This window comes from Drosophila obscura, unplaced genomic scaffold (genome assembly GCF_018151105.1).
Source record: "Drosophila obscura isolate BZ-5 IFL unplaced genomic scaffold, ASM1815110v1 contig_208, whole genome shotgun sequence".
In the NCBI taxonomy this organism is placed as follows: domain Eukaryota; kingdom Metazoa; phylum Arthropoda; class Insecta; order Diptera; family Drosophilidae; genus Drosophila; species Drosophila obscura.
Genome location: NW_024542799.1, coordinates 2305171 through 2414940, shown reverse-complemented (window position 1 = coordinate 2414940; position 109770 = coordinate 2305171). Strand labels below are relative to the sequence as shown.

The following is a 109770-nucleotide window of genomic DNA, read 5'->3' as shown; positions in this document are numbered from 1 at the left end:
ACTGCGACTGCAATCTGTTTCTTTTGGTTAATGTCTTCGATTTCGGCTTTGGCTCGAATTTTATGTGTGAGAAATCCACATAAATGGGAGACTGTCTGTCTCGGACGCATTTCCGAGCGTGTTTTATGTGCCGTCGGATCGAATAAACCAAAGCCACAGATCCAACACGAAAACAGAAACAGAAGCCAGCGAATTGCCATTGTGGGAGTTGACTCGAGATCTCGCAGCAGCAGCTAACGAACATTCATCTTGCCATTGACGGCGGCGTCTCGAGCTGTCGCTGGTTCTAGGGATGCTAAATCTATAGCTATTGATATATGGATATCTCTACATATGTATGCATAGATAGACAGTGACGACTTTTCAGTTTTTTTCGGTTTTAAATTGGAATTTGCCAATAATCTTACAAACCAATTACACAATTTCCTATATGAATAGTTAATTTTTAAATTTAATTTGAATTTAATTTTTGCATTAATTTGAAAAACTGTTTTAAGACAGGGTACAAATTCTCACCAGCGTCATCTGCCGACGAAATCAGTCAAGAACTTTGACAAAATTCTCGCTAGCCTGCGCCACTGTTAAATACAGCCCTGAAAATGCAGCCCTGCACATTTGGCAGCGCTGCCAGATCGGCGTTGCCGTACTCGATTGCTAAAATACTGTCCTGAAATTTATTTGAAAATAAACCGCTAAAATTCAAACCACTCAAGCAGCGCCTGAAACGATCGAGTGCTTGTGCTCGCTACCAAATCCACTTAAAGCAGTGTTGGCCAAATTAAAAACATCCAAATAAACACAAGACAACTCTCACGCAATAAACTATATTCCATAAATTGACTATCTTTCAGCTTTGATAGGAATAAAGACCCCCAATAATATGTCTCCACATTAATTTCTAGATCTCGACCTTGTGCGGTGGGAGTTCGAGGAACCGGCCCAAGACTTTTTCATTCTTCAAAGTGAATAGAGTTCATAAATAAACTATTTATTAACGCGCATTAAACAAAATGTGCAAGCTCTTCAATATACGATAATCATCAGTAATCCAATCCGCTGCGAGTGTTCCCCGCGGCAACAAAAGCAAATCAACATAAGCCCAAGTCCCCGACTCGATTCGAGCCTCACTTGCGGAATCTTTCAGCGAAAATTGGAAAAGAACACTCAACAAATATCAGCGAAACGCCGTTTATTCATAAACAATTTTAGATTTATACACTAATAAACATCGAACATGGCATAAACAAATCCAGAGGCTGGTGCTGTTGGGTAAATAATTCCTATACGAGAAATGGGAGAAAATCATATTATTCAGTGATATGCGTAGTGGTGTGGGGTAATATAGTGCTTATCAGTCGGCTGTCTCCGCCTCCGCCTCCTCCTCGCGACGATCGCGTAAGTGTAACTGTAATCTGGATTCCGCTTTTGTTGCATTTTCTCCTTGGTACACCTAACCTCTTATAGGCTATGTCTGATCGGGTTTTCGAATGCACAGACAAAGCCTAGTAGAGGCTAGATTTATAAGGCACATTCTCTTTAGAATAAAACACTTTGGGCCACGCCCACTTAACATATACTACGTAACGCCGCCGTCCTACAGCTGCTGCTGTTACTGCTTTGCTTTCTTTTCTTTTACCCTCGATTTCCATATGGCCTGCCCCCACGCCCACCGATCCCGCTATGATGATAAAGAAAAGAGTAAGAGGAAAAAACGTAACTAGTCAGGCGGCAGACCAGGCAGGCCAGGCAGGCAGCTGCGCAAAAAGTTTACGGCGCCGCTTTCTTTGCATTACTCGGGTTCGGTCTCTTTTTTTCAGTTCGATTTCATTTGCGTTAAAATGTATTAACTTGTTTCGCGTTTCGTGTTTTGCGTACAGTTCAATGTTGGATTTTGTCTAAAAATGCCACGTCTTTCACTCACAGACTTTCACTTTTTTTTCTGGGGTCCAAAAATTAATTGCAAACAAGTCGCAAATTGATCAGCGAGCAAATTTTATGCGCCCCAGCGAGCGCCACCTCCCAACTGACTGACCGACTGTCTGTGACGTGACGACTCTCTGTGGCTCGACGCCGAAAAGCAAATGTGGAGATTAGCAGCGACAGCGGGAGAGCATAAAGCCCCACAGAGAGCGCGCCGGCCCCACCACAAACAAGAACAACAACAACATGAATATTTATGCAAGGCTGCCGCTGCCGATGGGGAATGTGTGGCTGTGCCTGTGTGCATTTTAGAGTTCAAGTTCAAGAATTAGAATTTGCTCTCACAAGCACACACAAACTCATACCAACACAGCATGGCCAAGTGCACGTACACCGGTGGCCAGGCTAGCTGATCTGCCGCCGTCTGTCTAGTTTTGCTTTCTATTTTGTTGCCTCTCTCAGAGAGCGCAGCGCATAGACTAAAACTAGCGTTAGTTTCTCTTTGCCATTGCCATTGCCATTGCCTTGCTGTTGTTGCTGTTGCTGGGGAGAGGCAAAAGTAATCCATGTCAGTAGAACACTTTCGATTTTTATTTGTCTTTTCTTTTTTTTTTCTTGCGCGTCGCGTGGCGCCTATTTAATTATTTTTGTGCTTTTATTTTCTGCGCCATTTACAGTGCGGGCGAAGCAGGCATAACGGTCTGCCTGCTAGACTCTTTTTGGAGATAGTCAATTTTTTGATTAGTTTAATTTTTTAATTTGATTTTCCCCGACTTTCACTTGGTTTTAAAAAGGGGCGTTGCCTGCGTTTTGTGCTTTTTCATTTCACAAGAATTTTTCACTCAGTTTTTTTTCTGGCTTATACGACTTTTGATCCGCTGCTGCTGCTGCTCCGATCCGATCCGTGTTCCGATCTTGACACTTTCACAGTTTTGGTTTTAATAAACCCGAGTACGAAGTGATTTTATGCTTTTATACTCTCGAGCAGCGAGGCGATGTTCGCTGGCAGAGCAGTCGCCGCCGTTGGCTTCAATGGCCGCCATACGTATACGCAATGGCGGCGGCACACCAGCAGCTGCATCTGTGTGTGTTCCAATGTGCGTTTGTGTGTGTGTGTGTGTGTGTGTGGTGTGAGGATCGCTGTTTCATTTTATTATTTTGTTTGACTTTTTTTTATACGAGTATTCCAGAAAAAAGTAAAGCGAACGAAACGAAACGACAACAGAATGAACATTTTGCATCTTTCGATCGTCGCTTATATACATATTGGCCATGGCAGTGGCAGCGACAGCGCTGCCCACACACACACACACACACAATCTTGGGAGTGTACGGTACGGGACTTGAATATGAGTTACTTTGAGCATCGTTCTGCGGTTCTCTTTAGCCTCTGTTTGCCTCTTTTTGGGACTGAATTCGTCTGGCTCTGTTCTTTGTTTTTGCGACACACACACAGCTCTTCCTGCAGCCTGTGCTGCCGCCGCCCACTCCCCAACACAGATCCCCCCCTCCCCCAGCCAACTCATTTGCCAGACGTGTCTTGCTTCTCTTTCTTGCTTGGTTAACTTTTTTGCTATTGGGTGTTGTCTGCCTTGTTCTGTTTTTGCTGCGCTCGCTCTCCCGCTTTCGTCCCACTCTCCGCTCGCGGAGAGCGCAAATTAAGTCCGAGTCATTAAACCGTTCAACTAAAAAATAACGTGGCATCTGAGAGGATCCTGAAAAGGAGTGCGAGGGGAGGGCCTCTGGCTGTTTTTGCGGTCAGTTAAACGTTTTGGCCAGGTCCAAAGTTATTGACCGACTTTACTGTAACCCGAGTGTACCACATGACATTCAATGCTCTGAGGAAATCGGGCACCAGGCCCAGTCCGGGCCGTGCACCATCTGAGGATGAGCGAAAGATTCTGCAGGAATAAACAGGCAAAAACATAACTGTTCGCACTTGAGGGAAGATGTAATACGTGTAAAATATGAGTAGATTATGTCACATTCAATAACGATCAGTTGGAAAGTCTCCAAGTAAACCATTTCAAGATTGTTGATCAATATTTGAACAATTGATTGATTTTCGAGGACAAGAAAAAGGATATTACAAGCTTACGAAAAATTTTCCTATAAATGCAGGTGATTTTTGATTCGCCTTTTGGTTTAGCCTAACCCTTTCATTTAATTGATCATTATTCTATCATTCTGTTCTCTTTGCCTCCCCCCTGTTTTCCCTACTGTAATGAAAGTATTTTTGTATTTCCCAAAAAAGGAAAGAATTGATAAATTAAGCTGAACTCTCCACACACGCGCAGCCGTTAATTATACATCGTTGTACTTATTTATGTTGCTTATTTTTTTTCTTATTTACTTTTTATACATATATTTATATTCTGTTGAATGCAATGAACTCCGCGCTGCCACGACGACTTTGGGCTTGTTTATTTAAAAATAAAGTAATACAATTTACAAAAATTAAAAAAACGACGAACAAAAATCGAATCAACAAACAAAAGGAATTCTTTGTTTATGGCACTGCCAACCTGTGCCAATGTGTGTGTGATAGTGTGAGTGTGAGTGTGGAGACCACAGATACGCGTATCGCGATCCTCGAGTGCTATCTCTGTTGCACACATGCTTTCTAATATGTGGTTGTTTGTTCTTGTTATTGCTCTCCAATTGGGGCGCAAATTGCAAAAACCACAAAAACCAACAAATTGCAGAGCCCCTTAAGGCCCCCCACACAAAGCCCAGTGCAGGAGAAATTTTTGTTGATTTTCGGGTGTAGAGTTGTGTAGAGTAGAGTTCATTGGCTTTATGTAGATTTTATTTTATCAGTTGAAATATTTTGCTAACAAATTGCAGTCAATGACATACACACACACACACACACACACAGATACTGCTGCAGAGCGGATGTGGATACACTGGATGTCATCCCCCTCTCCATCACCCCCCTCTCTGCTGTATGTGCGTGGGGTAGCCAAAGGAGGTGGAGACGACAGGCGATTGACTGAGACGGGGGAACAGGTCACGCAAGCGTACCACAGTTTATTCATCTCTCTCTCTCTCTCGACTCACAGCACCCAAATGCGCAGCAGCTTCGGAAATCGACAATGTTCTCAAAGCAGAATCGATAAAGTGGAGATAGAAGAGAGTCGAGTCGAGTCGAGTCCGCGCTGACCCATCTCCTGCCCCCATCGGCTCCCCTTGCACACACTTGTGCAAGCTTTACTTTTTTCGGGTTGTTTGTCAAGAAAAAAAAATGATGAAGAAGAGTGCACAGAAAATGCTGTTGCGGGAGTGAGAGACGGAGTAAGAGACGAGCACAAGTGGAGCTACAAGAAGACCACAGAAAAGCTTGCCGGTGAATGGGAGGGGGAGTAGGAGTGAGAGAAGACTACAGCAGAAGCTGTTGGTAGAAGGAGGAGTAGGAGGAAGAGGGAGGGTTGGCGCAGGCGAAACGACTGCAAAAATTGTTTAATTATAAAATGCTAAAAAAAAGACAGCAACAACAACAGCAAGACACATTCAGCGCAAAAGCAAAAGCAGTGAGGGAGAGAGTGAGAGACAGAGATACAGTTTTTTGTTGAAGGACACACACGGTCTTTAAAAGTGAGTAATGCACTGGAGGTTGTTGACTCTCGATCCGATCCGATCGTTGTTCCCCTCTAGCTGAAGCTCTTTCTCTCTGGGTCTCTGTTGGTGTGTTGCCAGCGTCGCAGTCGTATACTTATTTTGCACTGTCCGCTTTGGTTGCTTGTGTGTGCATACACGCATACATACAAATGCATATGCTGTGCGTGTATTTGTGAAGAATCTTTTGTTATGCGTTTTTATTTTTCGGCGTTGTTGTTGCTGTTTGATTTTGTTCACGAGTGTATCCGTATCTCTCTCCCCTGCGAGTATGTGTGTTGTACAAAGTCAAAGTGATTAAACTTTATGCGCAATTTATTTTGCATTCAAGAACAGCTAAACCGAAAAAACGAGCAACAGCATTATGGTTTAGCGCTAATTTAAGGCACTGCCTGTCACATATGCGGCTACAACAGGTTAAGGTGCCCTTATCGATTGGTGTTAATCTGGATATGGAAAATTCCTGCCTTCCTTCCTTCCTTCCGCCCATCTATCCGTCCAGCATTGAAATTATCGCATGTGTTCCATCGGATCGGATCAATCATCAAATACGCGACGGCCCCGCCACCCAGTGATTGACTTCTTGGCAACTGTACGAATGTCGCATGACAACAACGACTGCGATGTCCGGGATGCGGGTGCTGCAAATTGACTCAGAAGTTAATTTTTCTTCTGTTTTATTTGTATGCGTCGTTTTTTGGAGATGGTGACGGGGAGGGGAGTGGGGAATTGCAACATGCGGCTAAATGTTGACACCCAGCAGACGCCACAGTCCACCGCAAAAAAAAAAAGCGGCAGCGGGTCCTGCAAAAAAAAACACAGAAACACGTAATGAGTGAGCAATGGCATTAGGGTGGAAATTTCATAGCAGGGTCTTAAATATTAAAAAATAATTTTTTAATTAATGGAATTGTTTCGTTGATTCTAAGTTTTTCAATATATAGTTGTTTATCTTCTTGGAGAACGATATACATATGTATAAGCTGTCCACCCCAATCGCGTGCAGCCAGCCAATCTCCAGATGCGCGCAATATGTGCTCCTTCCTGGCCGATGCCATCGTCAGGGACACAGTTGCAGTCGCTGCAGTTGTTGTTGTTGTTGCTGTTGCTTTTTCATGTGGCTTTCGCTGCTGCTGCTGCTGGTGCGGTTTCTGGTGCTGCTGCTGTTGTTAATCGTCTTGACAGCGCAGTCACATTGTGCGTGCTGCTCCAAGGCCAGTGCAATATTTTACACAAGTGACATCGCTATCCTCTCCAGCACTCTCCTTGGCACCTCCATCTCGCTCTCTCTTCGCTACAGTCGCGCGCAGCATTTAGCTGGCACTGCATTTCATGGCTGTTTATTTAGCCATTGTTCCCCTCCTTCACCTCTACTGCTCGTCACACTCCCAGTCGCACACATACGCGTATGCAATCGCTTCACACCCACTGTACGAGGAGTTGGAAGCCATATCCATTATCGATCTGAATATGTGATTCATATGTCAGAGCAAGATATGGTACGGGCTGGGCTTGATCCACCAATAAATCCAGCGGAGTAATCGATCATTGTCTTATGCGCGTATTCTACGTTCTATAAAAATATTTCGAACTTTTTTAAATCCGAGTATGAAGTAACACTTTCTTAACACTTCTTTTAGTGTAACTCAGAATAAATAATTATTCTAATACACATTACCAAAAATTTGAATCACACTACAAAAAATTTGATTCTTCTATTTTTTAAGAAATTATCAGATAGACGTGTCTGAGTTAAATCCAAGACAAGTCTACGTCCCATTCGAAATATTTAGTTTTGTAACGCATCATAAATAAAATAATGGAAAGAATGGAAAACATAGCTGAATATCTTAAGGTCCTGTAAGTAGAGACCACTTCAATCCGAAGTTAATTGAGATAATCAATTCAATCCAAATGGCATAGGTTCTTCCACGCGTTCAACACAATCACAATTGATCGGTTGTGTTTAACGGTTGTGGTGGCGGTTGTGTGGATTTTGCTTCTATTCCCTAAATTACGCCGTTTTTTCCTGCGCAACCTGTTCAGGATCTTAAGGACGATTTCAGTAAGCTTAACCATCAAACGCCATGGCCATAAGTTGTCGCCGGCATCCGAAAGTAGACTGTCGATTGTAAGAAAGAAGACTTTGGTTCTGGACATGGACGAAACTTTGATGACAGCGATTGTAAAGGGAGGCCATAGACTTGACAATGAAATGAATGTCCCATTCGATTACCGCTTTACCATGTTCGACTCAGCTTACACAGTTTTCGTGTACAAGCGGCCACATTTGGACTACTTCTTGGATACGGTATCCCAATGGTACAACCTTGTGGTGTACACCACTTCAACGAAGCTCTATGCTGATCCCATATTAACCTTTTTGGACAATGGACGAGGAATTTTAAGGAAGCGCTTGTATCGCCACAACTGTAGCCATATTCATGGGGTCAGGATTAAGCCCGTAAGCCGTGCTTGTGCCGACTTATCCAGTGTTTTTATTTTGGACAATTCATTAATTGAGTGCACATACAACAAGGGCAACGCTATAAAGATCAACAGCTATGTGATTGGCAGTCTTATGGATAATAATCTTCTGTACCTGCTGCCCTTCCTCGATTGTCTGCGTTTCGTTGAAGATGTCCGTTCCATCTTGAAACCAATGAATACCAATAGTTCAGAAGATGTCAAAAACGAGTCTGTTAGTCAACTATTAATATCCTAATATACAATTCTGATTACCCATGAAAAGATTTACAAAATTTTGCAAACTAAGTTGCTCTCAAAAAGCCAGGCGAACTCTTTTAACATCTTCGACTTAGTCATGGTAAGGTATTGGCAAGGGGCGGACCGCTTAGCTTAGTCATAGTCAAAGCCAACCATGTGAATCACTGAGCAAATGACTCGGGCCAAGGTTGCGGCGATAACAGGGCACAGCTCATATTAATCAGAGGCTAGTACAATATGCTCCACTTTATCGGCAAGAGGCCACAGAAACAGCGGGCAACTGCGACAGTGAAAAATGAGCGAATGTCACAAGGATCATAGGGAAGATCTGAGTAGACTCTAGAGCCCTTTAGTTTCATCTCCATTTCGATCGCAGTAGAAACCGAACCGAAACCGGTTGGGAAAAAACACTAAGCAATCCAAAAAGCGAATAATACGACTAGAAAATACCTAGTAAATATATATTTTATACTTTATTTATTATTTTAAGTCGGAGTTAATTTAATTTTAACCTTTTTCCAACACATAAGCGAAAAATGGCATTTAATTTTCATAATTCCTTATTATCTTATCAGTATAAAATAAAGTTGATTGTCAGATAATGGCTATATGTATACTTGAATTGTGTCAAATTTTAGAACCATGAATATAGCCAAATTAATATAGTGCGGTACTGGGATACCATATACCCATCGAACACTAAGGAATTCTTTTCTGGCTAATCCCTAGGTCCAGCTCAGCCATTTGGGTGCGGCAATTAAGTCACCACCACCAACGAGGAGGAAGGAGCTCCAGCCGGGGCCGGGAGGAGAGTTGTGGGAAAGGGTTTTGGGGAAGGGGTCGCGCGTTTCCAGTGAAGATCATTATTGTCTCGTCGCGGATGCTGGCAGAGCGACGGCGGCCCCAAAAAAAAGCAAAAAAAAAACAGCAACAGCAGCAACAACGGGGCAAACAAGTTAATGAACCTGCCCCGAGACGCGTCTGGTCGCAATCCTTGAGAGCCTGTCCAACTAGTTTCGGCTTTGGTCTGGGTCTGAGTCCGAGTTCGCGGCACGCTGCTTTGCGGCAAACCAAAATCTGTGGCATGAATTCTCTGGAAATTATCAAAATTTCATTTCATTGCGAGGCAAGGCGATGCGATGCGGCAGCCAACCAAAATTAAGTTCAACAGCATTCCATGGGTCTGGGCCTGGGCCTGTCTGGGGCCGGACCCGCCGTTGTTTCCTTTGGGCCTGGCTAAGAAGAGCTGAGGGCTCTGTTGTTGATGGTGTGTCGTTGCTGTTGTGCAGCCCCTGCTGTTCTTTCCCCCCCGAGTATCCTTGAGGCCGGGAGTCATTGCCCTCCTCCTACGGGGTCGCATTACACAATTGCAGCTTACGGCCTGTCCTGCGCTCAAGTTACACAGAACTCCAGTGGCCTACTTCCACTTGAATGACCCGTCCCGTCCCATCCATTTCCCATCCCATCCCGCTCTGGTAACGGTGGAACAATGGCCTTTGTACCCCTCGGGCAAGCAACCCCATCCTCATTGCCCCGCCTGAGATCCGATACGATCCCGAGTTCTGAGTCCTGAGTCCTGAATCCCGCTGAATCCTGAGTCAGCCAAAGACAAAGCAACTCATTTTGTCGCATTCAAACAGAAATTAATATAAAACAAAAAGCTCAATCCAATTCCAATTCCATCCAATCCAAAGAGAGAGAGAGAAAGAGAGGGGGGAGATGAAGAGTGAGGGAATATAATTTTATTTTTATAACTGACCTCGAACTTTTGTGCAGTGTGATTGAACTACTGGACCCCTGCCTGATGCGATATCTGTGGGCTCTGTTCAGCACCGCCCCGCGCTCCCCTTCCCTTCTCGCTGTTGCACCATTTGCATGCAGACTGCATACGGAGCCATAGCTATAGTCAGAGCCAAGAGCCTGGGTCTGTGGATGCAATCGAATCGAATCGCGCGGCGTCGTTGACAAACAATATGGAAATTTTACAGAGTGCGCAGAAATAAAAGGGGGAAGCGAAAGCGAATCTTAAATGCTAAAGCAGTGGCCACCGATATGAGGGATGGGTAGAGAGGGAGGGGAAGCAATAGTTTTAGCGCGAAACGTTAAATGCATAATAAATGTGCGTTCTGGCGGTTGGCGGTTGGGAAATAAAATGCGTGCAGCGGCTGCAGTTGGCAGCGCTGCCTTGCACTTTCAATGACCAGCAAAACGATAAGAGAACTAACGAGAGTGAGAGAGAGTGACAGAGAGAGAGAGAGCTTAAGGACAGGAACAGAGGCAATACTGTGGGAACAGCAATGTCAAAGTGTAATTTAGTTTGCTCAAAAATTACAAAAAGATTTTAAGAGACCGAACATGAATAGCAAACTGACGCCTGAATAAATACACCCTGAGTATACATATCTATTAATTATTTAGCATACGTTTTAGTCCAGCAACAAACCACATTTGTTTGCCATACAATCGCAGAGAGAGAGAGAGAGAGCGAGAGAAAAGAAAGATAGTAAAATAGAGAGCGAGAGCGACGTGAGTGGGAGAGAGATCGTCCGCGTGCAGTGTACAGTTCTTTATCAAAAATTGCTTTGTTGCTGTTTGCCGCTGTGCAAATATTTGATATTCTTTTTTATTTAGCAAAAAGGCGCAAAACAAAAGAATCACAAAAAAAAAGACATGAGAAACGAAGAAGAGAATAAATAGAAAGCAGAGGCGTTGAAGCCCCAGCATGATTTGGCTCGAGCCCCTTGTGGTGGAGAGCAACGTGCGCCACTGAACGACGAGCTCCACACACAAAAAATGTTTAGCTGACGTCATTTGTCCTTGAAATCGTATATTTGCCGCAAACTCAAAGCGAAAAATCCGCAAAATTCAATGCACCCGCCGCTGAAGCAGCGACTGCGGCAGCGCAGCCAGCCCCCAAAAAATCGTCAAAGCAGCGACCAACAACAAAACAGTAGATAAGATGACAAAAGCAAAAGCAAAAAAATATAAGGAGTGAGAGAGATGTGAAATGGAAACAGAAGCAGCACCATACACATAATACGAAATTTGCATAGAAAGTGCAGTAATATATCAAAAATAAATGAAGTCGAAAACCCCGAAAATAGCAATAATATGACATATACAATTATTGAATATAAATTAACTTATTTAATTTATACTTTAATAAACAAATTCAAACTCTAACGGCTGGGACCGCCAAAACGAAATAACACCTAACGCCAACAACAACGCATAAATGAGAAAAACCGTTCCAAATATCGATATTTTGTTCTTGCAGCGTAACATTACCGATATATTGGAGATAATCAACTCACCTTCTTCAACTCTTTCTCTAACAATGTTGAAAGGAAATTTCCTAATTGTGTTGTCCCGATTTAACCCAATGGTTGCCATAAGATTCATTGCTCGCGGTTCAACCGCAGGATATCTAGATAATTTAAAAAAGGAAAGGGTATACAAAGTGCCATACTTCACAAAAAAGTCTTGAAATGTAGCAAATATGTAGTTACCGTATAGTTACCATGTCCTGTCCGTCAGTATATTTACGGTATATTTTGATAATGACAAAGTATATTTCTGAGGGTCAGACGGTATATTTTCTCGATAAATCCGCGGCCACACTGGCACTATTATTTATTAAAAGCGTGCGTAAAAACGCTTAAATTTTTTTAAGCCAGAGAACTGCAGCTGCAACAAGAGCACGTGCCGACAGCAGCAACCCAACCCCGAAACAGAGCCTAGCAACCACAACAACCAGGAGCCCCAATCGGAACTCTCTGCGTTTCATTTATTAATGCGAATTGGATTTGTTTAGCCAGCCAAAAGTTGTCGATGTATTGGCAAAAGTAGAAGCAGCAGCAACGCAGCCCCAGTGCCAGGTGAGTTATAATAGAGCATTGTTCTGGGCTTTTAAGTTCTCTCTCTCTCTCTCCGAGTCTCTCCCCCGTATTTTTTGCGTAAGTTCATGTCTGTTGCAAACCAAACTGTGTCAACTAATTATGGAGCGCATGATTGCGGGCCGTTTATAATAATCTTCAGCGCTGACTGCCGTGCCGTGCCCGCCTGCCTGTTCACTCCACCGCTGCCTTATCAGCGTTTATCTGGTCTTTTGCCCTTTGCCCTGCGCGTTTTGCTTCTTTTTCTATTTTTTGCAAGCCTGCACATTTGTGCGAATGAATGTCTAAAAATCGAAATCAATAGAAAACTATCGACAACAGGTTCCGTTCGATCGTACCGCCAGGGCCAGGCAGCCTGCTCTCGGTAGTGTTTTGGAGCCCATGTATTGTAACGTAGCCGTTGAAATCTACACGTTTGTTTGCGCAGAGCTTATACGGGTCGTATCATTACTGTGATATGCTAATCTCAATGCCCACGCGTATCTGACTGAAGTTGACGGCCCGGCCAGTTTCGTAATTCGTAATTAACAATCTCCCCCTCCTCTCCGTCTCTCTCGCTCCATATGTGTGCTGTGGCTCGGTGCCGCTCTTCCACACCAAACAGATACTCAGCGTCGACATAGACGTATTGTAAATCGATAAGCCAGCCGGCCCCCAAGATACACCCACGCGGGCACACAGACGGACACAGAATGGGCCAAACACTGTCCGAGCCGGTAACTGCCAAGGAGTCGTCGTACTGCCAGAACTCTGTGTTCCGTGTCGGCTCAAGCTGCATGCAAGGATGGCGCATCAACATGGAGGACTCACACACACACATTCTCTCGCTGCCGGATGATCCGGGCGCGGCCTTCTTTGCCGTCTACGATGGCCATGGCGGTGCCACGGTTGCCCAATATGCGGGCAAGCATCTGCACAAGTTCGTGTTAAAGAGACCCGAGTATAATGACAACGACATCGAGCGGGCGCTACAGCAGGTAAGTGTAGCTGGGATTACTCACTGCCACTCAGAGGTGACAATGCTAACGATAACCGTCATGATGATGCAATTCTAGGGCTTTCTGGATATTGACTATGAAATGCTGCACAATGAGTCATGGGGCGATCAGATGGCTGGCTCTACGGCTGTGGTCGTTCTTGTGAAGGATAGCAAACTGTATTGCGCCAATGCCGGCGATTCGCGGGCGATTGCCTGCGTGAATGGCCAGCTGGAGATACTCTCCATGGACCACAAGCCCAACAACGAGGGGGAGTCGAAGCGCATCATCGAGGGCGGCGGTTGGGTCGAGTTCAACCGTGTTAATGGCAATCTGGCACTTTCCCGGGCGCTGGGCGATTTTGTCTTCAAGCGTTCGAACAAAAAGCCGGAAGATCAAATCGTCACAGGTGAGAAATGCATGTTTAAATCGCTGTTCTCATTGTTCTCATAATCCATTATCACCTTGCGTTTTCGTTGTTCTTACTACGCTACAGCCTACCCGGACGTGGAGACACGGAAAATCATGGAAGATTGGGAATTTATCGTACTGGCCTGCGACGGCATTTGGGATGTGATGAGCAATGCGGAAGTGCTTGAGTTCTGCCGCACTCGCATCGGAATGGGCATGTACCCAGAGGAGATATGCGAGGAACTGATGAACCATTGCCTGGCCCCCGACTGCCAAATGGGCGGACTCGGTGGGGACAACATGACCGTCGTCCTGGTCTGCCTGCTGCACGATAAACCCTACAGCGATTTAATTGCCCGCTGTCGGAATAGCAATAAGACGGCATTCGAGCAAGACGCCGGCACGGCAACAAAGACCACACAGTCCAATGATAACATGGCCGAGACACAGACCTCGAGCCCTACTACCACAAACACAACCACAATCAGTCCCAATTCCAGCCTGATCACGCCCAGCGAGGCGACCAACAGTTCCGAAGAGCAGAAGAAACTGGAGAAGGAGGCACAAGATCCGCTGCTGGCAGCATCCGAGATGCAGTTAAACTATATCTACTAGTGCGCCTTATGATTAATTAGGGTATCCTCGAAATACCGCTTAGGTCAACTCTTTATACTTACAAGTGTTCTTGGTTAAGTTTTATAGACACAAGAGACACACACACACACACACCACAAACAAACAAACATGCCACACACGCAAACAATCCTTACCAAAATGTTTAGCTCCCACGAATAATTTTTGTTTATTTTAGTTTATCCCCGCGTCCCGTCCCACCCTTATCGATGTGTGTATGTATAATATGTATATGATATGTACGATTATATATACATTTGAATTACTATGTTTTGTGATGCCCAAGCAGAATGGAAAAAAAAATTGTATTACTCGTTTAGTATTTATGTACCTAAAACTATACTTGTCAGAGTTTCGGGATTGATCTTTATAAGGAGAATGTTTTTTACCCAAAGGAGAAGAAAAAGGAAGACAATGAGTTTTTGAAATTGAAAATAAAGCAAAATGTTTTGTAGTGCCCAAAAGTGAAGTGTTTTAAATATAGTTTTTGATTCTCGGCTGAAACTGGGACTCCAACGAAATCCTTTGTCTGGATCTTGTTGTACAGTTGTTTCTACTCAAAACAGCACTGAGTTAGATTGAAGGAATCGATTATTTGGTTTGTGGAACCAAGGAACTCGTTTAGTGTAGATATCCCTGTACCCTCCTGATTCAGGCAACATTGCCTGTTTCGAGAGTTAAAATCCCTTCCATATGCACTCGTTTGTGGCCAAAACGATCCGTGTTCCCCCGTTAAGCAATAACTTGGACTGTTTTGTACAGCTTTTCTTGCTGGTTATCGCTCGCTTTATTGTTTGACATGTTTCTTGTGTTGTTTTTTCTTTCTGCTATCTACATTTAATCTACATTACGCCCGCTTGTTGTTCTCTCCTTGTTCTTTTCTTTTATTATTTGATTTTCTTTTCGTTTATATGATACATACAATAAAATAAAATAATCGTGTGTTGTGTGTATGGTGTGCTGTGTGTGTGTGTGTTTTGTGGTCATGAAATGTTTTCCCTCTCTGTGTATTTGTGTTAGTTTTTAGCTCGTAAGTATAAATTTTATTTAAACTTTTTGCTATATTTTCATTACGAGTACAGGTTTCTTCTTCAACAACACCATTATCATCGTGTGGGTGATTTTTACGTACAAATTGTTCACTCTTAACCATATATCTATATATATATATATCTATATTATTTATATATATATATATATAGATAGGGGGAAATGAATTACGCCTTTTCGTGTTTTGGTTGTTTCTCAGTGTTTGTATTTTTATAATTTTTTTTTTGCTCCGTTTTATTATAATATTTATATTTTATTTTATTTATGTATGCCATATTACAGACACTCAATTATGCATTATCTCTGTTGGTTGGTTGTGTGGCTTTCGCTGCTGCATCGAGAGGGGGGAGGGGGGATATTGTATGATTTTATAGTTAGTTTATAGTTTTAATCATATGCAATTTTATAAACCATTTTGTTTTCTTGTCGCTTTACAGTTATCAATTTCGGTACAATTACAGTTGATTACACGTACATATTCTTCTTTTTGTAAGTATATATATATATATCTTTTTATATATGTATTACTCAATTACATATTTGCATTTTTGTTTTCTTTTTTTTAACAGACAGGTTGGTGCTGATTTTGTTGTTCTTGTTCTTGTTGTAGCTTTTTCTAGTGATAACAATGTGCGTAAGCATTCTTCTGTTTAGCTTTCATTTGCAGCTTATGGGTAGTACATAAAAGCAGAGACTTAACCCATGGTAAATAAAGGAACGCCTGATCTCTAGCCATTAAAATATAGTTCATGAAAGATGATATTATAGGTATGGGTGCCCCACGCTCTTCAGAAGCAAAGCTTCACAAATTAAAAGAGGAAACGGAAAAATAAACTTATCTGCTGGCAGTGCCATAAAGAATGGTCAATGGTAAGGCGATGAAAGCATGACATGAGGATAGAATAGAACCAGGGCATAGAATAGACCCTCTGGCATATAGTATGTACATTTGATTGGTGTGGCCGAGGGTCATTCCATTATGTGTAATTTAAAGATGCTTCCTTTCTTGTGTGTGTTTGTGTGGGTCTGAGTATGGGGGGGATGCTAGCTATGGGCGTGGCATGCCTGCTCAATTTCTAATCGTATTATTTTGTAAATATAACAAGGTGTCATATGCGCTGCTTAATCATACAAAAATAAATAACTTAAGAACTCAGGTTTACAATGTAACAATTTAATTTAATTTATTGTATTGCCTTAAAATTATTCAACATCAACAATGTTTCTTTACTTTCTCTATACCCTACTACTCTCATTCTCTTCGCTTCGCTTCTCTCTACTGTTCTCTTTCTCTGCGTGTCTCTCTCTCTGTGTTTGTGTGTGTGGTGTGTTGTGTCTAGGTGTGAACATGTCTGGACGTGTCTGCTGCTGGAGGAAAACCCAATTGGGCAGTCGTTTTTCCGTATATTTCATTTTGTTTTTTTTGTCGCACACAATTGACGATCCGTCAGTTGCATAATATCACATCTCATTGCCGGAAGAACGGGGCTGCCTCGCATCCAGCTCCCCAACCAACAACAGCCGCACAGCCGCACGCTCGCTCAACCGATCAATCTTCCGCTCTAACATTTTCACCTAAAGCAGTCCGCAGTCCAAGTTGGTGTCCGCCCTACTGAGGTTCCACTGTAGAGTGTTCTCTGTCTGTGTTTGCTATTGTGGCAGCCGACAGTGTGAGTGATGAGCACAACAAAATCATTTGAGAACGTTCGAAACTAATGTCTGGGGTGTATGGGGATTGGGTTGGGTTGGATGATAGTTAGGGAGAGGGTTGGGTTGCGTCTTTCATCAAATGGGGAAGATACAAACTATAAACTATGAATTATTTAAAGTTAAATTTTTAGTGTCCCGAGTACACGACGAACCACTGAGCAAGGTATAATATGTGTGGGGGTGGCTGTGTCTCCCTATCTATCGCATCGACCCCTAAACCAGTGACAGGAAAGCCCCCCGCGCCGTCTGGTCAAATATCAGTTGGGCGAATGAATGAATCATTGGTTTGATTCAATGAGTGTTTGTTGGTTTGTTTGTTTGTTTTCATTTCACTGTGAGGTTAAGTTAGATCCTAGAGGCAGTTGAGTGATTGAGTGTGGGAGCATGATTCTGTGCGAGCAAGGGGAGTGTGTGTGTGTGTGATTGAGGGAGGGAGGGAGGACACAGTTTTGGTTCTTGGCTCAGTGGTCTGACTGTACTTGCGTGTCACACCATAATATAATAGTTAGTATAGGCACTTAGCATATTCGATTGTTTTCATAGAAACAAAGTATATGTTTACATATTTGTATGTTTGTATATATATATATATATATTGGTTTTCAGTTTTAGTTTTCTTTCTCGTATTTTTGTTACATTTTCATTTACATTTCGGTAGAAAGTCTTCAGTTTAAGAGTTAATTTTTCTCCTTCTCCTTCTTCTCTTTCGTTATTTTGATTTTGGATGAGTTTCGTTTTACGGGAAAACATTGTTCGGTTCATTTCATTCACAGTGTGTTCATCAGCACTAACTTAAAGAGAAACAAAGGTATCGTTTGCCGTTTAGTATTCTATTCTATGACAAATAATATTGAAATCGATCGTTAGTTTTGGGCGTGTGAGTGTAAGTCTGTGTGTTTGTTTGTGAAAGGCGGGCGCAGTTTTGTTCTCAAATAAAAGTTGAAAATAAGAAAAAAAAAAAAGAGTTGAATATTACTTGCAGTTAAGTGTGAATATTCATTCGCATTTCTAAACTTAATTCTTAGGCCTAGAGTAGTTTGTATATATATATATATATATTTATATTTATATCTCTCTCTATTTATGCGCACACATTTAGATATCGCGTGCACGCTCTTAAGACTACTGATTATTCCTCCTCCTCCTCTTCTTCAGTTGCCAATGGATGATGTTATGAATTAGGGATCAAATAACATGCTTCTCAAATAAATCAGGACGACTCTTCGTAAATCATTTGTTTGTGCGTAATAAAGGAAACCAAAATCGATAATGAGCATCATTATACAGAGGGGTGGTAGCATTATAAATTGAGAGACAGTTTAACATAATAGAATCTGTTTTTAAATGCCTATTTGTGTTGTCCTAAACCTCGTAGAATTTCGTGTGTGAGTGTGTTTATTTTTTCATTATAGTGTTATGGCACCTTTTTGTATATAGAGTGTATTTTGTGTGTGTTTTGGTAAGTGTAGAATACATTCTTTGTAGGCTTATATACAGAGTTGTAAATTTAACATTGGATAGTGTCTGTCTTATGAGCTGAGCTGAGCTGTAGCCGTGTCCACCTACGCTTTATAAGGATAGAGTTTAGTTGCTTTAGCAATGCACTAACTTTGATTAAGAATAATTCTCCTTTTCTTCGTGTACTTTTCTTTTCTTTGCTTCTTGAAATAGACGTGAAACCATCAAACTGAGAAAATTGCCATTCATCGCGTGGAAACAAATGCAATTTTAAAATATATAAGTTATTCTCATAAGTATCTAAATGAAGGATATACTCAGGTGTAGGGGTGGGTGGGGTTGTGGTCTTGGCTGTGGCCAAGGGTAAGGGCAGTTGGTCTGCGTGTATGTTCCGTGTGTAAGGGATCCCTTATGTCGTGAACTAAGTACGAGAATCCACTTTAATAAAATATTTGTGTATAAAAAAAATAAACCATTCGCTCAAACAAGACCAACTGATAAAATGTTACAATGGTTCCAAACAATATATCAATATATATATATAAATGTATACTCGTATATATCTAATTAATAGAAGTAACCCTAACTTCTGGGACTAGCGGAGACATAGCTATGTATATAGATAACATATACGCCATATACTCGTATCTGTGTACTTCTGTTTTGGCTATAAACATTAAGTTAGATGTGAGTGTGTGTCGCGTGTGTTGTGTGGTGTGGTGTGGTGTTGTGTGTGTCGCGTGTGAGTGTAAGCAAAATGTAAATAATGAATTACTAAACGTAGATAATAACGTAATCAACGTATGATTCATGATGCATGAGTCTCATCAAAAATTTATCAGTAAAATCGTTTACAATGTGTATCTTTTCTTTTGCTCTGTTTTGTCGTTCGATGCAAGTTGGCTAACTAAAATCAAAACTTAGACTTATTCACTCGGTAATCATTAATGGTAATCGTAATCATAGCTTAGGCATATTCATCATCTCTTCGTCTACACTTATCCTCTCTCCATTCTCCATTCAGTCATTCATCCATTCGTTATTCTCCAAATATCATCGCTGCTCATCGCTCTAGTCCACGGTGTACCCCTCAAGCTTAGGTAAAGACGTAGATCAACAGTAACCGATAACTGATTAAGCATATACATATATATGCGTATATACATATATGCGGGTAAATAGCTGGAGAAAGGGGTATGCACCATTCATTATTCCTTTATTCCTTTGCCTACTAATATGATAACTGGTCCAAGCTTCGCCTGCTTCTCCATCCCATCTCATCATCTGCTCCTTTCTCTTGAGCAGCGGCGAAAGCTGTGAGCACAACAAAATGGGGGATTAGGAGTCCATTATAATGCGACTGAAATGAATGAACACTCACCTTTTGTATGCCTCCTTAGTTAGCTGGTAAATATCTATAGCATAGCACTTATAGATGTAACAAAAATTGTTCTGGTATTTACACATGGAATTTCATATATTTACAGGCAGATGCATTATCAGAGGCATCCTGCAAAAGGTCTCTTACAGTTGCCTCGCTTTTGGCAACGACTTTCCCTTCCCCTAAGAGTTGTTGTGGGCCCTGGACTTGCGGTTGCCGCCAGTCCCCGAGCCTACATTGGCATTGGTATTGTGCTCTGTCCCTGAGCCGTAATGTTGCTGATGATGTTGCTGTTGTTGGTGTTGGTGCTTCTCCTTGCTCTGGTGGCGCCCACCACCGGCCATGGGCGAGGCATGGGAGCGGACATCTGCATTGGAAAAACCACCTTAAATACTTATACATTCGGGATACGTGAGTGTCCCACTAATCGTACTCATACCTTTCTCCTTGGCACCGACGGCATTGCTGCCTTGAGCTGAATTCATTGTCTGTGTACCGCTGGCAGCTTTGGCAGACAGCAAAGCATTGACGGCCGGGGAGGCTCCTCCTGCTATACGCTTCTCGGTGGCGACCACACTCTTCTCCACAGCGGCAGCGATTGTGGTGGGATCACCAAAGACTAGATCCATCTTGTGGCTGCCAGTGGGCGAAAGGGTGCCGGTGGAGGCACTTCCATCCTTGCTGTCCGTGGAGGCCTTGTGGTGCTGGGCTACCTGGGCGTAGCTCAGCTTGCTCGCCGTGGCGGCGGCAATGTTCTCGTTCGATGTGGAGGTGGCAACGCTCTTCTTGCTGGCTGGATCCTTGGTCAGGCTTGCCTCCTTCTTGGCGTGCAGGGCGGCAACGGAGGGCGGTTTCTTATGCTGGCTGAGGCTGCACTCGGCCAGGCTGGCGGTTAAACCGGTCGCAACTGTCGCCACACTGCAGGCGCCAGCGCCCGCGGGCACGGCAGTGATTGCCCCCGCGCCCCTTGCATAATCGTTTAGGGCAGCCAGCGGTGGCAGCTGATGCTGCTGCTGTTGCATAGTCTGGACGTAGGCTTCGGCCAGACGTTGCGGCGGATGCTGCTGCAGCAGCGGCTGCTTTGGATGCATTTCATCCTCAGTCTTGTTTGATTTATCCAGCTGCTGGGCAGAACCAGGTCCGGCTCCGGCTCCTACCCCGACTCCGGCTGCGGCTGCCTCATCCTTGCTGCTGGCATTGATATTTGGTGTTAGACACTTTATCACATGGGTCGAACTGTTACTGGAGCTCTGCTTCGTAACGTTTTTAGTATTGTTGCCCTCGAGGGGCGCGTACTCCACGGCGGGCGTGGGACTGACCGGCACATTTCGCTGATGCTGCTGGAAGTTGGGGGGCAAATGCGGCTGTGGCTGTGGTTGTTGCTGCTGCTGCTGCAGCTGGGTCTGATTCGGATGGTGTTTGCTTTGGACAGTCTCCTTGCGAGCCTTGCCCTTGGCTCCCCCTCCGCCACCACCCCCGCCAGTACGGACCACGTCCGAGAGACGGTTCTCGGACCAGTTGTTGGCAGCTACAGAGACAGCAGCACTGTTGGCCAGATGAGCAATACCTTCGCCCTGCTGATAATTGCTTGAACGCTGCTCATCGCTGGTCTCCACGCTGCCGCTCAGCTGCTGCTGCTGATGAAGAGTTTGTTTCTGTGTTAAGGCAGGCGCAGAGGAGGACGAGTTGGAGTTGTGCACGGACGCGCTATTGGCCTGAGGAGTGTGTGGCGTGCTTACCGATGCTGACGAGGCTGGCAGTGGTGGGAAGGCGGTTGCCTCTAGATCAAACTGCGGCGGTTGCACTGGCACTGCCGGCTGCTGTTGTTGCTGCTGCTGCTGTTGTTGCTGCTGATGCTGGTGTCCCTGGTAGCCCAGGGTAACGTGATGCATGCCACGCTCATTGGAGGCATTGCCGTTTCCACCCGAAACGCTGTTGTTGCCAGATCCACCGCCTCCGGCTGCAGCTCCACTGCTGACGCCCACTCCTCCGCTGTTCCCTACATTGCTTCCGATGGAATTGTGGTGATGATGGTGGTGATAGTGGTGACTCGATCCCTGCTGCTGTCCCGCTGCCAGGTGGTGCTGCGAGGACAGGGCGTTGTGGTGATGGTGATGCGAGCTGTTCGACATGGACGAGTGCTGGGCGTGATAGTTAGGATTATAGTTGTTGCCCTTGTAGTTGCCCCGGTGCTGGGGCGGTGGTGGTGGTACATCGTGAATATTGTAATGGCTCTCCCGATCACCGCCGCGATGGGAGGGACCACCGTTGCCTGACTGCACATTGCTGGCGGAAGACGAGGACGATGAAATCATCTGCTGTTGCTGCTGCTGATGCGGCGCAGACGGAGAGGTGCCAAAGAGCTAAGATGGGTGCAAAGAAGCGTCAGGTTAAGAAATGAGAAAATCCTAACTTAATCAGATATGACTTACCCCCACTCGACCGCTTGGAGAATAATTAATAGTGCCGCCCTCCTCATCGCGACGACGACGACGTGGACGCGTCTGCCATTGCAGCGGCTCCTTGCTGATTGATGTGGCCATCGACGAGGATGAGCTGGCCGACATATTACTGCTGCGATTGACTTGTTGCATAGCATGCGAACCATGGTCCACATTCTCCACCGCCTCCTGCATCTCAACTTGCTGATGCTGCGGCTGCTGCTGCTGCGTCTGTTGCTGCTGGGAGGCATGGTGGGCCACCAGATGATGTTGGTGCTGACTGGGCTGCGGGGCCAGCGTCAAGGTAGCCGTAGCCTGAGGACTGGCATAAGATACCTGCGGTGTGCTCGCGCCGCTAGAGGAAGCCAAATGATAGTGCTGCTGCTGTGATTGTCCCTGTCCCTGTTGTTGTTGCTGTTGCTGCTGCTGCTGCTGGGCCTGAAGATGGTGGCCATGTGTGGTCAGACCCTGGGCCTGGGTGCTGTAGTGGTGGTGGGTGGCCACTGCACCTCCATAGCTCTTGTCCAGGTTCTTCTGCATGCCACCTGCCATTGGATTGTAGGGATGAGAAGAGGGTCAACGTTAAGGGGTTGCGATAAACTCTTACCCTTCCAATTATTACTCTTGATGGTATTATAGTGGCGATTGGAATTGTTCACCTGCCCCGTTGCCTGCTGCTGCTGTTGGACTTGGACATGGGCGGAGCTGGTCGGTTGCTGCACCTGCTGCTGCTGTAGTTGCTGGTGAACCGGCTGTTGCTGGGCCTGCTGCAGCGAAGCCTGATGCAGTGGATCCACAATATTTGCCGGCACCACGCTCACCATGCCACCAGGAATACCCCCCGCTAGCTGGATGGGCACAATACTCCCGCTCTGGATATGGGATGGAGTCTGTGTATTGCGCGGGGGTTTGCTCCGGGGCTCGCCGCGTGGTCCCGAGTTGCCGCCACCTCCCATATTGTTGGGATTGCCGCGGTGACTATTGTTGTAGCGGCCGCCACCACCACCCTGCGGTTTGGATGTGACAATCGTTTGTGCGGTGGGTGGAGGTGCGGCGGCAAAGCTGGCTACAGCCTGCGGAGCCAATGCATTGGCGGCATAGATATTGCCACCAATCTCATAGAAGTTCTGGCCATGCCCGGCAGTGGTCACAGTGCCGGGTGGCCATGGACCAGCCATCAAACCGGGATAGAATTGATTCTGTTGAATCGGCTGCAGAGAGAGGGAGAACATGAGTATCATACCATCTCAGATGTATGTCAAAGAGTTTTGATTACTTACAATCACTACCGGATTATTGTAGGGAACAGAGGCGGGGCCAAGGACTGCCCCATTGGTGGTATACAAGTATCGCTGTGGGGCGGACGCATAGCTGACAGCGGCAGCCCCAGCCCCGGAAGGATCATACACTGCGGCAGTCGGTGGCGATGTGAGACGGTAGCCGTTCTTAATATTTGGTACAGCTTGTATTCTATTGATAAACGATTTGGGCTTGATGCGGGCCATAATGGGCTTGCCCTGAAACTCCTTGATCTCCTCGCGCAGATACTTGAAGGCCTTTTGCGCATCCTCGTCCGACTCAAATGTGATGTACCACGAATTGTTGGCAGCAAATTCGCAGGATATTGGCCTCGGGCAGTTCTCATTGCTGAAAAGAGCCTGCAGCAGAAGGAAATCGAATTAGCATTTGAGTACAGGAAATGAGAAGGAGGAGGTGCTGAGCTAAGCTGATGGCAAACCTTGACGTCATCGAGGGGAGTGTTGTTGGATATCTCGCGTAGTATGATGATGCAACGCTTGCGATTGGGACGCACGCGCAGGCCCTCGTCATCCACCTGAACGTTGGGCGACTCACGCAGCACCTCAGTAATAAGTTTGATGTCCTTGCTTAGTTTCCTAACAAGATTAAATCTGGCCACAGTCCATATGGGCACATATTGGTCGCTATCCATCTGCGACAGCAGGTAAGTATCATTCGCCAGATTCTCTCTATGGAAGCGACAGGGAAAGAGAAATAGTCAGAGGGAGAACAATCTTTGGATTAACCATAAATAAATATACCTTGAAAAGTAGTACTCAAGCTGAGTAGCCAGCATTTGCTTAAGCTTGTCCATCGGTAGATTCGGATCGTCTCCAGCTGGGACATTGGGGTTGTTACCCTGCTGTGGCTGTAGCTGCTGCTGCAGCTCTGGGTTCTGGGTGGGCAGCGGTCCATTGGCAGGCACTGGGACCGGTAGCTGAACGGGAACAGGAACCTGAACCGGCACTACAATGTGTTGGGGTTGCGGCTCAATTGCAACTAAATTCGTATTATTAACACCAGGTACCAGGGCATCGGTTGTGTAGCAGACGACGGTGCCATCTTGGGTCTGGCCAATTGCCCCATTCATGATGGCGAATTCTGGATTATCGATGCTCTCAGCAGCGGCACCAGCAACGGCAGCGCCTCCTCCTACAACCACTCCGGAGTTAGCCACGCCTTGTGCCTGTGGCGGCGGAGGCGGATGTCCGTATTGCAAATGCTGTGCGGGATGAGCCTGAATGGTCTGAGGAGACTGTTGCTGCTGTTGTTGCTGCTGCTGCTGGTGTTGTTGGTGGGTGTGTGTATGAGCAATAATCTGCTGCTGGTGTGGATGAGGCTGCTGCACCTGAACCTGCACCTGCTGTGGATGCTGATGTGAAAGCGGAGCGGTCTGTGGCGCTGCCACGGCTGCGACTGTAGCGGGGGCAGCGGCTGCTGGGGCGGCTGTGATCAATGGTATGTGGGCTGCTGCGTTTGGGGCTGCGATCTGTGTTGTGGTGCCGAATAAGTTGGTAGCTAACATTGCCGTTTCGACAGGAACATTGGCGTAGACCGGCGGCTGGATCTTGACTGCATCTGCATTCATATAGACATATCCTCCTGCAATTAAACAAGAGCAAACGTGTGCATGCATTAGTTTCTGTGTGTGCGTTCAAGTGAAGTTTATAAACAAGGTCATTTGTTGTTGTTGCAGACGTAATGGGAAACTTTCGTAATCGGACGACGCCAGTGACGTGACGTGACGCTAGGAAAATGCTTAGAAAACTCTCCCAGCCAAACCAGATTTTATATTATAAACAAATAAATTTAATGCCAGCATAGCCACAGATGGACGAGCTGTGCTGCCCCTGCTTATCTGGTGCCAGTGCCAGTGGCTGCCACCGTCCCCAAAATCAAAACTTCTGCCTCACCTTAAGGCGTTGCGAGAGCAGCAACTTATGCGTGTTCTTCTTCAACCCACTGTACGTACTCTCTATTCGCACACAAGTGCAGCAGCAGCCGTGGACGCAGTGTGGGGGTGAGGGTTTGGGTTTGCGTTAGATGGCAGGCATATGTGTTTGTTTTTGACATCTGAAAATAATATTACTACTAACCTAGGTAATATTCCATGGTAACGTATGTTGAAATTATCCGGAAATTCCACACAAAGACACAGTCGGTTTGCTTTTAAATATATTTTTTCCTCCTCTTTCGAACAAACGGAACGCCTCAACACTTACTCGCAACACTCACACACACACACAGTCAAACGCGGCACACTCACACACACATACACACACACACACACAGCATATACACACGCACACAGTGGCAGTCGTGTTGCCACCCAGTCGAGGAGGCTTTTCGATTTGGAAAATTTGATTTTCACTTTGATATTCTTATTGCATGAAACTTGATTACAATGCGATGCGAACAATCAAAGGCAGGCAATCAAAGCTGCAACACACTTCTTTTCGCTGTTTCGCTATTTATTTATACTACTGCTGCTGCGGCTGCTCCTCCTCCCCTGTTCCTGTACATTTTCTTCAACTTCTACGCGACCGTTGTCGTCGTCGTCGTTTAATTTTCCGTGGCCTGGTGGTATGAATGACTTAATTTTGTTTCTTTTTCTGTGGCTATTTTCGCTTTCCTTTCTATTCTTTTTCTTCCCCGCTGCTGACTTTTTTCGTCTTCGTTTTTTCGTAGTTTTTTTTTTTTTTGCACACGCAGAGAATAAAATTGAAATTGGTCGAGAGGCTTTGAGGCAATTGATTTTTTACTTTATTTCACACCCAATTTGCACCGACACCGAGCCGACAGAGTAGCACAACAAATTTTGTATTGCTTGCAAATGTTCTAAATAATAAATTGTTCTTTTTAGTTTTTTTCACAACGAACTTGTCACGCGAAAAATCCAAAAATTCACTTCTCATCGTCATAGAAAACTTTCGCCGTTCCTCTGTCACCGTTTCGATAGGCTCCCGAAATCTGCACGGTTGCATGCGATAAATATATAAAATATGTGAATCGGGATCGTAATGGGAATGATGGAATAGAGACCTAGAACTTAATTTTGCAAAACGAAAACACTAACTATATAGCATTAAGATGTACATATTAATACAAGCGAAACGTCCCAACAGAATTGGCTGCGACAGCCCCCAGAGCCGAACAGCCTCTGGGAGCTGTCAGCTTTGGCTGGGAGTGAGTTTTTTGATACATAATATAAGGGGACATTTAACTGGGTATGAAATGGGTCTGTACAGATTTTTGTGTCATGCATGCGCATCAAATTTGAAATTATTTGTATCAAGCAGGGTATGTGAGCCCAGTATGGTTGGTGGCGAAAAGTAGCCCATTCCCCCTTCCCCATAAAACAAAAAGATAAATAATATTCTTGTGCACTTGTACTTACGCCGCTCAACGTTTGTTCTATCACCCTCCAGTTAACTATTTCCTGCGGCTACAATATCAAAATTGTAAAACCACTTGTTATGTGTTCTAGTGGCACGGCACAGTGGCGTTCCGCGGTACACTACACGTAGTACGTACACTACGCTACACTGAAATCCACGTTTTTCCAACTATTTATTAAACTCGGCACGAAAACTTGTGCATTTGATGGTGCAGATCAAATTGCTGCATTGAGAGATTGCAGCAAACTTTTTTTAACCAGCAAAAGCAATAAAACACGCAAAAAGCAGCCCACTCGGTCGTGTTAAGTGTATATAATATATAATATTGACATATCAATATATCGATATATATATGCAGGTGATATTTTTTGTAGACTGTCGAAAATGTATTAATATGTATAATTTTGTGGGATATATAATTAATGCAAGCTACTCTTCTTAATTTTGAGCAAATTTACTCTATTTTTTTGTTCTTTTACTTCTTTAAATAAAATATCCGCGACTTTTTATTCTACTTATCGATACACAGGGCTGATTGCAAAAAACTATCGGTACTTTTGTGCGATAGGCGGCGCTTAAATATAAAATTTAATTATACCCTTTTATTGTCTCGGTTATAATTGTGCCCAAAATAAAGCAATTACAGATTATGTCCCATTTTACTATGCAACCTCCGTTTATTTAAATTGAACATTTAATTTATTTATAACATCTTTCTCAGTTAATGGTCTATTGCTTCTGTCTTTGTGTTAATGTTCTATCAAGATTGTTTTAATATAATTTGAACGAAGAAGAACTTCTGCAAGTTGAATGTAGCTTAAGAATGAAATATTTGTTGTTCCTTGGCATCCGCTTAAAAGCCGTGCACCTTCAGCTGGTCTGGTTTGGCTAATCCAACCTTGGTCAACCATTGACAGATGTTCTCACGTTGATCGCCCTGCAGCTGCAGAACTTCACCATACTCCGGATGCTCGATCACAGTTCCATTGCAGGCAAATTCCTGTGAATGCGAAAACAGATCGATCAGTTACATGGCCTCTCAGGAAAGTTGGCCAACAGCCAGGCCAGCCAGGGCACTTACCTTTTTACAGGAGCGGACTATTTTCTTCAAGTCATACTCCGCGGACAGGCCCTGGACAGTGGTTAGCGTCTTGCGACCGTTCCTCTGCTGGATTCTTATGTGCACAAGCCCGTCTTGAATGTCATCATCATTGCCCTTGATTGCATCAGCAAAGGGGTCTGCAAAAGACAAAAACACAATATGCCCTTAGCATCTCATTGGAATCTCTGTATTTGTAATCACACCCTCTCGCAGCGTGCTGTTGTGCCCTTAAAATCGCCTGCGTGCATTTGCGTATGCATGTGTGTATGCGTGTGAGGCCGATGACTAGACCACGAGCAGCCATTTTTATGTACATGTGTAAATGTACATGAGCGCTGCGACTGCGAGTGCGTGCTGGCTGTGTTCTGGGTGTATCTTCTACTTACCACGAGTGTTTAAATTCTGGATGGACATACGACAATAAAAATAAACCACAGCCTAAACAAAAACTTTTTGATGTGATCTGTTGATGTAAAATTTAAGATTTTACTGAATGATTTTTCGGAAGCGTGTTTGTTAGAGGTGTCAAACCATGGAGAGCACTATCGATAGTATCGAGATTTTCCTGCTAGCCTCTACTATCGATGGTTTTGAGACTATCATGATAGTATCGAGCTACAGTCGATGCGCTTTTAATATGTTTGGATTGTCTGCTATAAGATACGAAGACACATTTGTAAACAAATCGACAGGTGGCATCTAATTTTTACAATGGACAAGTTCCTAAAAGGTTTCAATGGTTTTTTAATAATTATTAGAGCTATCACGAGAGTATCGATTGTTTTTTCAAAACATTCAACGTTGATATTTCTCGATTTTGATGTTCCGTTTAATATTACTAGCTAGCTGGGACTCTCAGCCCTAAACAAATAATTTTATCCAGTTCCTCAATGAATTTTGTTTAGGATTGGTTAGTTTTTAGAAGTCCTTTTTATTGGATTATTTACATATTAAGGTTAAAACAAAAACAACATAAAACTAATGTGTCATCATTTTGTGGCGCTGGCAGACTCGTGATATTTTGTGATATGAAATTCGTCAATTTTGATATTCAGTTTAATATTACTATATAGATGGCCCTGTCAGCACTAAAAAAATAGTTTTATTCAATTCCTCAATAAATATTGTTTAGGATTGGGTAGTTTTCAGAACTGAATGTGACGTCAGTGTTGCTGGTCAACCAAGTTTCTTGTATGCGTATGTACTTTTGTATACCTTATTTCTTTTAATTGATGCTAATTTTGTTGTTCCAAGCTCCATTGAAACATTATTTATGATTTTATCCTAGATTGACATGTTTTTTACCTATTAATGTGTTTTGTTTTATATATATACATTTATCCCGGTTCTGATACCTATTATTGGTACCCGTGAGCTAAAAAATTTCGTTGATGTCTTAAAAAAAAAAGACTCACTATTTTCGGCATTAATTGGAGCCTGAAATTACAAACAATATCTCAAGTTAATAATATTCATTTTCCCAAGGTATGCAGATTGTTGCTCATTCCGTGCCAAAGTTGCACAACAATGCTGCTAATTCATTTCCCCATGTTGCAACATGCTGCCACACCACGAAAATGAGGGGAAAGTCTCCACAAAAACACTCTATTCTCCACGAATTGAGAGCAAATTTTGAAAACTCTCCACGAATTGAGAGCGAGTTTTGCAAACTCTCCACGAATTGAGAGCGAAAAATGTCAGTATTTTTGGTGCGCTAACTTGAGTTTGGCGGTCAATTTGAAATGTGTCTTAATATAGTGAAAACAATTTTTATATTATTTTAAGACTGATATTTTGAGAGTATGAATAAACTTGTTTAATCTTGAACAATCTTTGTATTATTTCGCTTAAAAAATAGCGTTTAACAGCATTTCTTAGTAATAATTATTTGAGCCCGATACGATCACGATAGTATCGATTGTGTTTTCAAAACATTCACGACACTTATCGACTGCCACCGGTCGGGGCTGCCAACTTGACCAACTATCGTTGTGAAAGTCTATGCCCAAAATGCAACCCTGCTATTTAATCGCAGCCAACTTTGCTCTGTGCCGCAGCTGCCATATCTCTTTCCTGCTTGTCTTTCAACGAGAAAAGGTGGGCACTTTGCATTTTGTCTTGATTTGGTTAAGTTCTAGCTTCTACAGCATTGTGAATAGCATGTAGCTGTGAAACATTTATTTTGTGACATGGGTGTACCACGTGTTTTAGTCAAAATGGCAGCCAGCTCGAAATATTTCGGAGGTAAATTTTGGTATTACCCACACGTGTGCAGCGCGCTGATTTATTGACCCGAAATGTGTGAAAAGAGTGGCTGAGTTGCTTCATCATGGCGGCCGGGGAACGTAACCCATGCCGGGACTACTTTTATGTTTCCCACCACAATAACTTAACTAAACGTTTATTAAGTGTGCTTAGTCCGTATTCAAGTCTAACATCGAATTTCTTTCTCTTTCACGCTGCGTGGGCCCGGCCGACATAATGTTGATACACACACACACACAAGGTGAGAGCACATGTTGTAGTTGCAAGGGAGTCTAAATTACATGATGAATGATTTAACGGAAGAGTTCTTGAAGACTATATTCATCACCCAATCCTGAAGTTATTCATTAAACTTACCAAATTTTGTACATATTGCACCGAGGTTAAACTTCTTTTCTCTTTTCTTTCATGATTCCGTGCTCTGGTTTGATGACTGGTCGCATTGCTAATAAAGGTAAGCATTGTTCTTCAGTTGGGTGCCTTGAGTATCCCTTCCGTGATGAATGATCTAGCAGAAGAGTTCTTGAAGACTATATTCATCACCCAATTCTGAAATCATGTATTCATAATACCTGCGCTTTAGCCATGGCATCGATTTTATAATGTATTTCTCTTCTCTTTCATAATGTTCCCTTCCGGTTTGATGTCTGGCGGCTGCATTCTCGATAAAGGTAAGCATATAGTTATTTTCTCAAGCGCAGAAGTTTTTCTATCATGATGAATGATTTAGCAGAAGAGTTCTTGAAGACTATATTCATCACCCAATCCTGAATACTCAATCCAACCTTAAGCTATAGGAACTTTTGTAAACTCTTCTAACCGAATTCCCTTTCATTCTACTTGCAGACTTGAGATGGCAACCTCTTCGCACCTCAATTGGTTGATCATTCGCAACAACAACGCCTTCTTGCTGAAGAAGCGCGATGTGAACAAACCCTTCAGCACAGTAAGTGGTGTCCCCCCACCTAAATAGTATCCGATTTGTTCTATGATGTTTCCAACTTACAAACTTTCACAATGATATTTGAATACAACTTGATAGTAACCTTAATCTGACAAAGTTGGCTTCACCATTGAATGCGTCCGTGTGTGGCACATGTATTAATTGTTTATTGCACTTTTCCAGGAGCCAAACAACTTGGCCTCTGTCAGCTCGTACCGCTACAGCGGCATCGTGCACAAGAAGACCCTTGGCGTCGTTCCTGCTGCCGATAAGAAGGGCTTCACCGCCGTGCTGAAGAAGGGCAAATATGCCCAGCGTCCCGCCAAGAACACAGTGCGTGTCGACTTCAAGGCTGGTCCCCGACGCTCCCTGAAAAAGCTGAAGAACCTGTTGATCGGCTCCAAGTACCGCAAGGATCTGACACAGGTAATTTCTGAAATAATTTGGCAATCCCACTGAACTATCCCTGATATGATGATCCTTATTTTAATGCTACATACCAAGATCGCAGAATGATCGTGTTGAAAAAATTGTCTGAAGCTCTATTAGCTCTCTATTATTTGTAGATAATTGTATTTTTCGATATTAAATTGTGTTTTCTATAATTCTAAATTTTAGGCTGCTCTTCGCCGCGCCTCCGCTGTACTGCGTTCCCAGAAGCCTCTTCCCACCAAGGGAAAGAAGGCCGAACTTACCAAGGGAAAGAAGCCCGAATAAAATGTACCATGGGATCATGCGGAGCTGTTTTCTACTCGAGAATAAAGAAAAGATGTTAAAAACCTAATTGTTATTCGCTAATTATGTCGTGGGATATTATAATATTATGGTGGGGTGTAGGAAAATTGGAAAATTAATCTTTACAAAGGTCGTCGTACGCCTCTTAGTCTCCCCATTGACCAGAATTTTGAGCACAAGAGATAACAATGATTTTTTGTTTTGTTGTATATGCTTGAATCGCATGACCTCTTCAGTAACAGCAAGAAGACGGGTTTTACAATGAAAGAGACCATTTTATTGCGTTGAAAGTACAGAATGTTATAAATCAGAATGAGGCAGAGTCGTCAATAAATAAAGATTAAATCAAAGACAATACATACACATATTGATATACATATTTACGTTATACAATGTTTTTAAATGCTTGTTGAGCCGTTCTACTTAATTATAATCGAGTACACATACACGCACTTTAATAGAAATATTCATATTTCTGAGCATGATGCAACATGATCTCCATGGACTTTTTGCCCTGCATTACGCCATTCCGTTCCATGTAGTTCCAAATGGAAGCCATGAACACACAGAACAAGATGACTCCGAAGACTATAAACTTGAGCAGCAAGAAAATCGTTCGCATTCCTCCCGGGGCCGTGAACTCGACAAGCAGAACGAGTAGGACAAAGAGGAAGGTGGCTGCGCTGTAGTAGAGTATCCGATCGGTGTTCAATTGCAGCAGGGAAGCATCGCAAAGGGACAGGGCTTCCTGGAGAGCAGCGGTTCTGGCCGCAGGAAGGGGCTGGATGGAAGAGCAGCTTTTATCTGGACTCCTTATGGAACTGCCATTGCAATTGACAGGAGATGCATCAGCCGTCGGGGGAATGGCAGGCGCAGGTCCATCTCCTCCTCCTTGCTCACGGGATGGACATGTTTCTTCCACCACTTCGCAGTTAACTTCAATCGTCGCCACTGCTGCTGCGTCGCTTGCTGCCCCAGGATCTGTTGGAATGGTGCGGGATAGCTTCAGCTTTGCCAATACAGCTTCGTGATCCGAGAAGCTAAACTTTTGACCAGGCACACGGTCTGGAAAGGGTAGAGTGTACTCGACAATCTCAGCGTTTATATTATCGCCTCCGCGCACAAAGATGTGGTCTATGCGTATGCCCCGCGGATTCCTAGACAGTGCCCTCGTCGAGGTGTAGGAATTTGTTTCGCACTCATTTGTGCGAAAGGTGTCCGACGCGCAGCTGTCCAACATTTTGGAGGTGTACAACAGCACCTTATACGATATGTCTTGTGGTTGGGCATTCAAATCTCCGGCCAAGATCTGAAGCACCGAGTTGCCCCGGGTTGCCTCGATAAACTGAGCGGTATCAAAGGCTTGGATAACCCGGTGAGTCTTGTATTCATCATTGTCATTGTCATACTCGGCATGCAGATGTGCATTATAGAGGTGCACCATCTGGTTGCCAATTAAGATGCGGCATAGACCGACACCCTTGCCGCCGAACCAATCCGCGTGCTGAATGCGATGGAAATAGCCATTCACGGACCAGGCGTGGAACAGAGTCCCCAGAATGGGATACTTGGAAAGCACGAGGAGGCCGGCGCCCATTACGCCACTGTGGAAGTAGTGGGCATAGGGCAGAACACTGGACGTCTTCTCCTGCAACTGCTCGCTGTCATGTTGAGCCCACACCTCCTGAAGCGACACGATATCATACTTTCCGCTGCTCAGTTCTTTGCAAATGGCCTCGAGACGCGGCCCCCGATCACTTGACACATATGGAATGCCCCTACAATTGTGAATTGAAGTTGTGATTAGATTTGAGCCCAGTGCGTCACCTGTCACTCACCATATGTTCAGGGTTAAAATGTTCAGCTCCAGCAGCAGCATCTTGCTTTAGTCTTATATGGCCGCGCTGTACGTTGGCATACTTACAAATAATTCGATCGCAGAGCTAAAAGTAAAAGATAAACAATTAAATATGACCCCAGAAATATACCGAAAAATACCTTGTCATTACCAAAATATACCGTAAATATACTGACAAAATGCGTTGATATTTCTCGTTTTTGATATTCGGTTTAATATTACTAGCTAGCTGGGACTCTCAGCCCTACACAAAAAATTTTATCCGATAGATACATAAATTTTGTTCAGGATTGGCAAGTTTTCAGAAGTCTTTTTTATTGGATGAGTTACATATTAAGGTTCAAACAAAAACAACATAAAACGAATGTGACGTCGTTTTGTGGCGCTGCCAGACTCGTGTAATTCGTAGTTGCTGCGGGCTGCCATACCATGATATTTTGTGATATGAAATTCGTCAATTTTGATATTCAGTTTAATATTACTAGATAGTTGGCCCTGTCAGACCTAAACGAATAATTTTAGCCGATAGATACATCAATTTTCTACAAGACTGGCTAGTTTTTAGAACGCTTTATTATTGGATTATTTACATATTAAGGTTCAAACAAAAACAATATAATACGAATGTGACGTCGTTTTGTGGCGCTGCCAGACTCGTGTATTTCGTAGTTGCTGCGGGCTGCCATACCATGATATTTTGCGATATGAAATTCGTCAATTTTGATATTCAGTTTAATATTACTAGATAGTTGGCCCTGTCAGACCTAAACGAATAATTTTAGCCGATAGATACATCAATTTTCTAGAAGACTGGCTAGTTTTTAGAACGCTTTATTATTGGATTATTTACATATTAAGGTTCAAACAAAAACAATATAATACGAATGTGACGTCGTTTTGTGGCGCTGCCAGACTCGTGTAATTCGTAGTTGCTGCGGGCTGCCATACCATGATATTTTGTGATATGAAATTCGTCAATTTTGATATTCCGTGTAATATTGTTAGCTAGTTGGCGCATTCAGCTTTAAACAAGTAATTTTATTCTACTCCTCAATGAATTTTGTTTAGGATTGGCTAGTTTTCAGAACTATTTTTAATGGGATTGTTTAGATAATAGGATTCAAACAAAAACGGCCAAAGCATAAAACGTAAATGTTGACTAAATGTGACGTCAGTGTTGCCTGGTCAACCAAGTTTCTTCTATGCGTATGTACTTTTGTATACCTTATTTCCAAGTTCCAAGCTCCATTGAAACATTATTTATGATTTTATCCTAGGTTGACATGTTTTTTACGTTTTAATGCACATATTTGTGTTTTATATATACATTTATCCCGGTTCTGATACCTATTATTGGAACCCGTGAGCTGCCATATAACGGCAGAAAACTATAATTTCGTATCAGTCAGCCTTTGTCAGAGAGCATTTACAATTTTTTTTACTTTCATATCAGTCAGCTCTTGTCAATGAGCAATATTTTGTTCAGTGGCGCCATTTGCGCTGAACTAGTGAACTACTACTACTGCCGCCGAACCAATCCGCGTGCTGAATGCGATGGAAATAGCCATTCGAACATTTTAATGACAGCGGCAAGTATTTGGCGTCGATATGCTTCCCGTCACAATGGAATTTCTGCGGTTACTATGGATTGGAAATTATTTACAAACGAATGCTAGCTAAATGGTAGAATATTGGAAGTGGAAGTGGTTTTTGTATTTGATAATAATAGCTACATTGGCTAATGAAAATGTAGTCTTATTTCAGAACATAAAAAACTTATTTTTAATAATTCGTTTACAAAATAATAGCTTAATTGTTTCACTGAAAATGTAGTCTTATTTTCGAACATAAAAAACTTATTTTTAATAATTTTTAATAATAATAATAACAGAACAACATTTTTAATAATTTTTAATAATAATAACAACTAAACAATAGCTTCGTTGGCTTGTTTAAAATTTAGTGTTCTTAAAATATATTGTCATTGTTCTATGTCGTTGTTTTTGCAGTCGTTGCAAAATATATTCGTTTCGCTGGAAAAAAGTAAAATTAGATTGTATGTGAGTGGATGAAAGGTAAATACTTACAATATATCTTTGCTTAAAAAGCAGTAATAACAAATCAAAATGTTGCAGCTGGAGCACGCTCTGCTGCATTCAATGCATACATTTTCTTTTTTGCAGTCCTTGTATTTGCATGTGTCTCCATTGCAGCATATTGATTTTGTCGGAATTGCGTCAGTTTCGGTTTTTTTTTTTCATTGCTTTTTAAAGGCGTCTCCGTCTTTTTTTTTTTTTTTTTTTTGTCATATTTTGCTTTCTGGTATGATTCATAAAAATTTGGGGTTTGTCTGCCCTTTGATATCCATGTTCTTCTTATCTCACCCGGGAACAGTTTTATAAGTTCATCAAGCAGTTGGCTTGCTTGTGTTCCTGTCATTAATAGCTCATTATTGGAATAATACTTCATTATTTCCCTTCTTATTGTTTTGCGGTCCTGGTCAGTAAGAGGTGTATTCTGTTTACGTTTGTTCAGAATTTTTATTTGGGAGGTTTTTATGAGTATTCCCAAAGTTGTTACAACAACGGATGTAGGTGGCACTGGGGAAATACTTTTACTTTTATTAAATTTAGTGTTATTGGCATCCCAATTGTCTTCTATTTCCGATTCTGTCTCAAAATTTAGCCGTGGCGGTACCTGCGTCTGTGATGCCGGTGATGCTGGTGATGGTGGCGATGGTGGTGATGGTGGCGATGCCGGGGATGGTGGGTATGGTGGGGATGGCGGGGATGCCGGTGATGCCGGTAATGGTGGTGATGGTGGTGATGGTGGCGATGGTGGTGATGGTGGGGATGGCGGGCATTGTGGCGATGTTGTTTTTTTTCTTTTTTTGCTTTGTGGAGGGGAATCGGTAACCCACTCCCATGCTGGGATCTGACATAATATACAAGGAAATAAGCAAAGTAGTGAAGAGGATCGAATCCATGGACATGGGCAAAAATTTGTTGGCAATTATTTGCGATGGCTGCTGTGCCAACAACTTAGCCGTATGCTTTGTCGGAATGAAGTATCCTGTCTTGTTGGACATAACCCACCTGACAAAATTGTTCTCTGGAAACAAGATTTCACCATTCACCGATCGAATTCTTAAACAGCTGTACGACGCAACTTTTACCGTTGAAAACTGGAGGGAAATATTTCGTAACTTGCCAAGCTTGGACACAGTTCCCATGAAATTTCAAACGTTTTACCCGTCAGAACTGACGAATTTGGTGGAAAGATACTATTCATACCCTCGTGAAACTGGAATGGCATTGCAATTAAACAAGGCTAACTGTAACCATTTAGAGACAACTGGTTCAGTTATAAAAATACTTGCTGGCAATATTATAAATTTCGCATTTCACATGGGTGAAGAAACTGAATTTCAAGAGGATGCCCTACTTTATACCACCCGGCTTGTGGGAGCTCTGGCACATGAAATGTCTGAAAATAATATTTAAATATGAGAATCAATTCTTTTTCGTCCATTTTCCTGACGTCTTGCTTAATTCTGTTGATTTTCAAAAATTTGTGTATCTTTCCTTGTCATCAAACACCCAAATCCAAATTCAAGACGCACGTCTTCCAATGTAAACGCCTTTTCTGCTTCATTGCGTCTATGCCGATATCGATAGCAGACGCGCCCAGTGTAAAAAGGCTATTATTTTCGAACATAAAAAACTTATTTTTAATAATTTTTAATAATAATAATATCAGAACAATAGCTTCGTTGGCTTGTTTAAAATTTAGTGTTCTTAAAATATATTGTCATTGTTCTATGTCGTTGTTTTTGCAGTCGTTGCAAAATATATTCGTTTCGCTGGAAAAAAGTAAAATTAGATTGTATGTGAGTGGATGAAAGGTAAATACTTACAATATATCTTTGCTTAAAAAGCAGTAATAACAAATCAAAATGTTGCAGCTGAGGCACGCTCTGCTGCATTCAATGCATACATTTTCTTTTTTGCAGTCCTTGTATTTGCATGTGTCTCCATTGCAGCATATTGATTTTGTCGGAATTGCGTCAGTTTCGGTTTTTTTTTTCATTGCTTTTTAAAGGCGTCTCCGTCTTTTTTTTTTGTTTTCTGATTTTGTCATATTTCGCTTTCCGGTATGATTCATAAAAATTTGGGGTTTGTCTGCCCTTTGATATCCATCTTTCTCTTATTTCATTCGGGAAAAGTTTTATGATTTCGTCAAGCAGCTGGTTTGCTTGCGTTCTTGTCATTTGTAAATCATTTTTGCAAAAATATATCATTATTACCAGCCTTATTGTACGGCGGTCCTGGTCTGTTAGCGGCGTATTCTGTTTTCGTTTCTTCAGAATTTTTATTTGGGAGGTTTTTATTAGAATTCCCATAGTTGTTAGAACAACGGATGTAGGTAGCACTGGCGAAACACTTTTACTTTTATTAAATTGATTGGTCTTTGCGTCCCAATTGTCGTCCATTTCGGACTCAGAGTCAAAATACAGGCGTCTTGCTGTTTGTGGCGTACGTACTCGTACCGGCGTCTCCTGTGATGACGATGACTGTGGTGGGGATGGTGGGGATGGCGGGGATGCCGGTGATGCCGGTGATGGTGGTGATGGTGGTGATGGTGGCGATGGTGGTGATGGTGGCGATGGCGTGTATGGCGGGCAGTGTGGCGATGTTGTTTTTTTTTCTTTTTTTGCTTTGTGGAGGGGAATCGGTATCCCACTCCCATACAGTGCTGCCAACTTTTCATCAGGAAAAAAGCCATTTCTGACTTGTACAAGACACAAAAAAAGCTGAAAAACTACAGAAAAAAGCCAAAAAAAAGCGTAATTTTTGGGTTTACCAATTTTTTTATTTCTGTAGTATTTTATAGGGTTTTTACTGTAAGACCGCCATTAATTCGTCTAACTCAGCGTAATTGTCTTCAGGCTCGCAATCGTACGACTTGGTCGTACCAATCAAGCGAAGATAATTTTTGGGCACATCATAATCGAAACCGCATTTTCCCAGTCTTCGTAGTTTTGTGACGCTGATATCTGTTGATTCGTCGAGTAAGAGACTGAATTTGGAGTCCCCAATATCGCTGCACAAGTCTTCGAAAAAATGACGCGCCAGAACATTCTAATACTCTCTGCACACTGAGTCCATCCTGGGGGAACGGTGGGAATTTTTGAAAGATGTGAAACACCGATTCACATTGACACCATCCACCATCCATGAGAAACAACTGTTGCTCACAATTGCGTGCGGTGAAAATTTGTTTACTTTAATTAAAATGAATATAAATAACATTTCAATGGTCGTGAATGTGATTCAGCAGCAAAACATATTCTTGCACAAGCTAATCATGTTGTTGGACATGGACGATGATGATGAGGATAGCTTTGACGAGGAGGAGATAATAGAATGGATATCTGTATTGAAAACACTGAAGCCCGGAAGGTTGTGGTCATTTGTGACTGCTTATACTAAATCCAATCAATGTTTTAAATAAAAATATAATGGGACATTTTGGGAGAAAGATGTACCCAAAAACAACGAGGCGTTTTTAAAGCTAAGTTATGTACAGCCGTATACTTTGGGCTCTTTGTTTTGAGTAAAGAATAGTCGGAAGGCTGTCAGCCTATAGCGTGTGCAATATCCTGCTTGAGTTTTGCAGAGCATTTATAAATGAGAGGATTCCAGAGGATAGTCCACAAACAGAGTTGTGTATCTGAGACAATTTTGACATATCAGATGTTTTTTTGTTGTTTTTTTCTACCATTTTCCTGTCTGTCATTGTTTACATTTTCGTAGTGAATTCCGATTTTTTGTTGTGAATGTCAAATATTTATTGTTGCATTTGACCACTAACCATACAGTATATAGATGTGCCAGTTCATACAACGAAAGGGGCGCAGCTGAGTTTGGCGTACGTCCAGACTTCGGCTTTGGGAATGGCCGCGTTCGGCTCTGGAATGGCCCGTTCGGCTCATAACGTCAAACGAGCCGACTGCACGCATGCATGTGTTGTGTACGCGTACACTCCAAAATATATGATTTTATGCATAGAATAATTTTAAGCTGCCGAAACCGACTTTGTTCGAGATTTCAGTTTACGTAAACGTGTGTGTGACATGTATTCACACATACTGCGCTCTACAATTTTTGTCCGCTTTAATTGGTTTTTCGTTTTGTTTTGAGGGCTGATGTGATGTAGCGAACTGAGCTGACCTGCCGCAGCATAAATGAGGAATGGGCAGAGTGGGTGGGGGTGTTAAATAAATACAATATATAAAAACGAAGGATGTTATCTCTGCTCATATCTCCTAAACTAAAATTATCTTGAAAATTAGATACGCTAAAGCTCTGGAAAATGTTCTACTAGATGTGTACATTTATTTTATTCAAAGCATTCATAAAATATTTTTTCGTTTTGTTTTGAAAAGCTGTTGTTGTGTCGGTCGCGCGGGGTATTTCTTCCATTCTCTTTTAAGTTAGCCTTTGCCTCTGCTTTCGGCTTCGGACCCGCGTCGAGTCGAGCGACAGAATACGCCAACAAATATGAAGTCTGACGACGGGAATAGGTCCAGGGCCGGATTAGCAGTTGCCGAGGGCCCCCCTAGGGCTAACAGAAAAATTTGTTGAAAAAACAAAACTCCAAATAATGGATTAAAAATATAATAGCCACTGATAAACAAAAAAATTATTAAACAAAATTTAAATTTATAAGTTTTTATTTCAAATGAAAAAAGAAGGAACTGGCGTGAAAAAATAGTGGGCACCAGATTGATGGTTGCCCAGGGCCCGGTTGAGGGTTGATCCGGCCCTGAATCGGTCGATTTTGGTTTTAAACTTTAAAATTTAAAGTTATTTGTTTGTACTGTGTGTATTTACATTGGGGACTCAGGTGAAAAGAGGTGGCAAAATTAAAAAATATTTTATGAATGCTTTGAATAAAATAAATGTACACATCTAGTAGAACATTTTCCAGAGCTTTAGCGAATCTAATTTTCAAGATAATTTTAGTTTAGGAGATATGAGCAGAGATAACATCCTTCATTTTTATATATTGTATTTATTTAACACCCCCACCCACTCTGCCCATTCCACATTTATGCTGCGGCAGATCAGCTCAGCTCGCTACATCACATCAGCCCTCAAAACAAAACGAAAAACCAATTAAAGCGGCCAAAAATTGTAGAGCGCAGTATGTGTGAATACATGTCACACACACGTTTACGTAAACTGAAATCTCGAACAAAGTCGGTTTCGGCAGCTAAAAATTATTCTATGCATACAATCATATATTTTGGAGTGTACGCGTACACAACACATGCATGCTTGCTGCAGTCGGCTCGTTTCACGTTATGAGCCGAACGCGGCCATTCCCAGAGCCGAACGCGGCCATTCCCAAAGCCGAAGATCTGGGAACGTACGCTGCAAACTCAGCTGCGCCCCTTTCGTTGTATGAACTGGCACATCTATATACTGTATGGTTAGTGATTTGACAAATATCGAAAAAATACCGCACTGAAACGTGAGAATTAGGAACATCCCAGATGGATGGTGGAATAACTGGGAAGTTTTCGGAACGGCAAAACCTTACGGACCATCCCAGAAATGGATGGTGGATGGTCCCCAGTGTGAAAAGGCTATTAATGATGCTGGTGCATTTCGTTCGATGCAGCTTAACTCGTCCTGCAGCTCCAACTTCAAAATGTTTGTTGCACAATTTGTCCAAATGATCAACTTGTGCCATGGATGCATGTTGAGCAATAAAGAGACACAACGCTGCTTCCTGCTCAACAGTTTTAACAGGCAAAGTTCCAAAATCTATTTTGTTTTGTTGTGTGAAGCCGGTCGTCGAATTCGTGTGCTTCTTCGTTTTCGCATGAGCCCGCAGATCACTAAGTTTGGCTATTATTGTGATTTTGCAATAGCTGCAGTACACCCTATGCTCATCAGTATCGTCCTTTCTTGCCCAAGCTTTAAATTCATCGTTTTTGAGCCAAGCATCGCGGCACTTCTGCTTATACAATGGAATTTCTGCGGTTACTATGGATTGGAAATTATTTACAAACGAATGCTAGCTAAATGGTAGAATATTGGAAGTGGAAGTGGTTTTGTATTTATTAATAATATCTACATTGGCTAATGAAAATGTTGTTTTATTTTAGAACATAAATCTTATTTTTAATATTTCGTTAAAATAATAGCTACATTTTCTCACTGAAAATGAGGCTTATTTTTGAACTTAAATAACTTAATTTTAAAAATTAGTTAATACAATAAAAACAGAACAATGTTGTTCAATGTTCAATGTTGTGCGTTTTGCAGTCGTTGCAAAATATATTCGTTTCGCTGAAAAAAAGTAAAATTAGACTGTGTGTGTGTTGAAGTAAGGTAAATACTTACAATATATCTTTGCTTAAAAAGCAGTAATAACATATGAGAGTGTCGCAGCTGGAGCAGGCTTGGCTGCATTCAATGCATACATCCTTTTTGCAGTCTTTGCAAATGCATTTATCTCCATTGCAGCATATAGATTTAGTTACAATTGCTACAGTTTTGTTTTTGGTTTCCGTCAATTTTGTTTGTTTTTTTTTTTGTCATATACAGCTTTTCTGTACGATTCATAAAAATTTGGCGTTCGTCTGCCCTTTGTTATCCATGTTTGTCTAATTTCATTAGGGAAAAGTTTAATGATTTCATCCAGCAGCTGGTTTGCTTGCGTTCTTGACATTTGTAAATCATTTTTGCAGAAATATCTCATTATTACGAGTTTTATTGTCCGGCGGTCCTGGTCTGTCAGCGGCGTATTTTCTTTTCTTTTGTTGAGGATTTTTATTTGTGATGTTTTTATTAGAATTCCTAAAGTTGTTATAACAACTGAAGTAGGTGGTACTGGCGAAACTGTTGTATTTTTATTAAATTGGTTGCTCTTCGCGTCCCAATTGTCGTCCATTTCGGACTCTGATTCGAAATACAGGCATCTTGCTGTTTGTGGCACTCGTGTCTCCTGTGATGACGATGACATTGAATTCAATGACGATGTAGACGGCAATGGCTTGGATGGTGGGGATGGCTTGGATGGTGGGGATGGTGGGGACGGTGGCGATGGAGGGGATGGCGGTGACGCCGGTGATGCCGGTGACGTCGGTGACGCCGGTGATGTTGGTGATGTTGGTGATGCCGGTGATGTAGTGGATGGTGTCGATGACGTGTATGGCGGGCATTGTGTTGATGTTGAAGTTGATGTTTTTCTTTTTTTGCTTTTTGGTGGGGAATTGGTATCCCACTCCCATGCTGGGATCTGACATAATATACAAGGAAATAAGCAAAGTAGTGAAGAGGATCGAATCCATGGACATGGGCAAAATTTGTTGGCAATTATTTGCGATGGCTGCTGTGCCAACAACTTAGCCGTATGCTTTGTCGGAATGAAGTATCCTGTCTTGTGGGACATAACCCACCTGACAAAATTGTTCTCTGGAAACAAGATTTCACCATTCACCGATCGAATTCTTAAACAGCTGTACGACGCAACTTTTACCGTTGAAAACTGGAGGGAAATATTTCGTAACTTGCCAAGCTTGGACACAGTTCCCATGAAATTTCAAACGTTTTACCCGTCAGAACTGACGAATTTGCAAAAATTGGTGGAAAGATACTATTCATACCCTCGTGAAACTGGAATGGCATTGCAATTAAACAAGGCTAACTGTAACCATTTAGAGACAACTGGTTCAGTTTAACAATGTTGTTCAATGTTCAATGTTGTGCGTTTTGCAGTCGTTGCAAAATATATTCGTTTCGCTGAAAAAAAGTAAAATTAGACTGTGTGTGTGTTGAAGTAAGGTAAATACTTACAATATATCTTTGCTTAAAAAGCAGTAATAACATATGAGAGTGTCGCAGCTGGAGCAGGCTTGGCTGCATTCAATGCATACATCCTTTTTGCAGTCTTTGCAAATGCATTTATCTCCATTGCAGCATATAGATTTAGTTACAATTGCTACAGTTTTGTTTTTGGTTTCCGTCAATTTTGTTTGTTTTTTTTTTTTGTCATATACAGCTTTTCTGTACGATTCATAAAAATTTGGCGTTCGTCTGCCCTTTGTTATCCATGTTTGTCTAATTTCATTAGGGAAAAGTTTAATGATTTCATCCAGCAGCTGGTTTGCTTGCGTTCTTGACATTTGTAAATCATTTTTGCAGAAATATCTCATTATTACGAGTTTTATTGTCCGGCGGTCCTGGTCTGTCAGCGGCGTATTTTCTTTTCTTTTGTTGAGGATTTTTATTTGTGATGTTTTTATTAGAATTCCTAAAGTTGTTATAACAACTGAAGTAGGTGGTACTGGCGAAACTGTTGTATTTTTATTAAATTGGTTGCTCTTCGCGTCCCAATTGTCGTCCATTTCGGACTCTGATTCGAAATACAGGCATCTTGCTGTTTGTGGCACTCGTGTCTCCTGTGATGACGATGACATTGAATTCAATGACGATGTAGACGGCAATGGCTTGGATGGTGGGGATGGCTTGGATGGTGGGGATGGTGGGGACGGTGGCGATGGAGGGGATGGCGGTGACGCCGGTGATGCCGGTGACGTCGGTGACGCCGGTGATGTTGGTGATGTTGGTGATGCCGGTGATGTAGTGGATGGTGTCGATGACGTGTATGGCGGGCATTGTGTTGATGTTGAAGTTGATGTTTTTCTTTTTTTGCTTTTTGGTGGGGAATTGGTATCCCACTCCCATGCTGGGATCTGACATAATATACAAGGAAATAAGCAAAGTAGTGAAGAGGATCGAATCCATGGACATGGGCAAAAATTTGTTGGCAATTATTTGCGATGGCTGCTGTGCCAACAACTTAGCCGTATGCTTTGTCGGAATGAAGTATCCTGTCTTGTGGGACATAACCCACCTGACAAAATTGTTCTCTGGAAACAAGATTTCACCATTCACCGATCGAATTCTTAAACAGCTGTACGACGCAACTTTTACCGTTGAAAACTGGAGGGAAATATTTCGTAACTTGCCAAGCTTGGACACAGTTCCCATGAAATTTCAAACGTTTTACCCGTCAGAACTGACGAATTTGCAAAAATTGGTGGAAAGATACTATTCATACCCTCGTGAAACTGGAATGGCATTGCAATTAAACAAGGCTAACTGTAACCATTTAGAGACAACTGGTTCAGTTATAACGAGAAGGAACGTGTGAGTCGCTTCTGGGGACGCGACTCTACTTATACCCGTACTCAGTCAGTATATACATTTTTGAGCATATGACTTTTTAGAATTTTAGAAAAAAAAAAATTTTACATTTTACATTTTTTTGCTACATATGATATCTACATCTACATATACAATGTATATTCTACATCTAACATGTAGATTTTACATGTTCCAATTAGATTCTACATCTCCTCCGTTAGGGGTTGCTCGCGCACTGAACGCGGCAGAATGTGCGAGCGAGAAAAAAAATGAGATGCGTTGTCGTCGGCGGGAGGGGGAGGGGGAGGGGAAGCAACTGAAAATTTCTTGATTCTGGCTATAATTATGATCCGATCTGATTCAGATTCGGCAATCTGGTAGATATGGGCATTTTCTACGATACTGCGTTTTTAGTTTTATCGTATCTTTAAAACTGTGCCTGCCACAGATTTTCGTCCTTTGTGTGGGCGGAAGGGAGCGGGGCGAAATTTTGAAATACACTTGTAGCAGTGTGATATCACATGAGTCTGGAAACCAAATTTGGTTTCTCTAGCTCTTATAGTCTCTGAGATCCAGGCGCTCATCAAGACGGACGGACGAACAGACGGACGGACAGACGGACATGGCTATATAGACTCGGCTATTGATGCTGATCAAGAATATATATACTTTATGGGGTCGGAAACGTTTCCTTCTCTGCGTTGCACACATCCACTTTTACCACAAATCTAATATACCCCTTAACTCTTTTTTGAGTACGGGTATAAAAATACTTGCTGGGAATATTATAAATTTCGCATTTCACATGGGTGAAGAAACTGAATTTCAAGAGGATGCCCTACTTTACACCACCCGGCTTGTGGGAGCTCTGGCACTACTTGAGCACTTACAAAACATAACATAAGCAAATACTGTTTAGTACCTCTTTACTTATAAAAAAATAAAATAAAATAAAATAAAATAATAAATATAAACATTTGTGTGACAGTGACTATCTTCAAACAGGAAGAAGAAGAAAAAAAGTAGTCAAAGAGGAAGAAGAAGAAAAAAAGTAGCCAAAGAGGAAGAAGAAAAAAAGTAGCACAGAGGAAGAAGAAGAAAAAAAAGTAGCCAAAGAGGAAGAAGAAGAAAAAAAGTAGCCAAAGAGGAAGAAGAAGATAGTATAGGGGATACCATGCCAAAATATACCATATATATACCGAATATATACTGACAAGTGAAAACAGCATAAAACTAATATGTCGTCGTTTTGTGGCATTGCCAGATCGTAGTTGCTGCGGGCTGCCATGCCATGATATTTTGTGATATGAAATTCGTCAATTTTGATATTCCGTTTAATATTGTTAGCTAGTTGGCGCATTCAGCCTTAAACAAGTAATTTTATCCTATTCCTCAATGAATTTTGTTTAGGATTGGCTAGTTTTAAGAACTATTTTTAATGGGATTGCTTAGATAATAGGGTTCAAACAAAAACGGCCAAAGCATAAAACGTAAATGTTGACTAAATGTGACGTCAGTGTTGCTGGTCAACCAAGTTTCTTCCATTCGTCTGTATTTTTGTATACCTTATTTCTTTTAATTGATGTTAAATGTTTTGTTCCAAGCTCCATTGAAACATTATTTATGATTTTATCCTAAATTTAGTTTGGCAATTGGCGTTGGCGTACTTGCGGAAATACTTCCCTGAAATGTGCAGCGCTGCCGTACTTGCGGAAATACTTCCCTGAAATGTGTAGAGTTGCCGTACTTCCGGAAATACTTCCCTGAAATGTGCAGCGCTGCCGAACTTGTGGAATTACTACCATGAAATTAGTCGATTATTATATAGTCGAATGGAAATCAACCGGAAGGAAGGAAAGGAAAGGAAAAGGAAATACCTGTAAGACTTTGGAGTGGTTGTATTATGTATTTTATTATTCGTATTATTTATTTGTCATGTGTTATAAGCATTTGCAGTTACAGTTGATTAGCCGAACGAGCGGTAAACCTTCTCAAATATGGCAGATTACAATACTCTCGTGTATCCTCTCGTTTTCTTTCAATATCTCTCTTATAACATACAAACTAGCAAGCAACTTGCAGCAGGTACGTTGAGGGGCCTTGTTAATAACCGTTTAGAACTAGTACCTAGTCTTACAATTAGTTAAGATATAAGTGGTTTTTATATTTCTATTAATATATGCCTACACGAGGAAGATTTCAAGGCAGGCTCGTTTCGATTTTTCCGAATTTCTCATGGCGCAAGCACTTCCCAATTAAATAATGCAACTGCCATAAAGCACAAAGAAGTTCTGATTCCATATTTGACATTAGTTCCTCTCACTCCTTGCCTCAGTAGCGCTGGCTCTCGCGATCGGAGTACTTGCCGCTCAGCTTGCTAACCGAGTACCGATCCGAATAGGCATCGTATTTGTCCGCTTTGTAGTTGATCTCCTGGGGCGTGTAGCCGATGTTCTTCTGCCAGTGACGGGTCCAGTAGAGATCCTCGTTACGCACCTGCGACGGAGTCCTGGCATCGCGGCACACATACACACAGTAGATCATGCAGCCTATCAGCGTGAGGAAGCCGAATATCAGGAACACAATGCCCAGTATCCACACATACAGCGGCTCGTAGAACTGCACCACGATGACAAAGCCCAGAGTGACCAGGATCAGGCCCAAGTTGAGCAGCAGCATCAGACAACAGACGCCCTTCACATTCGGACAGAATGGGTTCGGAGCGGACATGGTCTCGATCTTGGCGCCCCTTTTGGTGGTAGACCGAGCACTCCGTCCCGTCTTGGCAGTGCTGGCCACCGAATAGACACTACGCGGTGGTCCACGCGACACTGGGCGCTGGCTATATCGACTGTAAGAGATTTACAGCTGTTAGAAACGTTGGAAGGGAGTTCAAGGGCATTAAAGAGCTTGCCTGATCTCCGAGGGCGCCTTGTAAGCTGCACTGGTCACATAGATATCGCTGCCCCCGTCGCCGCCATGATCATAGCTAAGGGCGGAAGGTGCTCGTGGCGGTTGACGTGTGGGCGGTGGTCCGCTGAGCGAGCGTGGTCCCCCATTATCCGGGGAGCTGGAGAGGCCCATCTGACTGTGGCTGTAGCTGTGCTGCAGGTGCTGGTGGTGTCCGTTTGCGGAGCGCTTCTTCCGCGACGAGTTATACTGGGACTGTGGCGAAATGCGATCGTGGGTGAGTGTATATTCGGAGTAGGTGCGCTCGGAGGGGGCGCGATGGGAATGGGAATGGGACTCCTCGCCGTCCGTGGAGTAGCCGCGATTCGAGTGGACGTATGGTGGGTCAGGTGTGAGGCGGCCGTGAGTGGCCACATAATGGCTGCCCTTCAGTCTGTAATTGGATTGCAAATGTTATCTCAAATTGGTGGCTAAGTGGACCCATCCCCGCGACTCACTTCTTCACTTGTCTCTCGTGCATTTTGCTCTGATGGTTCCACTACCTTCTGTCTGGATGCTGGGGTACTCTCCTCTCCTGGGGCTGGCGCTGCGGTTTATCGACTGCTGGATGGTCTCGACTAGCAATTCCAGGAGCTTCCTGGAAAAAAGCAAACAGAAAATACACGTAGCAATTAGCTCATGTCAGTTTTCAACTTTTAATTAGATAAAGTTTAATTTTTCGTTTTCATATGGCTGCCACCCTGCACAGTGAACCGGCAACTGACTATTTTATACCTGGGCACGAGTTGAATCAACAACTCGGAACGTGTTGTAGTCAGTTATCCCGCAGACAAAGGACCGTAAACAAATAAGCATTCCGATAAGAGTGAAGTCCCATCCCCACTGTAACTGCAGAGCCCCTCCCTCAGGAATGTGGTTCGCTCTACCCCTGCCCGTGTCTTGCATAATTTATATCAATTTATGATGTTACTGTTGCGGCGCACCCATCCCAATGATTGGAACTGCAGTTCGTTGCACTTTTCTCAGTCCCGTTAAGCTTCCAAAAGCCACTCAAAAAGTGGCAGAAATATGTACGTTCTTTCAAGTTCAGGGCATGGAAATTTAAGGTGCCCCTCCTCAGTGTCGCCTCGCTACTCGTCCTTCGTGTGCAATTTGTCACTTGGTCACGTAGCTCTCGGTTTTTGGGTGCGACACTCTGTTGCAAGGTGACAGCTGATATGCGGGACGCGAGCGCAGTGGCTGAAGGAGTGTGGGCTGAGGGGAGAACTGGTTCTCTTGCTCCCTTGAATTCTTGATTGCATGCACACTTACAGAAGTCACAGACATATACATATACTCATATCAGCTACATATATCAATCAACGTGTAATTATAATTCTGACAACAAGAAATAGTTCCCATCTTGTAGAACTTCCACGAAATTCTTGGCGGAATAAAATCTGGAATCTTCTTCTCCAGCATGTCATTAACGCCCTACTCCAGCCTAGCCAGACAAGGCTGATGATAAAATTGAGTTATTGCGTCGATTAGGCCAATTAAAGGGTGTCGTTATCTATCGCATCGTTGTGGGCCTGGCACTGTTACTGGCACTGGTACTGGCACTGCCCCTCTTCGACTAGCCTTCTTATTATGTATTTCAACTGTGGCCAATTGCTGAGCTGAGTGCATTTACAATTGTGGCTTGCCTGGCGGTCAATCGCGATACAATTGTCAGTTGAGATCTGGATCTGTGGATCTGAGGAGGTCTACAGTAAAACTTTCAAGTTCAATGCGGTGATTTTAGTGCCTTGGGGAGTACAAAAATACACACACAGACACATTTATGGTGTGGGCGGTAACGTCGTCAAATGAAAAATCGAACCCAGATGGAGGCCAAGAATGAGAGACAGCCGACCCTTTCCTGTCTCTGTCTGTGTGGTCCCAGTGGTTTCCTTCGCCTTCGCCTCCATCTCCCATCCCATTCTATCCCACCTTCGTTTGGGGTTTCTATCACTTGGCGGCCATCAAAGCCTTTCCGTTTGCAACTCCCATGCGTCGGATTTTTACATGCCTCGCTCTACTCCCGTCCCGTCCCATTCTGTTCCGTCCACTCCGCTACGCTCGGACAGCAGCTTCATTCCATGCCATGCCACGACGCTCCGCACATTGATTTGTTTATGCGGTTTTTGGGGTTTGTTTTGTTAGGCTTGCCTTAAAGCCTTTTCCTTTTGCGGCAAACGGCAAATGGAATGCGAATGCCATTAAAATGTGTTTGCTCTCGTATTTACCTTGGCGCAGCAGCAGCAGCGGCAGCGGCAAGACCTTAACATTTAACGCCACATAAACAGCATTATAAAGCAAGAAAGCATCCAGAACCAAACGAAGGGTAATGTGGATCATTTTAGGGCTCCTTCATATACACAAATTTCGTATATGCCACATCATACATAGTCGTATAAATCTAGTATATGGCCTCATCAATATGTGTGTGGGCTGGGGGCCTCGTAAAGCAGTTTTTCTCGTCCAGGTTACATGAGATTTGCATTTTGTCGCTGGACCGTTAAAAAGTGTGGCGCCCCCCGCGTTCATTGTCTTTGATGGAGGATTTCACAACTTTCGCTGCTTCCGCTGATGCAGCGCCAACAATGGGCCAAGAGCGGAAGTCGTTGCCAACGAAACGAGAAGTTAATTTGTGGCAAATTGTGTTACACAAAGTGAGAAAATAAGACACTGCTATCGGCCGCAAAAATGCACTCCATCATTGTGGTCAAGTGTCATAAAAGTTGGACGACTTGAACTTGCCATTGAGGCCGTTGTTGTGGTCTTGGTCAGCGGCATGTAAATTTCATTGCCAGCACCGGGCAGGCACCGCGCACCGGGCACCACCATGATATTTTTTCGGGGCGCGGTTTAGAAAGTTTTCCCCAGATGCACATCTACAAAATATACGAGTACGAATACGAATACGAGTATGCATGCGTCCCACCAAACTGGGGCAAGAACTGCAGGCCACCAGCCTGCGCCTGGGACACAATCTGTAGCACTCAACCGCAAAGGCAGCGGCAGCAACAGCAGCAGCGCCTTTCACAAGTGCACCAACTGATGGGTGGGGTGGGGGGCTCTCAGACGGACGGCGGCGGATTGGACCGAAATTGCAAGTTGTAGGCTCTCAAACTGTGGTATCCCTCGTAAATCGTATCGCCACAGTGCACGGCAGTGGCCCCCAGAAGTCGCTAGAATAAATAATAACAGCCTTTATATTGTCATTTGCATTCTCTCCGAACCGAACCATATGCTGGAAGTCTTGAGATATGCATTGTACAATTACCATTCAAATAGATTCCTTTGTGTTCCCCTTAATATTCATAAATCAGCCATTGTTTAGCTATATGTAGCTATACAAAACCTTCCACTAGGAGTTTCGTGTGCCCTGCCTATTGATCGTTTTACTTTTGATTGCTTTTAGGGCTTCCAAGGCATTTCCATTATGATTTTCATGTCTAATTAGCGGATGTTATGGCCAAAAAATTTATATTTATTTTAAACTGTTATGGGTACATTAATTGCTATCGGCTTTTATCTCATCTTGGCTTGATTTAATGACTCCTGCTGCATGTTTTCGAAAATCAGCATAAAATTTGATTGCATTGTTAAAACCCAAAGCGCTTTATGTCCATTTTACCCTGGCTGCTGCTCTCAAGCGGCGTCCATTAAACTGGGGGCACCAGTGGCAGTGGCAGCCTCAGCAACCGCGAATTCTGCGCAGCTCTACGATGCGACAGGCTGCTGCGGTGTCTATCTGGCTGGCTGTCGGGCTGTCCCCCGATCTTAGACGTTAAGTAGCCGTAGCTGCTGCGCGTTAATCGCTTTTAATTGCTAAATTACGCGCTGCATGGGCAACATTGTCCAGAGTGGACAGAACCAGTGTCGGGTCGGAGTCGGAGTCATGGACTGGATGCGGCTGTTAACACGCCGCAGACTGTGGATCTGCGACTGGGCAACACTAATGCGTGTAATTAGCCGCAAAAAAAGCGGCAAGACCACTTAACTGATTTATTAAAACGTTTTTCCATTAAATTTTTAACCCTGCAGGCTATTAAAAACACTAACTCTTCCACACACACACACAAAAAGAGACAGAGAGAGCGAGAAAGACACACCGCAGACATAAAGAGGCCGCAGAGAGGAGTGGAGTCCAGCTCCATGTCTCGGTCTGGGTCTGGGTATGGTGCCTCCGAGTGGAGGCATTCCGAAAAGGGCGCGCAGACTTGAAAAATGAGCAGCGTTTAAAATTATTCTGTTCTCGCATCACAACTGTGGGGCAAATCCAGAACAATACAGAACCATAAATCTATGCTCATATAAGGTTTATCTACTACGTAGTTTAGGGAGTCATAAAAGAGAAAGGATAGGATTGCCTAAAATAAAGGCCTGGCCAGTGGCCACTGTGCCTCACTTGTGGCACTTTCAAGCTCTCAAGCTGCCTCTGCCTTTTAATCTATGGCTTTCCAGTCCAGTCCCAGTCCGAGTCCCAGTCCACAGCCAGCACCACCAACACCATCAAGAAGTTGGCCAAAAAATTCAAATGGGCGGTCAGTTGGCAAAACATTTTGACAACGTCAATGGCCATGCACAAACCCATCCGAAAACCTAAGACCCAAAAACTTTCTAGCCATAAATGCTCGCTCACGTTGTAGTGGTCGAAGGAGATTTCAGCAGCAAGGGAATGAAATTAATTATGGCCAAGTGCGGCGCTCACATTGGTCGATGAAAGTGCGATAAAGATGCCATATTTCTTTTATTAAATTTTCAGCCATTTATTTCTACACTGTTTGATGTTGGCCCCGCAGAAGTAAGCCGTTAAAATCAATGGCCCCGTCGAAAAGAATCGGACAGACAAAGAAGGTTACATTTGTGGTGTGGCCAAACAATATATTAAATCTCACCACTCGTTCGGAGAAAGTTGACTTAACGGCCTAAGCTTGGGCCCCGTACGTAATGCTTTCAATTTTTGTTTTCTACCCTTTATTTCTTTTTCGCAAACTCACTTTTAACAACAACAACAACAAATTGTGCACAACGATTTGATGTTTTTTCTGTTGTCCGTGTCCCCCTGGTTTACCCCCGGCCCTTGGGTTCTGTCTACCCGTCTACAATTGCGGCAACTTGCAAATGAAGTCAGCACCGCCAACTGCTGTTATCCAGGGTTCCAAGAGACGCCATCAAAGCGAAGGGGTACGTACGCGAGTGAGGAGTGTTGGGAAGGTCCCTTTTTTGACTACGTCACGTTTGCAACATCAATTTCAATCAACCTGACCCTGTCTAAGACCCCTACATAGTACCCTGCATACCCCCATCTAGCACTGTTACAGCTGTTTTTGTTTTTGTCTCAAATGGGAATGGCAAGTGTAGGCCGGATTTCACATCAAACGCAACAGTTGTCCCTCTGCGTAATCTCTATGACTGGCGCTGTCTTTCATTGGATTCCCAAGCTTTAGAGTTGAGCCAAACCACTTAGAGCTGCGTCAAGAACAGAGCAGAGCAGAACCGAGCAGAGCTGAGTCTTTGAAGAATTACCGAAAAGCAAAGCTCTTTTAGTGCTCTAGAATTTGCACAAAAGCTGAGCTGTTCTTTTCAAATGGAATTTAAGTTGAAGTTGATTGCCATTTGAGAGTCTAGTTTTATAGATATGTGAAGGCTATTCATCAGCTGAAGCATTCGCACATCATTAACACACTTTTCCAATGCGGATATGTGGGCGCCCGCTGTTGCCCCTTATGGGTTAATTGTGTGACGGTGTCGCCTGCCTCCAATGGGTCTGCACCGCCCTTCCGGTACCATACGTTAAATGGGTTTCACTCTGTGGCGACAGCCGAGAAGTCTTTACCAACGGGGTGCTATACATTAGAGACACAATGCTGGTATAATGGATCTGTTTAGACAGACACAAGCCATCTATGAGTGCATGTGGTGGCTATTGCTGCTGCTTGTGGCGCATTAAGTTGCTCTCTGAGCAGAACCGATACAGATCGTCAGGTGTTTCCACTTATTCAGTAACTTCAATTGTAACTGTAAGTACTCGAACTCGTGGCAAGGCAAGGCACTGCTTCTGGGCTGCTGGTTCTTAGTGCCGCGTTCTCGAGTCCGTGTGGATTCGTATCTGTGGCGCACGGTCTAAATGGCACCCGAAACAATGCGCATAATAAATATTCTGTGAGCCGTGGAGTGGGTTAGTGCTGGGGCTGGGGCTGGAGCTGGAGCTCGGGGTTAAACCTGTTCGCAGTCAGCGGCGGTGGCGGCGGCATATTTATGGGGCAGACAGACTGCGGCTGTGACTGTGGCTGCCACGGGAAGGGATACTTTGCAACATAAATACCGTTACAACTTTTGTTTTTTTTTTTTTTGTCTCTGTCTCTGTCCCCGTCCCCGTCTCTGTTTCTGGGTTTCTTTTCTTTTTTTTTGGCCATGGGCTTGAGCCGCACTAGACTTGCTGTGCCTTGGGTTTATGTTTATTTCGGCTTCATTAATAGTTCAAATAACTGCACAAGTGGCTCGTGGAGCCATCAAATGCAGCCAGTCCCACTTAGAGAGCGACTATCTTATACGACCCCATAAAGTTAAAGTCTGCGGTTGTAATCTATTGATCTAGAGATCAAATAACAAACAAACAAACCAACAACCACACGTACGAGTATTTCATTGCATTCATTTCGATTGCACAACTGGCCAACAAAACGTGTTGACAATATCCGTAAATACACTTGGCAAAAAAAAAAATAAAAAATAGCAAAAGAAAAATGCAAACCTTAAATATCAAATAATAAGCCAATTCCCGTTCCCCCAGCAATCGACACATGTGTCGTATGGAGACCAGATCATGGCTCTCCACATCCACCATTAACATCCCGGCGTCCATTCGACTCTGGGCCAGCTTGCAACGATAGATGGAGACTGGCGGCGGCTGCGTTTCGTTTCCCACGCTTGGCGGCTGCAGCTGCTCCGATCGAATTCGATCCGATCCGATCCGACGACGATGCCGAGAATGCCCAGTGCTGCACCAGCGGTGCCTGGCGGATGCCAGTATTCTAATGCGCCCGGGACACGGATAGAGATTAATTAATATTGCAACTCGTTAAGCGGCAGAATGGTTTCTTCTTGTTACTTTGGCCATTCATTGTTTCGAAGCAGGAAATTCCAATACAATTTTGTACCAGAGTGCAGCCCGATGACATCTCCAAGTAAAATTGGATTCATGTGAATTTTTGATGACTCGCCTCTCGCCTGAAGAAGATCTCTTGCTATCCATAAAAAGCGTACAAACTATTTATGTTGAACCCAACGAATGTCCGCTAAATATCAAACACAATCTTGAGAGTTTTTTGGCTTTTGTTTGTCGGATATAGTTTTTTTTTTTTTTAGTTTTTTTCGGTTTGTTTTTTGGTTTTCTGCCTTCAAGGTCTTGTGGCGGCGGCAAGAGCAGACAGCGATTTATGAGAGGGGTGTTGCCTTTTATAATTTGCCAAAGTTATTATTGTTGTTATAGCCCCCTGATGATTGTATAATATTTGCCTTTTGCTCGCTATACATATATAATTTCGTAGCTGGTAACGTGGAAGATCTCTGTGGGCGTAGACTCTCGCTCTGGCTGTGGCTCTGGAAAATACTTTAATGTCAAGTGTGGCTCACAGAATTTCAGTGGCTGTGTGGCATTGTTACGGCTTAAGGCACTCGAGAAGCCAAAAAACTGTGTGTTTTCAACAAGTTTGGTTTTTTCCCTGATTGCTTTTCTGTTTTCTACCACATTCCATCAAATGCTGTTCATTCAATTAGATGTTGAAACAGAGGACGTTGCCATAACTCTGCCATACGGCCTGGTTACGGGTCTGTCCTCTCCTCTCCTCTTCTGTTCTGCTCTCTGGCGGGTGGGATGGTGGTTCAGTGAATTATGATTTGAACATTAAAGAGCTTGTGTGCATATAGAGAGGTCTGGCCTATTGTTTGCCTATTTCTAATTGTTTCCTCTGTTGAGCAGCAAAATTCGAAATGTGTTTTGCTTATTTATAGGATTTCGTTACGGTCTTTGTTTTTCCTTATGCGGCGGGGGATAAATGTCTGGGTAAACACACATTTACGAATATACTCTTAAGTTTAGTACAAATACTTGTAACGTTGGAGAAATGGAGAATTTCGTGAAGTGCCACAATCCTCTCAAGTAACAATTCAACTGTATGACATTCAAGTATATAATCGCTTAATTAATTACATTTCCCTTAGAGATTCTTCTGTTGCTTCGAATCTTTATAAGCCATCATATGCCTGAATATCTAAAACGAATTTCGACTCTTTTGCTCATGTTTTTACCTGCACATTCAGCAAACTGAACATTTGCAAAACCTGTTTATAACACTGATTCAATAAGCATTCAACTTAGCATCGATCTGCGGTTCGATCCAATGATTTATATAGCCCGACAGCATGGCGTGGAATGTCAGAGATATATTTTTTTGTATAATTTGCACGCAATGAGTGTGCAATGCAATGCAAACGACACGAGGCATTAATTACATATGATGATGTCATCATCGTCATCAGTTTCGTTGATGATTTCAATTGGTGGCAGACTCTGGCTCTGGCTCTGGCACTGGCACTGGCAGCAAATGCTGCAAATGCAAAGACAGCTACCAGAGCACCCTCTCAAATGTCAAATGAAAGTTGCAGCAAATCTAACATCTAACATCTCACATATGGTGATGTTAATCATACGTACGTGTGTATAAGAGTGTGTGCAGCATGTAATCTCAGTTGGTTTTTGCCGTCTGTCAGATTCACACGCAAACAAAACTCAGGAAGATTGCACAAGCAGTCTGCACAAGTAGAGTGAAGATGGAATTATTTAACTCAATTTTATATAACCGACGCTTGCCAGTCGAGTCGGTGATTAGCACTGATTGATTTGTGTTTTTTGATGGTCGCTGAGCATTTGCATATGCACGTATCGTATTTAGTTACTGTGGGCTGGCTTCGAGCCAAATGATTGGCTGTTTTCGATGAGGTTAACACGCACACGCATCTTGTACAGCCGCAAATTGGCCGTTTAAAAAAGACAGCATAAAAGAAACCTGTCTTCGATTAACCGCAATGGCAACAGGAGTATTACATAACTTTCGCTGCATCTTGTGAATCATGGTCATACCCCATACTACGGCTATGCTATGGCAAAAAGTTGCACATCGGCACATCTGCGAGTACATCTCTAATTGTTACCGCACTCAAAACAATCACGAATACAACTTTAGAGTTGACCCGAAAAGACACAACAAAATTATCAAAATTATTATCAAAAGATTGTCATCAGGCAGAAGTAAAAATAAAATAAAACGAGCCAGAGAGAGAGAGAGAGAAAAACAGAGAGGGACACTTGGCCCCTGGCGTTGGTTTTGAATTTCTAGATGCTGCCGCGGCCGCTGCCGTTGCTGTTTCTGTTGCCCGTCCTCTGTGCAACTTTTATTGGATGGTAAGCGTGCTAAGCATGGCTGGCTCTTAACCATAAACATGGCCAGCGGCTAAGACACGAACAAAATAATACTAGTCTCCACAACGGCACAGCAGAGAAAAATAACCAAACCAACAGCAAGTTCTGTTATGCACAGTGGGTCCGGGCCCCTAACTATGGGAGCTGCGCTCCGACCAAAGATAAACTATTTGGAAAATGCTTTTCATTGTGCTGACTAGCTGACTAGCTGTCTAGCGTATGATAATATCTTCTGCTGGAGTTGTTAGGTAAGGGCTTACATCAAACTCTTTTCTTGGATTTTCCTTTTGTCATTCAAAGTAAAAGAGAAAGCAATAAATTATATGGCCATATCCATGTCTGAAACTATTAAATTTCACTTATTGATCTATTTGGTATTGTCATTTTTACAGGTCCAGCACCGGCTCCAGCTTCAGCATTTTTTAAGGCAATCTCACGGATTGCAATTGGCAGCATATGACCAAAAAATTTGGATGTTTCACTGAAGTTTCGATACCCTTACGGGGGTTTGCTTCCGCATTTGTAGGCCAAATGTATCTTTGTATCTGCCATAACAAAGTTGGACTTGCCAGGGTCGAATCTCTGCTATGTTGATCCTTTGATGGGGTAGCATCTGCTGCTCTGACGAATGACATAATCGCTGGCGTGACATAAAGTGAGGGAGCGAGGGGCCAACAAACTGGGCCATAAACAAAGAGCGAATCGTGCCCATGCTCGTATAAGGCGAATCTCTGACTGGCCAACGTTTGTTGACTCTTTCAGGGTCAACGGGTGCGTAATCAATGGATGGAGTCGCCCACGCGATATCAGTTCAGGTGGTTCAATGTATTGCGGAAATCGCAACCAAGAAGCAGCGGAGTGAAGGAAACCACCCAAAGATGCTCAAAATGCAATTCAGTTTTGGTCAAAAACAAATTGAAGGTAAATAAATAAGTTAAGGTATACAGACGTACGCAGTACGTACTCTCTGTAGTCCCACACATACACACATATATACCCCCCCAATATATATACAATTTTTATATGTATTTCTCTATAAAAAAAAACTGGCTTACCTTCTCTCCTCATTGTTATACAGTTCGACTGGAGTTGTTGTTGCTGCTGTTGCTGCTGATGCTGCTGCTGCCGCTGCTGTTGCTATTGTTTCGCTTATTTATTGTTAACGCTTTTTGCCAGCCAGAGCGACAGGTTGTTAGTGTGCCCCTGCTGCCGCTGCACACATTTCATTACACTTCACTTGAACTGTTTGTTGCACAGAGCACTGGAGACCGAAAAGCAAGCACAGAAAAATGTCAAGAAATATTAATTTAAATATACATATACATATATAAATATAGGCGATGACGTCGCCTCTATCTATGCATCTATTCGTTGGTGTGTGCGCCAGTGCGAGTGTGTGGGCCAAAAACCTTTACTGGTTCTGGCCAAAATGCCAGCCAACACGTTGCTGGTACGTACAGACATACTGAGGCACATACAGAGGAGGTGTATGATATAATCGCTGCCATGAATGAATGAATGAAAGGCGTTGCAGCTTCTCGCACAGGCATTTCGGACCGGGGCCCAACACAATGGCCAAGACTTGGCGAGACCCAGACCCGCCATGGACTTCGGAACTCGTCTAACCAAACTCAAACTCTAAAATCTTCTCGTCCCAAACTCTTTCTGGGGCTGGAGCTGGGGCTGGTGGTGAGGCTGGCGGCAGCACAGCAAATTGCAGCGCCATAATGAAATCGCCCATAATCTTGGCTAAGGCTAATAATAGCAGCAGGTTTTGGAGCTGGCCAACACACACACACACACTGAGAGGCACTCGTACACACACACACAGAAGCAAACAGCTACAACAGATTTAGCCAAATGGTTAGCAAATTTGGGTATAACTCTGTTTGTTCTTTTGCCCCCGGATCGGGCGTACACTTCACGCAACAAATTCAAATGACACTCACGTAATATGCTAAAAATAGTGGAATTTATTGCGCGATTTTCGTGTGTACGATTCTGCTGTTGTATTGTCGGACCGACAGTTTACCGATCGGACAGATCGGCTGGCTCTCCAATGCACACCGAAGTCGTAGGCCGTAGTCGAAGCAAACGCGACGCGATCTCAGCTTGAACTGATCTTCGGAGCGCACTCGCGCACCTGTGACGACTGCTCCAAAGCGCGAGTGGAGCTTTGATCAAAACCGGTTGCACTCTTCTGTTTACTCTCTCATCAGCTCTTCGTGCGCTCTGTTCGTGGGATCTCTCTCCTCTCTCTCCGAACTCTCCAGCTCGCTTGCTCTCAGTCTGTCTTTCTTTCTACGGGGGGACCCAACCGGTGCCGGTCTCCCCCATCTGCACTTTGCACTTTCGGGCTCTGCATTTTGTTGTCAAACTGCAAAAACTGCATTTAATAACCGTTAACCGAAAGTTCTGCAACACGTGCAACGCCACTCACTCCATCCAAAGGCAGTTGGGAGAGGACTGGGACTGGCACCTGGGGAAAGGGGCGTTCATTGGAGGCTTACTACATTAGGCTTCATGGCCTGTCAGCCTCCACCACTTTGGGCCGCAGCTGCCGCACGTGACTGCTGGCTGGATGGCTGCCTGGCTGGTTAGAGAGCATTGGGGGTCAAGAGTCTGGAGTGGGGGGCCTAATTTGCATCATGTCATTAGGAAGAGTGGCATCGATAATGGGGCCAGAGTCTATGGTACAACATTTGCCCCTTTACGAGGTCTGAGGTCTGAGCACTCTCTGCATTTATGGGCATATTCAAAATATGCACTCATGTAAATAAAAGTTGGGATGCAAATCAGTTCGCGGCTAGCCCCCTTTGAAAGCAAAAAAAGGCTTAAATAATATGGCGAACTTTGCATTTCCTGTCGGCCAGTCCAGTTTTCTTTTCGTGCATCATTTAAATGCAGCAAAAATGCTGGCATAAAAATATGCATAACCGGAATCTGAATTGCTATTTGTGTGTGTGTGTGTGTGGATGTTACTTCAATGTCAATTGCGGGGCGGGGGTAAAAACAGGCAAGTGGCAGCTTCCACTTCAAGTAATTTTTTGTGTGGGTTGAAAAATGCATAGAGAAGCAGCAGCAGCGGCAGTGAAAGGCAGCCCAGGGCTTGCAGCTGGAGCTGGACCTGGAGCTGGTCTCTTGTCTTTCCAGCCCTCGCAGACGTGTTCGCCTCTGGTATTTTTTTTATTGTCTTCAGTTTGTCACTCTTTTCGTTTTGGTATTTTTCTTAGCGGACCCGTTACTTCTTGCTTACGGTACACATCAGGCGGCGCAGCATGAGATGATGTCCTGACGTCTGGATGTTTGTTGTTTGGAACTGCAAGTCGTAAAAACTTTTCTTCGGCTGTGTGTGTGTTGGTGCCATAAAAGTTGCATAAAACTGCACAGATTTTCCTAGTGTTGTGTGTCGTGAAAAAAGTTTAGGATATCTCTTAAATATACACGCACAGACATGTCTCAAAGGATCGCTTTAACATGACCCTTGCCGTACTGAACCTTAAAACGCGAGTCATTTGTACGTCATATGCAGTAAACTGGCTCCCAACAAAAGCCGGAGATGGGGTCGGAACTTGGCATGTGTCAGGATTTAATTTAGATAAAAGCTTTTTCCACACTTTCACGCTGCCACTTACTGAGCCGTGACGATGGCAGGAACCGACCTTTGACGTGCAACACACATCCGCGTAGCGCTGCCTCAAATCAATTCCATGAACATTTTGCCTGCCGCAACCTGCCGAGGACGGGACGACAATTTGTCTTAATGCCAAGTTAGACATATGGATTGATTCCAGCTTATCAGAGACGAAACAACGATTGCACTTCCTAAAGGATAAGCTGATTGAAAGGGTTTCTTTGTCCATTTGACCATTTATAGAGTGTGTTCCCCACCCATTTGTTAACTGCATTTTCACTTTAATTATTCATTGACATTTATTGATTGAATTTGATAATGTTTCTTTCTGCAGCATTTTGTTGGATTCACATTAAATAGGGTTTTGCTCACATTTTGGATTTTGATTTGATATTAGCTGTTGCACAGTTGACACACACACATTTACATACATATGTACTTAGGATTAGTTAGGATCGTTTATTTGCGGTGTTTTTTGTTCGCTTGCTATTCAGATATTACTTAACGGAGGGGAGCTTAGGAACCTGAATTGTGGCCCGTTGTTGGTATTTGCAATACACACACATAAATATTAATGTATTCACATTTAAAAAAAACTATATGCCACGTATCCTTGCTGTTCTTGCTATTACTCATTAAAATATTTTTATCAAGTTTCGGCGGTAGAGTGTTTTTTGTTTGTTTGTTTGTTTGTTTAGTAGTTCTGTCTTGGCTTACAAAAAATACAACAGTTTAAAAATATTGTACCTATATTTTCTCATTTCTGTTTTCTATTTAAATGTGTATGGTATGGGGGGGCATTCGTTTCTGTGTAAAAGTTTGAAATAAATAAATATTTGTAACGTGTATGTATAATCGACAATATCTTGTAGTAGTTAGCTGTAAGCTTGGTTTTTTATTTCTGTCTGCTGGTTGCTTGTATATATAGCAATCAGAATGTATTTGCATTGTACTATATGCATGTAGGAGGGCTCTGTTGTAGGTTCCTTTGTTTTGTGTTCTATATTCTGTAACTAGCACAACAATTGTACATTCAAATATGTATATTATATATATGTAGTTATATGTAGATACCATAGTATGGTATAGTAGGTATACACTCATGTATGTTTTGGCCTTGATTTTTCTTGCATATTCGTATCGTATGTTCTGTTTTTGGTTTGGTTTGGTTTGGATTGGTTGTGTTTGTGGCAAATGCGTTTGGTCTCTTTGGTTTGGCCAAAACTTTCGCATATTTGTATTTGTATATCAGTTTTCACTTTTTCTCTTCTTTTCGGTGTCCGATTACGCTTTATTTTATTTTAGTTTATTTTTTTGGTAGTATTTACTCTTTAGCTAGTGCTAGTAACATGAATAATTTAATTGATTTCATTTGATTTATTCTTATTGTTTGCGTGTTTGCACATGCGTTGTTTGTGTGTGTGTTCGAGTTTGTCTATTCGATATAGGAAATTATCATAGGTACACATATCAACACAGTAGTTGTGGGTTGGTTAGTACGGCAAACATTTACCTATATATTTACGAATAATCGTATTTTATTCAATTACGTTTTCATCAACTATTTCTTTTAGCTGCACAAAGAGCCTGGAAGAGAGAGAGTAGTTCTGTCGGAGAAGAGCTGTTCAAAATAACAAGTGCTTTTGGAGATATTTGAGTCACAGGAAAAGGAAAATATATATAGTTGCAGTTCCGCAATGACACATTTAGCATATACTCGTAGAAATTATAATCATACAGCGTTGATTCTACTTCGATGTTTGTCTCCTGATCTTTGTCGATGTCTTGGCGATGGCAGACCTTAACCGAAGTTGAATGAAAAAAATCAAACTAAAAACGCAACGTAACAAAATCGAACTGAATAAAGTAGTTTCGAGAGCTCAGATCAGGTAAAGGCTGTGCAAACATACAGAACCAAAAATAGTTGATCTTACTAACTAAATACTTGCTGCACATTCACTGATTAATTATTTATCCATATATGTATGTATATATTAATATTTATATTTTTGTATGCCATAATACTCGTTCGTTTTGTAATTAACATTCATGAAGTGTCTGTCGTCCGGTGTTTCCCGCTGAAGTTCAGTGTAAATATTAAAAATAGCTTGTAATTTGACTTGGATTTTCTTTGCATTTCTTTTCTTTTGTTGTGCATCATACAAACATGTCTCCCATCTTCGTATCGCGTAGTTTTAGTTCGCTTTAGTTTTTCTTCGCTTAAAATTGTCCTCAGCCCCGACCGCTGATGCCTTTGCCAAAGGTATAAAAAGTTTCTTTTTGCTACAGTTTAAAGTTAAGAGTTACAGTTCCAACAATCCCCTCATTATTCATAATATACTACTCGTACATACAATATATGTAGCTGTGTGTAGGAGGTATATGTTTGAGTTTCTTCTTTATAGAGAGACCATTGTATATAGTACAAAATTTACAATAGAAGCGAGACCTTCTTCTTCCTCTTCTGGGTACAAAAATCAATTCGGGATGGGGTTCTAGAGTAGAGTGGAGAGGAGTGTGTGTGTTTGTGTTTTTTTTTTTGGGGAAAAAGCCCTAAGTTGTGTATAAGCAAAAGAGCTGAAGGCTGCTTCTCTGGGGAGAGCGTAGGGTAGGGGGGACAAGCGTGTGTGTATCTAATAAATTTATACAAAATCTGTGCTCAGAAAATAGTTTACAAATATACTTTAGACTTAGTTACACTGTCCTTTGGGCGTGATATAAATTGTATACACCATATACATATATCTTCAAACATACATACATACATTTATATATATATAGGTATATATTATAAATAGCTTTCTTTTATATGGTTAAGTGTTTAGAGTGTGTGTGTAAGGGAGGGAGCCGGGTTTTCAAAGAAGCTCGGAGTTTTTATTTTTTGATTGTTTCTTGGCATATGGTAGAAAGGAGTTTGCATTTTGCCCCATTCATAAATGTATATATTGATATATTTCGTATAGTTTAAATTGACCCAAAAAATGCTGTGTGGTGTCTATCCCAAGTTCCGGTAATCCGAAACTCCTTCATTGTGTCCATGTTAAAAGTCTTCAAAACGCATCTGGGTGCTGGAGTAGTAGGTATCTCTAGTGTTGTGTCTGTATCTGTGATCTGCGTCTGTGTATATTCAGTGTTTCGTGAGTTTGATTTCTTCTAATAAATTTTCATTAATTGCCTAATTGTGACAACTTCAGCAATACATCATCAATACTACGCATCTACATATTGTAGGTCGTGCTTAGTTAGTTAGTTTTTTCTTTACTTATAATTTTGTTCAAGCAACGTTTTGTGTAGAGCAGGGAATGCATGTCATGTCCCATTTACTTGTTACTTTTGCACCATTGGAATTTCATTTCGATTTCGATATTTCGCTAACATTTACAAACAGAAGAGAAGAATGGTGGGTAGGGGAGAGGGGTGGGGTGGGGTGATTGGAGTCTTTGTCAAACAACTAGATTAAGTACAATACATACAATGCTGGTTTGGATACAGTTTACGAGTAGCTTTTGGTTAAGTTATCCGCCATCAATGCAATTACATTGCACGATCCACCACAATTTTCAAACTTTTATCTCTTCAAATACACGTTTTACAAACGGTTCGCTCTGTCCTTCCTGTCCTGTCCTGTTCTGTCTGATCCTGTCCCTGTTGTTCTTTAAAATCAAGTGATAAATCGCGCCTTTTGTTTGCGCACAAAGTCCTGGGCCTGTTTGTCATTGACGCGCAGCTCAAGGATTTGCAAAATGGGATTGCCTTGTAGAAAATATGAAATGGCATCGAAAGAAGTTCGTTATCGAAAGGAAAAAATGCAACTTACATTTATCCTTTTGCTGCATGAGGGGCAGCTCGATCTGCTTCAGGCCATGAAAGTTGTCCACACTGGTGCTGTAGGCCTCCACGCCGGGTATGTTGCCCAGAGCCAGGTAGGCCTCGCCGCCGAAATCATTGGCCGTGAGGACATCGTGATCCATGACGGTGAAGCAGATCATGGCGCCATCGGTGAGGCATTGCTCCAATGTCACCGAGAACTCAAAACACTCGTCGAAAATGGGATTCAAAGTGCGCTAAGGAAAATATAAATGGAACTTAAACATCATCCCTAAGATGGGAGAGAGAGAGAGAGGAATCTCACCTTGTGGACATTCGTCTGCTGCTCCATGCAGTGCAGGAAGACCCTTCGTGGCAGCAGCTCAATGACCACAAATGGATCACTGAACCCATTCGGATCCAATGGCACCACATCCCTGGCATGCAGAACCTCCACACACAGAGAATCGTGATTGAAGTAGGCCCGCACGGCCAGCGAGCCATACGGACTTGGACACACGGTCATCAGTTGCTCCCGCAAGCGATTCATGTAGAACATGTCTATGAGCCGATCCGTGTCCGTCTTGTGGAACTGCAGCCGCTGCTCGATGCGCCAGAAGTCATCCGTGTGCAGGCACTCCAGCAGCAGGCCCTGGCCCTCGGCATGAAAGAAGTCCACCAGCAGCTGTAGGGCCTCGTAGAGCCGCTTGTGGAAATGCGTGGGCTTGTCCGTCTCATCGCCCGTCTCCATTTGGCGGGACATCTCGCCCAGAACCGTCTTCCAGATGAAGCGCAGCGATCGGTTGAAGTTCTTGGTGAGCAGGGCGCTGTTGAGGGCCGCCAGGTGGCAGTCCAAGTACTCCAGCAGCGGCACAATCGCCTGATTGGCCGGCAAGGAATCTGGTGACCAGGCCAGATGGAACATTGCCTTCTGCAGCGACATCTGCATGAGCGGAGCCAGCTTCGAGAGGATGCGCTCGGTGCGGTTCTCCATGTGGGTCAGGCTCGACTCGAGCAGGTTGTCGGCCGACTCCTCCAGTGGCTGTTCATCCGAGCGGAACTCGGCCAGAGTGCGGCGCACATACTCCACATTGTTCACGGTCACGCACATGTCGTCCGAGCAGCGGAACGGACCCTGCTGCTCGTAGTAGCCGCTGTCTGCCAGCGCCGTGTGAATGAGGTCGCAGTAATGCATGGCCGCCGAGCATACCACATCGATGAGCTGCGACTCCAGCATGATGGCCGTGTCCTCGTCCGGCCAGTTGATGACCTTCCAGAATTCCTTGATGTTCAGCAGCGTGCTGGCCGTGTCCACCGAGGAGCTGCTGTACCTAACGATGCGCTCGCCCTCACAGATGGCGTCCATGCGGATGGCTGCTCGGATACGCTGCAGGGCCTTCGCCTTGCTCACCATCATCCAGCGCTCAAAGGTGGGGATGAACCATTCGTGGCTGTTGCTCAGGGCCAGCGGCTTCTCCGGCGGCTGGGGCTGGGCGGACAGGTGTCGTTTCAAATGACAGAACTCCTGCAGAGCCAGAAACAATTCAAACGGCTTCGTGTCCACCGGTTCCGCATCGCCCTCGAGCACGGCATACTGCGACAGGTTCATCCGCACCCCAGGCACCTGGCCGGCGGCCATGCGGCTGTACAGCTCCTCGCCCACCATCGCATCGTATTGTTTGTAGATAATGCTAAAGTATTGGATGCCATTCGTGCTGTGGAGGAGACAGACGGAGGAGGAAGATGGAGTTTAAATGTAGTTCCGGCGGCAGACAAATTATGGCTCTCACTTTAAAGCGAGGAGAAGCCGCAATTAGCACGGAACGGACAGACCCTGGCTGTAACTAAATTTTTGCTAATGCCTCTCCACTCAACACTTTCTCTGACAGCTTCCGGACTTGATGTTTGTTAAATGCCTCATCAGGATGCTGTGCGCCCTGTCCTGTCCTGTCTTGCCCTGTTCTATCCTTTCCTGTCCTGTGCGCCGCTTGGGGCAGCAACGTGAGAGCATTTTTATGACAGTGCAATTAATTTAAGGCTTATGTGTGTAAGCCACTTGATGTCCTCATTAAGGTTCTTTTATGGCCCCGCTAACTGGCAAATATGTGACTGATTAGTCCGCCCTGGTAGGCCAACGATGCGGAACTATGCATCCAGAAGTGTGGAGCGGTTATGAGAGGCTGTTCCGCTGGCGTTTAATGGTGTAACGTGATCTGTATCGTTCGGTTGATCAATATATTACTTCATTTACGAGATTCTAACCACTATGGAGGGCAAGGGCGTTCCCTGAGGGAACTATCTGCAACCTTCGCATGAGGATTCCACTACTCTGTGAGTGCTAGGAGTACCCTGAGCAACGCTACGGGCCATCTGTCATGACAACATTTTGTGGCCCTCATTAAGGCTCGTTAGCTTTATGAGCTTTGAGTCGTCGTGGCACTTGACAAATGCTCAAACTGATTAGAGAGCAGCGACTGTAAAGTGGTTCGCCCCCGGGCGCCGATTGCGGATAAGTTCAAATCGAAATGACGTCAATTCAATTGGGTCAACACTGGTCGGGATAGAGAGAGAGAGTGCAGTGCGTGGACACAGGACACAGGACCCAGGACCGAGGACCGAGGACCCAGGACCTCGCTGCTTGTTTTCCTAAACTGCTTTTCGTAATGTTATTTGTAGAGTGCCAGGCGGGTGGTTGGATACCTTGCAGCTTGGTTTTATGGGCGACACGTGTCCGGGATACTTAATCTAATGCTGGGCGGAAGCGGTAACTAAAACAACTGATACGGAATCCTGCGAGTACTCACTTGTCGAAGAGGGCATGGTAATACGTCTGTCCCAGCTGGATGTCGGCCGTTAATGTTGTTACGAAGTTCGATAATGGATTGGGCAAGCATTGCGATTCGCGTAGCACATTCTGGCCCCACATGATGGAGCCCTTGCGCAGGGCATTCACCACCTCGCCGCGTACGCCCTTGTTGAAGGGGCAGACGGCCCGAAACGCCCGCATGGAGCCGAGCAATCCCAGGCAGCGCAGCAGGAACTCCAGGCGTATCAGCGAGGGCGGATTCAGGGCCGGAAAGATGTCCCTGTGCCGTCGGATCTGGTTCAGCGAACGCTCCACAAATCCATTCATCGCCTCGGCCAGCCACTGCTCCAGATCGCGGCTCAAGGCCTCCTGATTGGGCTGATTCCATTGCTTCTCCACATCGCCAAGCAGACGGTGGAGGAATTTCGGGTCCAATGGCGTCGATCGATTCAGCTTGGCAGCAGCCACATATCTGAAAGGAAAAAAGATTTATGGCTCGAAAAGGTTGCTTCTGCTTCCCTTTTCGTTGGATAACCCACCTGGCCATGGCGCAATGCAAATCCGATAGATCCCCCTGTACAGCCAATTGATGGAGTATGGTGAGGGCCGGACCAGGCAGATCTCCGCACCAAGTCCACGAGGGCTCGTGGGTGGTCACCTCGTGCTGCATGAACACCATCTGCAGCTGTTCGACCTTGTGCATCTGGTGCTCGTGATTCTCCTCGACGATATTGCCCCGATCATCGCGTGTCGAGAGCCACAGCTTGAGACGGATACGTCCCTGCACGGTGCTGCGATGGCTGCGTGCCTCCAGCTTGAACCAGGCATCCAGGCCCGTTGAGGGTATATCCGATATGGCTATATTCACGGAGCCCAGAAAGTCGTCTTGGGAGCCCTGACGCGCCGACTGGCAGACCTGCTTGAAGAAACGCCCCAAACCGCGCACGCCACGAACTTCGTTCAGTCGCGAGACGGCGTCCAGGACGCAGCTTTCGTCATCGTGGTCCCAAATGTCCAGGTGAAAGGTGTCCGTGTTGATGTCATCTATGTCACTATGGCGGCGACAAATAGAAGATGGCGATTGTGTTAGCTCCGAACTCTGTTTATGGGTACCCAACCATTATAATATCTATAATATATCCTGTGGAAATGCTTGTTGCTTTCCATTTTTTTATGTGTGGGTGTGTGTGTTTTCAAAGCTCTTACAAATGTTAGCATGTGTTTATAGATTTCTTGGAATATGACCCCGAGCTTTGCTGCTTCATTTAATTTATTACAAGATTTATATTTTGCTTTTAAATTGGAAATACTCTGCTGACGGAATATTTACCGGAAAGTACTCGTTATAAATAGGGGGACCTCTGCAATTTTCCCTAATGTACCAAATATTTATGTATTATAATTGAATGGTTTCATATTTCATATCTGAAAGAGCTTGAAATGTCAATTAATCGTAATTGGACAGGATAGCCAGGGATCTGGCTATGATTAGAATTCCTAAGGGGAGTGAAATAATCCCTTTAGGTATTTCCAAGGCTGTCCCTATTTTAAGAGTGTATCCAAGCTTCGACTTGCCTTAGTTATGGCCCTCTTTCCGTTCTGTTTTATTGCAATTGCAACATAAATTTGATTGCATTTCTTATGGGGCATCTTTCACATGCATTTGTGTTTCAATTTGATGGTGAATTTAAATGGATTTCTTTTCCTTATTGCTTACAACTCGTAAATTACGTTCGGTGCTTGGGGGATTCGAATCGTTTAGCATGCGACAGAGATATTTTCTGGTTGTTTTTCGCCTTTTTCCGGCCCGAGTGTGAGCCACATTTATCAACCAGTGAAGCGTAAATGAAGCCTGAAAACCCACTTTGCTTTTGTAGATGAAATTTCAAGTATTTTCAAGTTTGGGAAGAGCGCGGCAGTAATTGAATAATTCTTTACAAATCCCCACCATTAAATGTGCCGTGCCCCTCCATTTGATTTGGCAAACAATTTCAAATGGTCCCCCACTCCACTCCTCACTCTAGTCCTGTCCATTTGATTCACTTACAATTTAAACTTCTCGTTCCATTTGGGGGTCAGCGTGTGCGGCTTGATGCTGGTCGCCTTGATGAGCTTTGCAGGCACCGGGCCGCCCAGTGAGTCGCGCTGCTCCCGTCGACCCGCCTCCCGCCGCTTGAAGCTCAGCCGGAAGCTATGCTTTCGGTGCGGCGGCGAATCCGTGGCGCTGTTGTCAAAGCCACCGCTCATGTCCGCCGATAGGGCGCGCGGTGTCGGCGGCAGCGGCAGCGGCGACACGGGCGGACAACCGTCACCGTCCGGCTGGATGCCCAGCATGCAGTACGGATCCGAGAAACCTGCGGGGCCAATAAATAATTGGATATACAGAAGCAGAAACAGAGGGCCACAGAGAGTGAGTGTGTGTGTCAGTGGAATAAGTGATGGCAAGGAAAAGGAAAAACAGATAGAGAAAGAGAGAGGAAAGTGAGAAATGGTGCTGTATTAATGAAGTGCTCGCCCGAATGACATTAAATAACAATTAATGGGGCTGCCCCCCACGGGTATCGGGGACAGACTACGGTGTCAGCTGGTGCCATTCACACATTGCGTATGATTAACATTTCATTTGCATAAAGTGCCGCTCAATTATTAAGTGGCCGTGATTAACGCACGGGGGCCATCGGCCATCGACCATTGGCCATAAATGCAGAACAGATGCCGAGTGCCAAGATTAAGATTATTTATGAAGAGCGAAAAAATGGTCGCAATGGGAATTGTCATTGAGTTTTGGGTAAGAGTTTAAGGTGGGACTCCATCCAGGATCTGTACCGAAATCAGTTCAGCTTCTGGCTGAGGATTGCGCCTGTAAAGCGATTACCGCACAGAAATTGCTCATTTGGCATTCGGATTTGTACATGGAGCAGCAGCAGCAGCAGCACTCATTGTAATGACCAATTGTGTTACTGGCTTTCATGCTTGACCAGGCCAAAGGGAATCAATGGCTGCTAATGAAAACTGAGCCCGAGCCGAGCACCCGATTCTCCGCTTTGGCAGCTTATTTGCCAATCGAGAATGGCCCAAACAAAGGCCAGTCGCCTGCTCTCATCGGCCATGTTTCATTGGCAACGAGTTGGTTGTTTGCCATCTGCCCTCCACACTCACTTACACTCCTGCCTGGAATATTCTGCCACCCACTGACTCCTGCCTGCTGCTGCTGTTCCTTCTTCTATGGCAAGACGGAAGCCGTCATCAGTACATTTAGCAGATGGCAGACGGCACTAACACTGCACTACTAGGACTGGGCAGGAGCAAAAAAAAAATGCTCAAACAGAAGTAGAAGTAGACGAAGGAGCACTCAACGTATTCCTTACACATCCTTGAGCACATTAAAATGCGAAATTGCGTTGCCTTCGATGTGGCTGTGGCAAACGGAGGAGGAGCACCAGCTCATGCTCCTAGTTCTGGTTCTGGTTCTGGGGCTCTACTCTGCTCTGCTCTCGAGCATAATGAACAAAATGGGAAGCATTAAATTGCAAATTTATTGAACGAACACTGGAGCTGGCGCTGGTAGCTGTCGACCCAGAGACAGATGCGAGACCAGGCAATGGGCATAAGCAAAACTGTTACTTTGAGACAGCATATACCCAAAAAAATGTGAAAGAAAAGCGAAGAAAATATACTATAATTGAAGGAAATAGTCAACGCACATGGTGCCACAGTTTATGGATGCCTCGTTTGGCTTTTTGATTTGCCCAGGCACAGACTCAGGGTCACACACACACACACACATGCACAATTTCATAATGCAATTACCGCAACAGCCGCAAAATCAATTTACAAACTAAAAATATTTACAGACGACACAACACAAGAGAAGGAAGAAGGAAGGCTGGTAGACACATGCATATATGTATATAGTATATGTAGACAGATTGATACATCGGAGAGGAGAACGAGGTGTCGACTGGAGCTCTTACCATTGGCATCCTTTGCCTCCAGGCCATCAGCCTCGATTACCACCGCAGAGAGTACGATTATCTTTGGTTTATCCTCGGCGGAGGCATGCAGCAGGCGATAATGACGATCCGGATTGACACCAAAGGCGCGCTGTGCATGCAGATACATTTCATCCTTGTAATGTGCAAACTGTGTACCATCCAGCATCCAGCAACCAGACAGTAAGCGCAGACAGAAAGGAAGCCAAAGACGAAGCGAGTTTTCCATGTGTGCCAAATTACGTATACGCCGCATGTTGACATGGGGAGAAGGAGAGTAAATTTATTCTCATTTAATTTAATTATATTGTCATTTATTTTTAAATATTTGGGAGTAAACAAAATTATAATATCATTAAAATTGAAAAATTTACATATTTTCCCCGTTGCGAAGTGACAAAGTAAAAGAAATTTTATTTATTGGCTGGCAAAACATTTTTTCTTTTTTCTTCTCTTTTTCTTTTCGTTTTGGTTGTCTCGATTTTCTTGTCTTTTCATTTTCTTATTTTCTCTCATCTCTATTGATTTATCTTTCGTTGAATTTATTAGCCTCTCGACTTTTGATTTTTATCACGGTTCGCGTAACGCTTTCATCACACACCCCACCCCATCCCTCCCCCACTGCTGTTCTACGGCTGTTATTATAATTTGATTGCCTGGACCTGCAGTTGAAATTATGAGAAAACTTCATTATGATGACATTAATTCCACTTGGATAGCGAGGGTGCTTCAAATTTCAGACTTATGTTGCAAATATTTTCAAAATCCAATTAAATTATTGCGTATTTTTGTCACAATTTCTGAAATATATCACTTAGTTTGAATAATGATTAGAAACCATTTGATATGCTATTCAGGATGAACCCAAGTCTTGGAGACAGCGAATGATTGGCTTGAATATTTGTTCGTAATTTACGAAATTGATTTGCATTTAAATTGGGGTATTCAAAAATGGCTTTTAAATGGAAAAATCAATTCAAGAAAGTAATGCCATCGGTTTTGATTGGTGTTCTTTGCAGTTCGATAGCTTTTGCAGTGAAAATAACCATTGTTTTCAATATTACGCTAAACAAATGAAATAAATGAAAAGAAATTTAAATAAATTGATCTAAGAATAAAATGCAATGTCTAATAATTATTATTTTTTCCTTTTCGATGCCCTTTTTTTTGTTGTTTCTTCTCCTACGAGTAAGTTTTTCATAGCTCATTATAATTGTAACTAATCCTTCTTTTCATTCCCCCCCCTCTGATTTGGCCTGATTATAACCGGACAACCTTCAAGATGGAGAAACTTTCTTGGATTCTTTCTTTTTCTCTCACTCTCTGCCGTTATTACTTTTATTTTATATTTTTTCTTTTCATTAATTTCCATTAGCAAAGGTTTAACCCTCTGGTGGTCGAGCAAATCGCATTTACTTGTAATTATTTACCATTAAATGCAAAAATGGCCAACAAACTAAAGCAGAGAAAGGGGAAGAAGGTGCCGTCCCCCATTGAGACTGTGCAAGGCAATAACTTTCTGTACCGAGTTTCTCTGTGGCCACGTTTCTCTATCAGCTTTGCAGGGACCCGCGAGATTTGACCAGTTTCAACTCAATCACAGCAGGACGAACGCGTATTTTCCGCTTACTAGGACTAGGAGGAAACTTTTATTATGCTGGCGTAACCTTGCTTCTCATCTTGCCACTCCACTGCCCAGCAGTGCTCCTCCTATTGGAGCGACCGCCTTCTGACCCGCCCTCTGGGACCCAAGCTCAAGTTTCATTAGTTGTGCACTGGGCGGCGGGCGTCTAACAATTTTCTTACTCTTAAATTAAAAACGATAATTGAAAAATGAACTCGTGTTGAGGCAGGCGGACGATAGAGAAAAATATGGCGAAAATATTGGAAAATTCCTTTAGCAAATGGCAATCATCAATGTCGATGAAAAAGTAGCGAATTTTTAATTGAATTTTTGCACCCCTCCCACCTCTTAAACATAAGCTCGAGAGTCGGTCAAAAGAAATTGAGTTCCCCTGCCAGATGTGGAATGTGGGGTTGTGCGCCTTGGGTCAACCCAGAAATTAATCATTCAAATTGCAAAACGTCTTACAGACCCCTAATGGGCCCGATTAAGCCTTTCAATAATTTTGCATCCCTGCTTCAGGGCCCAGATGTAAGTCTATCTGTATCTTTGTGGGTGTGTGTGTGAGTGTGTGTGACGGGTTATCCCCCGAAATTGCCTTAATTTATATAATTTGTAACTATTTGCATAACTTCACCCATTCTCGCTCACCCAAATCATAATTTCATTCAGCTCTGGCCCTCACCCCTGAGGATATAGCCCCTCCCCCCACATTAATATTGATTTATCTCTGATCCACTTACCTGTCCGCCCGGTGCAGGGGCGCCCACCGTATTGGCAATGGTATGCAAGACCTCCGCATACAGCTTCTCTTTCTCGTCCTGGCGGTCAATGGACTCCTCGGGCGCCGGCGGATCACGTTCGTTCTCGGGATTAGCCTCGGCACGTGCTTCGGCGGCACGCGTGGCTGACATGCGACGATTTTCACGTTTCCAGCCGAGCGATGTAAAGTTCTCAAAATACGAGCCATCCGTTTCCTGTACCCTGTATATTCAAATAAAAAAAATAAAACGATAAAGTAGAGGCTTATCCATATGTGCAAGGGGGTGTGCAAGAGAGGAGGGTGGTGGGGGGGACTCCATTCTGGACTCCATTCGATACGAGTCGTATCAAAGAATATTCAAATTGACTGCCTGTCCCTGTCAGTTCGGTGTCTGACTTTAATTGGGACTGTCAATATGCTCTTCTCTGCGCATAAAAGTGACATTGTCCGTGCCGTACCTATTTCAACATTGATAAGGGTCGCCTGTTGCCCGGACTACGCTACCCTTGGCCCCTCGTATCTCATACCCATACCACGTACCACTGCATGCCTACCCCCCAATCTCGCCCTGAGCCGCTAATTGTATACAAATATTCAGAAGTTTGCATATTTGATTGAAAGTTTCAGTGCGAGTGTGTGGCGGGAGGAAGTGGGTGGGTGGAACGGGTCCTAACTAGGCCTAGACACGATAGCTGGGATGCTCAACCTAATCATTTGATTTGCATGCCTCACCCACACACACAGGCAACAGACACACAGACGCACAGCACCACAGACGCATACCATACCATCTGTGGGGTAAATCCCCTATCAGAGCAGATGTGGCAAAGAAAAGTTGAGCAAAACTTTGCGCACTCAGCACGGGAAACAGCTAAGCGGCTTAACTTTGTCGCCGGCGATGATGATTTTTTACGTTTACGTTACTTTTATGGGGCAAACAAAAATAAACCCAAGCGATGAGTCCCCACAGTAGGCAACACTTTCTGTCGACACCCTGAAATGTAGGCAACACTTTTTGTGAGCACCTCTCTGTCTCTGGGTGTATTTGTGTGTGGGAGTTACGTGTGGGTAGGGCGTGTGAAAATGGTCAACTTAATTGCCGTAAATGATAGGGTAGACTGTGCAGACACTGCCCAGGACACTAACTGCATTGTTTGAAGTTGTACCGGACCGTACTGTGCCCCTCTCTGGGAAAAGTTTTAATTTCAAACTTTTCCGCGCAGTTGTTTATTTTGCTATTTTATTTTCCTTCATCGCTGCCCTTGCTTTGCTTTGTGATTTCATCGCTTCCAGAGACACTCAATTTCGGTTTCAATTTTTCAGATTTTTTATCCCAATTTTTTCACTGCCATGCATTGTTTGTGTGGTCCCTAAAAAAGTTTTGTAGTGAACTTTTTTTTGTGTGTGTATTTTTTTTGGTATTTATTTTGTCGCGAATATTTATTTTATATTTAACTTGAAGGTAAAAAATAAATAAAATCATTTTCGAGGTGAAAAAGTTGTATGCGAACCCAAACTTTGACACTAATTATTTATTTTTGTTGTTGTTGACTTTCTCAGCAAATGCACTTAAATTGCTGATGAATAAATTGTGCTATGATGAATTTATTTTTTGCGTGTGCATAATATTTAATTGAATTGAATTTTCGTTTGGGTAATTTGTTTCTCTTTGCTTAAATTTAATGGATGTGTGGTGACAAACTAATTTCGCTCCAATTAACACTTGATGCATTAAATATGAGAATTCGCGAACCAATTATAGATTAATAAGCCGAATAATTATTCGGCTTACACTGATAAATTAAGCAGAAAAATGTGCGGTTAGATGCTAATTTGGAATGTGTATGGACGCTCTGGAAAACGGACATCAGACAACATAAGTTGGCAGGCCGCAAGGCAATTCCTTGGCCTGGTATCGATAGCTTCATTAATGAAGGAAATAAATCGAACTGTTCTCACTCTTCATTAAAGCAGCTTGAAGAGTTCCCGAAGCTCCTTGGGGCTGCTAACTTGACTAATGAATGCCTTAACTTCTTGTGGAACACACTTCAAGCGCTCTTCACACATTGGGATAATCAAAAACACATATTTCTTAAAGCCATCATCTTACTCGCGTTCTTTCCACCGAAAATCTCATTTCGGGCTTAATTAAATGTAACCTGTGATCCGCACTCACATTATGCGCACATTCTCGGGTTAAGCAGATGCCGTATTATGCAAAGTGGATGGCGCTTCGTTCGCTTTGTGTGCCACAAAGATGCTGCTGCAGCTGTGTTGGTTGGGGTTGGGAGGATGTTGCACCTGGGCTGGGAGGATTCTCTTGCTCGTTAAGAGCAATCAGAGTGCCCAACCCCAAGACAGCGACCTTAAACAAGCTCAAGAACAAGGAACTCTCCATGTGGCAAGGGGTTTTTGTGGTGGTTGGGGGGTCTATGTGTATGTAGCTTATGGGCAAAAACTTTTCTACACTCAAAGGTTTAGCCCGCATTCGAAGGAAGTTGCCAGGCCAGCAGCAGCAGCAGCAGAAACAGAATCCCTTCTCTCTGTAGGTGGATGCGAAAGTTTCTTCGGGAAAACTCAAGGAACTTTTCTAATTACATAATTATGAAGGTCGAGAGCGGTAAAGTTTTCTTTTGGGCATTCGAAAAAAACAAATCGAGAAAACAACTGAAATTGAAGTACATTAATTAATTGGTAAATAATTCATTTTAGATTTCCAATGAGCCTCACTGTACCCTGTATCTTTAAGGGAATGTGGCTTTAAGAGACGCCTGCCCTGACTGCCTTCCTGCCTGCTTACTGCTTATTTATGGCCCCAAAAGCAGACCTCAAATCCCCAAAGACGCTCATTATCCTCAACTGCCTCCCTCTCTCCTTCTCTCTCTCTCTATATATATATTCATCCTCTTCCCCTTTCTTGCTGTTTAATTTATGCATTTCACATTCGAATGCCTCTGTGCGTGCGTGTGTCTGGAAGTGTGTGTGTGTGTGTGTGCATGTCTGGGTAAATTTCTGGCGGCAAGTTGAGGAAAATATTAACATTTCCATCTAAAGGTTAATTACCACCGGTAAACATGTCCCGGACGAGGTTTAGGCCCGTTTCGGCCCCTGTTCAGACAGACATTTAATTTCGAAAATCCATTCTGAGGCTCTGGCTCTCAGCCCTTCTCGCACATCAACTATGCATTAGGTGCCCATCCCGTTTGGGTGACTTTGGACTTACCCGGAGTTGGAGCGTGGGTCCACCTCGGGCCAGCTGAGGCGACGCTTGCAGAAGGCCAGCGGTGGGCGTGGCGGTGGATCCACTTGGTGCAGCGGCGAGTTGCGTTGCCGGAAGGAGCCGGTGCGCGGCGGGGCGAGGCATTCCAGGGCGCGTGATTGACGACGGGACTGGGGTGTGCCGCCGCTGCCGGAAGCGGATGTGGAGGTGCTGCCAGCTCCAGTTTTGGGATAACCTGTAGAAAGAGGAAGAGAGGCTTTGAGTTGTGCAAAAAATTAGTCTGGAAGCCCCACTGCTGCCGACACACATGCAAATCGATGTTGGGGGGAAGAACTCTGTGTGGCCGTGTGGCACGAAAGTCAAATGGGAAACGAGCCCCAGTCAAAGGTAATGTGCAGTGCGATGGAGGTGCGGTCCATGCGGCGTGATGGCGATGCTCAAGGCAAACGGCACTGCAACCGCAACCTTGACATGCATCTGTGTGGCTGCTGTGGCGACATACACTACTACACTCATACTCATGGTTCTGTACACAGTTCTGCAGTCTTCTAGTTGTTGCCCTCACAAGGACAATGGCAGAGGAAGCCCTACTTAGAACTAGGATGAAACCAAACCAAACCATTCCTGCGGCTTCAGCAGGAAATCGTTTTTTGGTAGAGAATAGGGCTCCCTGGCGCTGCAGCTGCCAGGAAAAGTATTCGCAAAAAAAAATTCCCATGCTCAAAGTTGGATTGGACTGGAATCCAAAGAACTGCCAGAACCCACATGGGGAGCCAGCAAATGCGCTTACACACTGATGGCTCTCGGTGGAGATTTGTTCTCCGTTGTCTCTGGGCCAAGACAAACCGCTCGTTCGTGGCTCGTGCAACAAGATAAGCCAATTTCAATTTTGATTCAAATGCTGTAGAGATGCGCCACTGAATCAAAATTCGGGCAAATGCCACCAAGTCCATGTCGATGCCTGGATAGTTTCGCAGTCGGCGGTTTTTGTGGCCAGGACACGCCAGTGTGTGCTCGCGTGGCTCTCTGGCTTGGCTGAGTCTTGGCATTGAAATGTGTTTGCATTTGCCAACTGCGACAGAAACAACAACCCGAACATCGTTTAGCTTGGCAAACAAGTTTTGCATAGCCAACAAGAGAAGCCGCACAAGAAGTCACATATGCATGTTGATTGCTTTCGCTCCACCAGCATCAGAGCAGCAACACCATCCTCTGCTCGCATGGGGGCGGTGGATTTGTCTGTACATTTGTGGATACCATAGCCCTAGCCCATGTATGTACGAGTACACGCGTTGGCGTGGCCAAACATTTGCGAAAGCGAAACTTTGGTCGCATTTGGTGCCTCTAACCGCCCGAGATATGTAATGTTATTTTCATATTGCGACTCGATAACGCCTGGCAGATTCAATAAACTTTTCCATGTTCGGCCATTTTGGATGGTCTACAAACACACACACACGCCCACACGCAGCAAGATTGTTCTTTTGTGTTTTTTTGTGGGGGGGTTTTAGACCGCAAAGTTTTGGCAGCTGATGGAAAAGTGAAAGTGGGAGCAAAGGTAAAAGTAAAAGTAAACGTAAGCTTTACTTTGGCATGAATTGTACTTTTTTTTATAGATGGATTTATTTACTAGATTCCACCAGAGGATTGAAATTTAACCTCCTGTTTCTTTGGACCACTGGAGTGAATCGCAGTTCTACAATTTAAATGGCTTTGGGATGCCATTAGAAAATCAATTAGCTGCCACTGCTGCCAGGGACTCACACCACAAGCCCTTGGCAAAGTACATGACCCCCCGATCTAAGCCAAATGCAAAGTAAAACTCACCCAGTAATGGATTTGTGGCATTCGGATTGCCTATCACCACGCCGCCGGATGGATAATTGCTGCCGCTCGCGGTTGCTGTCGCTCCTGCGATGGGTGTTGCCGGTGCCCCATAAACGGCAGCTGCACCTAGGCCCAGGCCCAGGCCGCTGCCAATGCTCGTCTGTTGCTGAAGCGGTGGGTGGCCATGTGACGGTTGCTGCTGCTGTTGCAACAGCAATTGTTGCTGCTGCTGTTGTTGTTGTTGAAGTGGCAACGGCAATGGCAGCGGCTGCTGTTGTTGCTGTTGCGGTGGAAACGGCGGCAGAGGTGTAGCGGCAGCGATACCACCAGGTGGGACGCCGCCAACGCCTCCCGACTGCTGCTCACTGGACTCCTGGCGGGAGAGGGAGAAGCGTCGATTGCCAAGTCCCAAACTGGAGATGCCACTTGTTACATACTGCTGCATGGAGCTGAGGAAACTCATGGCGGCATCTGGCGTTGCCCCTGCCCCGGCCTTTGCTTTATTCCGTTCTTATCACTTGCGTAATTGGCTTAAGTTGTTCCTACCCCTGCTCCTGTTCCTGCTCCTGCTCCCCTTGATGTTTTTGAATCCCTTTGTGAAATTAATCACTTGGAAACTTTTTGCGTATGCAAAGCCTTGGCTCTTACTCAGGCCCTGCCTCTGTGTCTGTATCTGGCGTCGTTATGTTTCATAGAAATTGGTCCGATTCTGGGGCCTAGGCAGCAAGCTCTGGCTATCCTCCCTCCCTGGTGGCAGCTCTCGAAGGCTCTGGAAGGAAGAAATTAAATGTTTATTTAAGGTGAAACTTCGGCTACCCTAAGTCTGAGATTTGTGCGCTGTTTTATTTTTGGCAATAATTGAATTCCTGCCGAGGTCCTAAGACCGGTCTAAATACGGATGTACGGTGCTCATAAATATTTTCGTCTTCAGATTAAAAGCAATTAGAATAGACCAAGGCGAACGGGCGAGGCTTAGAAAGGGGAATGGTTCCTGTTTTTTCACCATCGAACAACGGAGCAAGTACAGTGCCCTGCGATGCTCTGCGTGAGTTTTTGATTCCCTTGGCCACTCTTGCATACTTTTGAGGGGAAGCACTTGCACCGAATGAGAACAAAAAAAAAAACTTAATTGAGCCAACTTGTTCAGTTATTGCAGAACAGACCACCTCTCCAACTTCTGTCATTCCCCTGGCTGTCTATTTGTCTACGATTCGTAAGCGTCAGCATTTTTGTTGACTTATAGGAGCCGTGCGTCCTGTTTGCCCAGCCAAAGCCTGTGCAAATACAGGGAAAAAGGGAGTGGCGATTGCATTTAGGCTTTTGTTGAGTCTATCGATTGATTTGTGAACACCATTGTGGGGATCTATCGATTGATGGGAGTGAATGAAGTGAACCACTGCTGATTCCTTCGATTGAGTGGGTGAATCGTTTTGCTCACTTGTCGGCGATGGCTCTTAATTAAATTTCTTTTGAAGTTGCGCCTCCGCACCGAGCGATAGTGCTCTCTCTCTTTTCCAATTAACGTCTAATCAGAACGTGGCCTAATGAGCCATTTTCGGGGTTCACGGCTAATCGATCTGCATGAATAATTGGGCCATACAGCAGCACCTGCCGCCTGCTTTGTACGGGTCGTAAATTAGCTGCCATTTCAGCTCTGGTTTTGGCCACCAGAAAATACTAATAATAATAATTATACAACAAAAAATAAACGCAGCAGCAAGCACAAAAATAGTTACATAATTAATTACTTGGCTGGTTTTGGCCCTCATTTATGGATGAGCAAATGGTTTGGGCGAAAATGAAAAGGCCAATTGAACGCCGCTTGGTACTGCTTTTTTTGTGGCCATTTTGGCCAAAACGTGACTGGCTTACTGGGCTAAAAACAGTTCATTCACAATTTCACCAAGGAGGGGCAGCAGACACACTCCACTTCAAAAAAGAGAAAATAATTAAGAATCAAAAAAATAAATGTGAGAGATTAAGAGGAGTGCGGGGATTGAGTGGGGAACAGAAGGAGAGTGCAAGCAGATAGCAGCAGCTTTGATCAAAGGAAACGAATGAAATAGCATGCGATTACAAGAAGTGAGGGCGTAAGCGTCAGAGAGCGTCGAACACAGCAAACAGACCGCAGGCAGCAACAGTATACAAAATGAAGAGAGGAAATGTGAGAGATTGAAGCGAGAGAGCAGCATGACCAACCAACGGAATAGAACGAGATAGCAGAAGATTACATGAAAGCTGCCAGAGCGCACAAGAAGAGAACGCAAACGCCAGAGAGCCTCTAATAACGGCACCCTACAGCAGACCACATGGCAAAGATCGTTGATAAAATATTAATTAAATTGAAAACCCACAATTCCAATCCACGACATTTACCCGAGTTGATTCGGGGTAAACTATCAGCCCAAATGCCATGCTGAACAGTGTGATTAAGCGCACTCGCGGACAATGCAAGGAATTATGTTGTGCTGTGTGTATATGTGGAGTGGCTTTAAATGCTATAAAAGCAATGCGTGGGCAGCACCAGTCGCAGTGGACTTAACTGCTGGACCAGTGCACAGCTACAGTTGGCAAACAGTGGGCAACCAGCAGCAGTAGCAGCAGCAGAAACAGCAACAAAAAAACAGCAGCAATGATTGCCATTTGTAAGCCAGTGTGTTCGTGTGTAATCAGCGCGTTCATGCATGACCCTCTCACAGTCCCTTCCCTTTCTGGCTTTCGCATGTTATCCCGCTTGTGCTGCTGGTGCCATAATTAGCGGACTCTGAAAATAATTTGCAAACCATTTTTGTTATCTCTTTGTCTGTGTGGTGGTATGTTGTTTGGTTTTAATCACAACGCTCCTGCAGAGAGTATAATGATGTAGAACAGATGTTTGCAATGCATTACAATAATCTACAGAATATTTTTCTGGGGACTATATGAAAATTAGAGCATAATTTGGGGAGCTTTCTGCGGGCAACAGGTACTTATTTTTACTGCAGAGAATATGCATACATACATATGTACATATAAGGATCGCTGCTAGGGTATCGAATGTCTTCGACCCACGTGGCTTGATATTCTTTCGGGTTCTGATTTGTTTCTGTTTTTGTGCTGTGGAAAATGCTAAAAATAAATCAACCCAAGCACAAAAGTTGATTTATATGGTGCACGTAAAATTGCCATTAGGCGACAGACAAATGTATCGCAATTAAATGAAATGGAAACGATGGCAATAGCAGTAGCAACAGCTGTCCACCCCACCACACACCATATGGAAAAGGGGGGAGTGGATAGAAGAGGAAGCGAAGCCAACTTAGACTTTAATTAAGATTAATTAGTCACTAGCCAAGCCAAGCCAAGACAAGCCCCCATCGGGGGAGTACTAATGTATGCCATAAAGAAGGGGCCAAACCAAGTCGTTGTTCCTTCAATCTATTTAGTTTTTATTAATGATTGCGTATACGACATGTGTGTTGGAGTTTCCTGCACTAGGATGAGTGTGCTGACAGCAACCCTTATAGGCAAAACTTTTGCCTCGAGTGGGGGTTAGGGACGTAAAGAACTAAATTAAATGTGGATTGCACTAATGTGACTTCCGGAATATACAGCGTGGGCGAACTGTCACAATGTTTCGCGCGCTCTTCTCTTTGCCATGCTCCATCTATAATTATCCTCTTCTGTCCCTCTAGAGATGAGGGTTCCTTCCTGCCTGATGTTGGTTTTGCCGTATTCCAGTCAATTCTAGACACATTCTGTGAGTTGATTTGGTTACCACACACACACACACACACACACATTTATATATATATACAATTTAAAAGCATTTCATAAGTCCCACCCACCTGTGCCAACAATTTTGTGGTGGGAAAAAGTTGCGAAAAGCAAATAGAAGATTGAAATTGAAAACAGAATTTTTAGAGATTCAGTCAGTGGAAGTTGAGATACGCTTACCGGAAGGGTACCACTGCTATGAATATGAACACATTATGGAGAGAGAGTGCCTTGCATTCATCAAGTGTTGTAATAAGCACTTGGACGCAGGTTTAATTCGTATGCATACTCATATACCGCACACGGGCACCTTATATGTATTATATACCCTTTTACTCTTGAGGGAATCACAAAGACACCGCTAAATATGAGCAGGTCTGGGGCACAGGTCCCTCAAAGGAAAAGAATAACCCCACCGCCCCCCATACACACACAAAAAACGCGCGAGCTGGGGGAAAAAAACGAAGCAATTGTAAGGCAATTTCAAAGGCGAAATTATTATGTCGCTTTATGTCATTTTTTCCGTCAAGCCAAGTTTTTCCAAGGCAACACAGCAGATGAATGTGGTTAGCGCTCACCCCAGCTTGAAGGGGCAGCGAGGGGTGCGTGGGGTTCAGGAAAAAGTCCTGCCACTGGGGGGACTGGAGGTTAAGGGTAGTACGTGAAAATGACAAAGCAGCTGCTCAACAACAAACGGCAACGCATGCTGTGGCATAAAAATTTATTTCCACTCCTGTCCTGTCCTGTTCTTTCCCCCCTACATGATATGTGGCTTTAAAGATCGTGGCTGGGGGGAGAGCGAAAAAAAAAACGATGCTGGAAAACCAGCAGTAGGAAAAGAAAACCTCATTTACATTGTGGCAGATATGCCAGATTCGACATCTCAAAAGGCAAATGCCGTGGGATGGGCAGGACATGCAGGACAGGAAAAACCGTGAGCCAAACAAATGTGCGGCATTCAAATGTCTTGCTTAGTCGTGTGTGTGGGCGTGGCAAAAAACATAAATTACTTCATGCACGAGCTGCCAGGCAGTGAAAAAAAGAAACAGAGAACAGAACCTGATCCGTAGCCGAAGCCTGTGCAACAATTGTGAGGGAAATGTAATTTAATTGCCACCAGACATTGGATAATGGCACGACAAGTATCCCAGTATCCAGTGGCAGAAATAATCCTCGCACTGAAAGCAAAAACGCTGCTAGATTACCAGTCAAACATCAGTAAAGAACGGTGGGGCATCCATGGCAACGGATAGTTGATGAAATGAGCGTGAATGGCCTGAAATGTGATGCAGAAAAAAAACCTTGCACTTCTCAGAGCAAGAGAGAGAGGGAGAGAAAGAAAGCCGTATAGCAGGACTGGCACCCACCGACACACCCACTGTCGTTGAGCTTCTCATTTTTCCGCATCATCAGCATTGGCATCATCATCATCATAAATCACCAGAGTGCAGCATATGCATCACTTTCCACACTTTCATTCAGCAAGCTCTTTGTTTGCTTTGGCAATTTGTAGTCAGCATGTAGCCTGAGAAGCAGCAGCAGCAGAAGCAGAAGGACAAGGACTCCCATAGACTTGGCCGTCCACTGTCAAATGCAATAAACCAGATCCTTTTGTGTGGCCCTACAAGATGCTGAAGCTGGACAAACAGCAATAGCAACAGCAGCAGCAGCAACAATAGATACGACAAATATTGTGGGAGTGTGGGAGTCCATACAGCCCCAGTAAATGCCAAGGAGGCCATGAGTAATGTGGTCCAAGCATGCAAAAGTGCCAAGCCGGAAGCCCAAGGACTGGACTGTCGTCTTGCCTTTGATAAATGCTCAGCAAGGAAAGGGTCACCTGGCCTGTCTGCTACCTGCTACATGCCGGGTAAATTGCTTAATTTGTTAAGGTACAAGCAGAGCCACACATACACACACGCAATTTTCGGGGCAAATGCAACAGAAATTCAATTATCCGGCCCGTCTGCAGCCGTCTCATCAGCTATTAATTACAAAGGCAGGCGAACCCCGAGGTTAGGGAACTTCAAAAACTGTGCACTCAATGCACTTAAGGCTCCAACAAATCCCGTATTGATTAATTGCCAGAAAAAGCAACGTTTTCCAGAGTCCAGGGTCCCTGTTTCCCCCTTTGGTAAATACTTCTTTTAATTAGCAACGCAGCAGAGAGTTGAGAAAGGGCTGATCAGTGCACTCACAAATTTTGCGGAAAGTTTAAGGCAAAACTTTGTGTGTCAAGGTGTGTTTTCTATGTGTGTGTGTGTATGTGTATGGTGCTTAGTTTAAGTTCTAATTAAATATTGGCTGGCATTTCCATCAAAATTTGCACATAAAAGGCAGAGAGTGGGAGACAACTTTCTCTCTCTTTGTGTCTCTGCGGAATGTCCAATTAAAACTATCAAATTACGTATACGACATGTGAGGCGTAACCAGGATGCCTAATTACGAGAGCAGGCAGTCAGGCAGAGTCAGTCAGGGAACCCCTGAAGGCACCCCATAGCTCAAATATCTCCTCTCAAATAATCCACTCCAGCGGTCTCATGTATTTGCGGCGAGGACAAAAATGTGTGTTTTGGCAAAAGAGGAGGAATACGCGTGTGTCTTGCCCCGGAAATTGGAGGAGTGTCAGCATACGCAACGCACTCGCGCCCAGACCGCTGTGTGTCGCTACACCCACACACAGAAGCATGCATAATTAATGTGACTGTGCGAGTGTTCTATGTCGCCTAATTGTCAAGTGTGGCCAGACCGCAGAGAATGAGAGCGGGCAAACGATAGAGTGAAAGAGGAGCCGCAGCATAGCCCCGAGTGCCAATAGTTAATTGTTGCCTTTGACATTGCAACAATTCCAAAGTGGCTCACCCACTGGCCCCTAAAGCAGGATCCGGTTGCAGCATTAATTACAAATTCCGAGCATGCTTCGCCCATTCAAAATCGATGGATCGAATGGCACAAATTTCGACTAAAGTGGGGGTTTGCGTCTGTAAACTTTCGATAAACTCTTTATGCTGTTAATTAATGCATGAATGGGGCATACAAGTTTTTCCTCTCAGAAGAGGTTCTACGCCAGGAGCTGTGTTCTGTGCTCACTGAACTTGAAAGTCACCTTGCGCTCTCTCCCAGATTCTTCTTCGCTGTGATGCGTTCTTTGACGCCAAACAAAGCCAAAGGATGGTGTGTGGGTATACTATATGGATTAGAGGTTCGGGAGGATGGCTTTCCTCATGTGTGTTGTGTGTGCGCCTGTGCGTCTAGGGATGCTTTGTTTGCCTCTGACATGTCAAACAACAAAAGCTGGAGTAAAAAGGAAGACATCTTCTTGGAGCAGCAGAAGCAGTAGCAGCAGCAGTTTTAACAGCGCCACATTGTTGCAAATTACAAGCAAATCCAGAACGGCTCAATGCACAAAATGTACTCGCAATGGGGCATAAAGAGTGGGAGAGATGGAGAGACAGACAGACAGACAGCGACAAATAGGGTCGAACAGAGAGACTGTAAAAGGTGAGGATGGGTTATGGTCTTGCCAGACGTTCAACGTTTCCAGCTCGTTGACTTGGGCTTTAAGTTCTTTTTTACTGGGTTTGCAAAAGGCCATCATAAAAATTGCTTTTTAGCTTCTGTTCTCTCTCACTCTCTATTTCTATATCTATCCTTGCTTTTATTTTCTTGTTGTGGCCACACTGCGAAGTCATTGGCATTGGCCTTTTTTTTGTTTTGTCCATTGCCAGGTATTCCCCCCTTTTTCCCTTTTCGGCTTGCATGCGCTTATTCGCAAGGGTCCGCAATTATAGGCGCTTTACACAGCTTATTTATGGTAGGCGCGCGGGGACGCGGCGTTGTAGGCGAAATGCACACAAAAAAAACACGCATACGCCGTGTTACCCGCTCATGCATACATTTTTGCAAACAGCCTCCCCTTTTGCGTTTTACTCCGAACATGTATATTTTTTGTGAACTGCATTTTCCGCGCTTTTGTTTGCTTAAACGCTCGGTAATTAAAAAAGTGTTGGCGGGCCATGCAACAGGAAGCGGGCGCAAGAGGAAATTTCCAGGATGCCAGGCATTAACAAAAATTCTGTGGGCCAATTATGGCTATATTTTGAAGTTTAATCTTTAATTGGTTTGGTAAAAAAGAAATCCAAAGTGAAATTCTGAAAGTGTTGTTAAACCTTTTTATTCCTTTACTCTTTTTCCAATACATTTTTCTCTTGATTTTTTGGATTATTTCCACGTTAATATTTAACCTGAACTTACAGACAGACTTTTGTTGACAAAAGGCAATCCCCCCCACCAATCACCATTTCCCTTTAAGCCGCTTTTTATTCGAGTGTACCTTTTTATTTATATCTAGCCATGTATTTGATGTGAGGAGTGGCTGAGTGATGTGTTGGCGGCGCATCTGATGGTTGCCCCCAGTGATGTTGTCGACAGAACGTTAAGCGGGATTAGGACCTTCGCCTTGCGCCGCTTTGTTTCCGAATACCGTCAACAACATCAACAAGGTGACATAAGAGAGAGAGAGAAAGAGTAAGTAAGTAAGCAAATAAAAAACTCCCACAGAACAGAGCAGAGCGGAACACAGCGGAACAGAGCGGAGTGGCAAAAGACAAAAGATGGCAGACATGCCCATATTTTGCATATGGCTTTAATGGCAGCTTAGCGGCATAAAAATAGCAGAAGTCCTCGAAGAGGGCGGCTTGGGCGCGGGACAAAGCAGATACTTGCACAAAGTAGCTCTTGTCTCGACAGGCTTGTTGTCTGCATGCCACACGCTGCCTCGCGGCGTCCAAAATGCGCGGAAAACTTTAGGCCAAAGCCCAAAGCCGTGGCAAAGATGACAAAGGGATGGCATGGCTGTAGCAGGGAGGAGGAAGGGTACAGTACTCGTAGCAATTGGTACTGTCAGCTGAGCAAAGTTTTTAATTAAAATAACCGAGCAATAAAACAGCGCAACACAGGAAACACACACAGAAAGGCGCAGGCAGGCGGTGGATGTGGCAAGGGGAAGATGGAGCCGGGGCTAAATGGGAAATTAGCAGCGACAATTTCTCCTGGTCACATGTATAACGCATACGAAGGGCGGGGAGGCAGTGTCCTCCAGCCGCCAAGTTCTGCGACGGGGTCCTGAGACGCAATTAAAATTTAACAGCACCCAAACGCCATTCGTTTTGTTATTTTCTATTTATTGTACAATGTACATGGACTCTCTTTTTCGCTCTGTACGCTCTTTGAATATTTATAGCGAAAAAGGTCAATGCAATGGCCTTGAACCCTTCGTCGCCCTCAAATTCAGAGAAATTTGGCGCTGGTTTCACGCCTGAGCTGCTGCTACTGGCCCTCTGGAACAGACAATGGACCAGCAAACAAAAAACAGCCTGGCCCAGCGCGGTTTGCTCATTAAAAAATCATAAATCAAACTGCAGTTAAAGGTCGCCTTTCATTTCCTTTTGTATAATGAAAATGGGAAAATTTCAAATGAAAAAAAAAACAGTCCAAAAAGTAAAATTTAAAACTAATTTAAAGCACAAGTGAAGGGAAAATTTCACAAAAAAGAAAAACTGTGATGATGCGTTGGCGTATGGCGGCCCCAAGCTCTGCAGCAAGATTGATTGATGACATGACGTCAATTTGCCTGAGCCACTCTAGTGACCCCCCTCCAACAAAGGGAAAGGCTCTGGGGCTGTGGCAGGATGTGCCGGCAGACGGCGGGCCCCGGGGGCCGACGGGCCCGCTGGGGGGCGGGGGGCGCGGGGGGGCCACCGGGCGGGGGGGGGGGGCCGCGGGGGGGGGGGGGGGGGGGGGGGGGGGGGGGGGGGGCGGGCGCCGGGGGGTTTTTGTAAGTTCCCCTGCACGGTATAATCTGCAGCCTTTCAGAATTTTCACCTCAATTACCAAATTTTATCCTTTTGTATCATTAAATCCACTAATTTATCCACTAATTTAACTAATGAAATAATTCTAGCCAAATTCTGCTCCCTTTTTGCTGACCATTTGCGTACCAGCAATAATAATAAAAATAACTTTCCTGTTTATTATCTGCGTAGCCTAAAAGCGTTATGCATGATTAATAAAGTTTTCTATTGTTATGATGGTAGTTGCTGCTGCTGTTGTTGTTCGTTCTTTCCGGCCCAGAGGCTGCCATGAAAATTATGCATAATTGGTGTCTCTGTCACCCCACACACATAAATACCCCCACACACCACACCACTCCACTACACTCTGCTCAGCTCTACTCAACTCTCATTGGATCACATCCCAGTCGACATGTTTGTCCCCGTGATGTCCCCAGTTGACGCCGGTGGCTGCCCCAAATTTAAAACAGAAAAAGCACTTGACAAAACGGACACATTCCTGGGGGCATGTGTGCCTGCCTCTACGGCTCTACTGCCTCCTGTTTAACGAACATTTTGCCGCACAGACACCTTCAGAATTATGCAAACATAAATTAAAGTTTCATGTGGGACAATGCACTGCATGGAAAATGGACAAAAAAGGGGAATAAAAACGAAATTTTAAAACACATACCGAAAAGGCAGACAATTCGATGGCAATGGCGCATCATCAACAAGAACGTTGTCGTCCCTCCTTCTGTTCCTGTCTCCTACATCATGTTCCTGCTCTTCCTTCTAATGTTGCCTCTTCTGATGCCGATGCTGAGTCTGTAGGATGTGATGTGGCTAAGACTGTGGCCTGAAACTGGGGACTCTGGCTAACGCGCGTTCGGAATGCCCGGCACGTCCTCTAATGCTGCGACTGCAAAGATAAAAACCAAGGATATAAACCATAAGAATCGGCCCGGCAATTACTTCGAGTGATGGCTTTCTAATTTAGGGCTTAATTTGTGTGGATTTAAGGCGCAGCAGCAGCGCTAACAAATATATTTTTAAGCAGTGCCATTAGATTTCGGACCGGTACACAGGTACAGCAGAGCATAGCTAAACACTTTATAGCCACAAAAAAGAGGCGAAAAAAATAGGAGGAAATGCCGTCTAGTCAACGTTACGTATACGACGCTCCCCCCTCCAAAATGACATGTACATAAATTTAATGCTAGAAATGTTTGCCACCCACCCACCGACACGGCACGACCCTGTCTGCGCCTGGATTCGTGGGTGTTGATTTGGGTCCCTTTTTTTTTTGTGTTTTTTGGTTGGGTTCCGTCTCGAGGCACCGTTACATTTCCGCTCTGGTTGCATGAGTATCCGTTTCCGTTAGTTGATTTCACGCACTCAAGTCCAACAGAAATAAACTAAATTAGGAGTGCACGACTCCCCAGAACCAGAGCCCGAAACAGTTTGTGTACGTTTTTTAGGCCATTAATTGCCTTGCCTTTCGGCTGTTTAAGTTTTCCGGGTTTTACTTTTCCAAAATCTCTAAACAGAGATTAGAATTTCTAAGAAAATTCAGATTTAAAGTATCCAAACGTTGGCCACTGAAGGGCTTTTGTGACTTGTTAGATTGATCCAAATGGGATTATTTTCTTATAAGTGAATTTTCAACTTAAATCGTTTAATTAATGTCCTTTCAAGACTAAAATGAAATCAAGCAAAGCTGTCGGGTGTCTGTAGCCTTTCCAACTGCTGTCCGAAGGTAGGATTTAAAGGCTTGTGTATTTCCATCTGCAAAAACATTTTTGAATTGGCAGCTGAAAGTCAAATCAAAGCCACAGTCAGAGCGAGAGCCAGAGCCAGCATGCCACAAAACTGCAAAACGCACGTCGCACAATGTCGCTCGTTGTTGTCGTGAATGCTGCTGGGCTGTTCGTCCTGTCCGTCTAGGCAATTGCATATGCCAAAGGAAAAACGAATGGAAAATCTGCTCTCTGCTGGCGAGCAGATAGTCCCACACTTTGACCATCCAATGGGGTTGCATGAACAGGCAAGAGCAAGTGTGGCTGCTGCTACTGTGAGGGGCACAACAATGCACAATGCACAGATGGAAATGTGCAACGCAGCGACGCTCCAAATGACAGAACTGTCAAAGGGTCGCTCTTGGTTGGCATAGTAGCCCACGGGGGACGTGAACGTAGATGCGAATGGTAATGTGGACCTGGTAGCCAGCTAAATGCCAGTGCCAGCTGTATTTCTGCACTAAAAGCTTTTGATAATGGGTAGCGTCAATATTGTGCCATGCTTTAATAACAATGAACAAGGGAAAAAAACAGAGCGAAGAGAACGGAAAAGGGAAATGGGAAAAGCAAAGCCACAGAACACTAAATTCATTCTCTGCATTTGACGAATGAAATCGAATACCTTTTAGAAAGGAAGAGAACCAGAAACAGAAACAGAATAACCACATAAATTCATTTGTTCTGAGAGGGGGAGGCTTAACCCTTTTTCCAGGGTCATACATACAGCATTTATTACATTTTTTTTGGCAAGCCCCACGCGGTGTGCTCCCTTTTGCCTTTTGCCATGCTGTCTGCCTCTGTCCGGCATTTACACAATATAAACTTTACACGTACAATCATCGCACATACGGGGCGTCGTGTATTTCGAGGGTATTGGTATTTCGGGCACGTAAAACATCAACGCATAAATACAGAAAAAAGCACGCAGCCAGGACTCGTAGCCGCAGTGGCGGAAGGAGCTCCACGGAGCTGGAAGTTAAGCCTGTCGAACGGTATGGCAAAGAAATGGCGTTTGCCGATCAGGAGACGACACAACACAATGCAGAAGCAGGAGCCAGGAGCAGGAACTAGTGGCACAACAGGCTGAACAGAGAACATCGAAACATGCCGATGAGCTGGAACACGTAGCGTGGGTGACTGATTGGAGTACAAGGACTGCAGAATGCATCCGATTGGAACTGGTTCGCACAGCAGAGCAGCACCAGGCACCAGTACCAGCGATTGTCGAGCCATTCAACCGAAAACCTGATTCGAAGAGAATTATGTTGGGAACTATTCAACAGGACAAGGGATATATAATGTGGGACCATAGTTGTATTATTTTATTTGCTAGCCTATTTATCATTTGTTTGATTTTATTTGTTCAGTTAATTATATTAATTATCTGATAAAAGGAATTAAATCTAGAAACATACAAAACAAACATAAAATATATGCGGATATACTTCTAGTTTTAGATATTAAACGCCTAAAGCGGAAATTGTAATCAAGCAAATGGAATATTAGCTGGAATCCAATTTAAAGATGTTCCCATCAAACTATAATTCTTTTGAATCCCGTATATCTCTCATGTAAATCCCTTAATACATTTCGTTTGGCATCCCTGGCATATGTCAATATTTAGAACAGGAGATTCCTCTGCTTCTGCTGCTCCCCTGTACCTTTTTTCCCTTTCCCAGTCCCTTTTTGGAGGAAATTCAATTTGTTATAATTTGAAAATTTCATTTTTCGTTATGTAAATTCGTTCGATAAGCCGCATACAGACGAATGCCCTAAAAACCGTAAGAGGAACAGAAACAGAAACACAGATGAAGGTGGAGAAAGCAAGAAGCAAGCAAATAGAAGGCAAGGGAAAACATGTGTGAGGTGTGTGTGTGTGTGTGTGATGAGTTTGTGGCAGGAGGCAGGAACAAAGGAGTATAGGCGCAACAGAAAAGCAATTTGTGGCAGCTTAAATGTCAATGCGAAACAGCCACGATTTCAGCCACAATCGGCATTAGTTTGCTGGCAACGCCGTTAGTGCTATTCGACTCTATATATGGTAAGCACCATGGCCTCTGTTGAGGCTATAAATAGAGCACGTCTTGGACGATTTCTGGTTTATTTTTAGCCAAAGGGCGTGCCGTGCCCTATGGATTGTAGCCTCAGGTTGAGCCATAAAAACAAAAGTTCTGTTCGGGCAGCTAAAAACAAATTGCAAACAATAAACCCAACAGTCGCTGCTCTACGAAGAGCGATTCCTACACATGTACGAGGTGGAGGATGACATGTCTTAGAGGCGTGGACTGGAGCCCCTGAGGGGACCCACGGGAGGTGGACAACACTGAAGCACACACGCCCCTACAGCCATCCCCCCAATCAGGTGCCAAAAACTTCCATGCGTCGCTTGAGCAAATTGTCAATGAATTGCCCTCTGGGAGCCAGCCAGCCCAGCGAGTCCTGTCTGTCAGTCAGACTGTATTCCATCCACCTACTCTTTCCATCCTCCTCCCCATCCTGTTCTGTTTGCTGTCCATCGATTGTTTTTACCTTCACAGACAGCCAGGCTATATGTAAGGATTGTGTAGGGGTGTGTGTTTGCTTTTGTTAATGGCGTCCGTTGTTATTTGGTCATTGATTCGAGCATCCAATAAGTGAAATGTCCTTGAACAGCAGGGCTTTTCCATTGCACCCTCCTGTCTCTCTGTACCTGTACCATCGGTGCCTTCTGTACCTCCCGTTCAGGTCTGGCTTATTTATTAATATTTCAATTTCATTGTCTGCCTTCTGTCAAATGAGAGTCATAAGTTTTTCTGCAACCTCTGGCATTTCTCATCAAATGTGCCCTGCATTAGTCCCCTGATTCGGCTCAGTGCAACATTGCGTATGATTAATATATACAAATCGCATTAAAGCCTTTCGGCGGGCAGGCTCTGGACCCGGAGCACGCATTCAACCCTAATCCAGTGCTACATCTTTACGTAGTCCGAGGCGGCTTCTATCTGCCATAAAAAAGTATACGATTATTATTATTATTGTTATGTGCACAATTGCTGGAAAAAGAGCAGCCAGCAACAACAACAACAGCAACGACAATAACAATAACAACAACAGGAACATTTACTCGTAAATGGAAGCCCAATGAAATTTTAGCTCAATAACTCAATCAGATTTCGACACAAACACACCCAAAAAAAAAAAAGAACGGTTGGCGGGTGAATGGGGAACATTTTGATGCATGGCCAGGGCAAAATAAAATACACCAAAAAATAATATATATACTCGCACTCGTCCTCGTGCGATATAGGGAATGAGCTATGTGAAAGCAGAGGAAAACGAAATGAAAATACCCTTTGGAATGAAGGGTTTGGCCACTCTGCCAACTTTTCCATCAGCTAAATGATCGAATTTTCGTCTGTGCCAATACTTATTTTTAGTCAAAAAGCGCCTCAACTGTACCACTTGGCGTTCCCACTTAGGCATAAAGCAGAGATGCCAGCGGGATCGGAATATTTAACAAGAATTCATGCATTAAAGGTGTCGTGTTGGGTCGGTCTCTCTGTTACTTTGGGAATACTCCCCTGCCGAATATCATATAATACCTGTAATACCCACAAAGTCAGTGTAATAAATTCGTGTTTCTCTGGCTCTTTGGCCATCCAATCCCCCCACCATGTATATATTACAAAATCGATGAATCAAAGTAAATTACCAGAAATAAATGAGATAAAATATGTGTAAGCGTTGTCGCCCCGCTACCTGTGGTATGGATGGTCAGGGCCGGAGCTGCCCCACAATTTCCGTTGATTTTCTTTTCCTTGTTTTTTCCCTGACTTAGCCAAAGTTAAACGCGAGACAGGATAAGCCACTAGTTGACCTGGAAACGGCAAGCGGTATGGTGAGTTGGGGACTGGGCTTGGCAATGGCAGCGCTAAGCTAAGCCATTGCAAAATGCTGCTCAGGTGAATGGCAGCCACTAAAAACCGTGTGGTATGACACGTCGCTCACTCACACACACAAACACACACACACACATGAATCTGTCTCTCTGGAGCCGTGCAGGAAATTGAAAAAGTTTGTATATGCCAGACATCCGTTTCAGCTGTGTGTCCTGTTGCCGTTGCCGTTTTCCCCTTCGAGTCGAGTGCGCTCACTAATTTAATAAGCCAAAGGCGGAGAGACTTGGCCACTTTTTAGTGCTAGACACACGGTCACACATCACACACGTAGTAGGACATTCATGCCACACCAAATTGCCACTCTATTCTCTCATTGGGAATGAATTCTTTTCGGTTTCTTTCCCTCCTTTGTCGTTCTCCAAAACTTGTTTGTCAGTGTAATCATATAAATATATTCTTCTGTCTGCGAGTGTGCGTGCGTGTGCGTGTGTGTGCGTGCCAAAAAGTTTTGCGTGTTTATTAAAAACTTGGCCCACTTTTTTCTCTTTGGGTTTTCCCCATTCTGGACACACAACACGTCGCATACGCAACACATAAATATTACTTTTGTCTGGTGGTCGACGCGGCTCGAAGCAAAGTGATATTCACGGTCAATTCATTCACCAAAAGAAATGCTTAAAAGATTTTCGTTTCCCTGGAATTTACACTGAATTTATTGAAGGATTTGCTGGATATTTCCAGGGAAAACAGTTGAAGCAGCGACAGCCACGTTTTAAAGCGATTTCGTGCCTTTAATGAGCTCAGGAAAACGCCCTGGAGGCGAGAACCGTAAACGATGCAGGTAAGCTTATTCTTTGTCTCGATTCGGATAGATGGATGGGCGGCAGGGACTATGGGGGACTGGACTCGCAAGTTCCTCCAGGCACTGTCCACTTCTGCACACATCAGTATTATTATTATTATGTGCCCGACCTAGTTTGAGGGGGGGGGAGGGGCGCGGACTGACGCGGTTCCTTGCTGTTTAATTTATCGCACAAACGGGCTAAATATGTTTGCTTTGCCCTCGCTCCTTTGGCATAATAAACTCATTAAAATGCAGCACACTGCTGGACAACTGGCGGAGAGCTGTCAACGTAGGTCTCCCCACCATATGGCTACGATTGGCTTGCCTTGTCGGCTATTGTGGTTTGCATACGCTCTCCTCCCTTCCCTCTACAATCACTCCCTCGTTTTTCATTGTGTGTACATTTTATGGGTGTGGTGTGGTGCGTCCGCGTTGGCTTTCCCATTCCCTGCCACCTTTTGGCCAAATGGGTCAATGTGCTTTGCACTGATTAGTGTCAGTCTGGTGCTCGTGGCCTGCTTCCTTATCCCGTAACCTAATCGAACCGAACGAGCAAACGAACGAAACGAAACGAACGGCTTTAAGTGGCCCAAAGATGCCTCAAGTTTTGGTCTGCTCATCACGTTCCTTAAGGCCATATGTTCGAATAGCCATAGCCACATAGTCGCAGCCCAGCCGCAGATATCATGCATAAATTGAGCAGCAAAATCGATAAGGCCAAAACCATGTGTTCCATGGAGTTGCTGCTGGACTGGTGGTGGTGTTGGTGGCTCGTAAATTATGCCACGCCCCTGCCATAACGAGGCCAATAATTCAGGAAATAATTCTCGCTACATTTTCTCCCTCTTTCTGATTTTCTCTTCTTTTTTTCATGCTTTTTGGCTTTATTTTGGCCACTCCGACAAAGGCCTGAAGGTCGTTTCTGTCTTTTCATACATTTTATGTTTATGTTTGGACCTTCATTGACAGCACAGCAGATAAAATGATAATAAAAATTGCCAATTTCAATGTTTGTATTATCCTCTGATTTCGCTCTATTCAAATTTTGTTTTGGCAACTTCATTTTTCGGGGGGCATAGCACTTATTGACGGTGGCAACTGACAAACAATGAATGACAAAAGGCAGCAGCCATCAACATCGAAATGGCTTCAGCAGCAGCAACAATCGAGCATGCTGTAACTTTTTATCAAGTTATTAACTTATCTAATTCGACTATGGGTCCTGGGTTACTGGGGTACCGGTACTGGCACCGGTGCTAGTGTCCTGGTTGCCTGGTGGCCGTGTGTGTGTGTGTGTGGTGTGTGGGTGCCTGCAGGAACTCCTCCAGGCAGCTCGCCTGTTCGTGTCAGACGCGTTTACATAGCCAGCAATTCAATTAGAAATGTGGTAGCAGGCGGCAGGCAACAAAACAAAGAGAGAACGCGCGCGAACAGAACAGCAAAAACAATGGGCAGCACACAGTCAAAATGGCTGCCTAGACAAACAGAAGGACAGACTGGCAGACAGACAAAGAGAAAAATAGAGAGAGAGAGAGAGAGAGAGAGAGTGAATGACAGACAGGCTGGCTGGCTGGCTCTATCAAAAAAGCCAAGCAACAGACTGGCAGGCAAGGACAAGCGCTGTGGCAGTGTGGCAGTGGCACGGGAGATAACTAAAAGGCATCTGCACAGCCCGTCGTTTCTGCGGAAGTGTATTCATGATGTTGATAGGAGGATGAGTGGCATGAACATCTGCCAATGCCAAAACCTATGCTAAATGGTGCCCACTCCCACGCCACCCCCTCTACATTGAGATTAACAAATTACCAAAAATACAATTCCCACCCACACATAAAAACTCACAGACACAGACATAACATATTTAAACAAATACATATACATAATTCATTTAGCCCGAACTTCTGGATCCCGCTCCCATCCCCACCCATATCTGTCTGTTACATTTTTTTTATAATTCTGTTGTCAAAGCCCATTAAACTGTCTTCGTTTTGGCGGAGAACTCCTAGGCCTTTAGGCCCGGATAGACAGGCCCCTTAAAAAAATAAAAATATAAAAATGAAAAAGTTGGCCATTTGTCTGCCTCTCCCGCAAACCCCCCACCCACCCTTTTTGGCAGTTATAAAGTTTTTAACCTTTATAGAGTGCGGGCATTGTTGTTGTTTCTGCTTTGGTGCTTTTCCTTTTGGCCTGAACGTGACCAGAAGTTGGCACATCGTATAAAAATGAGTAGGAGGATTCTGCAAAAAAAAATATGCACAAAATCATACATATGTATGAGCTGTTCGCTTCATAAACGAGAGAGACAATGTCAGATTAAGTGGAAATATAATAAAAATGGTAAACGAAAAATGAGTGAAATAAAAGAAAGAACTGCTGTTGGCAGTCCTGCAGCTTAAAAATCAACTGCCAAATGGAAATCAGTTCAGCTCATACATACTTTAATGTCATTTAAAAGCCAAGATGGCAGCCCCAAAGGTGGATCAGTCACCGGTCGAACCATGGTAAAAGAACTTAAAACATTAGAACAATATAAAACTTAAGCAATATAAAATGAAAAATCTTCCATAGTGTACATCGCGTTCGGTACGGGATGGGACAAAAGATTTTCTGATTGCTTATTTTTAATGGCATTCCCTTGTCGGAGAGTTTTGGCAATTGATTTGCACAGGACACCGACCTGATGTTGGCTTGGGTTGCGGGGGGCAATGGCAAAGAGCAACACAAAATTGTACATACAAAATATGATAATACAAGTTGACAGACAATAGAACGCGCCTGCCCCTGCCGCTGGCATGACCCCTGGACCGAACCGAACCGAACCAAACCTCCCCGGCAGCCATCAGCCATCGCCTGGCTGGCCTGCGCCATTGAGAGTTTTCCAATCAAACTTGTATTTTGGACCAACGTTATTGAAAGCAGCTTAATGCGGCAGTAAGCTGTCCATTATGCCACAACATGTACATGCTACTTGGCCACGCTACAGGAGGGCAAGAAGGCAGGAGAGCAGCAGGACAGGAGGCAGAGAGAGCACAAGCATTCAAATTTGTGGGCCAGAATGGTGGGTTTTGGCAAAGGGATCGGAGATCGGAGGTGGTGTCCCACCTACAGGACGCCCCATTCTCATGTATTATGCGCATTGTTTGCCAAACTGACAAAAGCAACTTTTATGTTGCTCAAAATTTGGTTATCTACTTTGTAAAAAAGTTCGCAATAGACTTCCTCACTCTCCCGCTTATGTCTTCTTTGGTGGAGCAGGAGCAGAAGCAGAAGCAGGAACAGGACCAAGGCATTGTCCATGGAGTGCGCAACGCATAAATCACGCATCTCTCTCGGGTGAGACAGGAGTACGGGGAAGCCTCCCGGTTAGGTCTGTTATGCTGTGTTGCGTGTAACTGCATAAATATGATTGATGCTGTGGCCCAATGGCAGAGGCTTGTACGATTCTCAGGCAATGACAACTTCAATTACCATTGCCAGGAGGCATCAGGCAGCGGAGAGGTAGAACCCGCACCAGTACCGCCACCCACCCACACATTCGCAACATCTAAATCATCGGGACAACTTTGAAACACCATAAATGCCTAAAACGCCGCATTGTTGCGCTCGAATTGTGTCGAAGAAAAGCGGAGACAATAGGCCCAGGGCGCAGGAAACAGAGCCAGAGCTCCCCCCCTCTCTCCCTCTCACTCAGTCATTGTTACAGCAACAATTCCTTTTGTGTACGAGTATTTGCCATAAAAGCGAATAAAACAAGCTGAAGGCCCACTCCCTACTGCTTCTCCAACTTCCCCTGATTCCCTTGATTCCTGGCCAGCGATTTAAGCTTTAAACTGAATGTTTGCTAATATAATTAAGCGATTTGGAGAACCCTCACTTTGCCATGCCACCCGCTTAAGGATTTTTTAATTAATTTCTGTTGTCTTGTTGGTTTTTTTGTGACCCCCCACCCTTCACATATTACACATACGACGTGTGGGCCTGGCTTTAAGGCCTGGCCTTCCTTCACACAAACACAAGGCATCGGCAAGCATTGTAGCCTCATGGAAAATGAAAGAAAATGCTGAATAAATCAAGAGATGAGCTGGGGGTTCGTGTAGCAAATTAAAGACCTCGTTGAGCTTTAAGCCCCCCTAGCGAACAGAGCCAACAGACTTAACTTGGCTTGGACTGACACACAGACATAGAGACAGACTTGGCTGGCTGGCTGGCTGACTGACTGGCTGACGGACTGACGGACTGACTGGCTGACAATGACAAGGACACCGCCAAGAGTTAACTAAATGCTCGACAGTTGCAACAAACGGCAAACAGAGAGAAGGAGAGGAGGGAGGGACGTTGCCGAGGCCAGACCAGGACTCTTGTCGTGCTGCTTCCGCTCTTGTCATTCGCTTAAAAGTTTATGCCTCGCCCTCCGCTGGTGCCGCTGCCACTGTCGCTGACAGGCAAGGCGCAGCGAGCAAGTTGAATCTTTCCATGTCGCATCTTAAGTACCATGCCTCTTCCTTTTGGCGCCTTCCTTGGCTTTCGTCTTTTTGCCTTATATCCGGTGCCGCAGCACTTCCTGTTTACAATTTAAACTAATAAGCCAGGCCAGCCATCGTGCCACGTTTTGGGCCGCCAACGTCATCGTTCTCATCATCCGTTTGCAGGCTGGCATCGTTTTCAATTTTTTTATGATTCTCTCTCTCTCTGCAACTGCATCTGTCTCTCCCTCTGATCTCTTTGCATATTCAATAAATTGAAACTGACATTTGCCATTTCACAGAAAGGGTCTGATAGTTGTCCAATACGACTAGAATTAAATACACAAGCATTGCAGGCCCAGAGCTTAGTATCCTGTTATCCATGGGATCTCTGCACCATCAGGACACTTCATTAACCGACTCGAGAGGCGATTGCATGCCAAGGCAATTCATTAGCCCATAGACCACTTGATGATATGGCTTCCATCAGTCGTCGTCGTCGTCACCCCATCGGCAGACCAATCTCTGTACATTCCAGTAGTGTACACACTTTTCATCCTTCCTGCTGCTGCTGCTGCCGGAACGGATGCCCATTTGCCACTTGTTGAAACTCAATTAAGTTGGAGGAGGCACGTCACGGCACGGCAAAGTGTTGCGCCTGCAAATGTCAAAGGAAGTGCACAAATATTTGCAGATTCTTGCCGGAGCGCACTCAACAGACAAAAGCGCAATCAAAATGTCAGCTCAGCAATAAATTACGAGTACCACCAGCCACCGAAAAGTCAACTTTTCTGCATACAAATGTACACCCTTTCCCCCCAAAAGAAACTTTCACGAGAAGCCCAGAGATATTTTTTAATAATTATTATGACTAGAAAAGGGCGGGAGCGAGCAGTGGCTCCGGCTCTGGCTCTGTGCATATCTTTCTACCCAGTGGAACTGTCAGTCCTGTCAACGTGTTGCTAAGAGATGGTAGACTCTGTGTGGCATTGTCCTGGCAGTGGCAGTGGCTGTGGCAGTGGCAGCATCACAATGTTTACGTTATCTCATTTAACACTTGAAAAACTTTTTCACACACACGCTTTTCCAGAGAGAGAGAGAGCAGGGCAGAGCCGAGCCGAGTGTTTGCTGTCTTTTAAGTAGGTTTCTCTACCAGCTCCTCCCTGCCTCCTTCTCCATGTCTGGAATGCTCGCATTTGCACATTAACAGTGTGAAAAATTATGATTGAGCCATAAAACAGTCAGCTGGGCCCACGAGGATCCAGGCACCAGGTTTACTTAGGTCCTGTCTCCCAGGAATTGTCACATGTGTGTGCCGTGCCGCCTGCCCCGCTCTTCCATGTGTTGTGAAGGTGAAAGTTTTTTGCTTTGTTTTTTTTTTTTTGGGTGCTATGCCTTTAAAGGGAAAACAAAAGGAAATTTTCACTTTGTTCTGGCTTCCGCTTCTTGCAGCAACTCCGATGCCGCTGCCACTGCCGCTGCCTCTGCCGGTTCCCCGCATTTCCCAGCTCTGCTTTTTCATCGCTTTCCCGCTTCACATTTCCCAGCTCTCGCTTGAGCAAATAAAGTTAACCAGGCGACAGGTCTGGCAGTTGCTCCCAGAAGAGTCGCAATTAAAACCCGGTGACTACAAACAGTTTTCCTTCATTGCTTTGTTACTCCGCTTTTCTTTGTGTCATTTTCATGCAGGACAGAATGCTGCCTCGCGGTATCAATAATTAATGAGGAGCAGAGCTCACAAATGTTAAGAGTTGTCGAGTCTCGCGTTTCAATTGACTTGGCCCGACCATCAATAATCCACGGGGCATATAAATCAATCATGCGTCAAGCTGATAAATATCCAAACAGCTCTCACACAAATACGTGTATGTATACATCCGAGTGCCGTGCCTTATGCCTTGTATCTGGGAGTGTTTGTCCAACACCAAAAGTACACAAATACATTGGTGCAAGACACAGAACGCGTCCGCGTTTGCGTTTCGGTAATTTGGGTTTTGTCTGCAGCAGCATTTATTGGATTTTATGCCACTCGGAGGATTTTATGCCACCGACTAGACCAGCTGGTGGCTATTTTTAGTTATCCCCGAACTCTGCGCAACAGTTGGAGCGAGGTGGAGGTGGAGGTAGAGACCGCAGCTGAGGCTGAGACTGGAGCTGGAACTGTGGCTGAAGGCTGCAGCTATTTATAGACCCTAAGAGCAGCGGGTGAAAAGCTCTTTGCCAGAGCAGGATGACTACATACATCTATGTATGGTAATATATAGCTTTGCCGTTACACATGACGCTTCGAAAATGGTTGAAAAGAAGTGTGAGATATATGAAGGACATAGGGGACCTATGCATATGCGAAATATGTTTGACGTAGGATTCCACTACTTGGATCTAAAGTTTTAGAAGAATTACTAATGCAAATGTGGGTTATGGTTATGGTTGAAGGAGAGTTCGTTTTCCGCTATATCTGTGGTGTATCTCCATTTACCTAAGAAGCTCTTTGCCCAGCAGCTCTCGACTCTTTCAATTTAGTTTTCCGTGGAATTCCTTTTCCATAGTTAATAAACAAACTACTTGAGTTCCAGGAGAAATCCGATTCCCCCCGCATGGAACAAAAATACCCATGCAACGTTCACCGCTTCACCTGTTCTCCATTCCATGCCATGCCACTCCTGTTCTGGTAAAAAGTATGCCATGTTTTTGCTTCACATCTACTACTTACTGCTTAAGGGGGCATGGCAACAAAAAATATGCACTGCTTCTTTGCATTTCAAATGTCTGGGAGGGTCCTTAAAGTGCTGCCCCTCTCCACCCCATCAACAGATTCTGCGCTACCCTTAACCCCTTTCGCCCTCTCCTATGCAGTCGCTTCTGTCTCTCGTTTTTATTTATTTTTTTCATGCGCACAATTACGCAACAACAATAAAAAGAGGTAACGAAAGCTTTGCCGTAATCAGAAAAACGTAAAAATGTCCAACAAGCAGGTAACGAAAATATTTGAAATTGCTTTTTCGCTTTTGCCACCAGACCACCACCCGTTTGGTGGGGCTCCCTATCCCCCCCCTGTACCAGTCCTATGCATATTCCCATCCCCTTTGACATTTTTCCTTTTCAGTTTTGGCATTCCGTCTGCCTAATGGCATACAGTTTAGGTTTCGGTTTCGTCCCGTTTTATTTATTTTCTTCCGTTGTTTTCCCGTCTTCCGTCTCTCGATTCTTAACGACATTGAGGACACATCAATTTTTGCTGTGTTCTGTTTTGTTTTGCTGGAATGCGAGAATCTTCAGCGCCTTGATAAGGTTAATTGCCCATTTCTGATGTAGTACTCGCACCCTTCATAATTCGCCAAAAAGGAGGCCATACCTCCTTCAAGGGTATTTCTACTTCGTTGCTTTGAGTTCCGATTCAGGAATTCTCTTTATTCCGCCTTTTGGCTGTCGCACATATCGAATTCTGATTTGATGGCGACACAACACAAATATTTGGGCACACAGCAGGCGGCGACAGAGGTCAGCGCAGCGTGTCACAAATGGGGAGGGGGGATACATGAATATCGAAGCTTTATGAAAGATACTTATTGTCGCATATTAGAGCAATATGAATCGAATACGTAAGCCCATTGGCATGGCAACATTGACGAGGAGTCTGGGGGTACTGTTGTACGTATACGTACTCTGCTTTCTGCCCCCAAGGGGGTGGAGTGAGCGCTCTTCATTACAATAATGCCAGATGAGCTGGGGCATTATGCATGCTTTTCATACAACATGAATGCATAATCCATGGAAATTGATTCCATTTGTCATCATTTATAAGTGTACTCGCTAAACAAGAACGGCAAATCGAAAGAAAACAAAAGACAATTGAAAGCCATTGAACAGAGCTCTGTTTTGATTTTTAACTTAATTTCCACATAACCCCCAATTTATTGGCCTTTCAAACGAATTTTTAACAAACAAAAATACCATCAATTTGTTAAATTGTTTTCGTAGAAATAAAAATTTGTCCTGCCATTTACACTAAATATGTAATAATGTTTTGACCACCGCAAAAGCAAATTTGTTTTTGCTCCTGATGTAAAAGCCATGTATATTTTTTCCATGCCGTGTCCATGCCCATCCTAGGGCAGACAGACCACAGAAACCACAATGAAATACTTGAAACAAACAAACAAACAATCATCATGGCATATGTCAAAAACAATTGGGGGGTAACCAAAACTATAAACTAAAAATAATAAAAAAAATAATAATTATGAGCCGGAAAAAGTTCTGCTGCTGGCTGTCAACAGCAATAAACATTTTTCTTCCAATTATTTTTCTGTTTCTGTTTCAAAATTTGAATTGACAGGCGGGACGGACGGACCGACGGGACAGGACGAACTGGTTTGTTCTGCAACCTTTATGTAAAATAGCAGCAGCAAAAGGCAAAGGGCAGGCAAGCAGTTCCTAATGAAATGTCCACGAATGTCTTTGAAGTTGTCCCCCGCATTCAATGGGGCGACGAAGGACAATGTTTTGGGAGAGTGCTTCGAGTGCTGCAGGGGGCGGGGGCAGAGGGCGTTGCCAGGACGAGCAATAAAGCAACACAAGTGGCAAACGGGAGAAGCGGAAGCAAAATGGAAATTATGATAAGAAGTTGCCACAGCATTTGAGAACTGGACAGTCATTAAAATAAAACTGGCGCACAGAAAATTATGTAGTCAACAAATATACAGCTTTAACAAAGAGAACGGAAAACGTAAAGGCACCCACCGAAGAGTGTAACCCCCTTTTCAACCGTGAAAGGGGGGCTGGGCAGGTGGCAGTGTTGTTCGGTTCTGGCACCAAAATATGTCTCGACTCGATGTTAAGTGCTTCATTTAATTAACAAAGTTGACATGAAAGCCCGTTGCCCCAAGCCCCATTGTGTGTCCCGCACATTCACCGTTTTGGTTAAGGTTTTTGTTAAGGGGATACCCTAACCAATAAACAGGGCCCATGTATTATCACAGGAATCTTGTTATATTTGGCGGATTGTTTGCTTAGCAATTTCCTGCTATATTTCCCAGAGTATCCTCATGGTTTGAAGCTCCCCTTTTGATCCTCTTCTGCAGTTCTCCTTCAGTTATTCCGCTTTTCTTTGGGTTCCAAATTGTTTGTCTATGTAATGGAGGAGGAAGCACAGCAGATGGCACCAAAGTGGGACACTCGTCGTATCGCCAGGTGCGCCATGAATTACTTTGCTTAATTTGATTTCAAAATTTGCATTCCCCCGATAGATGTGCAATGCGAATATACGAGTATGTATAGTATATATGTGTGGGGTGGGGGGTGTGGGTGGACTGCTATCGGCGGTTTTGCGGTGGTATACAGATTTTGCATAAATTTAATTAGAGAACAACAGTGGAACAGAGCCAAATTGAAGTTGAGTTTTAATTAACTCTGGATAGAACCCCAGCTGCCCCAGCCAGAGTCCCTGCGTGCCTGCCTGTTGCTGCCGCAGCTATTGTTGTTTACGTTTTATCAGATATATCTTTATGTATGAGTGGTTGTACATGCCATATACATATATTTATTTTTATATTCCCCCTGCAACCATAAAATCGGCAAAAACAACAGCTGCGCATTTCACAGATGCCACCGCCGCCGCCAAATGATATAAAGCAACAAATTGCACGGCATATCACATATGTATACCCATTTAATACTTATTATATGGGGATATATATAATAGTTTGCCTTGATACGACTGCGGTCATTAAAGTTGCCCAGGGCCAAACATCAGATGGACAGTGCTTTGTCTCTCTTTTTGTCTCCACCCCTTCAATATTTGTTTTCCATGATTAAAGAAAATAAGCCCTCAGAGATTTTGACTTCTGTCGGGGATTTATCCACGCAAATGCTAAAATAAATATTGATTCACGAATATTTCATGACTCTATAATCGTAATAAATCATACGAGTACCAGTACGAGTGCAAGCACCGAATATTGTCATATACTTTTCAATGAAATTGTATTCTAGTATCCACATCTGTGGGGCACTCGAGTGTTAAAAATATTCACAATAAATTATTCATCGCAGGAGAGCAGCCATTCAAGCCACTCACTGGAGAGCACTCACTTTAAATAAATAACAATGACTGGCATTCCATAATTAAAAAGCAATAAACATTTTTTGATTCGAATTAATTGTAGGAGTACGTGTACGAGTGGCGTGGATAATGGGGATGATACAGATGAATGCCGTTGGCATATTGTCGATAATTTATCGAGATTACAGGCGAGGACGAGGACCGTACCGAACCGGAACGGACCTGTTCAAGGACTCATTCACCACTCACCTGTCTCTGCAGTAGGTTAAGTGATTCTCCTTCACCCTCTCTACTTTGGGTTTTCTTTTGGGTGATTTCCCCCTTTAACTTTTATGGCCGCATAAATTGGCACACGGCTTGGTCCTGGGCTGGTCCTGGTGTTCGTTCTTCAGGTCCAAAAACTAAAAATTCGAATGCAAATTCGTGAATTCCTCGTGAAGTTTGCTCCGCTTTTGTGATATTATTTTTTTTGCCTCTTGTGTACTCGTTATATTTATTTTAGCATAATTTTGGGTTGTGCACTTTTTCCGTTTTCCGTTCTCTGAAACGGCGGCGAATTTTTCAACTTGAACAAAACATTCAGAGGCATATTTAATGGGGCATGTTCAATGCCAGGACTGAGATCGTAAAAGAAATGGTTATGTTCTTCTGTGTGTTGGGCAGAGTGCAGTGTGGTGTTCTGTGTGCTCCGTTCTCTGTGTTCCGTGTCCTGGGGCAGTATCCTATGTGGGAATAAATGCTCATCTATGTGCAACAGTTGGGGGAATGGGAATGGGAGGGATCCTCTGGCAAATGGATTTTTATTTTATCGCTTGGCAATAAAAAGCGAAACTGCAGACCGCGCAACAGTTTGCAATTATGTGCAAATGCAGCGTGACATGAACGACCAGATCCTGCTGGTGTCCTTGGTCCCTGCTATCCCTCTCTCTCTCTCTCTCTCTTGACTCTGCGTGCAATTTTCTTTTAATTGTTCTGCTACCGCTAATCCTGCTCCTGCTCCTTCTCTACATCTTTCAATTCTTAATTCAATTCAATTTGGTTTAGTTTTGTCGTGTTGTAGTTTACTTTAGTTGGGTTATTCGTTTCGTTTCATTTGATTTCATTTTGGCCCTCGGCTGGCCCTTCGCGTCGCGCACTCACTTCGAACACGTCCCTCAATGGGAGGTCCTGACGACTGACTGTCCGACAATTTGTCACTTTACAACTTCTTTGAGGGCTACCTTCTTCTCCTCTGGCTCTGTGTTCTCCTGGCACTTTGGCTTTGGCTTTAACTCCGTCCTGCTCTTGGATGGATAAGGGCTACTACCTTCGGCGACGCCTGCCAACAGCGAACTGAGCTGCTCCAATTTTGGGCTTCACCTTATAAACGGGTCTCTAGCTGTAACTGTAGCTGTGCCTGTGCCTGTGCCTGTGCATCGCACTGTTGCTGCTACTGCCACTGCTCCTGCTGCTGCTCGTGCTCCCGTGCTATCCTTAAAAGCGGGTCCTGACTGGCTGCCTTGCTTCCAGCTAGTCGTTTTTGCTCTGATAAGAGCCTGCCATGGTGTGCGTGTGTGAGAGCGCACACAGAGAGCGAGAGAGAGAGAGTAAAGCTTCGAGAGAGGCCAATTGCGATGTTGTTCTTCTCTTTTTTTTTTTTTTGGTTGAAGAAAGCTCTGGCGGAGTTGAGCCGTTAGGAACCAAGCGGGAAAATTGAATTTTCAAAATAAAATTCTATTGCAATTTACTTTAGCAAGGAAATCTGTTTGAAAATATCTAATTTAAATTTTAATCAAAGATTTTAGTAAATTTATTAGTGTATTTTAGCTTGAATATTTGCTAGGTTGGTTTTAAATAAATAAAATATAAATACATATTTTGTTCAAATAAATTCAAACTTCATTTTAAAATATTTTTCCATGCCATAAATAAATTTTGAATAATTTCCCCTTTGCATAAATTAAATTTTTGAAATAACATCGAAATATTATCCCCTCCCTCATGCTATGTCCTGCTCCATGACTACGGTTTTGCCATTGCTGCGTTAAGGGGTTTGGGATGTGGGCTGGTCATGAATGAACTCCCTCCTGTTGCATATGTTTCCATGACAGAGGGCTGGCGGGAGGGCCATCTGTGGCCTAGAAACATGAAACATAGAACCCAAAACCGTTGCGATGCTCTCTCTCCGTCTGGCCATGAAGTTCAAGATGAAGGTTAGACAGTGAGTGTGGCAAAAACTCGAAAAGCTAACGGCCAAAGCTTTTACTCTCCCAAGCCCACACGCTCTCTCTCTGCTCTCTCTCTCTCTTGACTTCATTCCTGCCATCTCTCTTTCGCGTAGTTAACATGTTGCTGCTTGCTTGCTTCGATTTGTTTTGTTTCTCAGTTTTCCACCGTGGCGCCCCAAAAAATTATGATGAGCTCCATCAAGCGATGGTGCTTAGCGCGCGCGGGCTTCCTTCCTGTTGTGCTTTTCCACCCACTCATCCACGCATCCATCTGCTCCAACCTCCAACCCATCGACCATTCTGCTGCTAAGCGATTACTCCCCCAGCCCTGCCCGAATCTGTGTGTGCGGAACAGAACGGAACCCCGCCTCTCGCCTAGTGACCCAATTCCATGCCTCCACGTACACGGCGCTCAGCAATGGCAGGCAATGGCAGACAGAAAGAGGAACCACGGCAGGGCACAGCATGCCAGGGATTGAAGGCATTTCGTGTGTCCACAGATTTACAGTCATACCTTGCGCTTGATTGGCCCGGGACTGGTACTGTGACTGGGTCGATGATTGTGTGTGCGTGTCTCCGCCCGTATCATATATCCGTATTCGCATGGGGCCTTGGGTGTGAACAGGGGAACATTTTTGCATCATGCATTGTTGGCTGTCACCACGGACCGAGATTGATTGTTGACTGTCACTACCCTTGCAACTGCCACTGCCACTGCACTCTCATCTGGCAAAAGTACAAACAACAGGGTAGAGGGCCGGGACTGGAACTGGAACTGGCGCTCTTTTTCTGCCTGCCACCCAATGCTGCCATTGGCAACAGCTTCCGAAAATTAAGCTGCTTAAATAAGCGACAATCTCAAGCAGGTGAACAAGCAGAACCAGGAGTGCCTTGGGATGTGGCACAGGGGGTGCGGGTGTGGGTGTGTGTGTGGCAAGTACTGAGAGTACTTCCGTAACTAACTGTTTCTCGTTTCTCTCTCCTCTCTTCTTGGACTGTGCAAATGATAAAAGTTTTGTGCGTCTCGTCTCTCTACTGCTTGCTATCTTTTCTTAATTTGAGTTGGGGCCAGAAACTTATTCCGCTGTCAATGATGTGAACTTTTGAACTTTGATTGGTTGCCCCACACACACACACACACACACACATTCGGAAAGGAGTGTGTGTGAGTGTGTAGCCATCTCAGAACTTAATTTCAGATTTATGCTGCATTCTCAGGCAGCTAAACTTGCAATTAGATTGGAGAATATCCAGCAGCAAGAGATTTGTGAAAAGGTAAGTAAAAGCAAACTTTAAATTCCATTAGAGATTTTCCATGTGAGACTAAGGAACAAATTCCGTTTTCTAATTAAATTAGTGACCATTGCATTAGTGCAGGGCCAGAAAGAGGTTTCTGAAAGGTTCTCTCTTACAGAGATTTTCAGTAACAAAAGTTGAAATTTGTTTTACAAATTTAGAATCAAATTTAAATTAATGGAAATCCTTGCTGCACAGAACAACAGAATGCGAGTTCCATCAAAAATAGGAATAACCAAGCAAATGCCATAAATACCCGAGTAGATCCTGCCTTGGAGCCTCATCCAAATGCCTTTTTCCAGCTTCATTATGCTGCAGGCAGTCGACCCGTAGCCTGGGTGCTGGCTGCACTTTAAGCCCCTCTACTCTGACTTAAGCCTTGGAATGAAAGAAGCAGAATGATGTTGCATGCAAATGAAATGGCACAACAAAATGCCAAGCGCAGCAGCAGCTGTAGCTGTAGCAATAGCGCCTCTAAATGTCAGCTATTT

At 44.0% G+C, this 109770-nt stretch overlaps 8 protein-coding genes, 1 long non-coding RNA gene and 3 other non-coding genes across 18 annotated transcripts; 6 read left to right on the top strand and 6 right to left on the bottom strand.

The window, feature by feature from the left end:
* Positions 1–7187: 7187 nt before the first annotated feature.
* LOC111064817 (CTD nuclear envelope phosphatase 1 homolog) lies at positions 7188–8741 on the top strand. The gene is made up of 2 exons (XM_022352606.2): positions 7188–7398; positions 7462–8741. Exons 1-2 carry the CDS (start codon positions 7358–7360, stop codon positions 8261–8263), a joined length of 843 nt encoding a protein of 280 aa, XP_022208298.2. The 5' UTR covers positions 7188–7357; the 3' UTR covers positions 8264–8741.
* A 3145-nt stretch (positions 8742–11886) lies between these two features.
* On the top strand, positions 11887–14646 carry LOC111064899 (probable protein phosphatase 2C T23F11.1). Its single transcript, XM_022352741.2, has 4 exons — positions 11887–12143; positions 12766–13138; positions 13217–13547; positions 13635–14646. Exons 2-4 carry the CDS (start codon positions 12854–12856, stop codon positions 14162–14164), a joined length of 1146 nt encoding a protein of 381 aa, XP_022208433.1. The 5' UTR covers positions 11887–12143; positions 12766–12853; the 3' UTR covers positions 14165–14646.
* A 293-nt stretch (positions 14647–14939) lies between these two features.
* LOC111064897 (la-related protein Larp4B) lies at positions 14940–27225 on the bottom strand. 5 transcript variants are annotated; one of them, XM_022352738.2, is made up of 10 exons: positions 25618–26477; positions 24283–25123; positions 23961–24210; positions 23503–23880; positions 22830–23433; positions 22214–22767; positions 21521–22144; positions 20221–21418; positions 19782–20148; positions 14940–19714 (listed from the first exon to the last, which is right to left on the bottom strand). In XM_022352738.2, exons 1-9 carry the CDS (start codon positions 25631–25633, stop codon positions 19964–19966), a joined length of 4650 nt encoding a protein of 1549 aa, XP_022208430.2. In that variant the 5' UTR covers positions 25634–26477; the 3' UTR covers positions 14940–19714; positions 19782–19963. The 5 variants fall into 5 exon arrangements, with proteins under 5 accessions (XP_022208430.2, XP_022208431.2, XP_022208428.2 ...); XM_022352739.2 differs by having other exon boundaries at positions 20221–21415; XM_022352736.2 differs by lacking the exon at positions 25618–26477 and adding an exon at positions 26919–27225 and having other exon boundaries at positions 20221–22144.
* Positions 27226–27599: 374 nt separating this feature from the next.
* On the bottom strand, positions 27600–28564 carry LOC111064816 (eukaryotic translation initiation factor eIF1). The gene is made up of 3 exons (XM_022352605.1): positions 28408–28564; positions 28001–28158; positions 27600–27919 (listed from the first exon to the last, which is right to left on the bottom strand). The coding sequence occupies exons 1-3, from the start codon at positions 28433–28435 to the stop codon at positions 27773–27775; spliced, it is 333 nt and encodes a 110-aa protein (XP_022208297.1). The 5' UTR covers positions 28436–28564; the 3' UTR covers positions 27600–27772.
* A 1489-nt stretch (positions 28565–30053) lies between these two features.
* On the top strand, positions 30054–32013 carry LOC111064848 (60S ribosomal protein L28). The gene is made up of 4 exons (XM_022352658.1): positions 30054–30118; positions 31133–31232; positions 31413–31655; positions 31848–32013. Exons 2-4 carry the CDS (start codon positions 31140–31142, stop codon positions 31944–31946), a joined length of 435 nt encoding a protein of 144 aa, XP_022208350.1. The 5' UTR covers positions 30054–30118; positions 31133–31139; the 3' UTR covers positions 31947–32013.
* On the top strand, positions 30558–30631 carry LOC121404513. The gene has a single exon (XR_005968058.1). It is a non-coding gene; the product is annotated as a small nucleolar RNA CD11 (small nucleolar RNA).
* LOC121404514 lies at positions 30773–30847 on the top strand. Its single transcript, XR_005968059.1, has one exon. It is a non-coding gene; the product is annotated as a small nucleolar RNA CD11 (small nucleolar RNA).
* Positions 30991–31064, top strand: LOC121404518. Its single transcript, XR_005968063.1, has one exon. It is a non-coding gene; the product is annotated as a small nucleolar RNA CD11 (small nucleolar RNA).
* Positions 32014–32226: 213 nt separating the features above from the next.
* Positions 32227–33921, bottom strand: LOC111064847 (putative neutral sphingomyelinase). The gene is made up of 2 exons (XM_022352657.2): positions 33803–33921; positions 32227–33742 (listed from the first exon to the last, which is right to left on the bottom strand). The coding sequence occupies exons 1-2, from the start codon at positions 33841–33843 to the stop codon at positions 32419–32421; spliced, it is 1365 nt and encodes a 454-aa protein (XP_022208349.1). The 5' UTR covers positions 33844–33921; the 3' UTR covers positions 32227–32418.
* Positions 33922–46940: 13019 nt separating this feature from the next.
* Positions 46941–58587, bottom strand: LOC111064867. Its single transcript, XM_022352686.2, has 4 exons — positions 58524–58587; positions 48455–48594; positions 47962–48390; positions 46941–47898 (listed from the first exon to the last, which is right to left on the bottom strand). The coding sequence occupies exons 2-4, from the start codon at positions 48475–48477 to the stop codon at positions 47379–47381; spliced, it is 972 nt and encodes a 323-aa protein (XP_022208378.1). The 5' UTR covers positions 48478–48594; positions 58524–58587; the 3' UTR covers positions 46941–47378.
* A 53-nt stretch (positions 58588–58640) lies between these two features.
* LOC121404503 lies at positions 58641–59602 on the bottom strand. Its single transcript, XR_005968052.1, has 2 exons — positions 59418–59602; positions 58641–58729 (listed from the first exon to the last, which is right to left on the bottom strand). It is a non-coding gene; the product is annotated as an uncharacterized LOC121404503 (long non-coding RNA).
* A 4925-nt stretch (positions 59603–64527) lies between these two features.
* On the bottom strand, positions 64528–107216 carry LOC111064849 (BAI1-associated protein 3). 3 transcript variants are annotated; one of them, XM_022352659.2, is made up of 13 exons: positions 106997–107216; positions 106026–106177; positions 89423–89650; positions 79142–79910; positions 77318–77549; positions 74075–74315; positions 71690–71858; positions 69763–70069; positions 68255–68767; positions 67714–68187; positions 65235–66624; positions 64920–65166; positions 64528–64855 (listed from the first exon to the last, which is right to left on the bottom strand). In XM_022352659.2, exons 4-13 carry the CDS (start codon positions 79602–79604, stop codon positions 64764–64766), a joined length of 4128 nt encoding a protein of 1375 aa, XP_022208351.2. In that variant the 5' UTR covers positions 79605–79910; positions 89423–89650; positions 106026–106177; positions 106997–107216; the 3' UTR covers positions 64528–64763. The 3 variants fall into 3 exon arrangements, with proteins under 3 accessions (XP_022208351.2, XP_022208353.2, XP_022208354.2); XM_022352661.2 differs by lacking the exon at positions 89423–89650; XM_022352662.2 differs by lacking the exons at positions 89423–89650; positions 106026–106177; positions 106997–107216 and adding an exon at positions 83957–83973.
* Between the last annotated feature and the right edge of the window lie 2554 nt (positions 107217–109770).

Coding starts and splice junctions, on each gene's coding strand:
- LOC111064867 (XM_022352686.2), bottom strand. CDS start 48,477: ATGCACGAGAGACAAGTGAAGAA. Junction 48,391..48,454: donor CACGAGAGACAAGTGAAGAA/GTGAGTCGCGGG, acceptor ATCCAATTACAG/ACTGAAGGGCAGCCATTATG. Junction 47,899..47,961: donor AAGGCGCCCTCGGAGATCAG/GCAAGCTCTTTA, acceptor AATCTCTTACAG/TCGATATAGCCAGCGCCCAG.
- LOC111064817 (XM_022352606.2), top strand. CDS start 7,358: ATGGAAAGAATGGAAAACATAGCTGAATATCTTAAGGTCCT. Junction 7,399..7,461: donor GCTGAATATCTTAAGGTCCT/GTAAGTAGAGAC, acceptor CAAATGGCATAG/GTTCTTCCACGCGTTCAACA.
- LOC111064848 (XM_022352658.1), top strand. CDS start 31,140: ATGGCAACCTCTTCGCACCTCAATTGGTTGATCATTCGCAACAACAAC. Junction 31,233..31,412: donor TGAACAAACCCTTCAGCACA/GTAAGTGGTGTC, acceptor GCACTTTTCCAG/GAGCCAAACAACTTGGCCTC. Junction 31,656..31,847: donor ACCGCAAGGATCTGACACAG/GTAATTTCTGAA, acceptor TCTAAATTTTAG/GCTGCTCTTCGCCGCGCCTC.
- LOC111064816 (XM_022352605.1), bottom strand. CDS start 28,435: ATGTCCATCCAGAATTTAAACACTCGTG. Junction 28,159..28,407: donor CCAGAATTTAAACACTCGTG/GTAAGTAGAAGA, acceptor TGTCTTTTGCAG/ACCCCTTTGCTGATGCAATC. Junction 27,920..28,000: donor TAGTCCGCTCCTGTAAAAAG/GTAAGTGCCCTG, acceptor TCGCATTCACAG/GAATTTGCCTGCAATGGAAC.
- LOC111064849 (XM_022352659.2), bottom strand. CDS start 79,604: ATGAGTTTCCTCAGCTCCATGCAGCAGTATGTAACAAGTGGCATCTCC. Junction 77,550..79,141: donor TGCCACAAATCCATTACTGG/GTGAGTTTTACT, acceptor CTCTTTCTACAG/GTTATCCCAAAACTGGAGCT. Junction 68,768..69,762: donor TGGAACGAGAAGTTTAAATT/GTAAGTGAATCA, acceptor TCGCCGCCATAG/TGACATAGATGACATCAACA.
- LOC111064847 (XM_022352657.2), bottom strand. CDS start 33,843: ATGCTGCTGCTGGAGCTGAACATTTTAACCCTGAACATATG. Junction 33,743..33,802: donor ATTTTAACCCTGAACATATG/GTGAGTGACAGG, acceptor TCACAATTGTAG/GGGCATTCCATATGTGTCAA.
- LOC111064899 (XM_022352741.2), top strand. CDS start 12,854: ATGGGCCAAACACTGTCCGAGCCGGTAACTGCCAAGGAGTCGTCGTAC. Junction 13,139..13,216: donor TCGAGCGGGCGCTACAGCAG/GTAAGTGTAGCT, acceptor ATGCAATTCTAG/GGCTTTCTGGATATTGACTA. Junction 13,548..13,634: donor GGAAGATCAAATCGTCACAG/GTGAGAAATGCA, acceptor ACTACGCTACAG/CCTACCCGGACGTGGAGACA.
- LOC111064897 (XM_022352735.2), bottom strand. Junction 24,211..24,282: donor CTTGAGTACTACTTTTCAAG/GTATATTTATTT, acceptor TCGCTTCCATAG/AGAGAATCTGGCGAATGATA. Junction 22,768..22,829: donor CAAGAGTAATAATTGGAAGG/GTAAGAGTTTAT, acceptor ATCCAATGGCAG/GTGGCATGCAGAAGAACCTG.